The sequence below is a fragment of the Jaculus jaculus genome, chromosome 10 (assembly GCF_020740685.1).
Source record: "Jaculus jaculus isolate mJacJac1 chromosome 10, mJacJac1.mat.Y.cur, whole genome shotgun sequence".
Taxonomy (NCBI): Eukaryota; Metazoa; Chordata; class Mammalia; order Rodentia; family Dipodidae; genus Jaculus; species Jaculus jaculus.
The window spans coordinates 5,393,531-5,527,500 of NC_059111.1; the positions used below are offsets into that span (position 1 = coordinate 5,393,531).

General features: G+C 45.4%; 1 protein-coding gene across 1 annotated transcript; it reads right to left on the reverse strand.

Annotated features, from left to right (window-relative positions):
• Nucleotides 1-34,450: 34,450 nt before the first annotated feature.
• Nucleotides 34,451-119,642, reverse strand: Aldh1a2 (aldehyde dehydrogenase 1 family member A2). The gene is made up of 14 exons (XM_004662501.2): nucleotides 119,429-119,642; nucleotides 71,833-71,937; nucleotides 71,528-71,668; nucleotides 69,093-69,222; nucleotides 64,595-64,656; nucleotides 62,548-62,676; nucleotides 62,327-62,440; nucleotides 48,742-48,844; nucleotides 46,889-47,073; nucleotides 45,422-45,586; nucleotides 44,635-44,792; nucleotides 42,308-42,382; nucleotides 36,126-36,215; nucleotides 34,451-35,108 (listed from the first exon to the last, which is right to left on the reverse strand). The coding sequence occupies exons 1-13, from the start codon at nucleotides 119,543-119,545 to the stop codon at nucleotides 36,143-36,145; spliced, it is 1,557 nt and encodes a 518-aa protein (XP_004662558.1). The 5' UTR covers nucleotides 119,546-119,642; the 3' UTR covers nucleotides 34,451-35,108; nucleotides 36,126-36,142.
• Nucleotides 119,643-133,970: the final 14,328 nt, after the last annotated feature.

Genomic DNA, 133,970 nt, shown 5'->3' on the forward strand with positions numbered 1-133,970 from the left:
ATAGTTACTTAGCCATGATCAGGTGATGATGTTTTATTTCAGGAGAAAGAAAACACCATGTGCTAGCCGAGTTGCTCATGTTAGGGCCCGGCGAGGACGTCTGGAGGGTGCCCTGGGGTGGCTCCCAGCTCCGCGAGGCACACTCACCCTTTCGGGCTCTGCACCAGCGAGTGGAGTCCTTCCCACTGCCCCCCGGCCCGCCTCTCCCAGATGGTGGGCTTTCCCGACACCCTCTTTCACAGTACCCATTCCATTTTGTCTTCCTGGGATCTTGTCTTCACTCTTTCAGAAAATTACCAGAGGAACAAGAAAGTTCCAGAGCTCAGGGTTTTGCTTTAACAGATGTCCGGAGCTGGTTAAAGGCAGCTTCTTGCTTGCATTTTCTAGATTATTCCTTGGGAAAAGAGGATTGTATTTCCTAGTTGGCAAATCTGGTTCCTGGCCTCCCTTTTCCCCTTCCTTCTCTTCCCTTCCCTCCCCTTTTCTCCCTTTGGCTTCCCTTCCATTCACTTCACTTCCTTTCCATTTCTTTCCCTTCCCTTTATTTCCTTCCCTTTTTTGTTTTTAAACAATTTTAACGAGTTAATGATCTTTAAAAGGCTTCTTTGCTCTGGGAACAAGAGAAGCCACCTTTGGATATCTTTATAAAGCTTTCAGCTACACCTATAAGACGGCAAATGTGCCCTTGTCACCCCAGATGCTCAGAATGGGACATTTATGGTGCTTTATCTCCAAAACTCATTTGACTGCTCTGTTCCTGACCTGCAAAAGCTCACCCTTGTGTCTTTGAGAACTAACAGAGACCTGGGTCTCCAGCGCTGCCAGAGTAACGCTGGCTGTGAGAGTCACAGAGAAAGATGGCAACAGGCAAACTTTGTCCTCTTCCTGCTCTCCTGCTATGCTCCTCCTCCTCTTCCTCCTCATTTCAATCACAGGAACCATCAGCTGAGGGTAGGAAATGCAAGGTAGGGCTGCCTATACAGTTGCCACTGTATTATTTCAGCTAATCACTTAATTCTCTAGATTAAGTTTACTCCTAAATACACATGAGAGGCTTGCATTAGGTCAGTGGATCTCAAATTCTTGATGGTTTTCCTGTTTTTTTCCAGCAGTGGGATGCTTTATTCAAAGCATTGCCTGGGGCCCAGCCAGAGCCCAGGCAGAGAGGAGCTGTCCCCATGAGGGGCAGGAGAAGAGCTGGCTTCCTCACTAACGGGGAGGGCCCACAGCAGACGGGCTCCGGTTCTTTCCAGCTCTGGTAGTCTAGGCCCAGACTTGACACTGTCAGGATGCTGCACCTTGACCCTGCCCGATGCCACCTCAGCACCGCTTCTCGGTTGTCCCAGCATTCCCTGTAATTCCACAGGCAGTGCCTGAAAACTGAGTCCTGATTGTGCCCTGGCTTCACGGAAGCCCATCTGCCACGGCGCTGTTGCTCTTGTCCTTGACTTCCCTGTCCTGGAGGCTCTGGTGGATGTGACCTGGGGCCTGGGAGAGGGCTAGCGGAGCGTGTGTGTGTGTGTGTGTGTGTGTGTGTGTGTGTGTGTGTGTGTGTGTGTGTGTGTGTGTGGTGTGTGCTGGGGGGAGGCAGATGGTGACCTCACAGGGGAGGAGATCAAAGGAGGCTGAGCTCATCTGACCCAGAGCCTGGGCAGCTGTGGGAACACAGGCAGGGCCCATCAACTCCGTGCAGAGAGGAAGGAGGTTCCAGATCTTTCTCTCGGCTCCAGGTGGTACCTGCTTTCCCTCACAGTCATTTTTATGGCGGGCAGTTAGAGACAGAGAGACTGGGTGGTAGAATTCCTGCTTGCTTGATTTCCTTTAGCTGGCTCCCTGTCCTGTCCTTTTCTCCCACCTCCTTAGCCTTTATAGGAATTCGGGGTTGCTCAGCACACCCTCCTTCCTGTCAGACTAGACTTCATTTCTCACATTCCACCCAGGCCTGAGTTCCTCGAGCCAGCTGCCCCGGTTAACCTGGGCGAGATATTGAACTCCACCCGCCCGGGGAGTCGCCCATCACCAGCCCTGGGCCATGGTTCTCTCCCCGGTGAAACAGGGGTGATAACAGTTCTCATGGTATTTTCAATTAAAAATTCCTGAAATGTTTCCAGCATCAACCCGCCGGCGAGCAGGGTGCTAGAGAACAAATGGTGACAAGGAGAAAAAGACAGAGAAAGACAGGGAGAGAGGAGGGGGGGCCTGGGGGGAGCAAAGGGAAAAGGAACCAAAAGTCAGCCCGGGGATGGCTGAGAGGCAGGAGCTCTGACAGCAGACAACCGAAGATGCCAAGCTACGGATGGAGACGGGCTGCGAGAGGAAGTGCTCCCAGGAAGAAGCCCCAGGAGAAGCCAACCTGCCCCTGGGAAAGGATCAAATGCTTGGGTCTGAGTTCAGCAAGGACAACCAAGTTAACTGGACCTTACTTGATGTCCTTTAAACAAGTTCAATGGAATATTTCAAAATGTTCTTGGGAGTTTGGGCAACAGTTAAAGGCACTTGTTAGCAAAGTCCAACAGCCCAGATTCAATTCCCCAGTACCCACAGAAAGCCAGATGCACAAAGTAGCACCTGCATTTTGAGTTTGTTTGAAGGGGCAAGTGGCCCTGGTTCGTCTCACCAAATAAAAATTATTTTGAAAATTAAAATAAATCTGTACTTTTCTTTAGCCTAGTTTTATTATAGTAGTCAGAGCGTTCATCCTAATACCTAATACTACACCTGAGGCACCACTAAAGCACCACAGAAGCCTGACCCTTTCTTTTTTTTTTTTTGAGGTAGGGCCTCGCGCTAGCCCAGGCTGACCCGGAATTCACTATGTAGTCTCAGGGGTGGCCTGGAACTCACGGTGATCCTCCTGCCTCTGCCTCCCAAGTGCTGGGATTAAAGGTGTGCGCCACCACTCCCAGGTAGAAGCCTAGCCTTTTAAGGAAGAGAATTCTTTCATATCATAGTTAGCTTTTTTTTTTTTTTTTTTGGTTGTTGGCCTTTTAGTAACTGTGGAAAAGCCAAGCCTGCCAGCCCTGACCCCCAAGTCAGGTACTTGGCAAATCAGTTTTGTTGAAACTGAGGTGTTCCCCTCATCCTGGGAGGGTGACTGGCCCATGGGGAGAGAGCAGAGGGAGATGAGAGAAGACCAGCACTTAGCATTGCCAAACACGCTGGGGGCAGCGTGAGGGCGGCGACCACACCAGCTGTCACAGGAGCCCAGGAGCCCTGGGGCCCCCCACGAGGACAAGGCCACCGGGGAGCTGCTGTGGGGTTTCCGCAGGGTGGAGCCCGGGCCACGGTCCTCTCTCCCCTTTCCCAGGGGGCAGAGAAGGAGCGTCCTGATGGTGTCCCTCCATCTCTTCTCCCCTCCTCTCGTTCTCTGCTCACACCTAGCCAGTGTGCTCTCAAAATGAAAGCTCACCCCAGCTTTTCCCAGCTAGCCTACAGCTCCTCGGGAACTTGACTGGAGCCTAAAATCCCCTCACCCCAGTGACAGATGAAAGAGGGGGAGATTAGCAGGCTGGTTTGAGAATTACCCTTGTAGAGTCAAAGCTTAAGTAGGAGGATTATAACCCTATGCCAAGGTGGCAAAGTGGGCATAAGGGGTCCTGGGCAGAGACAGAGACAGAGAGAGGGAAGGAGGAGGGAACAGGGGAGAGGGAGACAAAGAATGGAGGGAAGGACAGATGACGGGAAAGACGGGGAGAGAGAAACCGTAAGAATAAAGCCAGGTGGTCCTTTTTATGAGTTTCTGGAGGAAAGGGGTGTGCCTGGGCACCGACTCTGTGAGAGAAATCAAGTGTAAGGTGTGGACAGTCCCTGGGGGTGCGGCGTTGGTGGCCTAGCAGAGGACAGGGCTGCCTGTGGGCCTTTAAGATCTCTAAGTAGGAGGGGCTGTTCGACTCCTGCTCAAGGCAGAGGTGGGGCTTGGGTGGGTGGGGGGCGGCAGGAAGGTACATAGATAAGTGAGTGATATTATAATTCCAAGTTGCCTCAGCTAGGGGAGCAGGACCTCTCAGAGTGACCACATCTGCGTTCTACCACTAGGTGTAACGTGCCTGTCTTTTCTCTGTCCTGTGAACACACATACACACTTCCTTTCTGACACGTGGTCATGGTCATGGCACCTGTAGCCTGCAACGGGCTCCTTCCTTCCTGTGGCACAGGGATGCTCCCTCAGCACCTGCTGAAGGAAAGGAAATAACAGTGCAATCGGTCTCCCTGGTGTCGCCTGCCATCTGCTGTCTGTAGTCTGTCCTCCACAGTGTTTGCAGGATGTCACACAAGGTGATCATATCAGGAAATCAGGACCCTTGGAAACCTCCTGACATGCCAACAACTTCTGACCTCTTAATATCAGCAAGACCTTTTCCACTAACCGAACCAGATGGAACCTTGAAATGAGTTACAAGTCACTGTGTTTTTGCAAGTTCAAGGGAATACTCCAACCCAACTGTGCTGCGTGGGAGCACTGGAATTCTCAAGGACAGGGTTCTGTCTTCCTCCCCTGGGCTGATGGGAGGGCTGAGGTACATGGCCTCACACTGGTCTCGGTGGATGGTCCCATTCCTCCAGCCCTCCTTGCCCCTCTTCCCACCTCCATCCCTCTGACACCACAGCCCTGGCTTGCCTCTGCGCCCACCTAATGTCAGCAGATGCCAGTGGCTGGTCTCTGGCCTGCAGAGGAGCAGTGGGCAGCTCTGCCATGCCGGCAGTGGCAGCAGTAGCTGCTTCACCTGCATTTTGGTCTTTATGCACCAAAATAAAACTGGGAATTCTTCTTGAATTACCTAGAGTCTCTTTGTCACTGTGCAAATTATCTTTTTTTAAAATATACTATCATCCAATCAATGAAGGAGTACCTAGAGTCTCTTGTCACTGTGCAAATTATTTTTTTCTGAATATACTGTCATCCAATCAATGAAGAAAGCTATGCTTTTCTATTTCATGGCTCCAGTCTCGTGAAGTAATCTAGCCTTTCATGCTACGTGCGTATTCATCTCCTTCTAAGCCACACTCATCACCCAGTGCCCGTCATGTCAACTCGATGCCCACGTTACCTGAAACTGCATCTGACTGACCTCTCGGGATGGAGTTGATTCCTCCACATTCTCTCTGGAAAGTGGAGGCCAATTTGCATTGGTTCTTCTTTCTACGAATGGACACGATTTTTCTTCAGACTAGAATATTCCTTCCTCCGTGGGCCCTTTACCTGTCTGGATGCGCTTGATTTGCATTCATTGGCTCAAACGTCCTGGGGGAGGTCTTTCCCTATTGGCCTGTTCCTTTCCACTCTTCCTTGCCTCATTCTCACCCTTTCCTTCCTTCCCGTCCCTTTCCTTTTCCTTCCTTTCCTTTGTTCCTTCCTTTCCCTTTCCTTTCTGCCTCCCCATTTTTCTCCTTCCCTTCTCTTCTGCATTTCCTCTCCCCCTTCTCCCTCCCTCTCCGTCTTCCTTGCCTTCCTCCCGTCCTTCTGTTTATATGCTCCTCATGCCTCTGGGCCAGGCCATGGAGCAAATTCCAGGGAGGCAGCAAGTCAAAACAAACGAGCATAGGTCCTCATGGAGCTCACAGTCCACTCAGGAGGTTGGTGTACAGACAGTAGAGCTGGTGAGCCAAGTGTCCAGAAGGGCCGCTGTGATACACCCTGGGTGTGCAAGGTATACGTGGTACCTGGAGCCATGACAGGGAACGTTAGCCTACTTAGAGAAGCCCGGGTGATGAAGGCTCTCCAAGCAGAGTCGCTCACAGATGGTTGCAAAGGACGTATTAGAACCAGGAAGAGTGCTGAGATGCCTGGCACAGAACCAGTGAGTGCTGGGTCATGGGTGAGTGTGGGGGAGGGGCAGAACACCCGGACATTTCAGGATTTTGCAGTAGCCCAGCTTTTTTACATTGTTGTGACAAACTACCCCAAGACAGGCAGCTTCAGGCAGAAAGATTTACTTTTACTCACAGTTTCAGATGGTTCATTTCATCATGGCAGAGAGGGGAAAGTGGAATAGAACAGTTCATATCAACTGGCCAGGAAGCAGAGAGAAGGACCAGAGGAAGAGGCCAGGACAAAAGAGAGGCCCACAGGACATCCCCACACAGACCTGCTTCTACCAACAAGGTGCCATGCCCCAATGATGCTATCTGATTAGGGATCCACAAAGGGGTTAATCCATTCATTAGGTTAGAGCCATCATAATCTCACTGTCTCTAGAAATATCTTCATGCTATACTTATCTCCAAGGTGATTCTTAACCACTCATACATGTTTCAGAGCTTCTGTCTTTTCTTCCTTCCTTCCTTTCTTCTTTCTTTTTGGTTTTTCAAGGTAGGGTGTCACTGTAGCCCAGGCTGACCTGGAATTCATTATGTAGTCTCAGGTTGGCCTTGAACTCACAGCGACTCTCCTATCTCTGCCTCCTGAGTGCTGGGATTAAATGCGTGCGCCACCACGCCTGGCACAGAACTTCTATTGATTCTGCGAGTCCAGTGACGACATCACGGCTCTGAGTGTAGATGGGAGTGGAGGTATCAAAGCATATGAGGGGCAAAGGATGGCCAAGCCAGGCTTTCTTTTCGAATGTGGTTGTAGCTACATGACATTCAGTGCCTTGTAAGGGCTGCGATGGGGGCCTAACAAAAACCCACTGGTGATGCTAGTATATACAGTAGTAGGGCAAAGTTCTGGAAGCTACTTGCCAAACAAATTAAGGGGGCCTAGTCAGGTACTGGCGATCAGGAACATGGAGTCTGAGTCTGGATTTTTGCTTCCATACTGGTGGGGGTCAGGTGAGGTGCTAGTCTCTGAGATGGACAGGACTGAAATCTGACCTGCTTTAGGAGTATCGGTCATAGTTTTGTTGTGTCCTTCCTGCCTCTAGTCCAGGCCTCCCTGCAGAAGCCCACCTCACAGCCAGCCCTGTTGCATTCATCATTATCTGAGTAATTTAGTGTTTAATATTCGCATTTCCTGGAAAATTATTAGTTCCATGAGGGTGGGACTGAGTTTGTCTCACTCACCAGGAAATCCATGAGGCTTCTTGATTTACTGGCACCCAGCACATGCTTGTTGAATAAATTAGGGACCATCTGCCTTGGCCCATCTTCCCATGGGAGATCTCTATTTGAAACATTCACTGTTTCTGGAACCTCCGCACATCCCAAACAGAATTTATGACTAACTTCTCATGCCGCAGTTGAAAGGCACTGGGCTGAGAGTCAGAAGATCTGGGTGGAAGTCCCACTAGTATGGGCTGTTCCAGGGACAGATTTTCCTGATGAGCCAGAAGTATGTCTCCCCCTGGGAGGTAACCTGGAAGCCAGGCCATACAAACACAACCGGCCCGTGACCCAGAGCCTGTACCATTCTGAAAGCGTTTTCATGGTATCGGCTCAGTTTATATTATTTAATTTTATTTATTATTATTTGCATGTGGTATGTGGGTATGGTATGCATGCACATGTGTATGCATGTCTGTAGGTGTGTGGGTACTCATGAGGGTGTATGGGTATACACATGCATGCAGAGGCCAGACAACTTTAGGTGTCATCTCAACTGTTCTCCACTTTATTTATTGACACAGGTTCTCTCACTGAACCCAGAGCTCACCAATTTGGCCAGACTAGCGAGCCAGCTTGCACTGGGCACCTGCCCATGTGATTCCTCAGAGCTGGGATTACAGGCGAACAATACCGTGCCTGGCATTCACATGGGTGATGGGATGATGGGAGTCTGAATTCAGGCCCTCACACTTCTTCACCCACGGAGCCATGGCTCCAGCCATCATCATTATCATTGCATTATCATTTATTTCTGAGCAGAGAGAGAGGGAGGGAAAGAGAGAGAGAGAGAGAGATAGTGAGAGTGTAGGCATGCCAGGGTCTCTTGGGAGCTCCAGATGCACGCACTACTTTGTGCATCTGGATTTATCCGGGTACTGATGAATGGAACCCAGCCTGGCAGGCTTTGCAAGCAAGCACTTTTTGTCGTATATTATTTACTTATTTATTTGAGTGGGGGGGGGGCAAGACAGAGACAGAAAGAGAGAGAGAGAGAGAGAGAGAGAGAGAATGGGTGTGCCAGAGCCTCCAGCATAGCAAATGAGCTCCAGATGCATACACCGCCTTGTGCATCTGGCTTTACATGGGTCCTGGGGAATCAAACCTGGGTCCTTTGGCTTTGCAGGCAAGCTCCTTAACCGCTATGCCATCCCTCCAGCCCACCAGCAAGCGCTTTTAACTATGGAGCCATCTCCTGGGTCCTTGATTATTTTATTAATCATGTGATCCCAGGGAGGTCTCAGAGCCGATCTGGAGTGTCTGAGCAAGGACTAGCTTCTCCCTGAAAGTAGGTCTACTTCATGAGGGATTTTTCTAGGAGACATTTGAGCCAGCCTCCTGCTCATGCCTCCCGCCGGGATGGACGCTATCATCTGCAGCTGTACACTGAGCTAAACTCTTGTCCTCCCTCAGGCTGCTTCCTGTTGGGTATTTTGCCTCAGCCACAAAGAAGCACCTGATACACAAGTCCATCCCCCTTTCCGGTCACTAACACGTCCTTTTTATCTCTGTTTCCCAAACGAGGGCCCAGGTCACATAAGCAGTGGTCAGCTAAGCTGGGCGTCCTGCCTGCGACCACCGCCAGCATGTCCTCCTCTCCTATGGCTCGTTCATTCCAGTTCAGTTGCCCTCCAGCCGTGAGACTGCTAGGCTAGGGTTCATCCTGGGTCTCCAAGCAAGGCCCAGGCGCAAGGCGGGCGGGTGTGGGGACGACCGCTGCGTCCTGGGGAGAGGAAGTATTTTGCTTTCTGAGCGTCAATGGTGCATACAAGTTCTGCACATTGTCCTCTGGGGGCTCGGAGCTGCGATTTCAGAAAGTGCTCAAGTGTCCGCACTGGACCGGACGAGCCCAGGGAGGAAGGGAAGGAGCCCGCTCCTGCCTGCCCGCTGGGGTCCCGCAGCAGCCCGGGGAAAGAACAACTCCAGACCAACAGCGGCCCCACGCCGAGGTCTGGATTCGGCAGAGCTAAGCTCTCTTTCACCAGGGCATTTATCTCAGTGTTAAACAGTAAAGACTAAAAAACAGAATTTAGGAATGAAGTCTCAAAGTGTGCCAAACGGCAGAGCACAGTGTGTAGAGGACTGATAATTATTTCATAAAGCATCATTTTAACATGATAGGAACATTTCCAAATTAGTACTTTTTAACCCCTTTTAATTGCTTGGATTAAAATCAACTTTCAGACGGACCTGGAACCGATATGTCGTTCTTGCTCCTGTTTGTATCAGCCTCACAGCTGTTGCCTTGCTAGGATTAATTTACCTCAGAGGGGTTTCAACACTGTCCTCCCTGGTGTATTTTCAGAGCCTGTAATGTCATGTAATCGGGACCATGTTATTTTTGTCTGAATCTCTTGGAGTGATGTAAGAGGAAAAGGAAACCAGCTCGCTCCCAGCCATTGGAGCAAAGGTTCAATTAGTCTTGGACTTTGCCCAGCTGGACAGACGCTGCTCAAACATTTATTCCGCCAAGCCAGGCTTCTTCTGGAATTGTTTTCCCTAAGCTATCCTTCCCTATCATGTCCCAAACCATGTGCCAGTGCTCAGTCCCTCCCCCCCTGGGGCCAGTGTCACACTGCTCCTTGTGGACCATCTGGGAGTGGTGCGTGGGGACAGTCATGGTGTGCAGGCTCTGACAAGGGACCTGGACACATGCTTTTCTTTTCTTTCTTTCTTTCTTTCTTTCTTTCTTTCTTTCTTTCTTTCTTTCTTTCTTTCTTTCTTTCTTTTTTTTCAAGGTAGGGTCTCACTCTAGCCCAGCCCAGGCTGACCTGGAATTCACTATGTAGTCTCAGAGTGGCCTGAAACTCATAGTGGCCTCCTACCTCTGCCTCCCAAGTGCTGGGATTAAAGGTGCACAGCTTCCATAATTATAGACAATAAACTATCATAATTCCCTCCCTGTCTCCACTTTCCCCCTCACGAGTCCATCCTCCATCATAGCCCCTCCCTAGCTCACCTAGCTCAATAAGTCTTTCTTGTATTTTGATGTGATCATCTTCTCCTCCTATTACGAGGGTCTTGTGTAGGTAGTGTCAGGCACTGTGAGGTCATGAGGGCATTTTGTGTCTGTGGGGAGCACGTTGTAAGGAGTCCTACCTTTCCTTTGGCTCTTACATTCTTTCTGCCACCTCTTCCACCATGGACCCTGAGCCTTGGGAGGTGTGAGAGAGACATTTCAGTGCTGAGCAACCCTCTGTCACTTCTTCTTAGCACCAAGGTGCCTTCTGAGTCATCCCAAGGTCACTGCCATCTGAAAAGAGAAGATTCTCTAACCAAATGTGGGGTTGCATTAATATATGAACATAAATATTATGAAAAGTGCTCACAGGGCAGTTTGGTGAGCATAATATATGCATTTAGCCAGACAACAGCAGATGTTACTCCCCTTGGGCTCATGACCTTCCACCATAGGCTTTTGACTAGGTTTTCAGCAACATGCATGTATTCCCTCCTGTGAGTGGGCCTCCAGTCCAATTTGACAGTGGCTGGTTTTCTCCATAACAGACATGCCACTATTGCAGCAGTTGGCTCATTTGGCCTAGCTGGCCAATCTTAAGGCTTGCAATGTCCACTATTGTTTATCACTGTTGATAACTTCTCTCTCCCTTTAGGCTGCATGCAGAGAAGCTTTTTCTAGCATTCTGTCACCTAGTCCGCAGGGAGAAGGTTTTCAGTTCAGCTCCAGCTTGATTTCTTAGTAACTTGCAGCCCAAGTATGTTAAATCTTCAGCAATAGGGTTTTATCATTTTGTTCTAATGGGAAACCAAGAGCCTCAGCAATGGTCTGTAATGTTTTGGGGGCAACCCCAAACCCTGCCTAACCCTGAAGCTGGTCTTCTCTGAAGACACAGAAAACTGTCCGCGTTTCACTCCCTGGAACTTACACCTCCTGCAAGTCACTGTAGGAGGCTATGCTGGGCCAAAAGAGCATCTTCACAGAACATCTCTCCGTGGTCATGGTCTGTTTTGTATCTTGAGTCACTTTCAGGACATGAGTGTGGCTGCTGAATTATAGACCAGGCCTTCCTCTTTTGTCAGCCAGCAGAAATTCATCCAGTGGTCTTACATTGACTGCAGCCTTCTGAAACAGCATGCTCCCTCCAGAAGCAGGGGACAGTGTCACTCAGAAAAAGATGATGCTCACTGAGGCTTTCCCAAAACTGTACCCAGCACCTCAAGTACATGACGCCCTCTGGCTGGTCTGCAGGCAGGCTCTTTAATGTCCCATTCTTTTTTATCTGAGAGAGCGAGAGAGAATGGGCACACCAGGGCGTGCAGCCACTGCAAATACACTCCAGACCTGCACACTTGTGTCATTGTGCATCTGGCTTATGTGGGACCTGGAGATTTGAACATGGGTCCTTAGGCTTTGCAGGCAAGACATTTAACCCCTAAGCCATCTCTCCAGCCCAAATGTCCCATTTTCAAAGGTGGAATGAACGTGAGAAGAGTCTGAGGAATGGGTCTGCAGTTCCAGAGGCATTGGGTAGGAAGCCAGTGTGTAACAGTTGGGGTGGTCTTGCTCTCCCAACAGTGGGCTACGGGCCCAGGCGCCATCTCTTCCTCTCTGAAATGTGTCTTTCCTTCAGACCTGAGCAGTGTAAAACTCTAATGTCAAGAACTTGATACCATGGAGCACTATGCAAGTGGATTTTGCTTGCTTTGTAATAGGGTCTCATATAGCCTAAGCTGGCCTTCAATTCCCTAGATAGTCAGGGATGACCTTGACCTTCTGACACTCTTGCCTCCACTTCCCACATGTTAAGATTATAGGCAAGCACCACCATGCCCAGTTTAGGCAGTGCTGGGAATTGAACCCAGGGACTTGTGTATGCCAGGCAAATACTCTACCAACTAAGGTATGCTACATGCCTAACCCTATGCATGTGCTTTCTTGGCATTAACATTTTTTTAATTTACTTTTTTATTGACAAATTCCATACTTGTAAACAATATCCAAGGTAATTCCCTCCCTCCCCCTTCTTTCCCCTTTGAAACTCTGCTCTCCATCTCAACCAGTCTCTCTTTTAGTTTGATGTCATCATCTTTTTCTCCCATTATGATGGTCTTGTGTAGGTAGTGTCAGGTGCTATGAGGTCATGGATATCCAGGCCATTGTGTGTCTGGAGGAGCGCGTTGTAAGGAGTCCTACCCTTCCTCTGGCTCTTACGTTCTTTCTGCCACCTCTTCTGAGAAGGAGCATGTAGCGGGGACCCATGACCTCCCAGCTGCTGCCTGTGGCCTGAGCTATCATAACCTGTGGACCGGCTCATGGCGACAGGGGCCCAGGCGGATGCTGATGCGGCTACTCAAATGTCATAGCAAAAAGAGTAAGAAGAGGAACAAAGGAAGAGGAAAAGGACCCAGACAATGGAATGAGAGAGAGGGGGGAGAAAAAGGCAGTGGTGGAGCATCAAGCTGGCACTACCCCTCTTTCCTCCGACCCTGACGGCAGCGTGGCCATCCTCATCCCATTAAATCCCGTCAAGTGTACCTCTCAATATCCCTCATGCCTGGCTTCCTGCCTTCCCTCAGCACTGTCTTGGACCAAGTGCCCATTGCCACTTCCTTCCGATTGTTCCAACGTGTAATGTCCCCGTGTAGACTTACGACTTGAACACTTAGTCTCCAGGTGGTGGCGCTGTTGGGAGGTTGCGGAAACCGGGAGGTGGGGCCTCGCGGAGGAAGCAGGTCACTATTACCCCTGGGTATGTCTGCTCTCCTACTCTACTCCCTGGCCTACCACGGTATGAACTGAGCTGCTCCGTCATGCTTTTCCCACCCCGATGAGCTGAACTTTCTGAATGCTTTGACCACAATCAGCCCTCTCCCCCTTGTTATCTGCCTTGGATAATTTGCCCACACTGCTCTTCCCATTCTCTCTTCCTCCAGCCTGCCTACCTTCCTCCCTGCCAGGAGGAATCTTTTTCTTCCAAGGCTACCCCTTGGAAGGATAACATCTGATTTACAAAAATATATTTTATTTATTTTTTTTACGAAAGGGAGAGAGAGGGTGAGTGTGTGTGTGTCAGGGCTTCTAGCCACTGAAAATGAACTCTAGATGCATATGCCACCTTGTACATCTGGCTTACATGGGTCCTGGGGAATCAAACCTGGGTCCCTAGGCTTTACAGGCAAGTGCGTCAACCACTTAAGCCATCTCTCCACCCTAACATCTGATTCGTGAGCATTAACCCTTCATGATATGGAGCCTGCCGAGACCTATAACTGTAGGTGAGCCCCATCTCATAGTCCTCCATCCCAGCCACACTGAAAACCAGCCACTGCCAACACTATCACATTCCCTCCACACTTTTCATACTGGGGGGGTGAGGAAGTTTTCCCTCCCCTCCTTACCTAGTGTGTGAGTCAGCTGTCTGTCACTGTGACAAAATGCCCAATAGGGTCATGATATACAGAGACATTCATCGTACCAGTAACTATGGGCTAACTCCACAATGCACGACCCATACACCTCAACAAGGAGGGGCCAACGGGGAGGGGGTAGGTCACGGATGAGCCTAATAATGGTACCAAACTGCCTGTACTTGCAGAGTAGAAAACTGATTTTAAAAAGATTATTGAACACAATAAAAATATGGATAAATTCTCAAAAAAAATCACCTTAAAGGAAGAAAGGCTTGCTTTGGCTCACGATGTCAGAGGTCTCAGCCACGGTCACCTGGCACTGTTAGTCTGGCCCTGTGGCAGCTCAGTACATCATGGTGAGAGCTCATGGTGAAGGAAACTTCTTACCTGCCTTTGCCCTTCGGAATCTTTCAGGGGTGCATCTGTCATCTGTAAGTTCCCAGTCTTAGTGCTTGGTGCCCAAAAGGTATTTGGCAGAGGTGGTCTGAAAGGATGAATGAGACTCTGTGTGGGAGTTGGCCTTGTGACCAAAACAGCTTTCTCGTTGCTCAGTGCCCTGGCTGTGACCTGCATGGCACTGTGCAAAGCAGGATGTGAAGCTGTGACCCTTTCTAAATATTTTATTTACTTAAGAAAGAGAGATTAAGAGGTGGATAGATAGATAAATAGAGGGAGAGAGAGAGTGGGCACTCCAGGGCCTCCAGCCACTGCAAACAAACTCGAGACACATGTGCCATCTTGTGCATCTGACTTACACGGGTTCTGGGGGGTTGAACCTGGGTCATCAGGCTTTGCAGGCAAGTGCCTTAACTGCTAAGCCATCGATATAGTCCAGCTGTGATTCTTTCTGGGTCAGGGGTCTGGGTGGCATGTAAAATAGCTTAAAGCAAGCAAACAACACTTTCTGTATTTTGCAGAAGTTTCTGTTCCACCAAACACTTTTACTGAACCTGTAAGAGCCTTGGAAACGATCTGGTTCAATATGAGTCTTGAACTAGATCACTGCCAACAAACGACCTCCATCCCCCAGCTTCCTCCACACTTCTCATTGGCTGAGCAGAAGGGGCTGGAATGTCACTGAAGACCCCATGTGATGCAAAGGTGAGTTAGAGCCATCCTTCCCCCCAAAAAGAAACAGTGTCTGGGATGGAGGAATGGCTTAGTGGTTAAGGCGCTAGCCTAAAAAGCCAAAGGACCCATGTTCAATTCCCCAGGACCCACATAAGCCAGATGCACATGGTGGCACATGCTTTTGGAGTTCCTTTGCAGTGGCTGGAGGCCCTGACATGCCCATTCTCTCTCTCTCTCAAATATAAAATAAACAATAAATTTAATAGCCAGGCATGGTGGCACACACACCTTTAATCCCAGCACTCAGGAGGCAGAGGTAGGAGGATTGCCAAGAATTCAAGGCCACCCTGAGACTACATAGTGAATTCAAGGTTCAGCCTGGGTCAGAGTGAGACCCTACCTCAAAAGAAAAGAAAAATTAATTAATTAATTAAAAAGAACAGAAAGAAACAGTCTCAGTTGATGCATGTTTCCATTCCATTATTTTTCATGGAAATCTACTCGTTTAGTGCTGGAGAGATGGCTTAGCGGTTAAGCGCTTGCCTGTGAAGCCTAAGGACCCTGGTTTGAGGCTCGGTTCCCCAGGATCCACGTTAGCCAGATACACAAGGGGGCGCACACGTCTGGAGTTCATTTGCAGTGGCTGGCGCCCATTCTCTCTCTCTCTCTCTATCTGTCTTTCTTTCTGTGTCTGCCACTCTCAAATAAATAAATAAAAAGTAAACAAAAAATATTTAAAGTGTCAACCACAGCTCTTTGGACACACTGTCAGGAATGCAGATGTCCGAGATGTTTGGACTGTTCCCACTGACTGATCTTCCTTGACAATGTAACCTGCTCTTCCTTTTCCCCATCAAGTAGCATCTGTAATGATCTACAAACGGGAGCAGAGTTAAAGTCATTTTTATTAGCTGATTATAACTAGAGATTAACTCATGTGTGGAAGAGCAATGGGAACACCTCAGCCAAGTCCGAATGAGTATTCTCCTCAGAGAGCTTCTCTGAGGCGTGCGTCTAAGTCACAGGTCTAGATGAAACCAGTCTGTGTTCTGGGAAGCCACTATGTAGGAAATGATTAACCAGGAGTTCCCAACAGCTGATCCTGGGAATACAGTAGTGCCTATGGATCTGAAAGGCTACCAGGCTGGGGGCATGGCTCAGTGGATAAAAGCACTTGCCTACAAACATGAGGATCTGAAAGAGCCTGAATTCCATCTCCAACACCCACATATAAAGCTGGTCATGAACTGGGCCTGGTGGCGCACGCCTTTAATCCCAGCACTCGGGAGACATAGGTAGGGGGGTCGCCATGAGTTTGAGGTCATCCTGAGACTACGTAGTGAATTCCAGGCCAGCCTGGGCTAGAGTGAGACCCTACCTTGAAAAACCGATAAAGGAAAAGAAAAAGGAAAAAAAGCTGGTCATGAACCACAGAGGTCACATCAGCAGAGCGTGCACAAGCCTGAGTTCCCAGATGGAGAGGCGGCGGAAGTACTGACCTATCTGCCCTTCCCTCTCTCATACCACGACATTGGCACACAAGACAAGAGGCAGAGAGGGAGCGGGAAGATTGCGGACAGAGAGCGGGTGAAGGGCTACTTAAAGGAGCATGGAGACCCCAAAGCAGCCCCCATTGAAAGGTTTCATCCCAGCCTGGTTGCCAGCCTCCTTAAGGCTGGGCAGGTGGTGCTCCTGTCCCCTCACCACCCTCTATGTCACCTATCTTCTCGGAGGCCATGAGGCCTCGTGCATCACTGCGTGCAGCTGGCACAGGGGTGGCTGAATCCTCAGCCCTCTCCTTCTGTCAGGAAACGTCTACCGGCTCCGTCTGGACACCCTCGTGTGCACTTGCAGCTGCTTCTGACAAAGATGGCAATAGCCTTTCCTCAGAGGACCACATCATGCAACACATACGGAGAATGGAAGAGAGATAAATCCTAAAACCACTGGTCCACCGCAGCAGCAAAGAAGGCTGGGAAGGTGGCTCAGTGGATAGAGCACTTGCCACACAACTCTGTGTACCTGAGTTCAGATCCCGGGATCCCTCTTAGAAGCTAGCTGGGTCAGGCTTCTGAAATCTCAGTGCCCCTGTGACAAGAAGGGAGGAGGAGACAGAACTTCCCATTCCCATCAGCTCAGGAACAGGACAGTGAACAAGAGACCATGTCAAAAATGGGGTGGAGAGGGCTAGAGAGATGGCTTAGTGGTTAAGGGTTTGCCTGTGAAGCCTAAGGACCCCAGTTTGAAGCTCAATTCCCCAGGACCCATGTTAGCCAGATGCATAAGGGGGCACACGCATCTGGAGTTGGTTTGCAGTGGCTGGAGGCCCTGGCGTGCCCATTCTCTCTCAGTGTGTCCTCCTTTCTGTCTGTCACTCTCAAATAAATAAATAAAAGTAAACAATTTTTTTTTAAATGGGGTGGAGGTTGGAGAGATGGCTTAGCAGTTAAGCACTTGCCTGTGAATCCCAAGGACCCCAGTTTGAGGCTCGGTTCCCCAGGATCCACGTTAGCCAGATACACAAGGGGGCGCACACGTCTGGAGTTCATTTGCAGTGGCTGGAGGCCCTGGTGTGCCCATTCTCTCTCTCTCTCTCTGCCTCTTTCTCTCTCTTTCTGTCTCTTCAAATAAATAAATAAAAATGAAAACAAAAATTAAAAAAATATATAGGTAGAAGGTAAGGACCAACCCAGGAGTTGTCCTCTCACCTCCACATGTGTCCATGTCTGTACAGACACGTGAATACAACACACGCACACCAAATATATATATATATATAACTTTTTGGTTTTCTGAGGTAGGGTTTCACTCTATCTCAGACTGACCTGGAATTCACTATGTAGTCTCAGGGTAGCCTTGAGTTCAGGACAATCCTCCTGTCTGTGCCTCCCAAGTGCTAGGATTAAAGGCATGCACCACCATGCCCAGCTAAATAAACAATCTTGACAAGTGGCTCATCCAACCTTGTGCCCAGAGAACTCGTGTCCCTTCCCAGTGCCAAAATGGCCTTGCTGGCTCTGGGCTCCGGGGTGGTGACAGCACTCCTTTGCTGTAACCCCATCTTCCTTCTTCAACTGTGAATGGTTTGACCTCAGACAAGTTCAAAATCATGACCCAAGGAAATGGTGTGCATATTACCCATGATTCCCTAGTCCTGACCGGACACCCACAGTCACTAGGCCTGCTCCTGCCTTGTGGAGCTGTCCTGAGCAGGTGACAAGGGGGCCAGCCCATGTTCCAGCTTTCTCTTAGCAACATCGGGGAGGGGTTGCTCCCTCTGTTGGGTCTCCTCTCTACTCAACTGGCCCAAAAGATAAGACTGGCTCCTTCTATAGCTGAGAATGCCTCATAGTCTTATTCCTTTGCTGTGGGAAGACCCCCAAATATTTCCCTCACTCCCTGAGTTACGCAGCCTTTTGTAACTATCACAAAGTACCTTGGGGAATGGACTCAGAAAGTGAAAAGGTTTGGGGGTTTTGTCTTTGACACAGGGCTTCCAAGGTTCCAGTTTACAGTCAGGCAGACCCATGATCTCCAGGCTCTTACCAAGTAGTGGGAGTGAGGAGGAGGTGTGGGCAGCAAATTGCTCATGGCCAGAGAGTGAAAGTCCTTTGAACCAAGCACAGTATGTCTTCAAGATCACCTGGACCATACTTGTTTTCTTCCTCCAGCACTTATGTTGTGATGGCTGCTTTGATTCACAGCCATTATTTTGGAGTTAGGTCCAAGCCAGGCCCCACTGTGTGGGTTCTCCATGAGGCCCAAAGAAACTGCTTCCTGAAACCGACTTGTAAAAGTCTTTATTCTTGTTATGGTGCCCGGTGCATGTTATTTCAAGTGTATCCGGGATATTTCTTATGGCAAAGATGTTTTGAACTCTGCAGGCCTCTGAAGTTAGGGGAAAGATGTTGAAATTAGACTCTATGTGCCCAGTGAGTGTGTCCAGCCATCATTGTCACCAGCCTCAGACGTGGAGCCGGGAAGACCTGCCCTGCCAGTCCCAGCTGTCTTTGGAAGGTGACATTTCTGAAGAATAACAAAAATGCTCACATGCCCTTGTGAGAACCTCCCAGGGGTGGTGGGGAGTGAGAAGCAGGCTGTGCCAGAGCCCACAAGCCATTCATCACCTCCCAAGCTGGTCTGGAGCACAGCGACTCTCCCTGGGGGCTGCTCAGGCCCGCAGAAGCACCATTTGCATCGCTTTGTTTCTGCGGCTTGCATTTTGCACGTTGCCACCTGCTGTCCCCAAAGGTGGAGGCTCATTAGAATATTCTCAGGCGGAAGAATGTCCCTCTTTCCCACAGGACTCTCCTCCCAGGCCCTGGCCTTCCTCGGGGTAAGCTTGAGGCAGAACCTTCTTGTCTAGCCTGAAGCCCGGCAGTGTTTCTGTCTGATCACCAAGGTCTCCTTGGAGAGCCCTGTCCCACTCTCAGCCCCCCTTGATTGAACTCTGGAGGTCAGAGACAGTGAAATGGTCCATTCTGTTCACAGAGCCTGCAGGTGGACAGTGGGAGTGCGTGGATGGGGAGTGATCACCCCAAAGTGCCAGGCAGACCCGTGCCTACCACTGCACATCTCTGTTCCCAGTCTTCCTTCTCGAGACAGTGAGCACCGACTCCCACGGAGAGGAGTGTTTTTCTATCATATTTCTTCTGGACATATCCACAGATGGGCACCCCATGAAGGGAGGGCCCCTTGCAAAGTTCTTGGGATGTTTGCATGAGCTTTTGAAATTTTTCTCAAGAAGTAGCTTAGCTCTGTGTATCAAGTCCATGTTTATTCGCCACTGCAAAAGTATATAGGTTACTTCGACCCCTAATCTATCTTAAGTGAAAACTTTTACAAAAGAATGATAGCTATTTGAAACAAACATGAGTGTATGCACGTTGTGAGTAAGGCGAATTATTTGAAAGTCACTCTGCTACAGCGCATTTGAGATGTGTGTGGTCACTGCATACATGCTTGCTCTCAGAAAAGAAGTTTGCATCTGCCTTTATTCCAACTCTGAAAAAAAATCAAACTTTCTAAATTGCTTACATTTAAAAAATAATATTTAAAATAATTTTATTTATTTGGAAGAGAGATTATGGGTGTGTTAGGGTCTCTTGTCACTGCAAGTGAGCTCTAGAAGTAAATGCCACCCTGTATATCTGGCTTTATGTGGGTACCAGGACCACCAGACTTTGTGAGCGAGTGCCTTTAGCTGCTGAGCCATCTCCCCAACCCTTAAAATTAATTCTAATGTTTCCATTTAATCTAGAAGAAGACTAAAATCTCTCTTAAGCTCTTGGGAAACCTCCTTCAGCTATCTGGGTCTCAATTTCTTCCTTTGTATGTTGGAGATAATGAATGAAGACCAGACACGCAAGTTTTGGGGGATCAATGAGATAATGTGAGAAAGTCCTTGAAACCTGAATGCTAGATTCTAGTAAGTCATTTCTTTGGAGCATTGCCTGGGAACAAGGGGGGTCACAAGCCCAGAACTGATTTTGATTTTTCTCTCTGTCCCCAAAGCTAGATATGCACACAGTGAGGAAGGTTTTTATTAGTCACACCTGTCCTTGGGAAGTCCCGGAAGATGTGTGCAAAGGAGAAGACATGGGGGCTGGGAGATGGCTCAGGAGGTAATTAAGCACTTTTATGCCAGTGTGAGGACCTGAGTTCGAGTTCTAGCCCCTCCCCTGCCCCCCTCCCCCCCGCCAAAAAGTCGGGCGTTACCATGTAACCCATAACCCCAGCGCTGAATGAGGGCAGAGACAAGAGAAGCACTGGAGCTCACCGGTCAGCCAGTTTGGCTGAGAAATGGCAGTTCTGGGTTCAGTGAGAGACTCTGTCTCAAAGAAAAGAAGCCAGCGAGTGATAGAGGATAGCTACCGATGCTCTCCTTTGGCCTCCAAACACGGACACACAGGCTGCGCGCATCTGCGCACGCACACACACACACACACACACACACGTACATGTGATACACAAATGAAAGAGACGTTAAGGTTGTGCAGAAATGAAGCATGATTAGGTTTTTGTGCCCTGAAAAACTTGACTTTGGATTATTAGAGCACTAAAACTCGAACTTGAATTAGGAGTTGGGATCTAAAGCTCACTAAGCGTGTCACTTGGACAAGCCACTGAGCATGCTGGCCTTAGTTTTCTTACCAGAGGAATGACAGCAGGTTAACTGAAGGCAGTTCCTCTCCCAGATGGGATGATTTTTGTTGAGCTGTGGTAGGAAGGAGAATGACTGTTGTACAAGCCGTATCATAATGCCTTCCACACTCCACGCACTAAGCTGTTAGTGTTTGTTTGATTCTTTTTAAATATTTAATTTATCTATCTGAGAGAGAGAAGAGAGAGAAAGAGAAAGGAAGAGACAGAGAGAGATAATGGGTACACCAGAGCCTCCAGCCACTGCAAACGAACCCCAGAAGCACGTGCCACCTTGTGCATCTGGCTTACGTGGGTCCTGGGGAATTGAACCTGGGTCCTTAGGCTTCATAGGCAAGTGCTTTAACCACTAAGCAATCTTTCCAGTTCCCTAAGCTTTTAGTGTTTTATCTTGGGTTCTCATACTCCCTTTGACAAACACTACTATGTTCACATGAAAGATGGGGAAACTAAGGCAAAGATTATTGTTGTTAATATTTTTTATTAGGGAGGGAAAAAGAGGCAGAGAGGGAGAGAGAATGGGCATGTCAGGGCCTCTAGCCACTGAAAATAAATTCCAGAGGCATGGCCCACCTTGTGCATCTGGCTTATGTGAGTGCTGGGGAATTGAACCTGGGTCTTTAGACTTTGCAGGCAAGTGCTTTAACAGCTAAGCCATTTCTCCATCCCAATGATTACTGTTTTGTATCATTTAATAGACTATGAAAATAAGCTGTAGTTCAATGAGTAATGTGTGTGTGTCGGGGGGGGGGAGTGGAGGATGCCCATGTACATGTTTGTGGAGACTAGAGGGCAATCTCAGATGCCATCCCGAGGAACATCACCCACCTTCTATGACATGGCATCCTCATTGGCCTGGAGTTCACCATTTAGACTGGACTGGAGGTCTAGGAAGCTCCATGGGTCCTCCTGTCTCTGCCTCCCCAGCACTGGGATTCCAAACATATTCCGCCATGTCTGGCATTTCCTACCTGCATTCTGGGAATTGAACTAAGGTCCTCATACTTGCTAGACAAGCACATTCCCATCTGAGCTATCTCCTTAGTCCCAAGTCAATCTGTCCTGTCTGTGTCTGTCTCTCTATCTCTGCCTATTCATCTCTCTCTCTCTCCCTCTCTGTCTATGTCTCTCTCTTTTTCTCTTTCTCTCTCCCTCATGCTGGAAATTGAACTTGGGGCCTCACACAGGCTAAGCAAGTGTTCCACCATTGAACTATTTACCAGCCCTTCATCTGTTCTGTGGTTTGACAGTGGGCAAAAGGCCTAGGAAGTATAAGTCAAACCAGTAGCCCCTTGGATGCAGGAGCCAAATCCTGACCACGGACAGTCCCAGAGCCTAGAGCAGGGCTTGGAAAACAGTGGTGCTTTGAGTCCATTGGGTGGGGTGGGGGGGTCCTCCCTCTGGCGGGCATGGTTCTGCCTGCCTGGTATTGGTGTCCATGGGAGGGTCTGAGTTCTTAAGTACCTTTGGGAATGTCTTTTGCTCACTGTCCATCCCTCTGGGCTTTGGACCTAATGTTATGTCACAGATCCAGTAACCCTGCAAGGTCCATTCAGGACTTGGAGCACAGCATACAGCCATGGCTTCCATCTGCTGCCTTGAAAGATTCCTGGTCCCTTCCTGCATGGTTTCGGAATCAGTCTTTATACTGACAGAATCTCCCTGCTTTTCTTACACACACTTATAAGCCTCTCCTTGGCTGGCAGACCACCATATTCCTCTCAAAGTGAATTCCTTATAGCCACTCTCTCTCCCTCCCTCTCCCTCCCTCTCTCTCTCTCTCTCTCTCTCTCTCTTTCTTTTGAGAAGCTATTATCCTGGAGTGATCAGCAGGGGGCTAAAGACACCAGGCTTTGGACATGACTCTGAATCCTCTCGCCTTGTGCCACCAGGCAAAGAAAGATGCCTTGTCCCTAACAGACTGAACAGTAACTCAAAATGTTCTCACTCTCTAACCCCTGGCCTTCATCAGCCCTTCTAAAATCCCTTTTGGAAAAAGGGTGGTGTTAAATAACTCAAATGCCATCCTTTCTATAAAATCTCCTTCTAGAATGTTCTTGCTCCCTGATCGAAATGTATCACTTTCTTCCCCTGCCCTCCTGCCACAGGCTCTCATTCCTCACAGAGCACTTGTCATATGTTATAGAGATTTATTTATCTGCATGTGGCCTACCTGAGGCTGTGTGTTCCTAGAGCCCAGTGTTTCTCTCACTCACTATGGTCTCCGCAGCCAGTACCTGTAACACAGGACAAGCCACCCTAGAAGTTGGAGGAAGGGACCACCAGAAGAAAGAAGCAGATGGGAGTGGGCATGGCTCCTGGAGCGAGAAAGCAGGTGCCGCACAGGTGAGGCTGGGTTGGAAGAGCAGACTAGCGGAAGTGGGCGTGGTTGGTGAGGGGCTGCCGGATTGGGGCTCCATTGCCTACACTGATGACCTGACCCACGGTGCAAAAGAACGGGGAACACTCCTGTCCTGTCAGGAAAGTGAGGTGAGGTTGGAGAGATGCTCAGTGGTTAAAGGCACTTGCTTGCAAAACCCAGGTTCGATTCCCCAATACTCACGTAAAGCCAGATACACAAAGTGGAACATGGGTCTGGAGTACATTTGTAGCACGGCCCTGGCACACCCATCCTCATGCTCTTTCTGTCTGCCTCTTTCTTTGTGTCTCTCAAAAAAAAAAAAAATGAATAAATTAAAAGAAAAGAGGCCTGGCATGGTGGCACATGCCTTTAATCCCAGCACTTGGGAGGCAGAGGTAAGAGGATCACTGTGAGTTTGAGGCCACCCTGATAGTGAATTCCAGGTCAGCCTGGGCTCGAGCGAGACCTTACCTCAAAAAAAAAAAAAAAAAAGAGCAAAAAGAACAGACAAGGAAAGAAAACGAGTTGTTCATGCCTCCCACCCAGGGACTAGTGACACTGAAGTCCAGCAATGGTGACCAAGAGAGCCACACGTTGAGAAGGGGAAGAAGCCCAAGGCTAACGCTCTTGGCCGAGGGTGTGGAGTCAGCACAGAGCAGGGACCAGCACCCAGGTGCCTGGATGCCAGCAAGGGTCCCGCTGTCCCGTGGGAGCTGAGGGGCGAGGAATGCTATGCTCACACACAGCCCGAGCTCGCGCCCGCCTGGCTCTGAGGCGAGCCAGCTGGATGCTGAGGAACAGGAAACGCCCCCGGGATGCAGTAAACTGATCCGAGCACTGACAAGATAATTTGCCCGGAGTCAGGGCCCTGGTGAAGGCTTTGGCTAAGGGCAGGGGCATGTGAAAATGCTGGGGTGCCTGGACCAGTAACGGAAGATCCCGAGGCCATGAGTGACTCCAACAGCAGCAGTGAGAGATCCTTATTCTCTAGAACCCTCAGCTCATTTTCCCGGCTGGATTTCCAGTCAATTTCAGGAGATCATCTCTGCCTTGCAATTTCCTATGCCATGAAGGAAAGAGGCAGTGTATGGTCGAGAGCCTCTTCCCACAGCAGCCTGGAGATAGGCGCCTTCCACCTTCCGAGTCGGTGCCCCACACCCACACATCCTCAACCCCAAAGCCCCCGCTGTTAGTTGCCGTCCGGCTTAGGAGAGCTGTTCCCGGCCCAGCTCCATGAGAAGGAAATTCAGCTTTCCCCTGTGGGAAGACAGTGGCTGGGGCTGAATGCAGCTGTGGCTCTCTGGTCCCCGCGCTGTGCTGGCCTTCCTCAGGACATAAGCCAGAGCACACTGGACCTTTGGGACATGCCAAGCACAGAAACGCTGGAGAGCAGAAGCCCAGGCTGTCTGGAACCTGAGCTGAGTGTTACCACTGCAGGAAACATCTTTGGAAAAGCTCGCTACAAACAAAGCTGCGTTTGTTCTGGAAAGGTGACTGAGAGATGACAGACACTGGAAGAAAATTTTCAGATGTACAAATACTTTATTTCTTCATCTTGAATCTAATGTATATAATTAATCATTCAGTAGTAACTACCAGAGGTCAAGTATGGGCTGGAGAGATGGCTTAGCACTTAAGGTACTTGTCTTCAAAGCCTAACGACCTGTGTTCTATTCCCTAGCACTCACATAAAGCCAGATGCACAAAGTGGCACATGGATCTGGAGTTCTTTTGCAGCAGCTAGAGGTCCTGGTGTGCCCATTCTGCCTCTCTCTCTTTCTCTCTTTCTTCTTCTCTCTCTCCCTCTCCCCCTCTCTTTTTCCTTGCAAGTAAATTAAAAAAAAAAACTAAAATATTTAAATTTAGGGGCTGGAGAGATGGCTTAGCGGTTAAGGTGCTTGCCTGCAAAGCTAAAGGACCTCAGTTCGATTCCCCAGAACCCATGTAAGCCAGATGCACAAGGGGCACATGCATCTAGAATTCATTTACAGGGTTGGAGGCTTTGGCATGCCCATTTTCTCTCCCTCTCTCTCTCTCTCTCTCTCTCTCTACCTGCCTATTTCTGTATCTATCTCTCTCAAATAAATAAAAATAAAATATTTTTAAATATTCAAATTTAAAATAAAATGAATAATAAGGAGAAATCGATGGTATGGTCATTGATATCATTGCTTTGATCAGATACCTGACAGAAGCAACTTAAGGAAGGGTTTATGCTGCTTTACAGTCAGAGAGTATGGGCCATCATGGTGGGGAAGGCATGGTGGCAGAGCTGGAAGCAGTTCGTCACATTGCATCCACAGTCAGGAAGGAGACAGAGAGATAAATGTTGCTTACCTCACTTTCTCTTTTTTATCCAGTCCTCGCCATGGAGAGGTGTCTCCTGTAGGTAGGGTGGGTTCTCCCACTTCAATTACCCCAATCTAGAAACTCCATCACAGACATGCTCAGAGCTCCATGGTGATTCTAGATGCTGTCAACGGGACAAAGGAGATAAAGGGTCAGAAGGAGTCTACTTGAATCACTGTATCCAGAGAAGGCACAGGGCGGATATTTGCAACCAGTTCTCCAGAGGGATTCTGATTTCAGGGTCAAGAACTACCTCTCAAGGACGACACTTTCCTCTCCACTAGGGGGAGCCCAGAAGGGTGCAGAGCGTGGACAGAGTCACAGGGCTGCTTAGAAACAGAACAGCAAGTAAAATCTAGACTTCCAACGTCCAGATTTCCACATCACGCCCACCCCAATGTTTTTCTTCTCAATTCTCTACACATGAAGGACTTGTTTGTCCCAGGTTTCTATCCTTCAAAACCCCTGTTTTGTTCAAACCAACCTGATTGCAGGGATAAAACATCCACCCAAAAGGAGCTGGTGAGAGGAATGTTTTTTTTTATTTTGGCTTACAGTCTCGAGAGGAGGCTTCATGATGAAAGGAGAAAGCATGGCATCAGCGGGGGCTGGACATCACCTCTGCCACAGCAGGTAGAAAACAAGCAAGCGAGCTCTGGCAAGGGGGAGTTGGGCTATAACACCCCTAAGCCTGACCCCAACAACACACCTCCTCCAGCAAGACTCCACCTCCCAAATTACCACCAGCTGGGGACCAAGCATTCAGAACACATGAGTGTATGGGGGACACCTGATTCAAACCACCACACTGGTAAATGGAACGAATGTGTAGAAGTATGCTCTAGTGTGCTGAAGAGATACTTCATGAAGCTTTCTGTGTGTGTGTGTGTGTGTGTGTGTGTGTGTGTGTGTGTGTGCTATAGGCATATCTATGCAGATATGCATTCCCTGTGCACACATGCAAATACAGGCAGAGGCCAGAGGAGAATGCCAGTGTGCTCCCTCCATTGTTCATCTCGGCTTTCTTTTTCTTTTATTTTTTGTTTATTTGAGAATGACAGATAGCGAAAGAGGCAGCTAGAGAGAGAGAATGTGCATAAATGTATGCAGGTTTGTATGTTTGGGTGCACACACGTACACATGCAAAAATAAAAATAACTGCCTGTTAGATACAGAGGGCCTGAATGGAAAGTGTATTTTAGCAGGGATATGCCTGGTCTCCAGTGACCTCTGCTCCTCTCGAGGAGGACAGCAGGGCGTGCTGGAGGGAGGAGGGTGAAGACGGCGTAGGCTTTTGTTCCCTGGCAGGCTGTGCCATGCCAGCGGGGATGAGGAGCCTTGATTTAAGAACACGCTCCGGCCAAAACACAGGTGGTTCTGAGAGAGCAACATTTTCACCTTATCAGCGGATCCCTGAGTGTGTGTGGACTTGCCCAACCTTACCAGGGATGGATTTTCAAAAATGGACCGAGGTAAAATACACAAAGAATAAAATTGGCCATTTTCAGCATGTTAAGTGCATAGCTCTGTGGTATTTAGCGGCTTCCCACGGCTGGGCAGCCAGCACCGCTGTCCGTCCTCCACACGTGAAGCTCCGCGCCCACCGAGCGCGCCCCCCAGCCCTCCCTCCAGCCCACCTGGCACCGCCATCTACCCCACCCCCGCTGCCATGAGTCTCGCGGCTCCAGGTACCACTCGAAAGCAGAATGCTTCAGTACTTGTCGTTTTTTTTTAAATTATTTATTTATTTGAGAAAGAGAGACAGAGAAAGAGAGAGAATGAGCATGTCAGGGCCTCCAGCCACTGCAAACAAACTCCAGACACATGTGTCACCTTGTGCATCTCGCTTATGTGGGCTCTGGGGAGTCAAACCTGGGTCCTTTGGCTTTGTAGGCAAGCCCCTTAACCCCAAAGCCATCTCTCCAGCCTAGGTAATTATGTTTTTGGAATTGGTCTATTTCACATCACCTAATGTCTTCAAGATTCATTCACCAATGTCTTAGCATGTGTCAGGATTTCAAGACTGAATCATAGATATAATAATGTGTATACATGAACACAAATCAAGATTTTTCACAGTGCAAATGCATTAGCACCTACGAATATGTTACCATATACTAGAGCATTACATATAAATATATCTATGCATCTCATATATAAACATACATGCACAGGTGTATGTAGCTCTAAACACTAGAAACATGGATTTAACCACTTTGGGATGAGATAAGTGGCAAAGAGGAAAATTCAGTGTAATTTTAGGGAGATTTATGGGGCAAATCTTTTGTTTTGTTTTATTTTCGTTTTTCCAGGTAGGGTTTCACTTTAGCCCAGGATAACCTGGAATTCACTGTGTAATCTCAGGGTGGCCCTGAACTCATGGCAGTTCTCCTAACTCTGCCTCCCGAGTGCTGGAATTAAAAGCGTGTGCCACCATGCCCGGCCAGTTCTTTTTCCTTGTTTGTGAGAGGGCATGTGCATGTGTACCACCCGTGTGGCAGTCTCCCCATGCACTTGCTTGTGCTGGGTACACTCACCTCACTGGTGACAGATGTCTCACTCCATCACACTTCACCCCATTCTTTTTTTTTAAAAAAAAAAATTTTATTTGTAAGCAAAGAGAGGAAAAAGAGACAGAGAATGGGCGCACCAGGGCTTTTAGCAGCTGCAAACCAGCTCCAGGCACATGCGCCACTTTCTGTGTCTGGCTTTGCCAGGGTACCGGGGAATGGAACCCGGGTTTTCAGGTTTTACAGGCAAGAGCCCTGATGGCCGAGTCATCTCTGCAGCCCTTCACCCACTCTGGCTGGAGCCAGAGTCTCTCACTGATCCGGGAGCTCGCTGCATTTGTCACAAGCTCCGGAGATTCTCAGGTTTCTGTTCCCTATGGAACTAGGGTCACCGCGGTGGATTGAATTAGGTGTCCACCATAAACTCATGTGTTTTGAATGCCTGGTTCCGAGCTGATGGTAACTTTAGAGGTGGAGCCTTGTAAGAGAAGGTGTGCTGTTGTGAGTGGGCTTATGGATGGCATAGCCAGCTCCCCCTTGGCAGATGGCTGTTTGCCACCTGCTGTGGCAAGGAGGTGACATGCCTTCTGTCTGCTCCACCATTGTTTCCCTGCCCTCTTGCAGCTTCCCCTTGAGACTGGAAGCCAAAATAAACCCTTTCCTCCCATAAGCTGCTTTGGATGGGGTGCTTTGTGCCAGCAAGGAGAAGGTTAACTGTGACAGTTACAGATGTGCTTTACTACATCCAGCTGTTCATGTAGGTCCTGGGGATCGAACTCAAGTGGTCTCTCAGGCTCCTCCCAAATCAGAATGCAGGGTATAGAAAGCTCTCTACTGAAGACAGGCTTTAGAGGTTACCCTAATATGTCTAGACAACCTTACTTATTACAAAGCACTTGGTATCACTGAAGGTAAGTGGGGGGGGGGAACATTTTCAATATGCATGTGGTTTTGACACTAATTTACTATCTCTCTCTTGTTTTTTAAAATTTATTTTATTATTTATTTATTTGACAGAGATAGAGGAAGAGAAAGAGAGAGAGAGAGAGAGAGAGAGAGAGAGAGAGAGAATGGGTGTGCCAGGGCCTCCACCATTGCAAACATTGTGCATCTGGCTAACGTGGGTCCTGAGGAATCGAACCTGGGTCCTTTGGCTTTTCAGGCAAATGCCTTAACTGCTAAGCCATCCCTCAAGCCCTGTTTTTTTTTTTTTTTTTTTTTAGTTTTTCAAGGTAGGGTCTCACTGTAGCCCAGGCTGACCTGGAACTCACTATGTAGTCTCAGGGTGGCCTTTAACTCACAGTGATCCTCCTACCTCTGCCTCCCCAGTGCTGGGATTAAAGGCATGTGCCACCATACCCTGCTTATTTGTTACCTTTGAGAGGGAAAATAAGTCACATCAAAATCCTGGGTCATCACACCCCAAACCAAACCTTCAGGGCTGAGTGAATTTGTTTTTCCTAGATTTTAAAGGTTATCAATATTCTTGTGCCTTGCATTCCATTTGCAAGAACAACAGTTTCTTGTGGGAATGAAACCAATGAAGCAACATTACTGTCCCAGGCACTTTTCAGTCTTGCCATCTACGTTTCCCTAGGCTTAGCCCATGTGACTTTGGCCCCTGGCAGGGACATCCTTCTTATAATGTCCAACCAGAGCAGCCCGGCTTCACTTGCAGTGACTCTGGGAGGGGAACTGCTTTTTCAGAATGTTCCTTCTCCAGCGAAGTGTCCCACCTTCCTGAGGATGGTCCTGGTTCAAGTTTAACATATGGACCAGCTAAGTCAGTCCCACCCCTATGCAGAAAGCCACCATGTTCTTTGAATTTAGGGGACCATTATGCCAGCAATAATCTAATAATGATAGCCTCAGTCCAGGGCTGGAAAGATGGCTCTATAGTTAAAAGTGCTTGCTTGCAAGGCCTGATGACCTGTGTGCAATTCCCCAGTACCCACATAAAAACACATGCACAAAGTGGCTTGTGCCACATTTACAGTGGCAGAAGGCCCTGGCACACCCATTCTCTCTCTCCCTTTCTATCCCTCCTTGCAAATAAATAAATGAATAAATAAATAAATAAGATGTTAAGCCGAGTGAAGTAGCACAAACTTTTTATTTTTATTTATTTGAGAGCAACAGACAGAGAGAAAAGGAGGCAGATAGTGAGAGAGAGAGAGACAGAATGGGCATGCCAGGGCCTCTAGCTACTGCAAATGAACGCCAGATGTGTGTTCACCATTGTGCATCTAGCTAACGTGGGTCCTGGGGAATCGAGCCTCGAACCGGGGTCCTTAGGCTTCACAGGCAGGCGCCACCTCTCCAGCGCAGCACACACCTTTAATCCTAGCACTGGGGAGGCAGAGGTAGGGGGATTGCTGTGAGTTTGAGGCCAGTCTGAGACTACATAGTGATTGCCAGCTCAGTCTGGGTTAGAGCAAGACCCTGTCTCAAAACACCTAAAAAACAAAACAAACAAAAAACATTAAAAAAAAAAAAACAATAATCTTAATCCAGCTAACACTTCAGCACAGGTTGGCAAGGCCTTCCTCTACATTCACCACCTTCTCTTCGGTTCCTTCTAGCTATGTGTTCTTTCGAACAGAAGGAAGCTAGGGCCACAGCAGTGGATTAACTTTCTGGGTCTCAGAGCCTCAGCAGGTGGGGGCGAGTAAACAGGTGAACATGGGTGAGGGATTTTTAAGTGGAGATTATCTTTACAGTCTCCCAATTTTCATCACATTACTGGCCAAAAACTCATGTTCTAAAGGTACCTAATGCAGGCTTCCTCCTATCTTGTTTTTACATAGTATCTGTAACCAAGGAAATGTGAAGTCTATGACTTAGAACTAAAGCTCTCATGACTTAAAAATTATTATTTAGGGCTGGGAAGATGGATCAGCAGTTAAAAGCATTGGCTTGCAAAGCCTGATGGCCCAGGTTCCATTCCCAAGTATACAGCCAGACACACAAGTGGTATGTGCATCTGGAGTTTATTTGCAGCAGCAGGAGGTCCTGGTATGCCCATATTCTCTCCTGTCCCCTCCTCTTTCTCCCCTCCTCTCTCAAATAAATACTTAAAACATGAAAGCATTACTGTTTAGTACACGTGTGTATGTATGGGCATGCACGTGGAGGTCAGGGACAGCATCACGTGCTGGTCCTCGCCTCCCACCTTGTTTGAGACAGGATCGCTCTTATTTTGCCCTTGTGAACATCAGGTTGGCTGGCCCAGAGCCCTGGGGTTCTCCTGACTCCACCTCCCATTGCTTTAGGCACTTTGGGATTATAAAACACATTCACTACTTGGATTTACCTGGATCTTGGGGAATCTGAACTCTGATCATCAGGCTTGGCACCTTTAACCACTGAGCAATCTCTGCAGCCCTGACTACTTCACTTTTATTAATTGCTATTGTGTCAGCTCTTACGAAGGGGGTTAGCCTTTAAAGGCACATCCTTGTTCCACAGCAGAGCAGGAGAGATGGGTAGTTTTACCAACCAATTTTGTCAATGAGAAGACTGAGGATTTGGACAACTAGTGTTTGAGGGCACAGGACTAGAAACTGGTGGAACCCTTTGGAATTCTATCTGTTTGCCCACTGCACCTCTTTCCAGAGTCAGGGTGTGCTACACTTGAACTTTGAAGGCTAAGTGAGATGGTGGTGTGCGGATGACTCCACCCGCCTCCCGACTCCCCTGCCTTTGCCTGACAAGCCTCCTGCCTGCCCCAACTTCCTTGGGCAGACACGGCCAGTCCAGGGCTGGGACTGGCCAGTGCTTCAGGATGGGAGGGTGCTCCCTCAGGGCTACCTGAAGCACGAGCTAACTGTATTAACAGGTGGCATCTGGGTTGTATTCCATTTTACACTGTTTCTGTGTTCTTTATGAATGAACCTGACTTGGGACATGGAGGCTGGGGCCTCCTTAGCTGTTCAGCAAACAGCTCCCTGCCTGGGTTTGCTAAGCTCCGGCTCCCTAGGTGCTCTGTGTTCCTGTGCCCTGCTGCTCAGCCATCCTCAGGGAAGTCATGAGAATTGTCATTCTAAGTTCCCATCTCAAAGCAACTGAGTTCAAACATCACCAGACCTTGGGTTGGACACATCTGTCTCAAATCAGAAAGAGAGGGCTTACCAGAGCCCCAGAAACCCTGTGTGGCTATAGGTGGAGCAGGGGCTGGAGGGCTCTACGTTCTAGCCAAGGTGGGCTGGAATTGGTACGCTTTTTGTGCTGCCACAGTATTAAAATATGAAACCACAGGCACACTTCTCAACACAGCCTGGGGGCACCACGTTGGAAAAGAACTTAGGCACCCAGCACGTGGGAGGCAGAGGTAAGAGGATTGCCGTGAGTCTGAGGCCACGATGAGATTACACAGTGAATTCCAGGTCAGCCTGAGCTAGAGTGAGACCCTACCTGAAAAAAGGAAAGAAGGAAAGGAAGGAAGGAAGGAAGGAAGGAAGGAAGGAAGGAAGGAAGGAAGGAAGGAAGGAAGGAGTACCTATGTTGCCCACATTCCACAAAGGAAAAGAAAGGAAGGAAGGAAAGAAACTAGGCAACTCAAACCTGCCTGACATATCATACCAATTTCTTAAGGAAAGGAAAGCCCGGGACTGCTCTTGAGAAATAGACTAAGGGAGTGGAGCACCTGCCCAAGTCCTGAAGCCCTGAGGCCATGGGGAGCTCGCAGCCTGCAAGGGTTGGGGGGGGGTTCAGCCAGGCCCTCGCTACTTACACAAAGGACCACGGGGAACCTCCCCCATTGACTTTTCCACCAAAGTCTGTACAACAGGCCAACCTTTCTCTCAATATGGTCAAGAAGCAGGCGAGGGTCAGGCAGCAGAGTCACAGACAGGGCCTCACGCAGCTCCTGGGACCTGGCTGCGCTCGCCCTCCGGCAGGCCCACAAGTGAACAGGGCTGTAGAACACCCCACTGGGCAAGGCCCCCAGGCCTCGCCACCACCCCACGGCGCGTGTTAGCACTGTGTGGAGCGTAGCGAGCCCGAGCCCCGGGGAGGGGGCAGCCATGGCTGCTCCCAGAGCCCTGCGACCCTCCCTGGCTGAGGCGCTCCTCTCCTATGAGGCTTCCCAGAGGACTGTGCCATAGGGCCAGGGCACACGCGATGGCCTCAGAGCTGGGCGAGGACCGAGGGATCCCGATGCCCTACAGGATGGCCAGCAAAGAGACAAAGACCATGTTCTGTTCCTTTCCGTGGCTGCTTAGGGTTGTGTGCCCGACACTCCTGAGAGCTGAAGAGCAGCTCTTCCGTGAAGCAGGCAGCGGGGAATGACCACGGGTCACCACAGAGGGCCTGGGAGATGGCGACCGACGGGTGTGACGTGTCCTACCCGAAGCCCCACACCTTGTGAGTGGCAGCTAAGGCGCTCTGCCGAGAGGCCTGCCTGTGCGTGTCCCTTTGACGCACTATGCTGTCAGCTACTGCCGTGGGCAAAGGCCCACCGAGCGGACCTGGGGAAGGCACGTTACCCTCCTGAAACTGTGCCCTGGGAAGGCATTCTTGAGATGTCAAAGGCTGCCACTGTTGTGAGGTTTACAAGGCGGTGGCCACATCTGGCTTGCTTATTCATGTAACTGACATAACCGCTGAGGAGAGAATGTGGGGGGATGGAGGGGGGCTTTCTCAGTTTCCTTTCTGCCTGTAGCCTCTGGAGATCCTACCGGCCACCTCCTTCCCGGCTGTGGTCTTGTTGTAATCTCACTCTGTCTGTATTGGTGTTAATCAGTGCTCATGCCATGGTAAGTCACCTCTGCACGTGCCCATCCAATCACCTCTGGGAGAGCTTGATCTGATGTCCCCTGATCACCTACAGCTTAGATGTCCAAGGCCTGGCGTCAGGCTCTCCCCCCCAAGACTTAACTTCCAGGGAAGTGGTATATTAATTACAATGAAGCCACTGGGAGACGCCACCAGCAGCGTCAGCTCAGACTGTGGCTCATGTCGGTGAGAGATGGCTCTACAAATTCACATAGGCTATTTTGTGTGAAACTGGTTATTCATATATTTGGCTACATTTATTTTCCACACAAAACCATGTGAACATTGCGAACAGTGTCAGAGCACAAGTTTATTTTTTTCATCTAATGTATTCTGTAAAAATGCCATAGCAGGGGTGCAGTGCTTCCTATGCAAGCATGAGGGCCTGAGGGAGCCTGAGAACGCTCACGTTCAAGCCTCCAGATCCCAAGTATGACACATGGGCGAGGCCACTCGTGCCTGAGCCCTCGTCCTGCCGGGAGCAGTGACCCTGGAACCACAGAGCCCTGTAAGCTCTGGATCAGTGGAGAGACTGCAGCTCAGAGCAACACCAGGCGGAAAAGCAATGGAACTGAACACCTGATGTTCTACCCTGGCCACCGTGGGCAAGTGGTCCTGCCACAGGTGAGTGTATGGGGCACCTTTGTGTACACCACATCACACACACACACACACACACACACACACACACACACACTCACACACTCACTCCCACACTACTCCTCAGTAACATGAGAGCACAAGACAGCTGAAAACCCAGCAGAACGGACTTCGTGGGACAGACTTACAGACACAGCCATCCAAGGAATACACAATATAAATGCTTTATTGCTAGCACAGTTTCTTTTAAGTAAATTAAAAGAAATAACTCTTCCTTTTCACATCCTATACTGCAGCTTAAAGGTAACAGCTGGTTAATGGCATGTTCACGTGGATGCGCTACAAGACATGAGCAGGCCCTTCGCTGAGGGGCTCAGTGGCTTGTCAAGGCTTCAACCGCTGAGTGCACTGTCATTTGCAAGGAGAGCTTGCTTCCACCCACTGTGGACAGACAGGGCTATAAATAGAAACCAAAACTGGGTGTGGTGAGAAGCAGAAGACAGTTAAATACAGGAGGATCTATGTGTGTGTATGTATATACATGTACCTATGTTGCCCACATTCCACATATTCTACATGATGTTTGGTACTCTTAAATAAATGAAGCTCGTCAAGGTTGGAGACTGGCTTGGATTCAGCAGTGGAGAGAGAGGGGAAGGACTGATGCTGCCGCCTGCACCAAGCTGGGGTCACTGGAAGGAAGGAGGAAGAGGAGGGCGAGGCTGGGAGGAAGGTGAGCTTGGCTCCCCTCCCCTCTGTCGGCTGAAGCTTGCTGGTTGAGAGGCCACAGTGGTGAGTGGCCAGCCGCTGGGCAGGCACGGCAGAGCAGCTCTGGTGGAGTGTGGCAGTCAGGGCACACTGGAACTCTGCAAATAGAGACAGAAACTCTCAGGCTTGCCCAGATTTTTGAGGTCACTGCCAGTGGATTTCAGGCCTGATGGAGGTGCAGTGGGAACTGTGGCTCTGAGTATATAGTCAGTCACCTAAGGAGAATTATCAACCAGCACTGGAAACAGAATCATTTCTGCAAGGCACCCTGCCTCACCAACTTTGTGAGTCAACTGGTATTGTGTTTTGGTTGGTCTTAAGCTTTAGAGAAGATCTTACCTACCTAGGAAAAACAAGGACCAAGTGCCTTGCTTTATTCCAGAATAACCAAGAAATACACACACACACACACACACACACACACACACACACACACACACACACTCCAACGTATATAACAAGTTCAGAAGCGAAAACTACTTCGGATGACTTCTGGTTACACTTGTCCTTGTCTTTGTTCCCTGGTATTATTTATGGGTGCAGGAAAGCAGACTGAGTCAGGAATAACCCAAACTTTACTCCTTAGGACATCTGCAGTGTACCAGCTCCTGGCGTTTTTAGTCTGGTCGGGCTCTGTAACTAAAACCATCTCATGTTTTGCTTTGAAGAAATGGATAACATGTAATGGTAATTTGGCTGCAAAACCTTGGAAAATTGTTCCAGGCCCAAACATCTGCCCTAAATGAGCTCAGCTGAAGTCTCCTCCGAGGAGGGGGGGGGGTGGTGAGTGGGAGAGACTGGAAGGGGAGGCATGAAGGCAGCACCAAGGCCACCTTCCTCCAGGGAGCACCGTGACGGAGCACCAGCTCCTACAACCCCTGGCACAAGCAGCAGCCGTGCCCTTGGCTCCTCCCATCTTCCCTAGCACCGGGGCCTCGGCACTGCCGTGATCCCACCAAGGGTCTAGAACCCTGTCTAGCTGGCCTGTGCCCACCATGAGGTGACCTGCTTGCTATATGTCAATTCAATCTTTAAAGAAGGCTCAGCTGTCTTCTGAGCACTGGGCCTACAGAGAGCGGAGGGAGAGGGCCGGTGCCTTTCCCCTTCCCCTTCACCTTCCTCCTGGGCCTTCTCACGAGCTCTTCTGCGGGATCTTCACCGTCACAGTCTTCACTTCTGAGTACTCCCGCAAGCCGCACTCTCCCCTGCAACACAGGAGGAACCGCGTGAGCTGCCGGGCTCCCGGGAAAGGAGCAGGGAGCCTCTGCTAACAGCACGACAGCGGGGCCTCCACCACACACTCCCAGCGGAGGGAGGGCCCAGCTTGCCTGAGCGCAGAGAGTCCATCTCATGAACGTTACCACTTCTTTAAGACCCCATGGGGTGCCGCTCTGCCGAAGCCAGCTCTAGTCTCTCTTCTGTGTGATGTCCCCACTATGGAACCTTGCCTGGGGAGCTGCCTCTGGAGGGAGGAAAGCCTGAGAGTCCCAAGCCAAGGCCTCCCTTTCTTAATCCTCAGATGTCCTAACTGTGGAGGGGTTCTTGCAGGCTACCATGGGAAACTCAAACCTTCTGCAGCCCCTGCAGCCACGGTCCTGAGTCAGTCCTGCCCGCAGCCCTGACCCCCAGCCTGAAGCCCCACATCGAGGGGCGTCAGGAAATGCTAACCAATGAAAAGACAGCGAGAATTGTTAGTAAGCATTCCCCCTAAGATGCTCCTTTGGCCACTGGGATCTTGGTTGGTGGTAGATAAAAGACTGTCAGAAGAACTGTAATGAGTCATTCTAGGCCACTGCTGGGCTGGGCTGGGCTTGGGGTAGGAGCTCACAGGTGACTGGGATTGAGGGAGGGTGTCTGCCACAGCGTCACCACTCTGGGAGGCGTACCTGGAGCACCCCCATACACACAGTTGCCACCAAGAGAAAATGAAAGAGCACTCAGTGGCCTTTGAGTATGACAGATCTTAACAAGTAAGGCTATCTTCTACAGTGGCCGGTTGTAAGAGGCACAGTTCCTGGGCCATAAAAACACGACCTAGGGAAGTGGCTCATCTTGAGTCTTTTCAGGGGGCCCTGTGGCTCTGACAGCATTGTTGGTAGTTCCTCTGAGCCCCAAGCATACCAGAGTTGATAAGGTTTCCCCTGGGCCATCAGAGGGCCACCACCAGTGTGATGGGGAGACTGGGCAAGTACACTGTCTCATCTGTCTGGTCACTCTACTTAGAAGAGTGAGAATTCCATGGTGGCCTCCCTCATTAACTCCATCCAGGCCCTGGGAGTCTTCATGACCAGCTGAACTCTGGCGTGCCCTCTCTCTCTCTCTCCCTGCCCCGGGGCCACCATGCATGTGTCTCTCCATCAGGACATCATCTGCTTCCCGCTGGAAGTGAGGTCACTCCCTCCTGTCTCTGGCTTGTGCACGCACTTGGGCAGTCCCTGAACCACACTTTCCTCCCACTTGGTTCTCCAGGCTATGAGGAGTGTGAGGGATTGCACACAAGAAGAAACATCTTGGTATAGTTGCATTCAAGTGTGACCACAGGCTCCCACAGTGTCAGGCCACATGCAGCGCTGGGAGGCCGGGTGGCTGGGCAGGGCTCCTCTGTAGCCCGGGCAGAGATGAAGGTGGCTCTGTGGCAAAGAAAGCAACTCAAGTCTATAGTCAAAGGACAGCCATGTGCTCAGAACACCAAGGAGAGGCAGTGACAGCAGAGCAGCATGGTGGAGGCAGTGTGGAGAAGCAAAGGACCCTGGAGAGGTCAGCAGACAGGCGCACCAATAGCTCTGCTGTCGGCTGGCTCAAGGACATGGTCAAGTGACCCCTTCTGTTAGCTGCTCAGCTGCCTCTGGTGACAGTTACTGAGCCTCAGCACACCCAGGTATCATCCTAGGAGCTCGTCTGACCTGTACGTTCTTGACCTTCCATCTCAACAGGTCTGGAGAGGGACCCGGAAGGGGTACAGTTGGCCATTTGACCGACTCTTTGAGAAGATCAGCTGAAAGTCCTGGAGTCTGGACCCTTCAGCAATTTTGCCACCTCATTCCAGTCTTTCTCTCAAATTGCATGACCAGACCCACAGTTAGGAGGAGCCACTGCTGTCCAGGAGGTCCACTCCTCATTCCTGACGTGCCTCCACCTCTTTGTGGCTACAGTCATGGCTGCACAGGGTCTAAGGCCACAGAAACAACGAGAAGCCCCCATGCCTGCTTCTTAGTGGACCAGGTGACCGTTCTAAGATGAACCAAGGAGACACACTCAGAGGTCAGGGAGAAAAGGTCGGCTTTGGTGGCATCCAGCAAGCCACATCAGGAATTACTCGGCCCACTCCCAAACTATAGCAGGTCGGTGGAAGGCACTTCCCTTCTACTCCTGTCGGGGTGGGCACTGAGTCTGCAGGTCACAAGGCAAACCAGCGCATCCAGAGGGAAGGTCCGCGGTCTCTCTGAGCGGTATCAAGGGTGGCGGGCAGCGGGGCGAGGACAGCGCTTCCTCACAGCGGCACCCTGCAGAAGGGGCTCTCATCGCCCATCTTGCAGACGAGGACAGCAGCTTTCACAGAGATGGAGAAACTTGCCCAAAGTTGCACAGCCGGGAAGCAGAGGCGTTAGCGTCCACCTCTGAGCAGTGACTCAAAGTCACCTACCTAGTGGACTACCATGAGGGCTGAGGAAGCAGCAGCTCAAAGACGGGAACCCTGCGAACCCCACTCCTGGCCGATGTGGTCACAGCACGTCCCACAAGCACCTTCCCACAGTGCCTCTGCACGCCATGCCCTCTCTGCTCTACTCTCCGAGCTTGAAAAGATGTTCCCCTCTCCATCTGCCCAAGCCTGCTTCTCCTCGACAGACCCCGGTGAAACCTGGCGAACACTCCCCTCCTCTCCCGAGCCCTCACCCCGGGGCCACTTCAGCGCTTCATGGGCTTCCCCAGGGCTCCAACATCATGCACATCACGTACCCAGCAGTACTGCGAGGGACTTAGTGAGCGCCACTTCCGTCCCGTCCACAGACCAAATACAGCGCTCGATAGTCTATGCTCAAAACTTGTTATTGGCAATTATGAACCAAGCACTTGCTCAAAAAATAATAATAAAATAAATACATGCATTCCAAAATGACTGGAGGAATTGAATCACGGGAGTTAGAAAACTGGGTTCAGCTCGCTTCAAATGCAAGTGGACTCTTATTGGATGGAGAATGCATCAGTTCTAGAAGGCTCTGGCTACCACTCATCCCATGAATGCCACTTACAAAACCAATCAATAATGGGTCTAGTTTACTTCTGCTGTCATCCTTTTGCAGGTCCCTAACACTCCAGGACTGTGCTGGGCTCTAATCCTGTCCCTGGAGAGGCCCTGTGCCCAGCCCCCACACTTCCATGGCTGGATTTCACAGCTCACAGATTTGAACCGCAGACCTGCCACTTGCCAGCTGTGTGCCTTGGGCAAGCTAGCTAACTATTTTACCCTTTCTCTCCTTATTGGGGCCATCTGTAATGCAAAGATCAGTGGGTCTGTCCCATAAAACCAGTGCAAACACCAGATGAGACCAGTTAGGAAAGACATTAGCTTAAAGCCAGATACATAGCAGACATTTAATTAAAGGCAGCTGCCATGGTCTGAAGGTCTGTGTCACTCCCAAATCCACATGTTGGAAGTAAGTGGCCAATGTGATAGTATTAAGTGATCAAGTCATGAGGGCTCCACCCTCACAAATTGGATGAGAGCCTTCTAGTAGAGGCTTGAGCGAGCTTCCTTGGCTTTCAACTGCACGAGGTTGCAGAAAGTACCATCTATGAGGAATGACTGTCCCTGACACCAAATCCACTTAGTACTTTGATATTGGGTCAAATCCCCAGAACCATGAGCAGTAAACTTCTAGTATTTACCTCCTTCTGAGGCTGGGGTATTCTGCCACAGCAGCCTGAAAGGAGTAAACAACTATCACTGTTCCTGCAAAATCCTCCTACCCTCTTCTTCCACTCGTCTCTGCCAAAACATTCTTCATATGCCAGAAACAACCTTGGCCTTCAAAACTCCGCAGTTCCCAACAATTCCCTTTAAAGCTCTTGATACATGTTTACTTTGTATCTTCAAAAAGCCGAACACAAATGGTCAACAGATATTTTTTAAAATGAGGGCTGGAGAGATGGCTAAGTGGTTAAGGAACTGAGTTCGGTTCTCCAGTACCCACATAAAGCTAGATGCACAGAATGGCACATGTATCTGGAGTTTCTCTGCAGTGATTTGGTGTGCCCATACTCTGTCTGTATCTCTGGGCTTACAAATAAGTAAATAAAGTATTTTTTTATAAAAATGTTCTGGTCCATTAGCCATTAGGAAAAAGCAAATTAGAACTACTCTGGTGGGCTGGAGATATGGCTCACCAGTTGGGGCACTTGCCTGCAAAGCCTAAAAACCCAGGTTCAATTCCCTAGCATCCATGTAAAGCTAGATGCACAAAGAGGTGTATGCACCTGAAGTTTGTTTTCAGTGGCTAAAAGCCCTGGCATACCTATTCTCTCTGTTTGTCTCCCTTCCCTCTATCTCTCTCTGCTTGTAAACAAATTAATTAGTTAATTCTGAGATTTCCCCTCACCCCAGTAAGATTGGCTGTCATCCAGAAAAACTAATGACAACACATGCTGGTGAGGTTTTGGAGAGAGGGGACCCTTAATCACTGCTTGTGGGAGTGCAAACTGCTGCAGCCCCTGTGGAAATCAGTGTTGAGGTTTCTCAAAAAGCTAAAACTTGAACTACCAGATGGCCCAGCTACATCCCTTCTAAGTATATGCCTAGCCAAAGTTCCAATATCCAACCCCAGAGATACTGGCACACCTAAGTTCACTGCTGCTCTGCTCGTGATAGCCAGGAGAGGGAGACAACCTAAATGTCCATCATGTGGTAACTGGAGAATGTGAACGTGGTCCAATAGAGTCTTAGCTATAAAGAAAAATGAAGTTATCAAATTTGCAGAAAAAAAGGATAGAACTGTGAGGTAACCCAAGCACATAAAGACAAAAAAACACATGTTCTCTCTCAAATGTGGGTCCTAGCTTTTAATGTTTATATGTATGTATAAGAGAATGTGAGGCTGAATGTGGGCTATGATTCAAGATAGGAGACCAAGAGGTGATAGAAAGGAGGAAAGGACAAAAGGAAACGTGGTATAAAATCAGAAAAGAGGGGCTGGAAGGATGGCTTAGCAATTAAGGCACCTGCCTGCAAAGCTAAAGGACCTAGGTTCAATTCCCCAGTACCCACATAAGCCAGATGCACAAGGGGCACATGCATCTGGAGCTCATTTGCAGTGGCTGAAGGCCCTAACATGCCCATTCTCTCTCTCTCTTTCTCTCTGCTTCATTCACTCTGTCAAATAAATAAATAAAAATAAAATATTCTTTTTAAAAAGCAGAAAAGAGGCTAAGCTGGTGAGGGTTCAAGAGTGGACGGGAAAAGGGGAATGAGAGGAGAGGAAAAGGAAATTAAAAAAAAAAAAGTTAGAAAACACCCTAGTGAAGCCTACTTCTTTATAGACTAATAAATAAATTTTTAAAAATAAAATAAAACGTATATACATGTATCCCTTGTCCTGACCCTGCACTCTCAGCTTTAGCCGACCTAAAGTGGCTGAGCAAGGGACACCAGCAAGTGGCCTTGGTGAGTTCAACAGGGGTGGCCAGAAGCTACATGGGGGAGGGGAGAGTGGCAACCTGTAGGGCTCACTGCTGTGCTGTGGGGAATGAAAATGTACAAGAAAGAGAGATTTTACACAAAGCTTCATCACTGGAGAGCTGGATTTTCGCCCAGTGTGCGGGCAGCAGGTAGTGTTTCTGCAGGGCAGACGTGGCCCTAAGGCTGGCAGCTGGTAAGGGCAGATCCTGGGTCCTGCCATGGCAGGTCCTTGATGGGGTTTTCTGTGACCCCAAAGCACAACATGCAGGTTTTCCTCTGTATTTTCAAAAATGAAACTGAACACCCGATGCCCTGATTGCTGTCTGTTCACTCTTCGTGAATGGGAGCTGCATCTAACTCTGCTTGGAACCACGTTAACAGTTCATGGTAGCCTGCAGGCAGTAAGAAGTGAGCGGGAGCTGGGTGCGGCAGCTTGCGCCTACAACCGCAGCGCTGCAGGAGGAAGCCGCACCGCCTCAGAGGGAGCTTCGGGCTAGGCTAGGCCAGAGCAAGACAAACAGAGAACACAGCAGTTATCGAATGGCGGGTGCAGCTCCTCCAAGTCTCTGTGCTGGCACTTGCCACTCCTATTTCCCTGTGGGCATCAGCAACTTTGACACTTACATTTCTCTCCCATTTCCAGACATCTTGAACCCACCAAAGGGGCTCTGGGCATTTAAGGCATTGTAGCAATTGATCCTGAAAGAAAACATCACCCTGTCAGTATGAATCCTACCTCACAGAAACAATCCCCCTGGCATGACATTTCTTTTAAATGCTTCATGTTCTGTTCTCTTTTCTAGGTGAGAAGGTCACAGTTACTCTGGCGTGGCGACTCAGCTCGTGAAGTGACTTCTTAGACTGAGATGTGGCTGGCGCCTCCCACCCTGCAGAGGGCTCTGCCTGTGTCGCCGTGACCCTCCCAACCACAGTTTGGATGTGGTTTGTCCCCCAGGCACTCGAAGACTGCACGCTTGGCCCCCAGGCTGGTGATGTTGGGTGATGATGTGAAACCATTAAGAGGGGATCCTCAGGTCAGGGGAGGAGGGGTGCTCTCAGAAGGAAGGGACTACGGCAGCTTCTGTGGCACCCTTGAGCTTTTGCAAGAGTGTGCTGTTGCAGGAGCAAGCCTGACCCACTCACTTTCCCCCTGGTTGTTTGTGCGTCACATGATCTCTTCCTCCCACATGCACTTTCACCACAGCCATCTGCCAGAGGGCAATGCCACCAAGAAGGGCCCTGCGAGAGTCTGCATGTGATCACTGGACTTAGAGCCTCCCTGAGAGCTAGATAAACCTTTTTAACAGATCAAGTTTTCCAGCCTCAGGTGTTTCATAACAGTGATGAAACATGACCTAACACAGGCCTCTTCATCACCAATGGAACTCCTCAGGGGCTGTGGTGGTTTGAATTAGGCATCTTCCATAAATTTATGTTCTGAATGCTAGTTCCTCAACTGTTGGCCATTGCTACTAAAAACCTGATTCTGTGGCTTTGGCCTTTTGGAACTGTTTTTCAGGAGGGATGTGGAAGGATTTGAAATCTTGGCCTAAGAGATACCTTGCAGTGCTGTAAGTACAGCTTGATGGACCATTCTGGTCAGAGTTGAAAGACCTGAATGCAGTAAGAACTATGGACTCTGAGATTTGGCTAATGAGGGGATGAAAGAGTTTTGCCTGGACTGGGCTAGAAGCAGTTTTTGTGAGAAGCTTGCTGTTATGGCTGTGTCCTGAGAACTTGTGCAAGGTTTCATTGCATAGAAATGGACTGGTGTGAGCAAAGGAATATGGCACAGAAAAAATGAAACTTTGAACTGAAACTGCTGCCCGTCCGACTGCAATTGTTTGAGAGATTACAACCATTGAGACTGGACCAGCTGACCTGCACTGGGACAAGAGGAAGAATGCAGACTCTCTGGAAGGGACCTGAATGCTGATTTCTCCCTGATTAACAAATTGGTAGCCTATCTGGTACTATGGCACATAACAAATGTCAGGAAAGAGAGGGTCACTGAATTGGTAACATGGTTTTGTTTGTAGAAATGGCCGTGGGCAGTGTGCAGCAGGCTTGTTGGATTATCTGCACAAAGGCCCAGTGCAGTCGTGAGGGTGACCGTGGGCTGCAGTGGAGACCCAGGGGACAGGTAAGCACTAGCCAAGGAGAGCTGCCAGCACTGGATGAAGTTTTCCTGTACTGTGAGTAACCTAGCTGGAAAGGAGGAATTAGAACTCCAGAGACTCAGCACTGGTTAATTTATTGTACTTGGAGGCTTGTCAGTGGTTAGAGTTGTCATATTTGGAGCTACAAAGTTTGATATTTGCCCTATTTGTTTTAAATTTTATATTTCTTTGCTATGTCCAGTGCCATGATTTTCAGTTTATTCTGTGTCATTATTTTTATTTATTTATTTATTTACTTACTTATTTATTTATTGGTATTATGGCTCAGTTAAAAGACCTTGGACTATGGGGATATTTGAACATCACTGGGGTTGCTAAAAACTCTGGGAGCTTTTTAAAGTTGGACTAAATGCACTACATGTTATATCACAGATGGTTATCAGTTTATGGGGGCCAGGGATAGAATGTGGTGGTTTGATTCAAGTGTCCCCCCTGCCATTAATTTATGTGTTCTGAATGTTAGGTCCCCAGCTGATGGCAATTTGGAAAATGTAGCCTCCTGAGGGGCAGTGCATTGTTGGGGGTGGGCTTGTGGGTGCAAGCTTTCTCTTTCCAGTATTTGGCACACTCTCCTGCTGCTGTTGTCCACCTGATGTTGGCCAGGAAGTGAGGTCCACCTCTGATCATGCCATCATTTTCCCCTGCCATCATATAGCTTCCCCTTGAGTCTGTAAGCCAGAATAAACCCTTTTCTCCCGCAAGCTGCTCTTTCTGACAGCAACGTGATGCTAACTGTAACAGGGTCTAACAGTGAGATGCCTCTGAGCTCACCAAACAGTCCCGGCCTGCATTGCAGAAGACACTGTGAGTGCCTTGTTGATGTCATTGGTAAAGACAGCTGCCACGAGTCCGAAGTCCGAGTTATTGGCTCTTTCTATGACTTCATCCAAGGTCTTAAACCTCAGAATTTCTTGAACAGGACCAAAGATCTGCAACAAAACCCTTTGGCTCAGTGAAGTTATCGTGCTATTCATTCTTTTACCTGCTCTCTCCATCTTAGAGCAAGCTCACTCTGCCTCAAAAAATTTAAATGACACTCAAGTTTAGCAGCACAGAACTGTAAAATATGCCATCTTCCTAAGCATGACACTATAAGCGTAATGTCAAATGTCAAATGGTTAGAATCTCTGTCCGCACTGCCTTGGCATCCTTGACCCCACTGTGTGTTCTTTAGATGCAGAAGAGAATGCTATCTTTGTGACCCTCAAGCCTGCTCCAGCCCTGAGAACTGCTCTGGCTCCTCACCCACACAGAAGCCACCCTGGGATGTCTTCTCTCTGCTGGCCGACAGACAGCTTAGTGGCCGACATTTAGGGGAACCAAAGGCTGCCAGTGTGTTACTAACTGATTGTTACTGGTGACTCACCATTGTTCTTGTGGCTGTAATAACCATGACTGCACAGCATGTCCCCTGACCTCAATGTAGTTTGCTTGCCTATAGTTTAAATTCTCTTCTCAAAACTGCTATGGGTGGGCTGAAGCTCTGAAATTGTCTGAAAGATGAAAACCACCCCATGGAGATGTGACTGTAGCAAGGACACCGTGGTGGCAGTGGTACCTCCTCCTTGGCGATCCGCATGTTGTCCGTGACGTTGGAGAAAACAGTGGGCTCAATGAAGAAGCCCTTGCGGCCCAGTCCTTTGCCTCCACACTCCAGCTTGGCGCCCTCAGCCACGCCACTCTGGATGAGCTCCAGGATCTTGTTGTACTGCTTCTTGTCGATCTGCAGCAGAGAGCAGCCGGTGAGGCGCATGGACCCCCTGTGACCACACGTGCGCCAAGGAACTGTCCTCTGACTTTCCTCACACACTGATTTTCCAGTCACACCACATGAAACTGATTCTTGAACTGTAAAGAAAATCTGGAAATGTGGTATGGTTCACTAACATATGGAGGGATCTAATGAAGGTGTAGTGATCATATGATTGTGCCCAATCTGAATGCCAGTTGAAGGCTTACAAAATGTACCAACATGATGCAGAAACTGACTAATTTGTTATTCATGGTTTACATGAGGAAATTTTGACGTATGTCCAACAATTAGGCAAGTTAAACTGACATTAAAAGGACAAAAAACAATAGATAACATACAGCTTCTTCTGACAGTCATCAAAATCCTACTGGGAGCAAGCATCTTTAACTGCTAAGCCATCTCCCAAGCCCCTCTACTACACTTTTATAGGGTTAGGGTTAAATTTAAAGAGTAAAGGCAAGATTCCTAGTCCCCCAAAATAGGCCAACACCAACAGTTATCCAGTTATTATGGTAAATAGTGTAAGAACCTATATACACACGAGCTTACCCAACTAGAATATAGATCTTCTTTTCAATGCTTCCCAAACTGAACAGTGTTTTGCTTGACCAGAAAAATGCCTTATCTAGAGCCCCAGATAAGACCTGGATCAGAAATGCCCTTATAAATCCGCGGATAAGCCACAGATTAAAAGCGCCTTTCCCCTTGGGAGCCCTCTCGAAGCCACCATGGGGCATAACGAAGAGCCAACCTCACAGCCGAAGGGCACGTCAGCCGGCCCTGCTTTCACTCCTACAGGTCTGCAGATGTCAGGAGATGAGCTGGGCAGCTGCTGTGATGAGGAGGGCTAGGGCTAGGCTCTGTCCTCAAAGCTCGCACTGCCCTACTAAGGGTTCCTCTGTCACTAACTCTCCGAGTCCCCTTCAGATCAGCTCGCCGAAGGGGAAGAGTAAGAAAGAAGCAATGCCCACGCCACGTCTTCAGCCATGAAGGGCAAGGAGCCAGCTGAAAGGGGAGGCATTGCTTTGGTGGGCCCCACTAAGCACCCCACGTCAGAACTAGCCAAGCATGAAGTTTAAAAAAGGGAATGCATGCTGGGCGTGGGGGCGCACGCCTTTAGTCCCAGCACTGGGGAGGCAGAGGTAGAAGGATCACTGTGAGTTAGAGGCCACCCTGAGACTACACAGTGAATTCCAGATCAGCCTGGGCTACAGCGAGATTACCTCAGAAAAACAACAAAAATAAATATATAAATGTTTTCAGTTTCTCTACCTGAGGACCCTGCTCAGTGGTAGGATCAAAGGGGCTCCCCACTATTCGCCTCTTGGCCCTCTCCACGCTTCTTTTCACGAACTCCTCGTAGATGGACTCCTCTACGAAGATGCGGGACCCTGCGGTGCAGCACTGGCCTTGGTTGAAGAACACGCCCTGGTGAGCCTGCTCCACGGCATAGTCCACTATGGGAGGAAGCACCCACGTTCTCAGCACGGCTCTGCCCTCCCCAGAGGCCCGGGCATGATGCCCAGCTCACTGCAGAACATGCCAGTGATAGCTGTGGACTGAAAACACAACTTAGTCTTGTTCTAACTAGCCCCCGACACGCTGCTTACGTGAACTTGCACAACCTCACCTCCTCGAGGGTCTTTCTTGTTCTGTAAACAGAATAGGACCACATCTCCGGGAACAGGCATCTCAAATCCCACTATACAAAGGGTTAGGCTGATAAGGTAACAGTATGAGTCTTCCAGGTGGTCAAGTGATGTTATAGAGACTAATGGAAGCCATGAGAGGTGGTTATTGCTACTGATGAAGATAAGCCCAGGGTTTGCCAAATCTTTCCAATTTTAGGGAAACTCCCAAATAAGAATTTTAATGTGAAGTGTTAGTTTTTCGAAGTAGGGTCTCACTCTAGCCCAGGCTGACCTGAAATTCACTATGGAGTCTCAGGGTGGCCTCGAACTCACGGCAGTCCTCCTACCTCTGCCTCCAGCGTGCTGGGATTAAAGGCATGTGCCATGATGCCCAGCCGAAGGTTTTGTTTTGTCAGCTTGGTGTAATGTTTGGACAAGTTAACATGTGTCTCCTATGCATTTTGCCTGAGGGCACTAGTCGAGAACTTCTAATCTCTGGGCTCTTGATGAAACTGCCACACCAGCGCTTCTCTGAAGACACCAAGTCTGCTCTGTACTGGCACAGGCAGCAGTACGGTAATTCTTTCACCTCCATCTCTTTATCGGGCACTTCAGGATAGCGCTGCAAGTCTGAGTTTGCCTGTGACATAACTGGCTGAATCAGTGGCACTGGCTGGGAAAGCTGTGGAAGAGTGACAACTCGTGGGGAACCAAAGGTGGCTCTGGGGGCCCGGGCTGGGCTGCATTCGGGACTCTGCATCCTCTCTTCGGGCTCTCAGGGCTGGTGCCAGAGGGAATGGAGGAGAAAGGGATGACTGAAGAAGTTTGGAATTTCATTCCCTGGACAGTCTTCTAAGACAAAAAGAGCACAGTTGTGCACAACAGACGGACTAGGTGGCCTCTCCCTGGAGGGGTCCTACATGGAACCCTCTGTCCACACAGAACTGACCCACCCATGGCTCTCCCTCCGCGCAGCCGTCTTTAAGCGGATGCTGAGGCTCTGCGCTCCAGTCAGCAGGCTTGTGGAGCAGGTGCTGTCACCACTAACCATCTCCGGCTCCCCAGCGTGACATCACACTCGCCCTGGGCCTGGGAGCGGCAGAAAGGGTGAGCACGGTCGACGGGAGAAGGTGGTGCTGGGCAACGCGGGCAGTGCTGGCGAAGCGCGCTCGTGTCTCAGCGCTCACCAGGTGCCAGGCCTGCCCGCCCCACCTCCCAGAAAGAGACTGTCTTTACTGCTCACTCGCTCCCTTCCCAGGCCTCCACCGCTCGCCCCATGCCGCCTCTCGGTGGCGGACTCCTGTCTGGAAACCAAACTGCGCAGCAGTCAGCTAAGGGCGCTCTCCCCAGCATTCAACTGTTCCTCCCAGAAAGATATCTTGGCCGCCCTTAGCGTCATGAGTCCTTCTTTGCATGTCCTCTCAAGAGTGGAGGCACGACAGAGGACATGGGCATGGAGCGCGCGGGGCCTGGAGGTGTTTGGGGGGCACTTACAGTCAGCGTCTGCAAAAATGATGTTGGGGCTTTTCCCGCCCAGCTCCAGAGTTACTCTCTTCAAGTTGCTCCTCCCAGCCGCTTCTTGGATCAGCTTTCCCACCTGTAAGGACGGAGACGAAGGGAAGTTTTATACACCACCTAGGCGAGACGGTTGGTAACCAAAGCCAGCTCTGGGCAATATTAGGTCACAACAGTTAACTGACCCTAAGTAGCCAAGAACCCACTGGGACAACTTCTGCTGTCGACTTGGATGGCTCAGACAAGTGAGCTGGGATGCAGCCGAACGCCAGCACTGAGGACAGAACCCACGTGTGCTGACCACGGACAAGGGTGGCACATGGAGTCCAGCCTGGCACTTTGCAAGTACCCATCCATGCTGACCATGGACAAGGGTGAGAAGCTAGCCATGGAGGTGGCCAAGAGACACCTGCAGGCCTTCAAAGTGGGTCTCCATCTAGGTGTGCTCACTGTTGTGGGGCAATGTTGGATCTCCCCATTTGCCCATGTTATTCATTAGCTGGGCTGAATTCTTTTGTATTTTGCTATAATTCTGCCTCACTATAAAATTTTTGAAAAACAAAAAGTCTCATTTGGCATAAATTTAATGCTGTAGCAGGAGGGGAGGCAATGTCTGTGAAAAAAGGTAGGTTAGTTTCTTATTTTGTAGAAAAATGTTATTTACCAAGGTGTTAGGAAATGCTAACATTAGGCCCTAAATGTTAATGGGCAAACTACCAGCCAAGGTGCCAGTCCCCGTGTCTGCTCTTTCCTACCTCCAAGCAAACTCCTTAGGAAGAACTGGCTCTGTTTCCAGACAAGCAAGTGTGCTATCTCCCCTCCAGGAAGAAAACGTGTGGACAGGAAAGAGCCTCCACCCTCTGCTCTGAAGGGGTGACAACACGCAACTTCCAGCAGACACTATGACTGAGCCCAAGGTACTAATGAGAGAGGCACACTCGTACTTGAGGCCAATTCAAGAGCCAGCAACCTTTAGGTTCATGCCAACCCCGAGGGGAAGTGGGCACTGAGAACCTAACTGTCTCTGATTCCCTGCTCTTGTGAGGAATTCAGTGTGCTTTGTTGTCTCTGCTCTGGGGAGAATCCACAGTGAGTGTATGGGTACTTTTAAAAGTTCAGGAAGAAAACAAGCAAGCAAGTCTTCAAGAAAGGCAGTCACTAGAATTCAGGGACTATGGCCCACAATTTGGCAGGCTGGAACAGACATCACAGGTGTTCACTCACTCCCATAAAGCCTATGCAAATGTAAGAGTCAGAAGTTACTGACCCAGTAGGTCACCCAGCTGGTGAGAAGCACCAAGTGGACTCTGCACACTGACTGTAGGGCCCAAATCCAGGGCCCTCCCTCCCTCCCTCCCTCTTTCCCCTACTGTGCACCCAGAAGGTGTTACAAGCTACCAAATCTTATCTCTATAATTCAAACTGATCTGAAATGGAGCAGGAACAGCACCTGTTATAGGCATAAATCATATTCACAAATTATGAGTTTTGGAATTCATGCCTTCATAAGTACATTTTCTTAAGCAAACCAAGGAGAAATCATGGGTTTTACACATAGTAAGATGGTGACTAAATGTTAGGGTAGGTGAAGAAAGTGCCGACCAGCTGGCATGACCCTTCTCTTCACCCTACTTCCTGACATTCCTCGGGGACAACTGGACCATAAGGCCATTCTGTGAGTTGACAGTTGTTGCCACCAGAAACATTGTCCAGTGATTATTTTCATGGCTGTGGTAACTCTACAGTCCAAATCATCAGAAAAGACCTAGTGATTTTCCTATGTCAAGTCTTTGCCAGCCTTTCCCCCAAAACCACATTTACTTATGCTAAATCCTGAAAGGCATATCTTAATGAATGACACCTTTCTTCTTCACCTTTGGAAGAAGGTCAAGTTGCAGCTCAGCCTCAAGAGAACTGGATGTGGTAAGCTGCTTCCATCTGGAGTGTTCTCTAGACAAAACCCAACTGTGCTGGTTTGAATGAGATGTCCTCCAGAGCCTCACGTATTTTGAACTTGGTCCCCAGCTGGTGGCAACTTGGGAGGTGGAGCCTTGCTGGAGAAGGTGTGTCATGAGGGTTTATTCTTCCAGTTTTCCAGTGCTAGATAGCTCAGCTCATTCCTGCTGCTTCCTGGCAGCTGCTCTGGCAGGATTGATGCCCAGCTGCCTCTGTTCTACCAAGCTTTCCACTGCCATGATGGAGCTTCCCCTTGAGGCTATACTCCAAAATAAACCTTTTCCTTCCATGAACTGCTATTGGTCAGGTGTTTTGTCCCAGCAATGCAAAGGTAGCTAACTACAATGGCAACTTTTCACCAATCTCCTTCCCTCAACATATGTTCATAGTTCTACTATCAGCCTGGTGCAATGTTGGAGTAAGTCCCTTACCAATAAGGAACTTGCAGCCAGGAGACCTCCATATAAATCTAGGAAATGGCCATCAAGTGTGGCAGGCTCGGCAGTGCACTTAGAAATAAATATGGGTATAATTTAATATTAGATTAGACTGTAGCAGTACTTTTAGTCCAGTGTAGTGCTTTGCTATAACCCAGATTCAGACCAGTCTGATCCTTATGTACAGAATTGGGCTAGGATGCAACAACCTTCAACAATTACAGGGTCAAGCACCATACATATGCCTTTCCATGGTACTCTTAGTTTCCAGGTCAAATTTTCTTTGAAAAATATAATACTATTCATGAATCTTCTCAGAGAGTGGAAGAAGGTTAACCGATCCCAAAATAGGAAGGATTCCTTATTATCATTCCCGTGAAGGGAAAATAATAAATGTAACTCCAAAGCAGAGAAAAGTGATATGCTTAAAATCAAAGAGTCCAGGCCAGGTGTGGTGGTACACACCTTTAATCCCAACTCTCAGGAGGCAGAGATAGAAGGATCAGTGTGAATTTGAGACCAGCCTGGGACTAGAGTGAGTTCCAGGTCAGCCTGGGCTACAATGAGACCCTACCTTGAAAAAAAAAAAAAACAACAACAAAAAGTAATCAAGGCAAATTTGTGGTAACATATCTGACAAGAAAGTATGGGAGATCCTATGCAAGCTAAGCTATAGTATTATTTATACAATGCCATGGAAATGTTTACAGGTTAAAAAACGTAAGGAGGAATGACTGTAAAGGCCTTGGATGGACCAACCCTTCTTAGACAGGACACATGGGTATGGCTCCACGCGCCACACCACTCATGGCTGACCCCTCCTCCACATGCCACACCACTCATGGCTGACCCCTCCTCCACACGCCACACCACTCATGGCTGACCCCTCCTCCACGTGCCACACCACTCATGGCTGACCCCTCCTCCACGTGCCACACCACTCATGGCTGACCCCTCCTCCACACGCCACACCACTCATGGCTGACCCCTCCTCCACGTGCCACACCACTCATGGCTGACCCCTCCTCCACGTGCCACACCACTCATGGCTGACCCCTCCTCCACATGCCACACCACTCATGGCTGACCCCTCCTCCACGTGCCACACCACTCATGGCTGACCCCTCCTCCACGCGCACAGCACTCACGTGTAGTCTCTCCTACATATACACACCACTCATGTTGAACCCCTCCCTAGATGTGTCATACCACTCACCATTAACCTCTCCTGTAAGTCCACACCTCTCATGACTGACCTCTCCTACATGTCTAGAAGGCGGAGTCACATGAGACACAGGGGATTTAGCAGTTAAGTTAATGGGCAAAGTGTAGGAAAGCCATGCAATTCTAATGAAATGGGAAATTTGTAGGTTAAAAAAAAAAGAAAATCATAGTTTTAGAAATGAAATTCGGTATATGACATGGATATCGACTGTAAGATAGGGACTCGGTTTTTAGTTCATCACCCTTTTGACAATCAACAAAGGTTTTACAATGACTGTGTGTTTATCCTCCCACCCCTTCCCTGGCAACCTGGTGAAGTCCAACCATAGGCAGGCTTTTGGCCCATGGGGAAGTCCTGGGTATCTAGTCTTGGGGTTGGCTCCTAACAAGCCTTTACCTCCCCTGTTCAGCTTCCTCATCTGCAGAGATTGCAAATGTGCCCCTTAGTCCTCTGGTTAACTGGAGGCGTTTACAGGGATAGATGGGACTCTTGGGGGGCCTGCTCTGTGTTTTTCTTGCTGTAAGGAGCAGAAGCAGCTTTCCCCAAGAGCACCACAGCTGGTCAGAGCAGTAGAAAAGCAGATCTGTTTTCAGCCTCCCTCACACAGCGCTCATTATGAAAGAGTAAGCGATAGCATTCCCATCATGTGGCTTCTTAACTCTGCATTCCCAGCAGAGACTCAGCTCTACCCCTGTGCCCCAAGCAGGCAAGGGTGGTGAGCAAGGGGCTCTCCCACACATCTGAAACTGGGCTAATTCTCAGCAGGAATGTTGGCACAGAGCAGCTCTGCCTCCCATCTTCGTTTCAATAGCCTTCAAGATTGATATCAGGAACGTCCCTGCACTAGCATCGTGTTCACAGCAACGTGACAGCGTAGGGAGCGCAATGTGGCTCTTTGCGAGAAAAATAATTTGTTATACAAGACAAAAAAATAAAAGAACACAAAAGGCTTTTCAAGGCTTCTTTATACAAGGAGATTGCTCCCTGAACAAAGTTTTTAAATTTGGGTAAAAATTTCTTTTTCATTAATCATTTCACTTAATCAGGGTGGGTTCTTTCTCGGAGACACAGAGCCTTCGAGAAACAAGACAAATCCATGCTAGAAATCTCAGCAAACTGGCTGAGGACACCTGCTTTCTGTGGCACATGTTCATTTCTTAAATGAATCCCTAAGCAGTCAGCTCTGCACCCTCCCTCATCGAAAATTCCCAGGATTGTGCTTCCTGGTTCCAACTGAGGTGAAAATAGGAACCACGAAAATAGGTGAGTGGGCATGTCTTATTGTTCTGAAGTACTCATAATTAGGCCAAATCTACCTTTTCAGATTTTTACCAAAAGTACCAGGACAGGGCACCCTTTAAGTGGCAGCAGCCATTTCAAAAGTTTGTCTGTTGAGCAGGGCGTGGTGGCGCATGCCTTTAATCCCAGCACTTGGGAGGCAGAGGTAGGAGGATCACCATGAGTTTGAGGCTACCCTGAGACTACATAGTGAATTCCAGGTCAGCCTGGGCTAGAATGAAACCCTATCTTGAAAAACAAAGTTAAAAAAAAAAGTTTGTCTGTGAAATGCAGATTATGAAAACCAATAAAACTTAAAGTGTGTTTCCAGTCATCCTTCCCACCACTCCCATCAGCACATGTCCACAGCTACAGCTCCGCAATACCACTTGTCCTCAGAGAAGTCCATTTCTGGGTCTCTGCTTGGCATACCTTTCTTCCCTGGCTCGGCTCACCCCCTCTCTGCACTCCTCTGAGAAGCTCCTTCTCAGTGTTCACCCTCCCCACAGGGCTTGGCGCCTTCTCCTCCATCCCACCGTGCTATGCCCGTAACTCTCCCCCTGTACTTGCTTACTGTCTGTCTGTCCTCACCGGACTGAATTAGACGGCTCAGAGGTTCTACCTGATTTATTTCTGTGTGTATGAATAACAGATTTTTAATAGCATTTGCTGAGTCAGTGAGCCAGAGCGAGGCTGCTGCTCCTGAGGCCTCTGGAAATGAGCGAGCAGGAGCTCCCGAGTTCTCCTTGGCTTCTCTCGCTTTGACATCCTCGCCTCTAACATAGGGGATGCCTGCACACTCGGAACACTGGCTGTACGTATGAATTCACAGGCTCATAACATCTCTTTGGGTGTCTGGGTTCTATCTGTAGAGAGTTTGATCAGCTTGGTCTGGAATAGAGCGCCTAAGTGACCGAGAATAGCCAAGTTTAAGTGCTGTAACACCCATGGGGTCAGACTGAGGATCTAGCTCAGGGCTAGAGTACTTGTCCAACATGTGCAAAGCCCCGGGTTTGACTCTCAGCACTGTTGAAGCCAAGCAAATAAACAAATGCAGCGTCTAATGTTATTGGTGACAGTTCTTTTCCACACGTGACATATCCTTACAAACATTGTTTTAATCTTCACAGCAACCTCGTGAGGTCAGAGCAAATTCCCCATTTTCTAGTTGGAAGAACAAAAAGCTCAGAGAATTGTGGGAATGACTCACAGGCAGGCACCCTGGAGTGGCAGAGCTAAGACCGGAGCTAGAATACCCTGTGGAGTCTTGGGTCCTTTTCTTTCCGCTCTTCTTCTCTGCACCTGCTGGGGTCAGAGTCACTTGCTCTTTACGATTCTGACAACTGTGCACTATCTATGAGCAGCCTAGTCTGTCATAGATAAGACTGAGACTTATCACATCAGGTTCTCTTTATGTCAGATAAATGAGAAAAACCCAATATTTTATTTCCCAGTTTGCTTTGATAGAAAGAGATGTGACATACTCTACATCCCTCTACCTAGATGCACTGAGGGAATAAGCTTCTTAGGACTGGGTCACAGCAAGCCCCAGCTTGGGGAGAGATCTACTGCACAGCCCAAGGGAATCGTGGACCTTAGCCGGCAGAAATGACAGCATACTTGCTTCTTAATACTCGTGTTTTGATTTATGTATTTTAAAAAGGAGAAGAAAACTAGGTCTGGAGCCTGTACAGCCGATGGTTTTGTCATGCCCAAATGGAATTTTTAGTAGGGTGTTAAGTGATTTACTACTGGACTCACACAACCTTAGAAAAAGGCCTACTTGCTATTTTTTTCTTTTTCTTTCTTTTTTCTTACAGCTCAAACTGTAGCAGGCCACTTCCCCCACCTCCTAGGAGGGAAGAGGGAGAGGCTGCAGAGGGAAGAGCTGACAGGTTTGCATCATGGACATCCACTCGTCTCACTCGGGAGTGGAAGCAGAGCCCGCTGCGCGGCCCGGAGTCCATGAGGACACAGCTGCGCTCCACACGAGTGCTCGGCATGAATCGATGTGCACTCGCCTGCAGTTGCTTTGATGGTCTCTCTACTATCTTGTTGACTAATGATGAAATCATGGTTTGTTAATCTAACTGAATCTACAAAAACATTATATCAAGCAAAATGCAAACTGTTTTCCTGTACTTTGTTGAGGTTGTTTATTGATTCTGTGTTTCTAAGCCTTTTCATATTCACTTATTAAATATTTACATGTATTGCTTATGTATTTAGCTGCATGAGGAGAAGTTAATCCTATCTTTAATCTGAGTAACTGCTTTCAGAAGGCCTTTGGCTAAAGTCAAATGGAAAGCAGCCTCTTCAGCTAAGGTTCTTGTTGAGTACTCGTTCTGTTCCAGACGTTTTGTGGTCTATCAACAAGTCCCATCTCCCTACAGTAATCATAACAGAAGCCATGCTCAAAACCATATTTACATGACATGTTCAATCTGGAAGAATCTACGTGATTTCCCAAGTAACCTACAAGGTTAGGAAGGAATACGTGGATAAACAGATGAACGATGACAAACTACAAGGACTTGGGGATAATGTGATCACTTGAGTGGCCTGCTAAAACTCCCCACTGTCCACTGTGAATGTGGATGACTGCAAGTTGGTTTTCATATTCCTTGGGATGACCCAGAAGGTACCATGGTGCTGAGAAGTAACAGAGGAGTGCTCAGCACTGAAACATCTCTATCACATCTTCCAAGGCTCAGGGTTCATTGTGGAAGAGGTGGCAGAAAGAATGTAAGAGCCAAAGGAAGGGTAGGACTCCTTACAACATGCTCCTTCAGACACAAAATGGCCTGGATATCCATGAACTCACAGTGCCTGACACTACCTACACAAGACCTTCATAATAGGAGGAAAAGATGATAAGGAAAAAGAAAATAAAAGGGAGACTGATTATGAGGGGAAAGGAGTATGATGGAGACTGGAATTGCAAAGGGGAAAGTGTGTGGGAGGATTACCATGGTTTATTGTCTATAATTATGGAAGTTGTCAATTTTTTAAAATAAAACCCAAAATTAAACAAAAAAGAAAGAAATAGTGATAACTGCAGTAATTCACATTAACAAAAAAGAACTCCAACCTTTACCTCATAACATACACACACAACCTCAAAGAACACACAGCTATTTCAGGGAAATCTGAATGAAATGCTTTGCTGTTCCATCTAATTTACTTTCATACTTTTAAATAAAATGTAGGAGGCTGGAGAGATGGTTTAGTGATTGAGGTGCTTGCCTGCAGAGCCAAAGGACCCAGGTTCGATTCCCCAGAACCAGATGTACAAGGTAGCACACACATCTGAAGTTCATTTGCGGTGGCTGGAGGCCTTGGCATGCCAATTCTCTCTCTCTCTCTTTCTCTACCTGCTTCTCTCTCTCTCAAATAAATAAAGCAAAATATTTTTTAAAGAGATTAATTAGATGAAAAGTCCCATATACTGAGGCTCTCACGAGGAAGGAACAAAGTTGGGATGGGAAGTGGTGGTTAATTTCCATATTCAGAAACCAATAGTTAGAACTGAAATGAACCTTCCCTAAGGACTGTTTTTAAGCAGATGGAGACAAAAACCAACAAAGACTGCCTAAGAAGGAGATCTTGCTAGTTAATCCTAGAGGATGGAATTCCTCAGGCATCACTGAACTTCCTGTGCAGAGAGGATGGAAAGGTGCTAGGGGCACGATGGTGCCATGAGATGGTGCTGAAGATGAGCTAACCTGTCCAATCCCCTTGAGTGGGTGAAGACCTCAGGAAATTTTACTTTCGATCAGCTCACACTGTGAAGGCAGAGGGAGCTCAAGTTCTTCATCTGAAAGATACAGAGTGCTGTAAGGGCATCTTTACACACTGATGCCAGACCATTGTAGAGAATCACAGAGCTTACTGCAAGAAAGACTGAAGATGAATCTGGGTTCTATGACTGTCAGTCATCTCTCTTTTGCAGCCAAGAAGCTCCTGAAGATTTTCCTGGACTCGAGGGCTTCAGTTCTTGGGAAGCAGGGACAGGGAAATTGAGCCTCATTACAGCAGGTAGAAAAGAGGTCTGAGAGAGGCTCTGAACTGAACTGAGGTGTGGCTACAGAGATGAGTCTCATTACTATACAGTTGTCAATATGCCACAGGCCATTAGCTCCTCTCCCCACCAGCCAGCCATTTAACCATTGTCAATACTATATAGTTTTTCAGTATGTATGAACTTGTAGATGATTGCAAACTTTTTCTTCTGAGGTAGGGTCTTGCTCTAGCCAAGGCTGACCTGGAATTCACTATGTAGTCTCAGGGTGGCCTTAAACTCACAGTCATCCTCCTACCTCTGCCTCCTGAGTGCTGGGATTAAAGGCGTGTGCCACCATGTGTGGTGGTTGCAAACTTTTTAATACAATACAACCCTGCCATTTTAAAGGTTTCTTTGTTGAGTAACTCATGAGCAAAGGAAATGCTCTAGACCATGTCTAGGCTTTATTTATTTATTTAGATTTTGATCCCCCCCCTTTATAGCTGGAATGAAACTGTGGACTAGAAGACAGTGTGGGTGGTACCTCCTAGTTTGCATAAATGTTTTTCCTTAGCACAAATTAACAAACTCAGAACTGTGAGGCAGGTGTTCCTAAGTGGATCTGGAGCCATGTTCTGCAGTATGACCCAATGAATCAACTTCTATATAAAACAGGGATAACTGAAGTATGATGAACACAAGAATCCCAAGAAAAGCTTAAGAATTCTTAGACTCATTTGCAATTCTAATATTCTAATTCAGAAGATCTTGGTTGAGGCCTAGAATTGAATGAGTACCCAACAGCACTCTGGGTGAGGTGGTCCTTCAACAACTGCATGGCATTTTTCTTCAAAGAAACTCTTTCTTACAATAGAATTTGAGTCTAGAAAACTCAGGTTGGAGAAATGGCCCCTACTCTAGACTACCAAAAGTTCTCTTTCAGATTACATTCTGAATACTATACTATTTTGCCAAAAACAATGGGACTTAAGAGCAGTTCCAAGCAGCACTTCTAAAAATAAAACAGAATCGCAAATGTACAACATACAAAATACTTACTGGAAGCCAAACATATTTGTAAAATACTTGTAAGAGCCACAAGACAAATAAAAGGAGAGTAAAGATGCCAGAGGAGAACAGGAATTAGTTATCAACAGATGTATTATTTGCAAATGGAAGATTTAGATTCAGCCAGCATTGCTGAAGCCCTTCAAAGTGCCGAGCACTGTGACTTTCAAACACACCACCTCGCCTGGCAAGTAAGCCTACACAGCTCTTCTGAGGCCCTCCACACAGATGGCAAAACGAAAAACAGGCAGGCTAAATGATTTGCCCAAGGGCACTCAGCAAGAAAGCTGAGCTCTGACCCACGGTTGGATGCATGCAGTGGGCCTTCCGTTATACCATACTTCCCCAAGCATAGATTGTTCTACAAACGTCATTCAAAAATAAAAAGAAACAATGAGATAATATTTATTGACATTTGACTAAGAACCAGGTCCCATGCTAAACATCTTATACTAGTTTATGTCAACCTTTCAATCCATAAAGTAGATTAGATTATATTTAATGTGCAGACAGGAAATCTGAGTTCTAGAAAGATGAAATAATAACATGTACTGGAAATAACTATTTACAGCCATAATAGATATCTAAATTAAGTCTAGTTTTCTGATGTGTCTCTGACATACTTAATCTTAATCACTTTGAATACGCTTTGAAACCTGTGTTTGACTTTCTTATTGAAAAGGTATAATTTCATCTACTTGTTCATGGTTTTTCAAGTTTCATTTTAGCAAAGCTGAGGAGTACTTTACATTCTTTGACAACAATCTGAGTAAAGCATGAGAGGAATTACATCAAGCTGAACCACACTGAAGCTGTGATATCAAACTTTATGAGTTTGTCTGTGATGATCATAAGACTACTGTGACTCTTCAGCCCAGAAATTATCTTGGTTTATGATAAGTCACCACACAGCCTTATACTAAAATTAATCTGGCCTGCACGTGGTTGAGAGTACTGTAATCTGAAGACAGAAAGAGGATATATGGAGAATGACTGGAGAGGAAACCAAATACTTTTTAAAAAGTATTTTAATTTTATGTATTTATTTGAGAGAGAGATAGAGAGAGAGAATGGATGCGCCAGGGCCTCCAGCCCCTTCAAATGAACTTCAGATGTGTGCCACCTTGTCCATCTGGCTCACGTGGGGCCTGGGGAGTAGAACCTGGGTCCTTTGGTTTACAGGCAAGTGCCTTAACCACTAAGCCATCTCTCCAGCCCAGAAAACCAAATACTTGATCTACTTTGACACATTTTCGTTCTCCTTGAAGATGAACTATGTCCAACAAGATTATTGATCATGACCAGTTACTGAGCCTGAGAGAGCCAGTGATGCTAGGGATCAGACATGAAATGACTCCTCACCAAGTCCTATCAGGTATGACAAGGTTCAGGGCTGTCTTTTACCCCCACCCCCATTTCAATAGCATATGAGAGACTGCGAAGGATGAGCACTGGCCTGCTACTAAATCTGCCTCTCTCAGCTGTTCAAAGTAGAACTACCACTGAGACCCCACAGTGAATTCCAGGTCAGCTTGGGCTACAGCGAGACCCTACCCTGAAAAAGAAGAAAAAGAAAGGAAAAAGAAAGAAGGAAGGAAGGAAGGAGAGAATGAACTAACTCAATGGTTAAAAAATAAAAACCAAATAAATAAATAAATAAAACCATATTTGTTATTGAGAGGAAGTAAGGAGAACTAATCTCTTAACCTCATTCCAAACAGATACAGACTTAGCTCGTTGACAGCACCAGTCCTTATTACTGGCATGGGAAGCAGCTCTGAGGAGTGAATAATGCCAGTATTAGTGCTTATCTGCCAATATCAAGCAGCATATTACTCACAAGAGTCCCCACAACTGGCAGCTCCTTCCTCCACGTTTTCAATATTTGGTTCTCATCCCACTGCACTTTCATCAACCACAGAGATCAATGATAACAGAATAGAGAGAACTAAACCTCTCCGAGTTGAGAATATTAACTACAGAATTAAGAGGCATGCTGGGCATGGTGGCACACATCTTTAATCCCAGCACACAGGAGGCGGAGGTAGGAGGATTTCTGTGAGTTTGAGGCCAGCCTGAGACTACATAGAGAATTACAGGTCAGCCTGAGCTAGAGTGAGACTCTACCTTGAAAAAAGAAAAAGAGAGAGAGAGGGAGAATATTATCTTTTCCTTGAAACATTGTTACCTTTGAACAAGTAGCTTCTCAAGTAGCATTTGAATATAAATGTTTTTGAGAAACGGGTCTCAAATTGCCCAAGTTGCCTCCAGCTCACAATGCAGCTGAACCCTCAACCTTGAAGTCCTGAGCCTCCTGCCTCCACTTCTCAAATTCGGGGATTGCCGGGCATGGTGGCTTATGACTCTAATCTCAGCACTTGGCAGGCAGGGGTAGGATTGCAGTGAGTTAGAAGCCACCCTGACACTACATAGTAAATTCCAGGTCAGCCCAGACTAGAGTGAGACCCTACCTCAAAAATAAATAAATAAGTAAAATTCAGGGATTGCAGGCACCAATCAGGGTTTTGTACCTGCCTGACAAGGACTCATTTTCTCTCAGACAACACTGATCAGACAGGCTTTATTCAATGATGCTGTGAGGTTCCTGAGACACCACCACTGACCACAGAGAGTCTTTGGGTCTGAACAGCACTGCCCAAAAAGAAGAGCATGACAAGAACATTTTTGCACTTTCTCTTATAATCTGCTACTGATCAAAGACTGACCAGTTCTCTGCATTTTCAATATCTGGAAAACTGAGAGGATATTTTTGTTGTTTTGTAAACTTTTATTTCTTTATGAGAGAGAGAGAATGGGCACACCAGGACCTACAGCCACTGCAAAGGAACTCTCAATGTGCACGCCCCCTTGTGCAGCTGGCTTATGTGGATCCTGGGGAATCGAACCAGGGTCCTTTAGCTTTGCAGGCAAACGCTTTAACTGCTAAGCCATCTCTACAGCCCAAGAAAAGGTATTTTTTGACTTGCAAAAATTATATGAAAATCAAATTTCAGTGTCTATCGATAGAGTTTTCTTAGGATACAGCCCCACATATTACTTTATGCATTCCTATACTTGGCTACCAGGGCATAGTGGAGTGGTGCAGCAACAATGATGCTGTCTGTGACGTCTGCATTTACTATCCTGCCCTTCCCAGAAAGAGCTGGCTCACCCCGTGGCTCATGAAGCAGCCAGCTGTCACCAGCCTCTAGAGGACTGGGAAAAGGATAAGGAAGAAGGGAAAGCTGGGTCCATTCCCTCCACCCGAGGCCAGTGTAGGTTCACAACAAGAGTATCTAAAGCTCTGCCTCGGGGTCGTTTTTCATGGAGAGCCACTCAAGCCTGTGGCATCAAACTGTCAGCGTGCTCCTTGGCTGTCACATTCACCAGTGTTCTATGAATGACACACATGTGACCCTTTGAGACCCAGAGAACGCCCATCTTCCAAGTGTGTGGCCTGCAGGCAGTCCCTGAAGGAAGGCCCGGGTGCCCGTGGTCCTCTGAAGGTGCGGTCTGCGGGTAGAGCTCGCAATGGTCTTTTCAAACCCTCTGCTCATTCACAGGACTGTTCTCAGCCATGGTCTCTCAAATACCTACCTCAGTAGAGCCAGTGAATGCAATCTTGTCTATGCCAATGTGAGAAGCTATTGCTGCCCCAGCCGTGGGTCCATACCCTGGCAGAATATTGACAACTCCAGGTGGGAAGCCAGCCTAAGAGACAAAATCAGAGGAAAGGCGCCCATGGGGTCAGCATGGCTGTGCTCTACAAGCTCAGGCTCTGTGGGGAGCAGGACCCCTCTGAAGTCAGCTTCTCCTACCTCCTTGATGAGGGCTCCCATGTAGAGTGCACTGAGTGGTGTCTGCTCAGCTGGCTTAATCACCACCGTGTTACCACAGCACAGAGCTGGAGCAATCTTCCAGGCGAACATCAGGAGCGGGAAGTTCCACTAGGAGCAAGGGGACAGATTGAAAACGCTCCTCCGCTGCTCTGTTTCCAAGCTGTGCCCCCCCCCCCCAGCTTCTCAAGCTAGTCCTCCCCAGCGTGCACACGTTTGGATCACTGATGACTTCACTGTGAAGAAAGCTGCACAGACCCTGAAAATTGCTCCTTTTCTCTCGGTTCAACAATTACGATATTCCAATTGCCTCCGAAAGAGATCTCAGGGTGAGAAGGGAGTAATTTTTTCTTTGTTTGTTTTAGTTTTTATTGTCATTTTGTGTATTTCTAAAATTGAGCTTTGGTTTTAATAAGGTTCTTGTATGTGGATTTTCTTTTTTTCTTGAGGTTGGGACCTTCTACACTAGAATTTCTAAACTGTTGTGGAAACTGGTCAATGTACAAGAACTAGCAAAGAAAATTCTAGCTGTAAATTATAGTTAAGACAATAGTCAATGTGGCATTTTTCTTACATGCATTATTATAAAACACACACAGCTACAAATGATAAAGTGTATCTACACACAAGTATGCAAAAACGTCTGCCTTCTTCTTACTACTGCAGAATAAGCTAATGAAACTAAAATGTACTGATGCATGTACATGATATAGGGCCTAAAGTGGTTTAACTGATGTTAACCGACTATTCCACCTGTACTGCCACAGCTCAGGCCTGAGCCTCATTACTACCAGGTGTCACTGGTAGCTTCATCAGGGAAGAGGGCAGCACTTCCGCCCCTCCCTCCCCACAGGGTTTCTGTCTGAGGCATCTCAGCTGCCATCCTTGAAGGCTGCTCACTGGCTCTGGCAAGCCTGCAAAAATATACAAGTGTCTTGCCTTCACCAAACACCCAATTTCTTTTCCCCTTAGTTGTTTATAAACTTGGGAGTCCTTGGTGATGTTTTAATTCCATCTACAGTGCATAAATCTTGGCGTGCAGTAATTGAACCTTGTTGGCTGACAAGGGCTCTTGCCTTGTCAGAGAAGCTGTGGCTCTGAGGGTCTGGGGAAGAGCCACAAGGGCAAGTGTGAGGCCTGCAGTGAGGGTGACCAACCTCACCTGGATCCCTGAATGGATCCAAGAGCTGCCCTGGAGGGGGTAGCAAAATTTCAACCGAACCTCTCCCTTTCCTTTTCCATACATTACTTTACTTCTTAATAACCCAGGGCTCATTTATTATTAGAACAAATGACAGGAACCCTTCCAAAGCCAAAGAGTATGGAGTCACTCTTCTATTTTTTGAAAAGAGAAAACTTCTTGTCTATACTCAAAGAGTTTTATTTCAACTTCTCTTAAAGTCCCTGCCAGTACTGTGAGGAGGATCTGATGGCATTGTGCACTGGGATAACGGTGTGTATAAGAAAGCCAAGGACAATGGCATGCTCCAGCCTGCACAGTACATAACACATCTATTTCTCTTCACAAGACAGAGGAGCCCGGCGTGGTTTCAATTACGACCGTGACGCTATATGCACTGCTGTGTCTTCTGCAGCATCCTTGCTCTGGGTTCTTGTGAGAAGGCACAGCGGGGAAGAAAGGGATTAAAACACCATATAAAACAATAAGCCAGGGAAACGGTGAGTCACTGTTCTAAAAAATAAACAAGGAACACAACACAGCAGTAATTTTCCATAGACATGAGGGACATCCATAAGCAAGGGTGGGTTATTAATACACTGTACTTTGCTTATTTTAACCATGAGAATTCCCTGACTTGAGAACCCAACTCCTGGTAACAGAGCTGAAACTCTATTAACCTGTTCAAATAAGCATTTGCAGAGAGGCTGCTAAAGATATGTCAACAACATGAGCTCAGTTTTCTCTTCCCAGTAATGAAAAACACACACCACTGAGAAGTGTGCTTTATGCGTCTTTGGGAGAATTGAGTCAAATGAAAATAAACACGAGGTGCGAGGAGACACTTACTGGGATGATCTGTCCACACACCCCGATGGGCTCATGTCGTGTGAAGGTGAAGTAATCTCCATCTGAAAGACATAAGCATAGTCACTCCCAGAAAGTTTAGGATGGAGAGAAAAGAACAGGGACCACTCTGGTGACCTTGGTGGTAAACAAAACAAAATAGAAATAAAGCTGAAAAACATCCTAACTGACCATGCCTCAAAGCAGGCTGAAGAGCTAGCTATCTTGGCGTGCCTGTGAATGAGCCAGAGGACCAGTGACAGGTCACTGAGGCAAATGAACAGCAAACAGCAAATGTGTGACAGTAAGTCTTGGAAGGGGCAGATTAAAACTGAAAAGCATTAAAAACTAAGTTTTATGCTAAGCACTAAAATAACAGAGGATAGTTACTTGATTTAAAAGCTAAGGTACCTCAAACTCTTAAGGAACTTTCTATGTTATTGTTATTATTATTATTATTATTATTATTATTGAGAAAACCAGGAGAAGTGCTACTGAGCAAGTTTGAAATGCTGGGCAAAAGGAGGAATAAAAGAAAGATATATTCCCTAGGTAACTCAGTCCAGCTGCCACAGGGACTGAGACAAGTCCAAGGGCTCCTTAAAGAAGCAGATATTCACCTCAAATAACTCCTCAACATCCCAGAGCTTCCATCCTCAAACTAGGCATGGCCATTAGGTGTACCTGTCTTAGGTTGTTAGGGGTTAGAAGCAAACCTTGAGAGACATGGAATAGCTCTGTTTCTCTTATGGGGCAGTAGACAGTTGGAACAATTAGCCAGGAAGTTCAAATTCTTTAGAAAAAGCCCACCGCAGTTATGTGAAGTAGTCTGAAAAGCCAATTAAACTACCCAAGGCATAGCTCTGTTCTTGTGCATGGCTTTTTGTTTCCAGAACTGGGCAGTCTGTTCTTTCTCCCCATTGCCACCCCTTGGGCCATTTCACATTCTCTCTTGAAAGCAGTCCTACAGGGAAAGTGAAGCCACTCATGAATGCTCAGGGAAGTGGAACTACTGGGCTCGGGATGAAGGAGGAACAGGAGCAGATGAGGTGGAGAAATGATCCGGTAGGTTGTTAATCACTGTCTATCAGCACAGCTCAGTCACTAACATTTATCATATACACCAGTTGTAACTAAATTCAAAACTATGCATTTCAGTTTAAAGTTCTCTAGTTGTCCTTCCTCCTGTCCTCCCCCGCTCTCTGGACCCTTGGATCTCTAGTTCCTCTTCCCCAGACTAATTGCTCCCTACTGTTGGTGCATCTTCTCAAAGAGTCCCCATGCATGTACAAATGCATGCTGCAACCTTTCACCACCCTTCTCTTTCTATTACCAATGGGATCATGTTAATTGGTCTTTTACATATTGTTCCTTCCCCTCCTTTCTCATGGAAAGTTAGCACATCTTTTCAATGACTACATGTTCTCAGAATGGGAGAATACCTTCCAGAGCTACTCTAAGTGAGACATTAAATGAACACAAGAAAACTGTTCAATAAATCACAGTAATGGGTTATTTATCATTGCAACCAGCAGTCCCACAGAAGAGTCAAAGCATGGGATTTATGGTCAGTGAATGCTCTACTGAGTATCATGAATAGTGTTGGAAAGAAAATAGCAGCTGGGTGTGGTGGCCGTGAGTTGCAGGACATCCTGGGACTATAGAGTGAGTTCCAGGTCAGCCTGGGTTAGAGAGAGAGCCTGCCTTGAAAAAAAACCAAAACAGGAAAGGAAAAGTAGAAAAGAAAAGGGAATAGGGCTGGAGGGATGGCTTAGCAGTTAAGGTGTTTACCTGCAAAACCAAAGGACCCAGGTTCAATTCCCCAGGACCCATGTAAGCCAGATGCACAAGGGGGTGCATGTGTCTGGAGTTTGCAATGGCTGCAGGCCCTGGCACACCCATTCTCTCTCACACACACACACTCTCTCTTCCTCTCTCTCTACCTCTTTCTCTATCAAATAAATAAAAATAAATAAATATTTTAAAATATTTTTAAAAAAAAGAAAAGGGAATAAGGAACCTTGTCAGTCACACTGATATTGCTTCACTTGGCAGTAGCATCTGACTCGGGCCTTTAACGGGACAGAATAGAAAATAGTGGAGAAGACTTCCAAGGTCGAGAAAACCACTGTTTTGTTAATGGTTGAAAATGATCATCTTTTTCCTCTTTGCAAAGCCTTCTAGTGAGAGGCTGCCCTTCAAGGGGACAAATGAGGTACTTGTACCTCTCCACCTGACCATGTGTAGACAAAGTACGCTTTCCCAATATAGAAACAGTGTGACTGAAGCACTCCTCTACTTCACATGACTCAGCCTTTCACCAGGCCCAGAGCTCTACTGCCTTCTATAGCTGCCTGTCCTTCCAGAGCCAGTGGCACAGTGTACTCTCCTCCTTCCACAGTTACACAGGTATGGACTTGCCACTGATGACCCTGTCTCCACCTTCTCTTCCTCGCTCTTCAGGTGGACCATCTCATACCTCCTTATCCAGAGAACCTCAGCACTGGGTGAGATGTCTCCTCCCTGGCCTCACAGAGCTCCAGTTCTCGTATCTGAAGAGGACACACTGAGGGGCAGTTGCTTGTCTACCTCTCTACTTTGCCAGCTGTTCTGTGGGCACTCGTTGTTCACCTGCACCCAGCACAGTAGCTGCTCAAAATATATGTTGAATGAATGAACAAAGGAGGTTATGAATGACAGGCTGAAACTGATGTCTGGAAGAGGCGGTAGAAGAGGCATCTTCCCATTACACGGTCCACCACCCAGCCTCCGTAGGTGGTGAGGTGCAGGACAGACGAGAGAATTCTCCACACTCTGTGTGGGTATTCTCCTTTAGTGCTATAGGTGCTAAGTTGGATGAACTCTAGAAGACGTCAGTGTAACAAAACAAGGCAGTTGTAGGCTCAGGCTTCTGTCTGTGGATGTCCAGGCAGGACTGTGTACTGTTTTTATAATTTTTTTTTTATGAGAGAGAGGGAGAACTGGTGTGCCAGGGCCTCCAGGCACTGCAATCGAACTCTAGACGTGTGTGCCATCTTGTGCACATGTGCGACCTTACGCACTTGTGTCACCTTGTGTGTCTGGCTTATGTGGGATCTGGAGACCCTAACATGGTTCCTTGGGCTTCATAGGCAAGCGCTTAACTGCTAAGCCATCTCTCCAGCTCCCGTGTGCTTTTCATCTCTGACACTTACTACATAAATCTCTTTAACACAGGCAGGGTAATCCACCACCTTACCTGCTCTAGGATATTTGAGAGTCATTGATTCTCTCTTGAGAAGGCTAGCCTCTTGATACACTCACACCTCATGTTTTATAGCTTCTGTATATGAGAACCTACCTACTTGCTAAAGTTGATTTGAAACCCACAGTCTGCGCCTGTGGCACTTTCAGGCGTTTGCATGTGTGGACGTGTAGACTGGCCTGAGGCACATCCTCCTAGCTGAAGCTACGGAGCTGAAACGGATACTTGCTTCCACTTCCGCTGATAGTGTCTGTGTTGTGATCTGTCTAGCGCCACATTTTGGTGCATGGTTGAGATGCCTCTAGTGTTTCTAAGTGCAAGAAGGCTGTCATGTGTGCTGAGGGGAAACAGTGATGAAACACAGGGGATCCTTGGGCCGCTTTCACTCTGGCTCTTTCCTGTAATACTTCTTCCACCCTGTACTAAAATGGGTCCTCCAGGGAAGTGACTTAAGAGTAGAGACTCTAGTGTCAAAATTTAGCTCAAAACTTACCATTTTGTGATCTAGGAAAACTATTAACTGCTCTAGGCCTGTTTTCTTCTCTGTGAATTAAGAATGCTAACCATAGGGCCTTGCTTTTGGGCTGTTGTGAGAGCATGCTCAGCCATGCTCCAGCACAGGTCAAGCTCACCAATACCTCTGGCAGCCATGGGCACTTGCCTCCTTTAAAGGGTCTCAGCACTGGCATGATGAGCTCTAACCACAACTCTCCTCTTCTCTCCAGACCTTTCATTATTATGTGTTGTTGGTTTATCTACAGATCTGGGTCTTAATCATATCAACACAAGAGTCGGGATTGTTGTCCCCATAGATTGTGAAAGTAATCCATGTGATATAGAAAATATCAAAAAGAAATTAAAAATTCTCTATAATCTCACTTCTCAGAGACAAAAGCAGTTTAGCCTTTTGGAGCATTTCTTTCCCAAGAGCAGATGTTATACTTCAGGTAGACAAAGACCAAGACTTAATCTTCTTGGAATTTTCCCTGACTTTCCCCCTGCCCAACACCCTTCCTTACCTCCAGAACCAAACATAGTTGTTAGCAGCTAACAAAAGCACAGCTATCCTTGGTTGGCTGGGATAAGACTTAAGGGCTCTACACGTACACAGACCACGGAAGTCACCCGCGCCAGTGGCGTGTTCCGCTGCTCTAGCACAGGTCAAGCTGCTGGTAGTGCCTCCTAGCTGGACGTGTGCAGCTGCTATTGGTGCTGGGTAGTGAAAGCGCGTCTTTGATACTCGCATGCTTCACATACCTACAGGAATGGTCATTCCATGAATTTTGTCAGCCCAGCCTGCGTAATACCGCAGGGTTTTGATGACACCCTGCAAGTCCACGTAGAAAGCTTGCAGGAACGGCTTGCCACCATTTAGGGATTCCATGGTCTGTAGGGAAGAAATGGGGAGGAATTAAGCCATCAGAACTTTCCAGTGAGCATGCAATACTTTCTGGAGTAAAAAAGGATATGCAGATGGATAGGAAGGGTGGTACATAGTTATTTAACTCTGGTTCCCAAAGATTTCTAGTCCTATAAGTTCAGTTCCGTTTCCAGTGAATGATCATGTATGCATGTTCCTGTGCTTGTGTGTTTTCATGAACCACTGACCAGTTACATGACTGTAACACTTCCTTAGCTGATGATAAAGAAACGTCCTGGCAGGGCGTGGGGGTGCACGCCTTTAGTCCCAGTTCTTATGGGTCTGAGGTAGAAGGATCACTGTGAGTTCAAGGCCAGTCTGGAGCTACAGAGTAAATTCCAGGATAGCTTGGGTGACAGTGAGACCCTCCATAAAAAAAAAAAGAGAGAGAGAGAAGGTTCTCCCTGACCAACCACCTCTGTTCTATTAATGACCAGTGCTGAGTAGAGATTCTTCTAAGTCTGCAGTAGTAATCCAAATCCATCAAGAGGAATGGGGACATGGGTTTGTATGCAGTTGATGAAAGTATAGAATGTTCTACACAGCTGCCAAGACCCCTGCTGAGGAGGGAAATATTCATAGTGCATAGCAGGTTTATTTCTTACCTCCAAATAAACAAGACCTTCTCTAGGGAAGCCCAGACTTTAACAACTTAAAGACTGGTTTTATAAACATTTGTGTTAACAACCATTATCTATTACAAGTAAAGAATCTGGTCGTTTAATAAAAAGAGCGATGGTAAACAGTTTTACATTATAAACACTGTTCCTAAATTGATTAAGTCTGTAACAAAAACAATGACCAGAGAACACAATGAAGTAAGAGTAGTTTGACTTGAGGTACGTTAAGATATTACAAGTTCAACAGATGAAATAAACAAAAGCATGTGTTTATAATTTCATGTTTTTCTCTGTATGGACATTATAAAACACATACTGGTATGAAATTATTTAATTACTAACAAAGCTCAAATTAAAATGTAATTCATCTATTTGTTATACAAGATGAAACTCACTTTAAAAGACTGTGTTACTTATCACTGTACACTGGCTCACATTCATACATGAGAATAAAATTACTTCCCAGTGTCTTTTACAGCATTTGGTATGTTTTTAAATTGGACATTATATTCTCCATGAAGCTGGCATGGTCACAGCCTACAAAGCATAGGGGGAAGTAGAGTCTATAACCAACTGGAGGTCACCAGGGAGGGATCCCCAATGTAGACTGCCTACATGTCTAAAAATTTACTTCAAAGAAGCAAATTTTTACTTTAAGAACAGCAACAACAAAAGCCACTGGGACGAGAGAAGCTCCTGTGAAAAAATAACTGTTCTAGAGAAATTACTATACTTTCTCTCTCTTTTTAAAAAGATGAATAATATATATGCATATTATATATAATATATATTATATCATATTATATTATATATATTATAAATATATATTATATTATAAATATATATATTATATTATAAATATATTATAAATATATATATATTTGAGAGAGAAAGTGAGTGAAAAAATGAGGCAGATAGAAAGAGAATGGCCCCTGCAAATGAACTCCAGACACATGTGCCACCTTGTACATCTGGCTTTACATGGGTTCTGGGGAATTGAGCCTGGGTCCTTTGGTGTTGCAGGCAAGTACCTTAGTGGCTAAGCCATCTTTCCAGCCCAAGAAATTACTATACTTTCTCTTGACTTAAAGAGGCATCACAACAATGGAGCAGAGTGTGTGAGGGTCCACATCCCTATGCTCCTGGCATACAGACTGTCCTAGCTGACTACTAGTCTTCTGCTAACAGTCTGATGACTCCCCTGGAGCTGGATAGTTTGCTTGGGTATCCTCTGGTACTGTATGGTTTGCTTGATGACCCTGTGATACTAGATGGTTTGCTTGGTAGTCCTCTGGTACTGGATGGATTGTTTGGTGATACTCTGGTACTGAATGGATTGCTTGGCGATCCTCTGGTGCTGGGTGGATTTCTTGGTTCATGAGGTGGATGTGTTCTGCTTTGTTGTTAGGGGGATGAAAATGGACGGGAAGATCCTGACCCATCATGTAATGCTATGACTTCTTTCTTCAAAACACCACAAGAAGAGGCACTCAACTGATACTGTGTGCTGCAAACATCTCTTATATTTCATGTATATTAAACAGTCCCTAGGGGCTGCTTCAGAGTATACTTTCAGGATAATGGAAGGGCCCAAATTCAAGCCGAGTAGCAAATTTGGAGTGAAAACTTAACTGCTCTCTTGGATTACTTACTGCAAGAGCTGCTCTGTCTCGTTCCACCAAGTCTGCAAGCTTGTCCAGCAGACGTCCTCTTTCTGAAGCATCCATCCTTCTCCATACTGAACCAAGAGAGAAGGCCAGGCGAGCTGCTTGCACGGCTTTGTCTATATCTGCCTGCAAAGAGGAAGACAGGTAGCTGACAAAGAGAAGCCCTCACACGTCAGAGCTGTCTGCTCCACAGGGGTGATGTCTGAACCCAGTGCTGGTGGCTAGAAAATATGCTTCCTGCCTGCTGCCAGCAGGTGGTCACGTCGCAGGGCCCTTAAGGCAGTACGTACCTTGTCCGCCTCTTGAACTTCACACACCTGCTCCCCCGTGGCTGGGTTATACACAGGGAACACTCTCCCACTCTCTGAGTTCTGCCATTCGTTGTTAATAAAGATCTAAGGGAGGAAATGACAAAATGGATCTGTGCAATGGTCAAGCAGCATGGAAAAACCACGGTAACAATACTAGCTCTATAGACTTGTTGGCTGGAAGTGTGGAATTTATATATTGCAAGACACCCTAACAGCTCACCTTCACCATACATTCAGCAATGTTCCCTCATGATAATTGCCTCAATTTTTTAAAAAATATTTTTATTTTTATTTATTTGATGGAGAGAAAGAGGGAGAGAGAGAGAGAATGGGTGGGCCAGCCACTGCAAACGAACTTCAGATGCATGTGCCACCTTGCGCATCTGGCTTACATGGAATTTAGAGAATCAAACTTGGGTTCTTTGGCTATGCAGGCAAACACCTTAACTGCTAGAATGTTGCTTCAATTTCATCCAAAGACTAAACAGCATTTGTGCCTTTAGTGAACACGTCAACCAATGAGAGAGACTTTTCATCAGTAGGTAGGTGTGGGATAGTCTCTTGTACGTGCCCATCGCATGTGGAGGCTGAGAAAACAGTTGCTGCTATTCCAACTTCTTCCCAGTCTCTGCAAGTGTTAAATCATGTGTTAAACTGACAGCTTTCACACTTACATCCTAGTTGCTCTGTACAAAGCCTCAGTTACTCCTCCAGGAATCCTGAATGGTGAACTGTGTACTAACTGTGACCAATCCAGTCACTTAAGTGACAAGCCATTTGGGTTATAAAGGAAAAGGAAGTTATAACTTCCAAGTGGCCTAAGACTTCCTAAGAGGCATGGTTTTCTTATAATTATCAAGGAGATTAACAAGGTCTTACCAATGTACCTTGTCACTAAATCAAATTGCTTAACCTTTTATAACAGCAAGGTCTGTCTGCTGGACTCAAGCTTCAAGTTTAGTTTTTTAAAAAATATTTTTCATTTACTTATTTGAGAGAGAAATAGAGAGAAAAGGACAAAGAGGCAGATAGAGAATGGGCATGCCAGGGCCTCCAGCCACTGCAAACGAACTCCAGACATGTGCACCCCCTTGTGCATCTGGCTAACATGGGTCCTGGAGAACTGAACCTGAGTCCTTTGGCTTTGCAGGCAAATGCCTTAACCACTAAGCCATCCCTCCAGCCCTCAAGTTTAGTTTTTTAAGTTTTTTTTGGCGAAGCTACTATTTTTAAGGACATATATACATACATACATACATATATAGTGTTTCATTATTTCTTATAAATCTTCCAAAGAGTAAATGATTCATTTTCAATAGGATAAAATTCTTCAGATCACTTAAAAATTAAAGGTGAATTTTGGGTTCTAAGTGATCTTATATTTCCTTATGTTGAGACAATTTGCTATTTCATTATTCAAGAAATTATTTCATCATTACTCATCAATGATTTTTAGCTCTACTTTAAAAATTAAAGTAATAAAGAAACAACCAAATTATAAAATTGTCTAAAAGAGACTGTGTCACCACAATGACATCATCTTGTCTCATAGTAATTCAACATAATTCAAGAAAGTTCAGAAAAATCATCTTTGTCACATTCTTTTTAGCTTTCATAGAGCACAGTTGGAATTTTTAATTTTCTGCCTATAATGGGATCAAGAGAAAAACAGAAAAAGACATTTCACAATGACTAGGTAAGAAGATGAAGACAAAGAGGTAGAGGCACTTCAGATAAATTGGCAATCAAAGAATCAGGGGGCTGCTGGGCGTGGTGGCACACATGCCTTTAATCCCAGTACTTGGGAAGCTGATGTGGGAGGACTGACATGAGTTCAAGGACAGCCTTGAAGCTACAAAGTGAGTTCCTGGTCAGCCTGGAATATAGTGAAACCCTGCCTCAACCCTCCCCAAAAGAAAAGAATCAGGCTGGGGTATAGTTCAGTAGTAGAGTGCTTGCCTCACATGCATCTAAGGCCCAGCCTTATATCCTTAACACTGAAAAAAAAAAAGTTTCCAGGAATCAACAGCACATTGAGAAAGACAGAAAAGAAAAAGAAAAAAAAAAAAAAAAAGAATAATCTAGCCCATTAGTCATTCAGTAGGGAAGATCTCAGCATTTCATATTTTGCAATAAGCCCAAGACCATCGGTTTTAACATGTGACTACTGCTTTATCTTTTTTTGATATTTATGTCAGAATTTACTTTTTGTGATTCATAAGTAAACAAGCGCTGCTATTTACACATGTGTCTGTGCATTTCTAACAGTGGTCTGCAGGACAGAGACCCTAAAGAAGGAAAACATGTGTGGTGGTTTGATGCAGGTGTCCCCCATAAGCTTAGGTGTTCTGAATGCTAGGCTCCCAGCTGATGGAGATTTGGAAATTAATGCCTCCTGGAGGCAGTGTATTGTTGGGGGTGGGCTTATGGGTGTTATAGCCAGTTTCCCCTTGCAAGTGTTTGGCACACTCTCCTGTTACTATTGTCCATTTGATATTGACTAGGGGTGATGTCCACCTTCCGGTCATAGTATCGTCTTCCCTGCCATTGTGGAGCTTCCCCTCAAGCCTGTAAGCCAAAACAAACCTCTTTTTCCCATGAGCTGCTCTTTGTTGGGTGATTTCTACTAGCAATGTGAACCTGACTGCAACAGTAAAATTGTACCAGGAGTGGGGTTGCTGCTAGACACCTGACTGTGTGGCTTTGACCTTTTGGGGCAAATTTTCAAGAGGAATGTGAAGGATTTGAAATCTTGGCCTAAGAGATGCCTTGCAGTGCTGTAAGTACAGCTTGATGGGCTATTCTGGTCAGAGTTGTAAGACCTTAGTGCAGTAAGAACTATGGACTGTGAGGTTTGGTTCATGAGGGTAAGAAAGAGCTTTGCTTAGACTGGACTAGCAGTTTGTGTGAGAGGCTTGCTGTTATGCCCATGTCCTGAGAAGTTGTGCAGGGTTGCCTTGCATAGTATTGATGTGAACAGAGGGTTATGACACAGAAAGAAATGTTTAGGCCGAAACTGCTGCCTGTTCAGCTGCAATTGAGAGATTACAACCTTTGAGATTGGGTCAGCTAACCTGCACTGGGGCAACAGGAAGAATGCAGACTCTTTTGAAGGGGTCTGAGTGCTCAAAAAGTATCCTGTTCTTCAAAGCCTACTTTATTCCCCCCTGGATTAACAAACTGGCACTCTACCTGGTATTGCGGAGTATAAGAAATGCAGGAAAGAGAGGGTCATTGAGTTTGCAACATGGTCTTGTGTTTTGAAAATGGCCATGGGCAATGTGAAGCAGGTTTGCTAGATGCCTGCATGGAAACTCCCATGGAGCCATGAGGATGAATTGTGGATTGAAGTGGAGACCCAGTGGAGATGCTGGGACCACAAGATGGGTACTAAGGAAAGTTGCAGGCCCTGGATGAAATTTTCCAGGATTGTGAGGGCTGGAGGGGCAGAACTGAAACTACAGAGACTTGTTGGTTAGAGTTATTGGACTTGGAGACTTGACACTGGCTAGAGTTGTTGGACTTGGAACTACAGAGTTTGGTACTTGCCCTGTTTAAACCATGTATTGCTTGAGTATTTCTTTGTTATGTCCAATGTCATCTTTTGCAGTGTGAATGTTTATTCTGTGCCATTATGGGTTTTTTGAGGTTATTTTTTGGTATTGTGGCTCAGTTAAAAGATCTCAGACTATGGGGACTTTTAAAGTTGGATGACTGCATTGCACTTTACATCATGTATGGTTATAAGTTTATGGGGCCAGCAGCGGAATGTGGTGGTTTGATTCAGGTATCCCCCATAAACTTAGGTGTTCTGAATGCTAGGTTTCTATCTGATGGAGATTTGGAAATTAACACCTTCAGGAGGTAGAGTATTGTTGGGGGCGGGCTTATGGGTATTATAGCCAGCTCCCCCTTGTTAGTGTTTGGCACACTCTCCTGTTGCTGTTGTCTACCTGATGTTGGCCAGGAGGTGATGACCACCCTCTGCTCATGCCATCATTTTCCCTGCCATCATGGAGCTTCCCCTTGACCCTGTAAGCTAAAATAAACCTTTTTTCCCACAAACTGCTCTTCGCTGGGTGATTTCTACCAGCAGTATGAACCTGATTGCAACAACATGCTTACACATGTTATCTGTGTGTCTGTGCATTTCTAACAGAAATCTTTTGTTTCTTTTCCTTTTCTTCTTCTTCTTCTTCTTTTTTTTTTTTGAGGTAGTGTCTTGCTCTAGTCCAGTCTGACCTGGAATTCATTCTGTCATCTCAGGGTGGCCTTGAACTCATGGTAATCCTCCTACCTCTGCCTATCGAGTGCTGGGATTAATTGAAGTAGTGCACCACTATGCCTGGCTCTCTAACAGCAACATGTAGGACAGAGACCCTAGAGAAGGAAAACATGCTTACACGTGTGTCCGTGTGTCTGTGCATTTCTAACAGCGATCTGCAGAAAAAAACCTCAGAGAAGGGAAACATGCTTATTGGGTTGATCACTCAAGTCACTGACACTTATAAAACTAAGGATGAAAATGTTTTTGTGATTATGGAACAAAAGAGGGCCCTCTCTTGCCTACAAAACTAGGAGTCTGAGCTTCTCCGTAAGATTACACTGTGATAATGCACATGTGAGAAGAACCAGGAGAAAAGACAAAGTGTGACCTCCTGGAGATGTAAGCTGAAAGTCAGTATTTATGACACAGGAAATGGTCCATGTTCACAGTAGTAGTCAAGAAGCACTAAAATGCATTCAAAGGCCCTGTCCATCTCAGTTACATGGACCAAACCAGGAAAACATGGAATCTGAGCCCCTTTGCTATGTTTCAATGTGTTTACAGCATGACTTTATTCCCACTTTAAATTATTCACAAGGTAACTGAAAATTTAAAATTTATTTTAAAAGCTTAAAATACAGCCAGGCACGGTGGTGTACACCTTTAATCCCAGCACTCAGGAGGCAGAGGTAAGAGGTCGATCACCGTGAGTTCAAGGCCACCCTGAGACTATATAGTGAATTCCAGGTCAGCCTCAGCTAGAGTGAAACCCTACCTCAAAACACCAAAAATAGAAAAAAAAAAAAAGTTTAAAACAGTTCACTGAAATCAGATGGTATATGTAATAGCTGTTTCTCCTGGGATACAAAATCTTAAGACTTGTCTTTTACTATGTTATTAATTTTGTAGCCCTAGCAGTTTGACATTTAAAAACTGTAGTGACATTTTTGGTATGTGAGATAACATATACATCCAAGATCCCTGAACATTTCTGCCCCTTTGGGAAGTTCCTAATGTGCTCTAGCCAGGTCTCTTTGGAGAAATGGTTTATTTCAGGTTATTTGCAGGGAAATTTTAATGTCAGGCACGGACCATTATGGTAAGTGAAAAACTGATGAGGAGAGCAGGGCGTGGTGGTGCATGCCTTTAATCCCAGCACTCGGGAGGCAGAGGTAGTAGGATCGCTGTGAGTTCGAGGCCACCCTGAGACTACATAGTTAATTCCAGGCCAGCCTGAGCTACAGTGAGACCCTGCCTAGAAAAACAAAAACAAACAAACAAAAAAAAATTGATGAGGACATGATAAAAGGAGGCAGAAGCCAACAGAAGACCTAGTGTCAAACACTGGAGAAAATTCCTTTATTCTCTCTTCTATGACTCCAGTTTTCACTCTTTCGGTCCATCCTCAGAGTCAGAACCACTCCTGTTGTCCTCTCCTTTTCTCTTTGTGCTGCTGAGTAATTTCCTCCACTTCATTAATTCTTACTTAACTTGGATCTAAGTTAATAGTTTGGATACTGATATTTTTATTTCTAAAACTTCTGTTTTTACTTAAAGTAAATAATGATAGTAGATGATTATTGCTCACTGCATGACAAAGGCATCTGAGAGTATTTAATAACATAATTTTTTAAAAATATTTTTATTTGGGTTGGAGAGATGGCTTAGTGGTTAAGGTGCTTGTTTGTGAAGCCTAAGGACCCAGGCTTGATTCCTCAGTACCACATGAGACAGATGCACAAGGTGATACAAGTGTCTGGAGTTCATCTGCAGTAGCTAGAGGCCCCGGCATGCCCATTCTCTCTCTCTCTCTCTCTCAAATAAATAAATAAACAAAATATTAAAAACATGTTTATTTGTTTGCAAGCAGAGACAGATAGAAAGAAGACAGACAGGACAGGGAAAATGGGCACATCATGGCCTCCAGATACTGCAAATGACTCCAGATGCAGGTGCCACTGTGCATCTGGCTTTACAAGGGTTCTGGGGAATCAAACTCTGGTCATTAGGATCTGTAGGCAAACACTCCAGCCTCTGAGCCATAGACACCAGCCCCTAATTACATAGTTTTAATGAATAAATAAATAGGGGTAAGGAAAAGTCCACTGCAGTACAATTTCAAGTAGCAGATGTGAAGGAATGATGAAATTAGATGCTTGTTACACAGCACAACAACCATTGCTACAGGTAAAAATCCACCTTGGGGTGGAGGCAAAAATTTAATGAGATGCTGGGTATTCATATGATCTCAAAGAACCTCCCCTTGATGCTTATTAATTACAAAGGGAAAATGGTAACTTAATTTTGGAAAAACTTGCCCAAACACCACCTTAATCAAATGAGCAAAGTTAACATGATCAGTAATGGGACAAATTGACACCATGTGCTCTGAATGTAATGCCAGAGAAAGACATGACAGGTCTTTTGTGGCAATCCACTCAAAAGACAGAACAAGATTACTCATGAAAAAAAATGAGGCAAATCTGAATTGAAGAACATCACACAGTAACTAGCCCATGCTTTCCTAACATGTCAAGGCCAGCAAGGACGCTAATGGGACATAAAGATGGATCATGTCAGTGTGGATTGGCTCCTTGACCATAGAAGTACACTGAGAGAACTGTGAAATCTGATTAAGATTAGCTTGAGGTTGAAAGATAATACTATACCAATGTCAATGTCCTAATGTTTTACTATTACGTTGCAGTTGTATGACAACATTTGGGGAATTTGGGGTGAAGGGTGGCACATGTACTATTTTTGCAACTTTTGTGAATTTAAAATAATTTCAAAATGAAAGAAGAAAAGTGTAAAAGTTATGAATTATCCTATAGTGCCTATCTTTCATACTATTAATGCCTGGAACATTTTTTAAATATTTTATTTTTATTCATTTATTTGAGATAGAAAGAGACAGGTAGAGGTGAGGAGAGAGAATGGGCCCACCAGGGCTTCCAGCTATTGCAAATGAACTTCAGATGTGTGTGCCACCATCTGGTTTATGTGGGTCCTAGGGAATCAAACCTGAGTCCTTTGCCTTTGCAGGCAAATGTCTTAACTGCTAAGCCATCTTTCCAGTCCTGAAATATTTTTTTTTTAATGAGAGACAGAATTGGCATGCCAAGGCCTCCAGCCACTGCAATGGAACTCCAGATACATGTGCCACCTTGTCCATATGTACCACCTTACACATGCATCACCTTGTGCACCTGGTTTATGTGGGATCCGGGGAGTTGAACATGGGTCCTTAGGCTTTGTAGGCAAGTGCCTTAACTGATAAGCCATCTCTCCAGCCCCCTGAAATAAAATTATTTTTTTAAATTTGCAAGCAGAGAGTAAAATACAGAGGAGACAGACAGAGAGAATGTGTGCACCAGGGCCTCTAGCTACTGCAAATAAACTCCAGAAGCACGCACCACTTTGTGCATCTGGCTTACGTGGGTACTGGGGTATTGAACCTGAGTCCTTGGGCTTTGCAGGGAAGTACCTTAACCACTAAGCCATCTCTCCAGCCTCTGAAACAAATTTTTGAATGAGGGAATCAAAGGATTCAACATTTTCCTTTTCACAAAGTACCCTTTACTTTCAATGAGAGTCTATGGATAATGAAACATTACTTCAACTCAAAGGACTATTACTGAAATATGTTGAATTTCAGAATAAGTGTAAGGAAAAATGTGGACTTTTCTACTCTGGATCTCCTCAGAAGTAGAAAGGATAACTGGTCCTATGTCTCACTGCTGCTTAGTTTCTTCTGTGTAGAGTCTACCCGTGTATTCTAACATCCTACAGTTTTGTGGTGCTGTGGCTGAGGGCAAGGAAAACCTGAAAGAAGGTATCTGCTGCTGCAGGTTTCTAACAGGACAGGACAAAGCTGCCTGCAGCCACTTGCTGTGGTTGTGAAATGCCTCCCATCGGTGCTGTATGGGCTGTTGTGAGCACATAATGGATGTGGTGGGCACATAATTAATGTTAGCTAGAATGGAATGTCTGCTTTGGGAGGACATGAATCACTGCCAAACATCCTTACTGATAAGATTAGAAACATGATACTTCCATGTCAAGATAAAATCTGAAATACAATAATGGAAGACTATATTTGGGCAACCATTTTTTATATTATGCACTATTTAATATTTACAAGGGATTTATGAACATAAATGTAAGTTAAGGTGCTGGGCATGGTGGTACACACCTTTAATCTCAGCACTCAGGAGGCAGAGATAGAAGGATCACTATGAGTTCCAGGCCAGCCTAGTACTACAAAGTACATTTCAGGTAAGCCTAAGCTAGAGTGAGACCCTAACTCAAAAATTCCAAAAAAGGGGCTGGAGAGATGGCTTAGTTGTTAAGGCACTTGCCTTCAAAGCCAAAGGACTATGGTTCAATTCCTCCAGGACCCACATAAGCCAGATGCACAAGGTGGTGCATGTGTCCGCAGTTAGTTTGCAGTGGCTGGAGGCCCTTGGGCACCCATTCATTTTTCTCTCTTTCTAAATAAATAAATAAAAATTATTTTAACTCCCTCCTCCCCAAAAAAGTAAGTTAATAACCAACATATTAAGTTGCACTACGATGCACCATTCTAACATGTGGTGGTGGTGGCACTGTGAAGGTACCTGAGTGCTTCCTCCTGATCCTGCCTCCAGTGTGACCTTCCCCGCTACTAGGTGAAACCAACAGCTTGAGTTTTCACTTATGTGTTCTTTGATGTTTCCTACCTCCGTTCCTCTCTCCCTCTCCCCCCTCTTTGCCTGAATATACTAGTTACTGAAGGCAGATTTCTACATGTGTCTGCTGTATCAATCTTGGGACATGCCTTGGCCATCTTTGTCTTTAACATTTTATCTATTTATCCTATGAAAACTGAGAAATCTGTGTTGAAATTTCCCACCTTGGTGATAGAATTGTCAGTGCAACCCTTAGCTCCATCACTTTTACCTTGATAAATATGAAATTATTTTATTAATGACTATAAGTCTGTGACTGTTCTATTTCTATGATAAACTGATAAATCTAAAACTTTGAATGCTGATATGATGTTCAAAAAATTGCAATTAAAAAAATTCAGAGCCGGGAGCATTTAAGATTTCACACTGTTGGATAAAGCCTACACAAACATTTCATGATCGAAAAACTCTGAAATTTGAAATGCCTATGGTCCAAAGCAGTAGAGACCTAAGGATGCTTTCTGGGCCTATGGCATTAGCAGCGCTGCCCAGTCCTTCCTGACACCTGGTCTGCCCCTCTCAATCCTTCTGGTCTCAGCAGTGTCTTCAATACTCTGGTATCTGGAAATAATGCATGGCCAGGTTCTATCTTAGTCAATGTGGAAACCTCTATCTTTTAACTAACACGTTTTAAACATCTGTATTTACTATGAGTTATTTTACAATGGTTTTGGACATTGTAGCTTTCTGCCTTGTTTCATCACACTATTTTCTCCATTTTGACCTCTTTCTAGAGTTTTTAGTAGATTAAGGTATGTCGCAGTTTTTTATAATTCATCTAGTTCATTTTATAATTCAATTACTCCCTTCTACTGTGTTTGGGGCTGTATAATGGTCTGTGATATTTTATTTTACTTAGTTAACAACTTGAAGCCTAAAGTTAACCAACACTTAACCCCTCTGCCAAATTCAATGGCTTTAGAATACTAAATCTAGTCATTCTTTTCTTAAACTTTGTCATAAATTCTTATTTCATATAGAAGATGATTTCTTACTTTTTTGAAAGTTTTAAAATTCATTATTCCTTAGTGTTCCATTTTGTTTTTGTAAACATGTATTTATTTCACTGTCTTTCCATTTAAAAAAAAAAATCTCCCACGGTTACACCATTTTCAGTAGTGGGTTCCTGGGGCTGGGAGGACAGCTCCGCAGTAAGAGTCTGACACAGGCACAAGGGCTTGAGACTGTCCCAGCACACGTGCACACAGGTGGGCGTGGTCAGGCACATTTGCAACTCCAGTCCTTCAGGGCACACACTAGAGGATTGCTGAGGTTTGCTGACTGAAAAAAAAAAAATGGTGAAAATGCAAACTCTGGGTTGAGTGAGAGAGTCTATGTACAGGAAACAGGCATCTGAGCGTAAAGAAAAGGAAGCCCAACTTCCTCCTCTGCACATGTCTGCACAGTCAAGCACACACTGCACACACACACACACAACCCATGTCCCACTTTCTCATCTCTCCACCCTTCCTTCCCTTACGTTCCTGATTACGACCACTGCCTCCATAAGTGCGCCTCTTCTAGATCACTTAGTTATGACCCTAGACAGCCTAGAGCCGGGCGTCCTTCACTTAGCCATACGCACCAAAGGTTTCTCCATGAGTAGCTCATTTGTATTCTCCACCTGTTAAGTGCTTGCACTGCAGCAAGTTTGCTCATTCCTGTCTTGAAGGTATCTTAATTACTTAATTAATCTTGATTACCTCCACCTTATTTTTTTCATAATAGGGTCTCACTGTAGCTTGGCTGACCTGGAACTCTCCCCATACTCCCAGGCTGGCCTTGGACTCAAAGTGGTCCTCCTACCTCTGGTCCCCCAGTGCTGGGATTTAAGGCATGCACCACCACACCTGGCCCCACTTTTTGTGTTGATGAATAAAGCTGCTATTAACGCAGATGAGCGGATTTCTGGATGAATGTAAGTTTTTAGCACATTGAGGTAAGTGGCTGAGAGGCTAATTGCTAGTTCATACCATAAGTCTGTTCTTATTCCACAAGAAACTATAAAGTGTAACATTTGACAGCACCGAATGAGCCCTTCCACTCCACGTCCTCTCTGGCATTGGGTGGTGCCAGCTTTCTGGATTTTAGTCATTTTAGGGGGAGTGTAATGTTATCTCGTCATGTTTAATCAGTTGTCAGCTGTCCAATGGCATGATGCCAAGCATTTTTCTCATGCTCAGATATTGTAAGTCTTCCTTGATCAGTAGTCTATATTTTTGCCCACTGTAAAATTGGGATCTTGTTGCTTTTATTGTTGAATATTAAAAGCTCTTTATATATTTCGGATTGAAATCTTTCATCAGAGATGTGTTCTGCAAGTACATTTTACCATTTGTGCCTTGTCTTCTCTTTATATTATCTGTTCCAGTTAGAAACTTTTAATTTATGAAGTCCAACTCACCACTTTTTCCTTTTGGCATTGAATTTAAAAATATATTGCCTAACACAAAGCCTCTTAAGTTTTTACTACATTACCTTCTGGGTGTTTTATAGTTTTACATTTTATATTTAGAACTACGATTTATTTTGAGCTAATTCTGTGAAGGTGTAAGGCCAGGGCTCAGACTCATTTTCCTGTGTGGACACCTACTTGATCTAGTACCATTTGTTCACAATTATCACCTCCATTACTGCTTTCGCTCCTGTAAAAGACTGGCTGGGCTCCCCGTTCCACTGACTACTCCTGCCAGTGCCACACTGTCCTGATGAGTGTGCCTTTCTAATAAGTCAGTCTTGAAGTTGGGTAAAGTCACTCCTCCAACTCTGCCCTCCTTCAGAACTGATAACTATTCAAGGTCTTTTGTCTTCTCATATAAACCTTAGAGCTGGGCTGGAGAGATGGCTCAGTGGTTAAGATGTTTGCCTACAAAGCCTAATGACCCAGGTTGAATTCCCCAGTACACATGTTGACCCAGATGCACAAAGTGGCACATGCATGTAGAGCTAGTTTGTAATGGAGGCCCTAGCACACACATCCCTATTCTCTCACTCTTGCTCACCCTCCCTTCCTCCCTCTCTCCTTGCAAATAAATAAATAAAATTTAAAAAACAAAAACAACAACATACCTTAATGCTGACAGAGTTTGGGCAGAAGCACCCTGCAGGTGGAGGACGCTTCGCCTACAAGTCATAAATTGTTACATGAAAATCCCAGTGCTGGGAATGGGAAGCCTCCCAGTGAATATTGGTCAGGGTGGCCTCTGGGACCTCAAAACTATACAAGCCATTGCCAGTGCTTTTGGATGCCCACCCTGTTCCTGAAGACATTACATTCTTCAGTCTCAGAACGCTAAGAAATCAAGATGGAACTGAGCTGGAAGGCTGACCCTGTCACAGTGCTGGAAAGTGCTATGCAGGCTATGTGTGTAGGCGGGGGGGGGGGGGTCATCAATAATCTGAGACAGCAGTGGACACTACAAGCTACACAACTGGCCAGTCAGGCAAAATGTGCCCATTGGGGTAACCAGCTACTCTCTGATAAGATGTGAGACCTGCTCCATGGTAGGAAGTACATGGCTGGTGCTGAAAATCTAGTCAAAAGCAATGGCTTGAAAGGTCATAGCCCCTCCCCCCAAAGGGGAAGCTACTACTGTACTTTGGCTAAGTGGATATCTTGTACTCATCAAATTTCCCTTTAAATACTGCTGATATTTGTGCCCATAGATTAGTGCTGCTCTCGGTTTTTTTGTTTGTTTGTTTGTTTGTTTGTTTGTTTTTGGGCCAGAGAAGTTTCTTTTTGCAGATGACTGGAGAGACTCAAAGTTTAAGTGCCAAGAACAAGAGTTGTGTTGAGAGCTTGGTGCTAAATGGGACATCTCTATTTCTTCACCCTCCAAGGCTCAGGGAACATCTCAAAAGAAAGGGCAAAAAGAAGGCTGGTGGTTAAGGCATTTGCCTACAAAACCAAAGGAGCCAGGTTCAATTCCCCAGGACCCACATAAGCCAGATGTACAAAGTGGCACATGCACCTGGAGTTTGTTTGCAGTGGGCGGATGCCTTGGCATGCCCATTCTCTCTCTTTCTTACCCTAACATAAGGGCAGAAAAAAATGTCAAAGCCAAAGGGTGGAGAGGAGGACTTTGGGAAACTATTATAATATTGAACCCCACAACATTTGACATGGATGAGCCAAAAGAAAGAGGCACCCAGGTGCGGTTGCACATGCACATGCATTTGATCCCAACACTGGGGAGCAGAGATAGAAGGATCTCTGTGAGTTCGAGGCCACCCTGAGACTACATAGTGAATTCCAGGTCAGCCTGGACTACAATGAGACCCTGCCTCAAGAGAAAGAGAGGGGGGGGGGCAGGAAGAGAAAAAGAGAAAGATAAAAGAAAAGGGAAAAAAAAGAAAAGAAGGTATCAAAATAGGACTAGTCAGAAAGATGAGGGGGTTCAGTGGAACATGGGCAGTGGAGGGGGGCAAAAGAAGGTAATAGGAGGGGATTCAAACCAAATCCCAGGGTGCAGTGGTCCAGAATGGGAGTTGGAACTGAGGAAATAAAGGACCCAGTGCACTCCACCCCAGCCCCAGCCAAAACCACAGAGGAACTGGGGAGATGAGCAACAGCGCTGCTCTCTTAGTGAACCTGCTGTCAGCACAAGGGTGATGGAGACAGACACTGAGGACACTCAACACCTACCAGCAGAGATCCACAGGCTCCTAAGTGCCCTTCACTGAAGTACACTTAAAATGCGCCCAGCACAGCTCAGGGAATTTTGTGGAAGAGGGGGCAGACACCCATAACTGACTGCTGCTTCCATAGTGCATGGCCCACAATCCCCATGGGGTTGACCTGCATCCCCAGCAAGGAAGACCTCTTCAGAAAAGGGGCAGGGAGGAGGGAAAGGATGATACCAACATGTGCAGTTTACATACTAAATATGTCCATATCTAATAAAAAATATTCAAGATAAAGGAAAAAACCAAATCACATTATGTTCATGTATGAAAATTCCCAATAAAAAGCTTAGAATTGACATTTATATGATAATTTGCAAGGATTTTGTGACTGTATTGAATCTACAGATCAAGTTAGGAAGACCTAACATCTTAACAATATTGAATCTTCCTGTCCATGGAACATCTCTCCATTTTTAAATCTCCTTTGACTTATTTCATCTAAAAAAATTTTTTTCTTTTGATTTTTCTGAGGTAGGGTCTCACTCTAGCCCAGACTGACCTGGAATTCACTATGGAATCTCAAGTTGGCCTCTAACTCACAGCGATCCTCCTACCACTGCCTCCAAGTGCTGGGATTAAAAGCATGTGGCACCACACCTGGCTGAATTGTGTTTTTCTTTCTTTTTTTTTTTTTTTTTTTTTGGTTTTTCATGGTAGGGTCTCACTCTAGCCCAGGCTGACCTGAAATTCACTATGGAGTCTCAGGATGGCCTCAAACTCATCGCAATCCTCCTACCTCTGCCTCCTGAGTGCTGGGATTAAAGGTGTGCACCACCACACCCGGCTGAATTGTGTTTTTCAACATGAAGATAATGTATACATCCTCATAAAATTATTGGAGCCAATCAATCTCCCCCCCCCATGTGTGTGTTATTTCAAACACACACTCCATGGTGTTTTATTTCAAGTTCCAACTGCTTATTTATAGCATATAGGAAAATAAATGAGTTTTTCACACTAACTTTATATCCTAAAACTCTTAATTTTAGGAGATTTGTCTACATAGACAATCACAGTGTCATCTGACATCTATAAACAAAGAATTTTATTTCTTCCATCCAAGTCTACATACTTTTTATTTCCTTTTCTTGACTTACTGAAGTAAACAGGCCTTCCACTCCAATGTTAAATTGATGACAGAAGAAAACATTTTTCCTTGTTCCAGTATCTAGTTCCTCACCATTAAGTGTGATGATGGCTCAAGGTTTCATGTAGAGTTTCTTTATCAAACTGATGAAATTTCCCTCTGTTTCTAGTTTACTGAAAGGTGTTTTGTTTTATTTTGTCATGAGTGGGTATTGGATTTTATCAAATGATTTTTCTTTATCTACATGATGGTATAGTTTTTGAGGTTGGTTTTTTTTTTTTTTTTTTTTTTTTTTTTTGGTTTTCTGAGGTGAGGTATCACTCTAGCCCAAGCTGACCTGGAATTCACTGTGTATTCTCAGGGTGGCCTCAAACTCTCCGTGATCCTCCTACCTCTGCCTCCTGAGTGCTGGTATTAAAGGTGTGTACCACCATGCCTGACAGTTTTTTTCTTTATTGATGAGTTTCACATTAATTGAATTTTGAACATCAAATCAGCTTTCTAAAATTAAATAAATCCCACCTGATCTGGTACCATACAGGTGTATAAATAATTCTTCCTACATATTGTTAGATTGAATTTGCTAATACTCGAATATTTTGTACCCGTTCGCCTAAGTGACAGTGCTTTGTAGTCTTCTTATGAATAAAGTCTTTGCCCAGCTCCATGGTTAAGATACTGATAACCTCATAAAATGAATTGGCTATCCCTTTGATTCCACTTCCTGGAATAAACTGTAGACAATTTGTACATTTGGTAGAAGTCGCCAGTGAAAATATCTGGATTTGGTGCTTTCAGTTTGGAAGGTTATCAATTACTTATTTGGTCTTGTGAATCTATGTATGTATACTCAGATGATTTATTTCTATTTTTTGTTTGTACTTTTGGTTTAGTTTTGGTGTTTCTAGAGAATTCTGCCCATTTTGTTAACTTATCAAACCTCTGAGCATGTGTCTGCCCTCACGTTTCTTTACTGCTCCTCACAGTCTGTGGCAGTAGTACCATGGCTCCTTTTTCATTTCTAACATTAGGAATTTGGGTTTTCTTTCTGCCAGGCTAGCTGTTTAGTACTTTTATTGACCTTTTTCAAAGAACCAGCCTATGATTTCACTGACTTTCCTTAATTTTTGCTTATAATTTAATTGATTTCTGCTTTCTTCTGTTTGCTCTGAATTTATACTAGACATCATTTGCTAGTTTTCTAAAAGGCATTCTTAGACTATTTATTCTCTTCTAATACATATATTCAATCCTATAAACTTTTCTTTAAATATTTCGCTAGAGACACAAGTAGCAGAAACTATAACTAAAAGAAAAATGAATGCCTGAGCAGAAACTTGATATTAAAGAAAATAAACCCCACACAATGCTTATTAAGGCCCTGCTAAACATGTGCTTATTTGTAAGTATTACTGAAGGTCCAAGAGGATGTGAATGCTGCTTCCCTGGAACTTGTATTTCAAAGACAACATTACTTTGGGGGAAGCTAAATGATGCAGGACTCTGATTCACTGCCAAGATGGATGGTAGAGATAAGCACTGGAGGAGTCTCCTTCAGAGAAGGGAGGGTTGGTTTGGTGGTGTGGCTGACATGTTAGAAGAACACTTCAGGGAAACAAGAAATAATGTGGGAGTATGACCTGGGGCAGGGCACAGGGAAGGTAGAAGGCAGAAATTCTATCCCTAATAAAACCATTCTGTTGGCCTGACCAGCCCCTGTTCCTTAACTTTAGCTGTTTTCTGAAGGTTATCTGATACCCTGGTTTAAAAAGTGTGACAGAGGAGAAAGAAATGTTTCTCTCCTCATCTCCAAGTCCCCTGGACCTACAAAGCACTCAAATGGTCGAGTTTCCCTGCTTCTCAACACCAGCCTCCTCCACATGCTGTCTTCCTGGTAGGAAGTGGATATTCAGGGAAGCAGGGCCCAGAACCTCACACACCCATGAGACATGACTGACAGCAAATCAATCAGCCAACACACGAAGGTGGTCAGTGTCACAGAAAGCTGGAAGATGTGTGAAATCGAGACAATCATCAGTATGTTACCCGCTAGTCAAACATTTAGGGAGAACAATGGAAATGAGAAGAGGAGTCTTCAGTGATAAAGGGATAATGAAATAGTATTGAAATGGGCCTGAGGTACAAATGGTTCTCTATGGCAGAAGACGCTGAAAAAGAAGCCACAAAGATTTCACATTTAAAGTCAATGAGTGGAAAAGGGATGTGAGGACATGGAAGGGACAGGGCATGATGGGGCAGGGAAACTTTCATCTCCTAAGGGACTCAAAATGTAAGCATTTTACATGTTGAGCTATTCTATGCCAAGTAATGAGCTTTCATTTTCTTTTCTTATTTTTGTTCTGAGAATATTGTTAGAAAAAGCACAGACACAAGTCTAGCCAGAAAACCTACATAGGCTGGAGCATGTAAAGCTGACAGAAGTGTGTATGTGTGTGTAGATCTATATACATACATTTTACACACACATACACACACACACACACACACACACACACACACACCACACATGTGCTAGCAGAATCCTTTATTTTCAGACATGCAGTGTGCTCTTGGCTTGGTTTGGGTAAGTTCTACATTTCACTGATATCATCCACAACAGAGAAGAAGCCACGCTAGAAGAGAAGGTGACATTGCTGGGGCAGCATCTCCCTTACCTTCACATTTGATCCCTGGGCCCAAAGGTTCTGAGGTGCCATGAAAAGAAAAGGAGTCAGTGAGTCCCTTACAATCAGCAGTCTGGGGAGTCACCTAGGCAACAGATCTGCAGACCTCAAGACAGATACATTTTCTTTCTAATAATGTCTACTTACACCTCTCTATTTCCCTGAATACTGTCTTCTTGTCCATGTTTGTTTCTGTCTGGTAACCTCAGCTTTTCCTTGTGTGGCCTCTTCATTGTCCTGTCTTTCTGTCTCTTAGAATCTAAACACAGCTGAATTCATAAGGCTGCCTCCTAGACATGGGTTTCTATGGTCTCTTTTTATGAACACCTTCCTCTCTTCTCTTCTTTATCTCTATTAACAGGATTTGCTGCGTGTCTACTCAGTTCCAGACAATGTACTTGCTAGGATCTACTTAGATTTATTTTTTCTTTTCTAGGCCAAGTGTATTATGTCTTTTAGCCAAACATACCTGCCTATCTCTGGTATGTGATCCCGTCAGTAAAGCAGGGCCCAAAGGGTCCCGTGCTCGTCACTCAGACAGACAAAGACCATCTCTTCCAATTAGAAGAGTGAAACATATATAAATAACGTCTAAGAGGAAAACAAATGTCTCTGGCTCATTCCGTTGTAGAAAATAGACTTGACGAGCTCAAATAAATGATTACGTGTAATCAGGGTGTCCACCTGCTCCACTATCCCGTCATGCCTCTGTCGGCGCTACTGGCATCTGCGTTAGGAAAAATAGGATCAAATGGGCCAAGCAGCTGTGACAGACGCATGCTGCATGATGGCATGTGGTGCTCTGCTGAAGCAACATGGCAAGAGAGCCAAGTACACACCAGTGTCAGTTGTGACATACCCTCAAGCTGGAAGGAACTCAACTGGCCATGAGTGTTGTGGGTAGAAGCAATGGGAATTGCTACTGGTAATGGTTAATGTTCATTTCTTCCTGTTCCACTTTCTATAAACAAGGTAATGCCTATACAAGCTCATTACTGTAAACTGAGCACATTTAAATTGGCAGTAAAACCCGAGTCTTTACTCTAGTGCACATATAAAGTGCCTCGTCCGATGTTCTGGACATGTTTCAAGTTTTGAAACCGAGCAGCTGGCTGCTTTACAAGCCAAACCTTACACTTAAATCGCTCACTCTGCAGAGCTTTCTGGTGTCCAGTGTCAGGCAGTACCACTCAGCACACATTCATTCCCCACCCCTTGAATTCTTTTGCAATAAATTTGCATCCATGGGGCTCTTATAAGTCTTCCAGCACTGCAGACTCCGATGGTTGTTGACTAAATGTATGTGTCCCGTGCATTTAATCTGACTTTCATTCTGGTCACTTCGTAAAACCGCCGCAGACAGAACAAGCGGCGACACGCAGCACAAGCCTGGGAGGCCTGCGAAGTCTCCGACCAGGGCTCTCTCCTTCTGTATGAAGAGTGGCCACTTTGTGGCCTCGCTGTAAATCAGCAGAAGTATCTGACAGCAAATGCTCCTATCTGTGGATTATATATAACCGTGGTAAGCACCAGATGAAAAAGGAATAAGCCTGCGAAAGGAAGGGTGTGCTTCCATGTAAATCATGTTACAAACTGGACAACACCCAGAGAGTCATTGTTCACCCCTGATTGTGAAGGCCATTCCCATTTACAATCCCCTGGAATCGATGTTAATTAAGGCCGACCGTAAATCACCCTGGGAGTTTTACAGTGTAATTCAGCATTAAGCATATGTATTTAAATAAAAAGTAACTGATTAACCACTAGCGTTTTTCCAGAAGTTGCTGGGGCCATTCCTTTATTATAGAGACCTGTCACTTCTCATTTTTATGGAGAGAAAATAAAGGAAATGTTACCTCCTCATAAAAAGATGAGCTAAGGCTACTTATGTGACTTTCAACACTGTTTATCAAGAGGAAGGAAGAACGGAAAAGAAAGAGGGAGAAGAGAGAACAAAAGGGGAAAACATTTGACAGTCTTATCCTATCTCCCTTGAAACCATTACTTCTTCCTGTATTAACCAGTATTTATTATGCACCTACTATATGTTAGGCAGTGGAGGCTAAAGAAGTAAGGAAGAGCTAGCCCTGCCCTTGACATCAGTGCTCAGCGCTGTAGTGGAGAAGACCAAACCAGCAATACTTCTAGCAATCAATATTCAACATCACGCACGAGTATACACCAAACATCTACTATGCAATCTAGGGATGTGCTCCTAAAATTATTTATATATATATATATTGGTTTTTCAAGGTAGGGTCTCACTTTAGCTCAGGCTGATCTGGAATTCACTATGTAGTCTCAGGGTGGCCTCGAACTCACGGCAATTCTCCTACCTCTGCCTCCCAAGTGCTGGGATTAAAGGTGTGCGCCACCACGCCCAGCTAAAATGATGTATTTTATATTCTAATTTTATGTAATATCAGAAAGCAAATTTGCATGCCTCAGGGCATTCCAACCAAAGCAACCATACATACCTCTGGCAAGCCAACAGGACATTCCTGAGGAAAGAGGACTTGGGTTTGTGTCCATAGCTGAGGCAGAACTGTCAGGGGCATATTCCTCAATAACTATGCTGAAAGTTCATCAACATGGCTCTGACTACCATGCAGAGGATGCCTTACAGACAAATAATCTAAGAAAGGAATTTGTTTTAATCCAAAATACATGGACAACAGAAATCTAGTAAGTAATTCAGATGTAGCCATTATTCGGTACAGATGATACTATTTCCTATGAGGGGTGTGTGTGGGTGTGTGTAACAATCCATGAGGTAGGTACTACTTCCTTTCCCATGGAATAAACTAAAGTTCACAATCCAACTCCAAGCTCACACCACAGGCAATTACAGGGCAAACGCTTGACTGAAGATCTCCTGGGGAAAGCCCTTTCCATTTTTCTCAGCATTTCTAGATTTCTTCCTCTTCTTTGGCTAAGCTATAACCCTACATGGAGATCAATGTTCTGCCCAGCCAAAGGCAGTATAAAATAAATATGTAACTAGGACATTTATAAAGTCAAAATGGAAAGCTAAATTGATCAAGAGGACAATCAAGGTGGCACAGTTCCAGACACTTTAGATAGGCTGACTCTTTTCATCCGCACTGCTGCCAGATGGGGTGGGCAGTTTCCTGATCCCTGTTGTAGATGAGGAAGGGGGCAGCTAAGAATGCAGTGCCGCTGGACTTGAAATCCTCCACAGCCTGGCCCTTTTCCCTTGGCCCTAGGTGTGCAGCTCATCACAGGGAGCATCCCAGTGCAACTTCCTTCCAACCTGCAAAAGGCAATTTTCACTGTTCCAAAACAGTGAGTTCAATGTGCTCATCCCTGTGTTGTCTAGTCCCGACCACTCCCTCCCATCATATCTCTGACTACTCCTCACCTAGTCTCCAAGGCAGAATAATGGAATATATAGAACATCACCATTCAGGTAGTAAGAGCACAGAGGACCAAAGGACCCCAGAGCTTCCAACAAGAACATGCGCCCAGCCGGGCGTGGTGGCACATGCCTTTCATCCCAGCACTCAGGAGGCAGAGGTAGGAGGACTGCTGTGAGTTCCAGGTCAGCCTGGGCTAGAGTGAAGGGCTACCTCGAAAAACCAAAACCAAACAAACAAAAAGAACATGCTCATCAAAACACAGATGGAAGTGGGTGCTGTGGGAAGAAGCAGGAAACTTGGGAAGTGTGAGAACTCAGTCCCTTTGTCTTAGCCATTCAATGGCTCTGGCACATGAAGCAGGTGGCTTGTGACCAAGAGAGATTTATTTCTCACAGCTCTGTGGCTAGGAAGTCCCAGGTCAAGGCACAGCAGGTCCCGCGTCAGTGACGTTCCATTTTCTGGTTTGCTCATGGTGCCTTCTCACCTGTCCCGTCGTGGCAGAAGGGACACACTAGCTCTTTTAGATCTCCTTCACAAAGTATCCAAAGGAAAGTTCAACTCTGGCCTCTGTGATACAAATGCTTCCTGCCCCTTGGCAGACACTGACTGTCACACTTCCCACATAAACTTCTGAATATTTTTCAACATCACGCTTTAGAAAACAACTGAATGGAAGGCATCATTTATTAAATCTATTGCCATTCCCAACAGTCTTAGCATCCCGATTCTCAGTACATCTGAGGTACTAGACAAAGAACAGATGTGGCCACCAGTGGGCGCTCAGTAAGGTCACTTATCTGAGTCTCTGTCACACTGCACACTTTTTTCCTCCCTAGTGTGCGTTAAGGGTTTACAGCCATTTAAGAAGCATCTCTGTGACCACTGGAGTCCACTCTGTCGTCAACAGTGCCTGAGCCTCATTTGCCAATAATATCTACTACCTTAATGCATAGTGACATGTGAATTTTATCTGAGGTGAAATTTAGGTAGAAGAGTCCTAAAACAAATATCAAAATCTATGCAAAGTCATTCCCAAGAACAGCAAGGACCCCTTTTCCTTACTTTCCACCCCCCAACAAAAATGGCTTTAGTTTCCTATATTAACTATTTTTATTTATTTGCTCTTCCCAGGTAGGGTCTCACTCTAGCCCAGGCTGGCTTCGAACTCACAGTCATCTTCAGCGCTGAGATTAAAGGCATGTGCCACAATGCCCAGCTATTTTGTATGCCAATATGCTACTGTAACAGCCAAGACTACTAAAGCTCTATTCTAAAACATATTACCGAATGAGCATGTCTTGGTGCAAATATAATAGAGGCTACTTTTGCAGGAAGAGTCAGATTCAGAGAGTGAAAAGAGGCCTATTATAGAACCATGAAGTGCCCAAGTCTTAAGAGTGCCATGGCCAGGCACCCAGATGAGCAGCAGAAAAAAAAACCACACACAGACTCCCTGTATTCGACTGCCATACCAATACTTTTCCAAGTTAAATTTTGCTGATATCTGCTTCAAGCACAAGCCTGACAGTTGACCAGGAACACGGCGGTCCTCCTCACTGACCTCTCACACGCTTGTGAGCAGCCTTGACACAAGCTCTCCGAAGTAACTCAACACTCAGATGTGCTGGAGCCCTTAGCCTTCAGCACAACCAGCACAAGTTAAGTACAATAATTACTTTCATTTCCTTTCTTGAAAGCAAAATGTGTTAGGGAAATAGTGTTGGGTTTACATTCCTAATGTGATGCTACTTACAAATGAGGAACTGGGACATTTTCCATAGTGTCCCCAGGTGCAGAAGCAAATGTCTGCCAAAGAACAGACAGCAGCTTAACTATTGTGATATCAAATTGAAAATTACTTTTCCAGGCTTTCTAAAGAATGTGTGTTCTTACAACCATGGAATGCTACATGAGCATTATAAAAGTAGGCTTCAGGGCTGCAGAGATTGCTCAGTGGTTAAGGTGCTTGCCAGCAAAGCCAAAGGGCCCAGGTTCGATTCCCCGGTAACTACATAAAGCCAAATGCACAAGGTAGTGCATGTATCTGGAGGTCATCTGTAGTGTTGATGGAGTCTCTACATCCCCCCTCTTGCTACCTGCCTCTTTCTCTCTGAAAGAAAGAAAGAAAGAAAGAAAGAGAGAGAGAGGGAGGGAGGGAGGGAGGGAGGGAGGGAGGGAGGGAGGGAGGGAGGGAGGGAGGGAGGCGGGCTTTGAAACCAATGTTATTCTGATAATCTCCCCTTTGAGGGCTGGTTTTGGATGAGCAGAAAAAAGGGAAGTGGACTGCCTCAACAGTCTTGGGAACCGGCTATGATCTGAGGGTATCAAAGTGAGTACTTTTTCAAATATTCTTTTCTTTGCACAATCTGCGTATTGAGGCTGAATAAGAAAAATGCATCAAGTGCCAAAGTATTTATAAAATGTTCACAGCTGTTTGGCCCCAGTTTCTTGTCTTAGCTAAGAGAATTACAATAAAAATTCACAATGGCACTTCATTAGGGACACTCCATGTAGGCATTTGAAAAAAAATCCATACAGAAGCATAATTTCCTTCTGTAAATATTTCATAGCATCTGAGGTTCTCAGCACCTGGGCAGGAAATACTATATAAAACATGTTCCTATCTTGGAAATTCTACCTTCCCAGAGGTATGCTTTCAAGAACTCTAACAAGGACAATGCAACAAAACAAGAGCTTTCTGCCAATCAGACGTGCCCTTTCCCAACTCATAAGGGAACAGACATCCCATAGTCTCCAAGAGAGATGGTGAAATATGCTGGTGGAGAAGATGGCCATGTTCCCGGCTAGCACAGGAAGGATTATAATCATGTGTGTGTGGGTGTGTGTGTGTGGGGGGGTGTTTTAAGTCAATTCAAGGCAACTGGGATAGTCTACAAAATTTCATTTTTCAAAAGAGGCCACACGTTAACAAGGTCAGGTGCAAATCTGCTCCCCTGCCCCAAGGCAGAGGTAGAGTTCTAACTTTGCCACCACGAGCCTGAGGCGGTGGCTACTAGGACTGTGTCTGTGTATGTGAAGCCAGGGAAAGCAGGCTGAGGCCATCAGCCTCGAAAGCCTTTCTTCATCTTCCTCACAGAACACCTAGAATGGAGGTACTAGATCTGAAAGAACTCCACTTCAAAACCAGCCTGCCTTCCACTTATGTGACCCCCAAGTGAGCATGTATGTGAGAGAGAGAACAGTAAGACTTATCTACCTTACAGGGCAGTGCGCGTTTCAAAATATGCTGCCCATGTGCCGAAGGCTTAAGACGGAGTTTCTTGCCGACCCCCCTACATTCCTGGCTTCACTTGGTTTCTCCCATATCACGACGTAGCCAGCCCCATGCAGCAGTGACAAAAGATGCAATAAAGCATGTTTCTAGGAAAAGAAGAGGGGGTAGAATGAGGCATTCAGATCAGCAGGAGTCAGGCTGGCCTCTGGATTGCCTTAAGCTAGTTTATGAGTCTCATCCATACATGGGCGAAGACGCCAAGCAGAGTGGCTTAGCCCTCCACCACCATCACCTGCCACTTCAGCAGCGGCAGTACTGGAGGGCAAGTCATGCTTGGCACCCTGTTCAGCCACAGCAAAGGGACCAGGACTACAGTACTGAGTGAAGCAATCACGAGTTTTCTAATTGGGAACTCTAAATTCTGAAGAATTCTCAAAGTAGTATGCATTGACCAGATTTAGGTGTGAAGAATTTCCTATCCTCAACAAGTCAGTAATAAAATGTTTTAATTTAATAGCAATTACTTTAAATGTTTAGTATTGGACCCTGTAGTATATTGTGCCCTAGCGGGTTAAGTATTGCTTAGTTTACCACAAAACTGCTTTTGGTTCATCACTGGAGTGCCAGGGAGCTAATCGAGAGGCAGATTGGCCTGTTTGTACAAATAAACCCAATTATCTCTAATTAAACATGCAAAGCAAGCATTGAGGACTTGCTACATGGAAGTCACCTCCACTTGCATGACTGGTCCACTTTTTCTAAAACGTGTTTGAAAGAAATTTACTCAACAAAGAGAGGGCACTATCATTTAACTAGGTAAAATTTAAACAGGGCATTCAGAACCATCTCTGAAGATAGGGGCCTTTAACTATTATAATCAGCTGGACATGGCAGCACACTCCTTTATTCCCAGCACGCAGGAGGCAGAGGCGGGAAGGCTGCTATGAGTTTGAGGTCAGCCTGGGACGACAGAAGGTGTGCCAGGTCAGGCTGGGCTAAAGTGAGACCCTCCCTCGAAAAACTGACATATAGAGAGATAGATAGACATAGATACGGAAGGTAATAAAGGTATTGTTACTTTGGAGGAAAAATACCTCCAACTTGCTTCACTGCTAGAGGAGAATCCACTCATACGCAGTGAAGAGATGACACAGGTGTCCGGATCGCTCACAGAGAAGTCAAACCTCTCACTGTCTCCCAGAGCACAAGTATTTCTGTGCACTTCTGTGCTCTGCTTCACACCAGAACATATGGCTAAAAAGTGAGAGGAAAAAAAAAAAAAAAACCCAGATGGAACTGTATAGGAAAACACCTTGGTGAATGGCTTCATTTTCCCTGTAAAGTCATGGTTTTGATATTAGAGACGTGGCCTTTGTTCCATTGGGGCAACATTTTACAGAATGTTTTGCCAAGCTTGCTCTGCCACAGACTGACATATCAAGTCTAATTTTAAATCAATTAACTTTTTTATACATTTATTTATTTGAGAGACACGCAGAGAGAATAGGGGTCCCAGGGACTCCAGCCACTGCAAACAAACGCCAGATGCATGCACCACCACCTTGTGCAGCTACGTGGGTCCTAGAAATTCGAACCTACATCCCTTGGCTTTGCAAGCAAGTGCCTTAACTGCTAAACCATCTCTCCAGTCCAAATCGATTAAATTTTTCAACAAGGGACCCAATACTGTGTGTCCCAAATGGCACTTACACTGTCTCCTACACTGAAAGGCTTCTGCAAAAATAGACTGTAGTTAATAAACTTTCAACATTCAGTACAAGGGCAGAAGGAATGAAAAGCTAGAGATAACTTTAAGAAAACTTTCAAATATTTTTCTGAGAAGACTGTAAGGTGCTGGGTATTTTAAATTGAGGATTGTATGCCCAACACAGTATACCACCATGCAATGACCCATGTTGTGTTAATCACATTATGCCACCGTACAATGACATGTGTTAATGTTATAAAAAGCACCACTGAGGAGGACATTAGCACTATGTGCAAAGACCCACCAGCTTCTCCAAGGCCACCTGACCTCACAGTCTCTTTCAGAAAGTGATAGTGAGCTAGGGAAAGTTCTAAGACAACAGGCCATTAGTCTCCAGAGGACAGTCCAATTTGGCCAGGCTGAGGGACAAGACTGGATAGGGTCTGGGATTTCGAATCCCTTTCAAGACTGCCTGAAATACTCAGGGCTGCTTGGATCATTGCAAGAAACAGACCCTAGGGATTCTGGGCATGGTGCCACACTCCTTTAGTCCCAGCACTCAGGAGGCAGAGGTAAGAGGATTGCTGTGATTTGAGGCCAGCCTGGGATGACAGAGGGAGTGCCAGGTTAGGCTGGGCTATAGCAAGACTCTACCTCAAAAAACCAAAACACCAAAAAAAGAAAACATATATATGGTATGTTATATACATATGATACATATACGTGATATAAGCATATATATGTATATCTCCATGGTTGAGACTTAGGGCAGACCTAACGTTCCCTCTGGTTCATAATTCCAAGGGTTATGGCAAGATGCTCCTACAATAGTTTCCCACCCTCCCTCAGTCACAGGCCATGTCTTTCTAATACCTGGGATGGGCCTAAAAGAGACCGTTACATTTTCTTGAATTACAAACATGAATAAAAGAACTTGATTTCCAGTTCTGCCTCTATTCCTCACAGTTTCTTAATGGGACAATTTCCTACATGTGTAAAGATGACTACAGGGTGAAATTTAGGTGTGCCATTTAAGCCTTCCAGAGCTCAATGTACTCATCTGTAAAATAGGATAAAGAAGCCACCTTACTGAGAGGTAATGAGGATGAAATGCAGCTCTGCATTGCAGAGCATGCTGAGCTGTGAGCACCCTGTGTGTGGATTCCGATTCTGAATGTAAACAATCAATTAACACAATGTATAAGTAAGTGTTCTTAAATAGGTAATCAGCCCTTGCTCTCTGTGTGTCCATTCACTGATTTCTTCTTTCATTCTGCATTGCTACTTGAGATCTCTTCACAGGGAATAGTGGCAGGGGCCATCCAACACCTTAACTGGGCTCCCTCTCCATGGCTGGGACCACAGGCTAAGCAAGCTGCTTCAAACCTGCCAAGGCAACCTGGCCCGGAGAAGGACTGAGCGCTTGTTTGGGAAGTGGGCTTTGAGAGGAGAAAGCTCTCAGGAGGGCTGCAGGGCCCGCTGGTCAGTCTTGAGAAAGCTGAATCTAACATGATTTCTCTTTGTCTTCTGCTTGGAAACAAATGTTCTTTGCCTATCTTCCCGGGTTTAATTAGTCTTCTGTCTTTCTCAACATTCCGCCTGTTCATTTGCAAATAGAGGACATCAGAAAGGCTGGTGGATGCCAGTGAGGGTGTTGGTGTGGAAAGAGGCTGGAGTGTTTATTTTCAAAGCCACAGGGGTTCCCATTTGAAAAAGCACCCAGCTTATCGCCATGTTTTTGTTTGTATGATTTTGAATTAGAGGACCGGAGCAATTCATTTAGGAGATTAAGCTGTCTTTACAAGGGGTCTCCTTGGCCTAGTATTCAGTGTCGGGTTAAGAAAACGTCTTTGCAGCTCCAGGGCAGTGGTGATAAAGGGTTCTTTGAGTCTTCTTTCATTTTACTTAAATTTACACAAAATGATGTTTATTTGCTGGTCACAAATAAAAATCACAAACTCTACGTCCAACGGTTTAGAATTGCCAATTTCAGCAAGAACACAAGATGCCCTGTTAAAAGGGAATTTAAAAAGAAGAAGAAGAAAACAAGTACAATTTTAGCCTAAATTTGTCTCAAGACACTGAATGGAAAATCAAAGTGCACACTGATACTAATAAGCTATTTATTTTCCCCAAATTCAAATTTAACTAGGCACCCTGTATGTTTTCTGGCAAACATCAGATGTTCTTGGGCACTGCCCATGTTCCAAGAATGCCAACTGAAAAAAAAAAAAGAGTAAGTTCCATATCACTGCTGCACTGCTGCTAACCCTGCCGAGCAGGAAGGTTGCACCAGTCCAGAACAATGCTTAACTTTATTTATTTGTTTATTTAGGCTCTTTTTTCTAGGTAGACTTTCACTCTAGTCCAGGCAGATTTGAAACTCAGTCCCAGGAGGGCCTCAAAACAGTCTTCCTACCTCTTCTGGGATTAGAAGCGTGTGCCAGTATACCTGGCCAATGGCTAATTTATGAAGACAGTGAGGTCTTAGGACATGGTCCACTTCTACCTACTAAAGCCCATTCCACTAATGGAATTTTGGCCCAGCACAAAAAAGTAAAGCCAAGGGGGCAACTAGCATCTTCAGTTCCATTAGAAATTAACTCATCTTGCACTGATGCTGCAAAGCCAACATCCTGTTGGAGGGGCTGAGCATTCTAAGGCTGGAAAAAAAGACCTTTGAAAGCATAAATGATTGATGTCTTTATAGCAGCAAACAAGAAACCACTCTCTTCATGTATCTGTTGATATAGTTAAATGAAAAGATTATTTAATTTTCTTTTGATGAAAATAAACCCTTGATTCAGACATTAACAAATAATTTCCAACATCACTATGCCTGTTTTATACTTAAGTGATTCAGTTCCTTCTCTTTGTTTTTAACTATTACAACTATGCCAGAAGGTAAATGCATGCAATGCCCCCCCCCACACCCTTGGAATTGGATTGTGACATCATTCATAGTGATTTATTCCAAAAGTCCCTGATGTACCTGATGGTGAGCTGACAGGCTGAAGTGTGCAGTTTATAGTTAATTTTATTGTCTTAAAATTACATCTACAGAGAGTGAGAGCTTATCCTGAAAAATCAAAAAAAAAATTACATCTACAGCTTAGAAATGGTATTTTTAAAGATTTTGAAGCTCTTTAAGTTCCTCTCTCCCTCTCCCCATCCCAATCTTTCCCCTGTCTTTACTTTTCCTTCCTTCCTTCCTTCCTTCCTTCCCTCCCTTCTTCTTCTTCTTCTCCTTCTCCTTCTTATTTCTTTTTTAGAGTTTTCAAGGCAGGGTCTCATTCTAGCCTAGGCTCACCTGGATCTCTCTCTGTAGTCAAGGCTAGCCTCAAATTCACAGTGATCCTCCTACCACTACCTAGTGCTGGGATTAAAGGCATATGCCATCATGCATGGCTCTTTCTATTTCTCTCTTTCTATTTCTCTCTCCTTCCTTCCTTCAACATCTTCCCAGAAAAGGAAGAAAGGAGACAAGCATTTGGTCAAGAAATCTCTAGAGTACAATTTAAATGTACTTTCAAAAACTTTGATTAGGACCTGATCTTGAAATAAGCCTCATGTTGGTACTAAGTTCTAGTAAGAAAGAATTAGCAACAAAAACTGCCATTTGACCAGGAACTTCTTGGCCGGGAAAGCTGCCACATCTCCGCAGGAGCCTCATAGAAACTGCTGGACGGCCACTTCCCTTGCAGTGGCCCCATCTCGCCTGATCCCTCTTGCTATGATAAATCACCAGCAGAACCCTACCTTCCGACGTTTGATCTCTGCTCAGCACGACGTGTTTTTGATGTGAAGAACTCCAGAACTCAGGTCAGAGACAAAGAGCAGCAGCGTTGACCTACCAAGTGCTCAGTCTCTCCTATACTCTGTGTAAAGCTGTGAGCTTCGGCCGGTTGCCTCCAGGCCCTCTGTGGCTTTCATGAGCTACTTTGGCAGGAAAGCTGTTGCAATATCTTAGAGAAGTGACCACAGACCTTTCCTCTCTATCAGTCTTGCTATTATAATCAATTTTTCCTAAACTTAAAGAAGGAATTATCTTTGGAGTCCCTGCTCTAATATCCAGTACCGTAAATCTAGCAACCATAATGAACATTTGGATTTGTAGTGGGTGTTTTCATATAAAGATGTCTTTTTTTTTTTCGAGGTAGGGTTTCGCTCTGGCCTAGGCTGATGTGGATTGTACTATGTAGTTTCAGGCTGACCTTGAACTGACAGCAGTCCTCCTACCTCAGTCTCCCAAGTGCTGGGATTAAAGGCATGTGCCACCACACCCAGCTGAGATGTCTTTCTTATAGTCTAACACATCAAGTGTTTTGATATGTCTCAAAAATATAAGCCTCTCAGATTGTTCTTCTCTAATAGATCCCTAAGGCACTGCTACTACTCCTTTACAGAAAAATCATTCACAGAGGTTTCTGTGGACCATTCATTGGCAATTGCCAGGACATCTATGGGAAAATATTTTCAGCAAAATTGTCCCTCGTACAAATTCTGGGTCGCAGAAAGTACACTAGATGTGATCAAGTTCAGTACTCTCCTCACTTCCCTAAGCCCAGGTTCTGGGCCTCAGAGACAAAGTTTCAAATAGAAGTAGATGGGGGTTGGGGGGGTAGGGGGTAACAGTTTGACAGCTCTCAGAGGCCCTGTTCTCTGCTCTGCAGAGCACCCTGGGGACTTCCATTTCAAGAGAAGGCACAAGAGGGTGGGAGTGGAGGATGGCTTCCATCCTCTACTGTGCACACCTCCTTTAAAGTTAATGCAGAAAAGTTATTTCCGAATGCTACCCTGGAACTCACATCCTACTTGACATTTTATCCACTGGTGACTTCACAAAGGAAGTCAGGAAGATTTGTTTTCCAGCATGCATTCATTACTCACCCACTCAAACACAAAGATGTCTGACTATACCATAGCCAAAGGAGCCATTGCAGCGACCACTGGGATGGACCAAAAGGCACCATAGTGCCGAGAAGAGACAGGAGTGCTCAACACTGAAACATCTCTTATCACACCTTTCAAGGCCCAGCGTCCATCATGGAAGAGGTGGCAGAAAGAACATAAGAGCCAAGGGAAGGGTAGGACTGCTTATAATGCAATCTTCCAGAGAGAAATTGGCCTGGACATCCATGACCTCGCAGTGCCTAGCACTATGTTCACAATAGGAAGATAAGATGATGACATCAAAATAAAAGAGAAAGTGATGGAGAGGGGGGAATATGATGGATTTGTGAAGGGGAAAGTGGGGGAGGGAATTATCATGACTTATTGTCTGTAAGTATGGAAACTGTCAATAAAAAAATCCTCTATTCTTTAAAAAAAGGAGCTGTGATACAGCTCTCATGAAAAGTCAAGTTCAGAAAGAATCTACTCAAACATAGTATAATAATAGTACAGAATAATAATAGCCACAAGAAAAATAAATATTTGATTTTTTTGTTATTTTCAAGGTAGGGTCTCACATTACCTCACTCTGCAGTTCCAGGCTGGCCTCAAACTCATGGCTATCCTGCTACCACTGCCTCCAGAGTGCTGGGATTAAAGGCATGAACCCAGCATAAATAAGCCTAAATTATATGTGTTTATTTATCAGTATATTTATTATGCATTTATTAGTATAGAAATGACAGGAGAACACCAAAAGTTGTAAAACTAACATTGGTGTAAAATTTCAGTTGGCTGAAATGATAGGGAGCTCCAAGAAACCACAAAGTAGGGCTGGAGAAATGGCTCAGTGGTTAAGGCACTTGCCTGCAAAGCTGAACAACCTGGGTTCAATTCCTCAGTGCCTAGAAAAAGCCAGATGCCCAAAGAGACACATGCAACTGGAGTTTGTTTGCAGTGGCTAAAGGCCCTGGTGTGCCCATTTTCTCTACTATCTCTCTGCTTCCAAATAAATAAAAATAGCTTTAAAAGAGCAGGGCATGGCGGTGCACGCCTTTAACCCCAGCACTTGGGAGGCAGGGATAGGAGGATCGCCATGAGTTCGAGGCTACCCTGAGACTACAAAGTGAATTCCAGGTCAGCCTGGAGTACAGTGAAACTCTACCTTGAAAAAAAAAAAAATGTATATGTGTATGTGTGTGTGTGTGTGTGTGTGTGTGTGTGTGTGTGTATTAAAAAGAAAGAAAGCACAAATGAAGCTATCATTTTAATAGCTGCATATTTCAAACATCTTCCCCTTTCTACCATTCACAATCAGAAACAGACACACCCCCAATCTAAGTTAGGGACTTTGTTATTAAGAAGGGAGTGTTTGGTTCCTTTCACGGGTTAGTACCATGTATGTGCCATGCTGTGCATAAATGCTGATGATAAATGATGAGCTATAATCTCTTTCAACCCAGAGCACCCAGCATTATAAGCCTATTTTGTTTTGTTTTTACTTCTTTTCTAAGCTTCTCCTTTCCTGTGCTGGAATTCCTGGTAATGACACCAGAACATGGGCAAACCTCATTAGTGTCCCTGCTGTTTACAAGAGAGGATTTCTGGTCAACGTGCAGAGCACAGCGACACACATCACTAAATGGCGAAAGTGCCGCTCCAGCTCTAAGCTGAAAGATTTTTCACTCTGTACAAACACCTATCAGCATGGAGAAATGGGAGAGCAACTACAGCAACCCATGTAGTCTTTTAAGAGTACACCAATAAGCACCCATTTGCGAAGGTTAATCTAATGCAACCTAGGCTGTTATCTGGAATAGCGTGTGTCACCAATTCAATGCATTAAGTAATTACTGAATCCTCAGGAGGGCTCACAGAAGTCAAACGTGCTAACCCCAGGGTCACTGTTTCTGGTCTCCCTGAAGACCGGTCAAGTCAACAGCGGGAAGAACAGACCACTGAGGTTCCCAGGCAGGCTGGCCATTTCACAGAAACAGGTAAGTGAGTCTAACCTAGGGATGACAGCCACCAAGAGGCTTACCTTGACAGAATCATTTTGAGAAGCAGAGACCCTAACAGGCAGTAAAAGAAGATGGAAGGAGAGAAAAGGGTTGAGTCTGAAGGCATTCTCTCTAAAAGTGGAGACAGAGGAATCTAAAGATTGAAAGCTCTCACTCAAAGGAGACAACTCAGCCGGGTGCGGCGGCGCACGCCTTTAATCCCAGCACTTGGGAGGCAGAGGTAGGAGGATCACTGAGTTCTAGGCCACCCTGAGACTCCATAGTGAATTCCAGGTCAGCCTGGGTTAGAGTGAGACCCTACCTTGAAAAACCAAAATGAGAAGAAAAAGAAAAGGGAGACAACTCTAGCAGTCCCAGCCACTCCTCTCCTATCTGTGACACTACGTAAGAGATTTGGATACTGCATGCATTTCTCTGTCCTGCATTTGTGCTGGGGACATGCTGCACCTGCTCGGACAGAAGTTAACCCTTAGGGGGACATGACTGCTCCTAATGCACCTCTTTCTGGCAAGCATCATGCTCACACAGGCGTGAGTCACATCATACAAAAGAGGATGCCTCACATAGAATGTGAAATACGGAGAAGCATGCAACAGCCTCACACACTCACTCCCAAGTGAATCCTCGGGACTGAGACAGAGCAAAGCATTTGTCAATGGAAAACAAGCAAGCCATCAGGTGTTACTGAGGGCACAGTGTGACTCCCTAGGCAGCGAGAACGCAAAGGCGGTTCTCTACCCTTCCTGAAGACTCCCGCTCACCCGGGATCCTACCTACTATGTTAGATTCTCTCCCTCTGCTCCCTTGGCCTATTATTATGGTTCAGATTGTTGCTATGAGTAGACACAGACAATATTAAATAAATTTAAGTTTGGGATTTGTAGTCAAAGAACTGATTTTGGAATTTCCGTTAAAAGACCCAGTAGACCTGATAGGCCAAATTGAGGTGCGTGTGCTTGTGCTTGGCTTTTGTTACGGAGTAGTGAAGGAAAAGAATGGGTTCTGGAGTGGTTATGCACTTTGGTTGTCAACCCTGGGAATTGGATTTAATTTCAATTTTTTTTTTTCAAGGCAGAGTCTCACTCTAGCCCAGGCTGACCTGGAATTCACTATGTAGTTTTAGGGTGGCCTTGAACTCATGGCAATTCTTCCTACCTCTGCTTCCCTAGTAGTAGGATTAAAGGCATGAACCACCACGTCCAGCAATATTTTACTTTTTTATCTTATCTATTTGAGAGAGAGAAAAGGCAGTTTAGGGCTGGAGAAATGGCTTAGCGGTTAAGGTACTTGCCTGCAAAGCCAAAGACTCAGGACCCACTCAGCCAGATACACATGGTGGCACATGCATCTGGAGTTCATTTGCGATGGCTAAAGACCCTGGCGTGCCCATTCTCCCTCTCATCTATCTCTTTCTCCCTCTCTCTCTCAAATAAAATAAAATTAAATAATAAATAATAAAGGTGTGAGCCACTACGCCATATTAAAAAATATGTGCACTGTCATGCCTGGCTCTGGCCATCTTAAAAAAAAAAAAAAAAGAGGCAGATAAGAGAAAGAGACACACAGAGAGAGAATGGGCATGCCAGGGCCTTTAGCCACTGCAAAAGAACTCCAGACACATGAGCTACCTTGTGCATCTGGCTTATGTGAGTACTGGAGAATCGAACCTGGGTCTTTTGGCTTTGCAGGCAAGTGCCTTAACCACTAAGCCATCTCTCCAGCTCTGATTTAATTTTAATAGATTGGATTTTCTCACTTGTAAAAGAGAAATATTACCATAATATTCATGTCATCATATGATTGTCACAAAAAATTAAATGTAAGCCAGGCATGGTGGTACACACCTTTAATCCCAGCACTTGGGAGGCAGAGCAAGGAGGATTGCCATGAGTTTGAGGTGGCCTCGAACACACAGTGATCCTCCTACCTCTGTCTCCAGAGTGGTGAGATTAAAGGTGTGTATCACAACTCCTGGATCAACAAACATTTCTGAAGTATCTATATTGCTAGATTTGGAGCTCAGAGCTTCAGAAATAGCAAAATGAGTAAGTTTATAATTTAGTATGGCATAGGAGTAGAATTACGTGTATTATACAATTACATGTAAGTATAATCTATAACTCAAAAGTTGTGCCAACTCAGAAAAATGTAAGTAAGTAAATATGAACACTCAGAAAATACAAGTTCCTATAAAAATATGTTGTGTAGCCAACTTTGTTAGGTACTACTTGGACAGCAATAACCCTGAAGGGCTCGGTTCAGTGATAAGGCCAGAGAATCTCCCTTTTCCACAACAGCATCTTTGGAGTTACAGGCACACCTGCATGATTCAGATCACCTGCAGAATCCAAAAACTGCCAAAGGCATGACATTAGCTTTAGCTTTTTTGAATTTGTGCAAATGTAGGTGTCCTGTGTGCACCTGTGCAGAGGCCAGGGGAGAACATTGGAACCCTCTTCTGTCACTTTCTGTGTTGTTTACTTGAGTTTCATGGAACCCAGGGTGGCAATTGTTTTTGTTTGTTTGCTTGCTTGCTTGTTTGTTTGTTTGTTTTCAGTCCAACTGACTGGCTTGCAAGTCCCAGAGATTCTCCTGTCTGTCCCTTTGGGAAAAGGGACTCAGGTTACAAAAGTACGTGGCCACACTTGGCTTTTTAAAAATATGTAGATTTATTTTATTTATTTATGAGAGAGAGAGAGGGAGAGAATGGGTGTGCCAGGGCCTCTGGTCAGTGCTTACAAACTCCAGATGCATGTGCCACCTTCTGCATCTGGCTTATGTGGCGCTTGCCTGTAAAGCCGAATGACCCAGGTTTGATTCCTCAAGACCCATGTAAGCCAGATGCACAAGGTGGTGCATACATCTGGAGTTCATCTGCAGTGGCTGGAGGCCCTGGCATGCCCATTCTCTCTATATATATCTACTTCTTTCTCTCTCTATCTCTCTCAGATAAATAAAAATAATTAAAAAATGAGAAGTACTATAGTATTTTCAAACCTGGTGCTAAGAAATCCTTAAATTCTCTACACTAATAGGATAAAGCACAGCACGGAATCAAATATATTCATAAAGGTCTTTCCACTAGGAATTATTTTTCAAATTGTCACTCCTTTTCTCTATACTGGTAGACAAAAGCCAAATATGTAATAAATACCTTGTCTATTCACTATGACCTTTCAACAATGGGAAGGGTGTATGCAAGAGAGAGCAAAAGAAGCTAACAATGAAACGCATCCTAATGAGCCCAACAGCAGCTACATTTAAACTAATTCTAACGACTGTAACAGCAGCTACATTTAAACTAGTTCTAATGAGCACAACAGTAGTTAACATTGAAATTAGCTCTAATGAGCACAACAGTAGCTAATATTTAAGCATTTACAATGGGTCATGTAAGAAAAGGGGAAAAAATAAATTTTTCCTTGAGTACATTATAACAGTTTTGAACAGTCTCCTTAAAATTGAGCCTGTGTGAAGTGTTGGGCAGTCAGTAAGACATCTCTACCACACCCTCCAAGGCTCAGAAACCACTGTGGAAGAGGTGGCAGAAAGAATGTGCCAAAGGAAGGGGAGAAGTGCTTACAATGGTATCTTCTAGACACCAAGTGACCTTGCGGGTCATTATCTCACAGTGACTGATGCTACTGCCTACAAAAGACCTGCATTAAATAGGAGGGAAAATGATTACATCAAAATAGAAGAAAGACCAGCTGGAAAGAAGAAGGGACTTAGGGCTGGAGAAATAGCTTAACAGTTTTAGGCGCTTGGATTAAAGGCATGTGCCACCTTGCCCAGCTAGAATGTTTTTCTTAAATAATAAAGAAAAATTCTTCATTTGCATTTAAAACTTTGATAACTGTACCAAGAAAGAAAGAAGGAGCATAATTGGGGGACTGGAGAGATTGCTCAGTGGTTAAGGCACTTGCCTGCAAAGCCTAATGAGCTGGGTTCAATTCCCCAGCACCCACGTAAAGCCAGATGTGCAAAGTGGCACATGCATCCATAGTTTGCCTGCAGTGGCACTCTGCCCATTCGTGTGTCCATTCTGTCTATCTCTCTGACTTTCTCTGCTTGTAAATAAAATTTAAATATAAAAATTTAAATTATAATTGGGGAAAAGGTACATATCTGACAGAGGATTGCAATCCTGGCTATATAGAAATTACTGCACATCAGCAGTAATACATAAACACAAGAAAATAAACAAAAAGACCTCCACCTTGTTAATTCACAAAGGAGAAAAGCCAAATGGCAAGCAACCATGAAACAAGGCCTAATCCCACAAGAAACCAAGGAAGTGCAAATTAAAATGGCAATCTGACGCCACTTCACACGAGTGAGTTCCAGAGCTCCGAGGACAGGTGAGAGGCTCCAGCATGCTGAGGCCTGCGACACACTGACAGCAGAGGTGGAAACTAGCATAATCCTGGGGGCCAGAAATCTGGTGGTCCTTCTTTAAACTGCATGGCACACACGCTGCATGCAACAAGAATACCACAAGTGCGGACATATCCTAGACGTGCTCTCCCCAGCTCCGCTGCGGCATGGCGGTGATAGCAATGTACCGAAAGGATCTTAATGTCAACAAATTGCAAACTAGGATACAGCCACAGAATGGAATGATGTGCAATGATGACACGACATAAACTTCAGGTGTCCCCAGCCACACGGATGCATCTTGAAAGCAGAACACACTGCAGAAGGATAGACACACACACACACACACACACACACACACACACACACACACACATAGTACCACTTACATAGAATATTTTGGCATTCAAAATAATACCACATGTTGTTTTTCATACATGCTACTTACACATATATGGACAAATACACCTCAGAGAAAGATAATTACCTCCGAGGAAAGGAAGGGTAAGAGAAGAGAAAGGAAGGCGTTCATATGAACTCTAAAACTTAGCAACTGTGATGGCCTATAACTTAGAAGGGATTGCCCTACACTTTCTAAACTTCATGGCTGACAGCAGTGGCATTTAGCAGAAAGTACACTTCAAATTTTGATCTTCTTCCAGGCTAGGAACCAGTGATACCATAGTCTCTGGTGGTCCTGAGTGACAGCAGCTGCCCCCATAGCCACGAGACGGCCCTCCTCTACAGCTCGCTCTGTGTTAAGCTCTGATGTTGGCTAAGTCCATGTGTGAAGTGAATTGTCCTCTTGGTGGCAGTTTCAACATGCAATGGGGTAAACCCATCTGTGTGGCCAAATGTTAGAACCTAACAGTTGTGGGTGTAGTTACCCACATTTGTTATGCTGTTGTCCACTTTTCTTTTTAACTGGAACCACTCATTTTCTCTTGAATATATCCAAGAATACTGTTTGTGCACTAAGTCTCTTGCTATTTCTGAATCTGCTTTATTTCAAGAGCTCAGAGTTTTCTCTTTCTTTTTCTTTTTCTTCCATTTTGTCTTTGAGACAAAACCTTATATAACCCAGGCTGGTCTTCAGCTTGTTGTATAGTTGAGGATGACCTTGAATTCTGATCCTCTGGCTTATGCATTGCTGGAAACCAGGGCTTTAAGCATGCTAGGCAAGCACACTTCCCACTGAACCCTATCCCTAGCCCCACTGAGCCTTTCTGGTCACAGCAGTCACTATATGTCCTCCATGTCCCTATGAAAGCTCTTCAGGCTCTTCCCAGCAGGGAGCTCATCTACAACAACATTTTGGGCCTGACAGGAACCACCAATGCTTTATACAAAAGAGGCCTTAATAAATGTTAAACTAACATACAAATGAATGAATGTAGATAAGCAATATTATCACTCTGACTGCAGCTGAAGATAAAATTGTTCCTAAACAATATAATTAGACAGCCTTCCCTATGAAGTTACATTGGTACCCTGGGTACCAGACTCAAAAGTGTAGATGAGGCAGAACTTCCCCGTTTCAGATGTTCTAGGGAATTTAACTAGAGTTTCATATTGATTCCTGATCTCCTCCATAAAAAGGATTCACTGAAGGAGTTCAGATCTTATGCCCAAGAACATAAGACTTTAGCTGTTATTCATGAATTAATATAGGTACTTCCTAATCATATTTTCCCCATCAAAACCTTCTTATTTCCTCTTGCTATCCTAAAAGTTCCCATTATCACACCCAGCAACCATACCTATTGTTGGTGAGACCTAGAGTAAGAGGAAAATAAGTTATGTTTGTTATTAATGAGTTAAATAAATTTATAATATTTTGCAAGATTTATTAACCTGGAGGAAGTTCCAGTCTATGTTGCAAGAATCTTACAAGCTTCAATAATCTTTAGGAAATCCCTAGAAAGGTCAGGAGCAAAATACTTGAATTACTGGACTTGAAATCAGTAGGCTTAGGCTAGATGAATGGAAATTAGGAGAAAATATATGGAAAGGTAGTCTTTTAATTATTTTGAAATACTTTCCTTATCTTTTGCACTCACAAATGGCAGGGATTTTCATCCCCACGCTATCCTCTGATTCCACTTGGGTAGCTGGCTTTATCTTTCCAGAGATCTGGGGATGAGAAAACCGCTACTTCTGGTCTCCAAAAGTTGTACAGTGAGCAAGACAGGAAGTAGTTATGACTACTTCTGGAGGCACCAGAGAGCTGAACTGCGGTAAATGGAAAGGCTCTTTACAGAATAAAAGTGAGAATGTTTACTCCTAACATATTTCCTTCCTTCCTTCCTTTCTTCCTTCCTTCCTTCCTTCCTTCCTTCCTTCCTTCCTTCCTCCCTCCCTCCCTCCCTCCCTCCCTCCCTCCCTCCTTCCCTCCCTCTCTCTCTCTCTCTTTCTCTTCCTCCCTCCCTCCCTCCCTCCCTTCCTCCCTCCCTTCCTTCCTTCCTTCCTTTCTTTTGTTTTTTAGGTAGGGCCTTGCTCTAGCCCAGTCTGACCTGGAACTCACTATGTAGTCTCAGGGTGGCCTCAAACTCACAACAATCCTCCTACCTCTTCCTCCCCAGTGCTGGGATTAAAGGCATGCACCACCATACCTGGTTCATAATTCTTTTCTCTTTGGTTTTTCTTAAAGTAGGGTCTCATTCTAGCCCAGGCTGACCTGGTACTTACTATGTAGTCCCAGGCTGATCTTCAACTCATGGTGATCCTCCTGCCTCTTCCTGGGATCAAAGGTATGCACCATAATGCGAGGCTTCTAATCTAATTTTAAAATATTCCTTATTTATTTATTTGAGAGAGAGACAGAGAAAAGGAGGGAAGGGGAGGGAGAGAGATTAAGCACACCAGAACCTCCAGCACTGCAAAGGAACTCTAGATGCATGCACCACCTTGTGCATCTGGCTTTCGTGGGTCCTGGGAAATCCAACCTGAATCCTTAGGCATTGCAGGCAAGTGTCTTAACTGCTAAGCCATTTCCTCAACCCATAACCTAATTTTTAACCACACTGCACAGAGGGCAATTAACCCTTATGTTCAGCCCCAAGGAAGTGCTAAGAGTCCAGCAGAAGTCAGGGTGCTAAAATCACCCAATTATTATTCTACCAGGAATTTTCAAAGCCTGGAAGTCTATTCAAATCATGTGACTCAGCAGTGACTTTCTGTAAGTAAACTGGTAAGAGTTAAGATTTTACTAGTTCATAGATAGAGAGTTTGCCTTGCGAGAAGAGTTAAGATTTAAAGGGAAACAATTTAAACATAATTTAATCTGAAAGCAAAACAAATAATAGAGAAATGCCAGAGATTTTTTTAAAAATCCAGTTTGGATAATTTATATTTTGAAAGTTAAATTGAGCCAGGTTCAAAAATTTGCCTGAAAGGCAATTAAATATTAACCAAAGTAGAGAGACTGGGAGATGGTTGAGTCAGTAAAGTGCTTGCCTCACAAGCATGAGGCCTTTAGTTCAAGCCTCAGAACCCATGTGAAAATGCCAGGCATGGTGGTGAATGCCTGAAATACCAGTGCTGAGGAGGTGGAGACAGAAGGATCCCTGGAACTTGCTGGCCAACCAGGCTAGCCTAGTTTGAGCTCCAAGACAGTGAGTGTCTCAAAAAGAAGTGGACAGTTTTCCTGAACACCCAAGGCTGTCCTCTGGCCTCCACAAGCATGCATATATGTGCCTACACACATGAACATACATACTCATATATGCACAGTACACACATGCAAAAATTAATGAAACTGATATTATGCTAATCAGTTCTATGCGCATTGAGTTTTGTGTCTGTGAGGAAATGAAAGTTTCTGAAATGACTTGTGACCATAAGTAAAGACATTAAGAAAATGTCTCAGCCAGGTGTGATGGCACACACCTTTAATCCCAGCACTTAGGAGGCAGAGGTAGAAGGATCACCATGAGTTCGAGGCCACACTAATAATACACAGTGAATTCCAGGTCAGTCTGAGCTAGAGAGAGACTCTACCTCAAAAAAAAAACAAGTAAAATAAAATAGGATTGGAGCAATGGCTCAGCAGTTAAAGGTACTTGCTTGTAAAGCCTGATGGCCCGAGTTCCATTTGCCATTACTCATGTAAAAAGTGGAGTTTGTTTGCAATGGCTAGAGGTTCTGGCATGCCTCTCTCTCTCCTCTTACCTACCTTTCTCTCTCTCTCTCTCTCTCTCTCTCTCTCTCTCTCTCTCTCTCTCTTTCTCTCCCTCTCACTCTTTCTCTCTCCTTCTCTTAAATAAATAAATAAAATTTTTAAAAAAAATAAATAAAGGGCTGGAGAGATGGCTCAGCTGTTAAGGCACTTGCCTGAAAAGCCAAAGGACCCAGGTTCAATTCCCCAGGACCCATGTAAGCCAGATGCACAAGGGGGCGCACGTGTCTGGAGTTCATTTGCAGTGGCTGGAAGTCCTGGCGCACCTATTCTCTCCCTCTCTCTCTGTCTGTACCTGCCTTTCCCCCCCTTCTCTCTAATCAATAAAAAATTTAAAAATAAAGTTTAAATTAAAAAAAAAGAAAATGGGGCTGGAGAGATGGCTTAGCAGTTAAGGCTCTTGCCTGCAAAGCAAAAGGACCCAAATTCAATTCGCAACTACCCACATAAAGTCATATGCACAAGGTGGTGCATGCATCTGCAGCATGTGTTTGCAGTGGCTAGAGACCCTGGTGCTCCCATTTTCTATTTGTCTCCATCTGCTTCTCATATACGTAAACAAAAATGCTAAGAAGGTTGTCAAAATTAGAAAAGTGTTCCCCCCAGCTGGGTGTGGTGGCTCACACCTTTAATTCCAGCACTTGGGGGGCCAAGGTAGGAGGATCAGCATGAGTAATTCCAGGCTAACTTGAAACCACATAGTGAATTCCACAGCAGCCTGGGCTGGAGCAAGACCTTACCTTGAAAAACCAAAAAAAAAAAAAAAAAAAGAAGAAGAAGAAAACAAAAGTGTTCCTCACATCCCATGCATTATGTTGGCAGTCAGAACTAGTGAAAGTTTCTTCAATTTGAATTACACGAGTTAAAGCTATGTTCCCTCTGCCCAAAGGTATCTACCTCCTGGGAGTGTCCTGACCTGTTGTCAGACATCCCTCACTTATATAGCAATGATTTAGCAACGCTTTGTCCAAACTACTTACAAAGCTCTTTGTAAACTGAGGCTCAGTCAAGAGGACATACTGAGACATATTAATGCCAAATTTTGGCTTGAATGTCAGACACATAATTTGTTATTACAATTCAGGAAGCAGAGGTAGGAGGATCACCATGCATTCAAAGCCACACTATACTGCATAGTGAATTCCAGGTCAGCCTGAGCTAGAGTGAGACCCAACCAAAAAAAAAAAAAAAAAATACACACACACACATATATACAGAGAGAGAGTCAGATAAATAAGACAAAATTCATTAGTATTATAATTCATTGCCCCACTAAGAAAGATGCAGAACTGAGAAGTGGGTTAGCTGGGACTTGAGACACTACCTGGCTTGGTCATGGTTGGATCAAGCTTCACTGAGGGCAGAGAGAACAATATACATATCTGCCTTTTCTTAAGTTTGGCTACAATGAAGACAGACCTCACAGACCAGGCTCCTTTGAGTCTGCACTGAAATCCAAAACCTGTCATTCACCATTTTATAGAAATAAAGGGGGATGGAGAGATGGCTTAGTTGTTAAATGCTTACCTATGAAGCCTAAGGACCCCGGTTCGAGGCTCAATGGCTCAATTCCCCAGGACCCACATAAACCAGGTGCACAAGGTGGTGCATGCATCTGGAGTTCATTTGCAGTGGCTGGAGGCCTTGGTGTGCCCATTCTCTCTCTCTGTCTTTCTCTCTCTCTGCCTTTCTCTGTTGCTCTCAAATAATTAAATTAATCTTTCTTTAAAAAAAAAAAGAAAAGAAGGAAGGACCAGAGGTGCACTGGTAAGTGATGACCCATGTGCTAGCAGAAACCAGCGTAAGACCTGCAGGAGAGTCACCTGATCCAAGTCCTATGATAACATTTAGCTGCTCAGGGTCAAACAGAGATGACACAAACATCAAAAAGCTATCTAGTAATATCTAGAAAAAGTACGTTTTTAAAGATGGGAAGTCCTCTATAATATGCAGTTTGATGGACAGTTTGATCAAAACAGACAACTGTGAGTAAGGCTTGGAATGAAAGGTTTAAAATGAAAGCCACACTTAAAAAAAATTATTCAGGTGAGGCAATAATCTTGATTGAGACCTAAAAATTTTCACAGAAAAATAAAAAATAGTAATTTAAAATCAAGAGCCTGGAAAGGTAACTCGCTTGTAGGAAAAGTATACCAGCTTTGAATTCTCTCTGTTTGCATTAGAAGCACCAACAACAAAAAGATTTAAATTCTTTCTCTCTCAAAATGTTCCACAGACCGGAGAAGCAAGAAAAACTATCAATCAAAAAAAAAAAATCAGCTGGGTATGATAGTGCACATCTTTAATCCCAGCACTGGGGATGCTGAGTTAGGAGGATCGCCATGAGTTCGAGGCCAACCTGGGATTACTGAGTGAGTTCCAGGTCAGCCTGGACTCTAGTGAAACCCTACCTCAAGAAAAAAAAAAAAAAAAAAAGATCAAGATATTCTTTGTCAATTATTCCTATTTTTTTCTTTCCTCCAAAAGATTTTATTTGGCAGGGCATGGTGGTACGTGCCATTAATCCCAGCACTCAGGAGGCACAGGAAGGAGGATCACTGTAAGTTTCAGGCCAGCCTGGGACTACACAGTGAGTTCCAGGTCAACCTGGGCTAGAGTGAGAGCCTACCTTGAAAAAAATAAAGATTTTATAAGTATGTATTAACACATACACATATAACACACTAGGTAAATCAACAGAGCCTATAAAATGTAAGTGGCATTGCAAATACTATCACTACATGAATCAATTAAACTACTGCCATGCTGACAACCAATTTCTGGCACTTTCTAGTAAGATTTAAGATCCTAGAAAGTAACTGTTTCTTTTGAAATCCAACTATCAGTGTGAGAAACACTGTTCTTGAGGAAACGTTCAAAAACCCTTTGAACTGAATTGAAATTGACCCTACGAAACAAAATGTTTAATAAAAAGTTAAATGAGTAAAGAAAAGTAGCAGGTACCCGGTGCCCATCAGTTTTAATCTTTTTTGTTTGTTTGTTTTTCAAGGCAGGGTCTCACTCTGGTCCAGGTTGACCTGGAATTCACTATGTAGTCTCAGTGTGGCCTCGAACTCTCGGCGATCCTCCTACCTCTGCCTCCTGGGTGCTGGGATTAAAGGTGTGCGCCACCACGCCTGGCAGTTTTAATCTTTTTCAGCTGATTACCCTTCGCGTGCTTTGTTCCAGCGTGGTGAGTGTTCAGTACGTGCCCCGTCCTCCCTCTGTGCTTTCTCCACAGGGCCAGACACTGCAAGAACACAGAACTGTTGGGTATGGACATTTTTTTTTTTTTTTTAGCACTGACAAAGTCATCCAGTAGAGCCAAAAGAAAAGATGGAGCCAACAGAGAAGGCAGAGGCAGAATAAAGAGAGGAACTTCTCAGAGACTTGGGACTCAGGGTAGGAAGGAGGAGAAAGAAGAGAAAGGAATGACGAGGAAAGAGTGGAAATGGGGGAAGGGAAGGGGGAGGGGAGAAAGGAAGAGGAAAAGAGGGAGAAAGTGAGAAGGAAGAGAGGGAAGGAGGGAGAGAAACAGAGAGGGAAAGAGAGAGAGAGAATGCAGCCAGAGGCAATTGTAGGAGAGCGCTGAGCTCCTAGAACATGGCCAGCCATACAAATTCTAACCAGAAAAAAATCCCGCCAGTAACCACTCTTAGAATACATGGACAGGAGTACACTCTCTCAGCTCTACATAGATCCTCCATGCTTTCAAGCCAGTTACATTATCACTCTTTCTTCTCTAACAGTTTTTTTTTTTTTAATGTTACTTAATAATGAGTCCAGTTTTAAAACTTGGAGTTTAGGTTCCTACAGTAAGAGAAGCAAGTAGAAATACTCCCTAAGTGGTATTACCACTTTCCTTCAGTCTAAAATGGACATTAGAACTTCCGAGCAGCAGTAAGCTCATTTTAAAAATGCAATGCATTGCTTAAATGCGAATACAAAGCCCAAAGTTTAGCTCCTTCGGCATGCCTGGGGCTGTACTGTGATTTCATAGTATTTCTAATAAACCTTTGACAGGCAAGGGCAGTAATGGAATTTTGAAGATCTCCCTCATTCCCTTAATAAAAAGTGTAAAATTTTTTAGAAGAAAGATAGTGAATAAAACCATGAAAACAGAGCATCATGAGAGCAACGTATTCTAAATGCATACTACCTGAAATTCTCAAAATCTGACCAGTTTTGCCGATCAATTATCAGTTTAGGTTGCTCCCCAAATCACAATGAAAAATCACACAGACTAACCATATTGTAACATCACTTGGTAAAGACATGTTTAACAAGACCAAATGATTAATGACATACCTATTTGCCTTACAGAATCTTTATCTGATTCAAGTGTTTTGTTTCATATGGTTTTCAACCCTAAAGCATAATAAAAATATACTTTTAAATTTACTAATTAATATAGTAGTACTGTTCTAGAGGGACTGTCCATTCTGCCTTGTTTCTTCTCATTTGAAATGGCTAATATAATTTCCTGCACTTCTGATCATAAATGAATTTTAAAATCTCTCCATTAATCTTATCTTCCTTTTGAAGAAAAAAAAATCATTAGCCATTATCATGGGCTACCAAAAGAGCAACCTCTGCTCTTTACATCAAATTAAATAAAACAAAACTGCTTGTTCCTGCCTCTTTTCTTAGAAAATTTAGAAGTCTCACTAAAGAGCTGAGGAGGGAATCTGATGGGAATGTTCACAGATACCTGATTTTACAAGCTTTTATGAAAGAGCTTGCCTGTAGTTTAGTGTTATTCCGTGTTTATAAGGGTTGTTTGTCAAGACAAAAATAAGGTGCCTCCTCCCCACAAATTAAAGGATCAAGTTACAATCCATTATTTCATTTCTGATTGTTTTTCTTTGTAATAAGTGAGAAAGTGGATACTAGATAAAAGTCTTCTCGGAGCTAAGACTCCACATTAAAGGCTCCAATTAGCTATAAATCAGTTGTCTTTCCTACTGGGGGAGAACAAGAGAGACGGGGGAAAAAAGAGAGAGAGAGAGAGAGGGTCATTAGAGAAAAAGAGGACTTGAAGGGCTTCCAAATGAAATTCTGAAAAAGATACCTACTGCAGACTTTGAGGGGCGGTTTGGAAAATCTGATCAAAAGTCAGACTAAAATAAACCCTCCCAAATCATGTGTGACTCTTGTGTCTTAAGATCTCTAAAGAGTGCCTGGAGAGGTTACAGACCCTCATAAAACAAAACTTTTATGCCGCATGCCTCTCCTGCACGTCCTTAAGCCTGGAGATGTGCCACACATTGGTACTATTGTAATGCAAACAATGCCTGAAGGGCTATAACCATTAACGACCTCTCATTAAAATGGCTTTCAAAAATTTGTCACACCATCTAAAAGCTAACAGGTACATTAAATCCATCTAAATCGACTTTCAAAACACGAATTTCACCGATCCTATTGTAAAACTCAATGCAAGTAAAAGTTCAGAAATGACGTCTTTGTTATTTCTTTTTCAACTATTACCTCAGAACCAAGTCATTTACTTCTCTACCCCCCCCCCAAAAAAAAGAAAGAAAAAAATCTAGTATATCTCGAAATAATCACGATGGACTACATCTTTAGCTATATCGCATACATGTATTTAAGTCAACGAGGAGAGGTCTTCATCAGAAATGGAATTCAAATATGAGAACTGTAAAATGAGCTCCAAGAAAAAAATGTATTTTCAAATCCCATGCCTGCTCTGCAACATTACAATTACACGGCTATAACTGATTTTTTTTTCCTAATTAGAATTTGTGAGGGAAAAGCAAGACCCAATTTACATCAGGCAGCAACCTGCACATATGCTTCTTTTTTCTTTTTCTTAATTTGGTTGCAACAACAAAAACTTGGCACACCAAGGCTGTCAAGAGTTCGTTATATATATATATTTTCGTTGTATTTTTTTAATGTGCAAAAGCGAACCTGCCAATTTGCGCATATTTCAAAGTAGGTTTTTTTTTTTTTCTGCTTCTAAAAAGATCCCCCCCCCCCCAGGGCCAGTAACGCTGTCCGACACCTTCCAAGGAGCCCCGACAGCGAGCGGGCGAGCGGCTCCCGGCGCGGCGCTGCGCGGAGCGGCCAGGTTCCCGCCAAGTCCGCGGAAGCGCTCCGACGAGAGGACGCGACGCAGGGACCAGCTGCCCCGGCGTGTGCGGGCACGGGAGACCCGCAGAGGCCGGTCGGGCCTGCGTCCACCGCGGTCGCGCCTTCCGATCGGCTCCCCTCGCTGACTTCCCCGCAAGCGAGCCTGGAGAAAGAAAAGGAACCGTCCTCGACGCGCCCGCGGGGCGTGGACGGGCTTTTTTTTTTTTTTTTTACCTTGGTGTACTTGATCTCCAGGTTGGGCGTGGGCGACGGCAGGAGGTGCAGGGACGCCATGAGCGCGGCGGGGTCGGCCTTCACCTCGCCGGGCATCTCGATCTCGCTGGAAGTCATGGGGTGTGCACCCCCGCCCTCCCCTTCGAGGCGACGAGGCGGAGGTGAGGCGCGGAGGTGAGGTGCGCTTCGCTCGCTCGCTCGCCCGTTTATAGGCAGGTGTCAAGCGGGGGCGCTTCTCATTGGACGTGAGGCCCGCCCCGATTTGCATAAAGCCCGCGCCACGGCAAGTCACACGCGCGTTCGCTCGCTCGCTCGCTCGCACGCACGGTCAAGTCCGCGGCCGGCTTCCGTCCGTGCGAGCCTAGCGGCCCCGCTCCACACACACACACACCCACGCGCGCGCGCGCGCGCGAGGACTCGACGGCAGCCGCGCGGCCTCCGAGGCGTCCGCGTTCCGTTCCCCTCAGCGGCGTCCCGTCAGCCGCGAGCCCTCGGCTCTCCCGGTCACTCGTAGAGCGGAAGTCGTCCTCTTGACGGCGCGGGAGCCGGGGAAGAGGGCCGTGCCCGCGAGTGGGGCCCCGCCGGGGTCGGTGAGAGGTGCGCCCCGCGCTCGGCACCGGGAGCTACGGGAGCCGCCGACGCCGCGCGGCTCTTCCCCGCCCGACTGCTGCCCTCTGCTGGGCTGGGGGCGCAGGGCGCACGCGAGCCCGCCGGGCCGTCCGCCCGTCGCGCCGCGCCCGGGGTGGTGCACGGGCTCCTTTGTCTCCCGGCATCCTGCGCCCAGCCCGCGCGCGCGGACGCTCGGGGACGGCCGGTGCTGGGCTCGAGCCCGCGGGCTGTCACCCCTCGGGCTCGTCACTAGCTTGTGGGATTCTGTTTTCTCTGAGGTAAGGTCTCACTCTGGCCCAGGCTGACCTGGAATCCACTGTGTAGTCTCAGGGTGGCCTCGAACTCATGGCGATCCTCCTACCTCTGCCTCCCGAGAGGTGCTGGGATGAAAGGCGTGCGCCACCTCGCCTGGCTGTCTCTGAAATTCATGACGTGCACCGACCCGCTAACGAGTAAGGCCGCTCGTTTGATCAGAAAAAGATAAAATAAAAAAAGCTGGGCGTGGTGGCTCCTTTCATCCCAGCACCTCTCGGTAGGCAGAAGTAGGAGGATCGCCATGAGTTCGAGGCCACCCTGAGACTACACAGAGAATTCCAGGTCAGCCTGAGCTAGAGTGAGACCTTACCTCAAAAACAAACAAACAAAAGAATTTCAGAGAACCCACGTCTAGTGAGCTTTGATGTCACTGAACCAGGGCACGCACGGGAAAAGACCTTTCCCCGCCTTTCTCACTCCCAGTGAAAGCCTCACATTTTTGTTCCCGACAACACTATTGCCACTGTGTCCCCATGGAAAGGGTGTATTGTATGGGGCAGAAGCATAAAGTAACTGCTTGGTCTTTAAGTACCATTTTCAGGGGCCCTAGAATCCCTTATCTTTGGGTTTTATCAACAAGGAACTGTTTGCTTTAGAAGTGTTCAGTCACTAAAACTAATGACCGGTGATTAGATGCTAGGCAATAGTGGGTGTGGACAAAAACATTAATAAGCGTCTTGTATTAAATGTGTGAAACAAAGCCAAGCATCTATCCAAACTGACCTGAGTGGATTACTTTTATTGAGAGACCATGGATCTTAGCTTGGGCAGTTGAGAGATTCATAGGGGCCAAAAGCTATTCTTTATTATGTTCATGAGATACATTATGATTAAAAAAGGTATAAATACATACATAGAGATATCTTACTGAAGAATAAAAAAGATATTGGAGCTTGCTGGCAGCAAAACAAAATTTTCACTACTGCTTTGGTATGGCGTTGAAGGCTGTCTTAAAACTAGACCTAAAGCCTTGTCACCAGTGAGCTCACAACCTTCCCTACAGATGCACGGACTGTTGGGGACTGTGGGGAAAATTTTGCAGCAAAGCATCAAACACAAGATCTGGGAGCTCCACCAAGGAAGACGCCGAGTGGCTGGGGAAGCTGACCTTTGAGCTAGGCTCAAAAAAGGAAGCGATACTTCAGTAGGAGAGGCAGGGACACAATGCACTGAAGAGTCTGCTAGAGCAGGACAGAGAGATGAGCGGACACTCAGTGAGCCTCACACGTGGCCGGAGGAACAGCAAATGAGGAAGGCAGGGCGCTTCCAGTTATGAGGACCTTAATGCCTGAGGTCCTGAGAAGACACCAGAAGCTTCTGAGGAAGAAAGGGAAACTCGTATCTTTTTGACCTCCAGCTAAATATGGTCAGGAAAGATGGCCACACACTAGAAAATATCCGTAATATTCTTCTCAAAGCATAAATCAGGGTTATTCACTTTTGAACCATAATTTTACTTGCTAACTTCAATTTCATCACTGTGGCTTCAAACTCATCTACTTGTCTGAAGAGAGTGGGGGAGGGAGGGGAAAGGAGAGAGAGAGGCAAGAAAAAAAGAGAGAGAAGGAGGGAGGGAAGGAGGGAGACAAGAATGAATGTGCTTGTTTCACAGTGAAACAAAGCAAATGGAGGATTGTCTTCTAACCTGAAAAGCAAAGCAGTATCTCTCAGCGACTCACAAACATCTCCAAGGTATAGTCTGCTGATAACCAGCGAGCTGCTTTGAGTTTTTTCATGGATCCTTTTGTGTGACACTTCTGCTCCAGTAGACAGTGATCAACACAAGAACTGGGTCTTCTCTTTCCCTTGTGCTTCACTCAGTTCTTAAAGCAACATGGAGCACATTGTGACTCTCATAAGCATTTCTGTTGGCTGCTAGAGAAAAAGATGAAGCTGGGGCTGGAGAGAGGGCTCAGAAGAGCCAAAGGACCTGGATTCGACTCCCCAGGACTACTCACATAAACAAAGCTGCCTTACACTTCTACAGTTCGTTTGCAGCTGCTGGAGGCCCTGGTGTGCCTGTTCTCTCCCTCCCTCCCTCTTCCCTCCCTCCCTCTCTCTCTCTCTGCCTCTGTTTCTCCCTCTTTCTCTCAAATGAAATTAATCTTAAAAAAATTAAGGCTGGTCATGGTGGTAGCTCTAGCACTTGGGAGGCAGAGGTCAGAAGATTGCTTTGAATTTGAGGCCAAACGGAGACTACATTGTGAATTCCAGGTCATCCTGAGCAGTGTGAAACCCTACTTCAGAGAAAAGAAAAAGATGAAGCTATTGACTATGTACCACGCACTAGTGGAGGTAAATTCCCTGCCTTCTCTGAATAAACAGTATTTTCTCTTGGTAATCTTGAGCTTTGTTTCTTTCTCTCTCTCATCTTTTACTATGCATTTTTTTTTATTATGCACTTCTATGTTCAGAGATTTCTATGATTATCTTGCTTCATATAGTAATTCTCTGAGGAGTAAAAAATTCAGAAATACAGGTACTTGTTGTTAAGCTTCTTTGCTTCAAGGTGTGCACAAAAGTTAGCACAGAAGACTAGGTAACTATAGCTGTGGTACCTTTTGTCTACATCTTCTTGTAGACTCTTGGGAGCTATGTTCTTCATGTTTTAAAAGCTCTCTCTTCACACCTCTTTCCCCATTTTTATCCTTCCATTCTTTTTAATTTCTTGTTTGCTTTATAATCACATTTTTCCATAGACTTTGCAACAATTAGGGACATAATTTTTGCCAAAACTACCATTATATTTCTACTAGTCTGAGTGTTGGTCTAGTCCCTGATTTGGTTAAGTAATATTTTTCCCACCTTTGCAGTGTTTCTCCTCCCAGCCTCCCCATCTGTAATTATTTATTGTTTAGGATACATCTTATTTGAAACCTGCTGTATAAGGAAACCTAAGCTATAGCATACACCATTTCCTTGTGAAAACAGTTTATTAGGCCTGGTGGAGCCAATATCCTGGAGTTGCTGAGGAGAAAAAATAAATCCTTGCCTCATATTTCCTCACCTAAATAATAGAATGCACAGCTATCATTCCAATGCATCAGTTTTATGTTAAATTGGACTTTAAGGTATGAAATCATGATGGATTAGATTACATTTTAGATACTTTCCAGGGCATGCAAGTATTTGTCAAGCATTGCGTTTTCTAAATCAATGAGGGAAGCTGAGTGGGAGTCCAGAGGTTCCTCTCCAAGAAGGCACCTTGGTGCTCTGACAACGAAGGCATGTCCAGCTTACAAGTCCAGCTGCAGTGTTCAGGGGCCGTCAGTCTCAGGTGGCATGCTTAATGGCCTTCTTGTCCCCATTACTAGCCATGATGACAGCCTACCTTTTCTAGCTGATACACTTGCATTTTAATTTAGCTTCAAAAATAAATCACACATTATAGCATTTCCCTCTTCTGGGTTAATTGAATCAGTTCCTTAAATGTCCTTAATGATTTGAAAGAGGCACATTGTTTGAAATATTTAAAAAATTAGGGCCCTTGGGTTGCATGCAGAATGATCTCAGTGCTTATTTCAGATACAAGTGTTTGCTAATGATCTCATTCATCTCAAATGGGATATGCCTGGTCACTTTATTTGAAATGTTTCCTGAAAACTCTTAACAGGAAAGCTTAATGCAAGGTGTATTTAAAGAGAAATGGTATTTAATTTATTAAAAATGCCACAAAGAGTTTTGCTTACTTTTTATCCAGAAATGTTTAATGAAGTATTTTAGACCCATTATGAAAACTTCTATAAAATAAGTGCAGTTATTTAACATCAATATTAACTTTTTATTGGAGATCTAAACACTCATTTAATTAGCCTCTTCCTCCTAACATCCACAAGAAAAGGCCCTGAGACTGTGGCATTTATTAGCCATAAAAATTCTCTAGATATTAACTCCCTCATTTCTTAATGTGGCCTCTGGTCACTTTATTCCCTGGAAAGTGATATTTATTCTCTGTAAAGTGATGTTTGTGGTTGCAGGGAGTAGGTTACTAATCAGTTATGACTCCAGAAACCCATGTTCCATGTTCTCATACAAAGCACATAACTTTCCTTTTAAAATAGATTGCCCATGCTTGGGAGACCCCAAGAGGCAATTCTAAAAATGGGAACTAGATTTGCCGTGTAAAGCCAGATCCTATTCATCTAAATTCTGAAGTTTTTGAGCTGGATATGGAGGTAAACTCATTGTTTTATCAATAACCACACTTAACAGAGGGAGAATTTAGAAGTTAAAATTCTAGCTAGGTAGTCAAGTTTCTTCAGGGTTGAGGAAAAAGGCATTAGCACCCTCTGCAGTTGCTGGTCTGTATGTGCAAGTAAATTCTGTCAGTTTTTAAACATACTACCTTACATTGAAAGGGTTTTATCTTGATATTGGTGAGAAATCCTTAAAATTTTTCATTTGAATTAGTCTATATGAAAACATCACAGAGATTTAGACTGATTTTCGACTACAGTTGGTTTAGAAGAAAGACTTTTCTTAAAATACCTGTTAGCTTTTAGGAAAAAAACTCTAGGGCTGGAGAGATGGCTTAGAGGTTAAGTGCTTACCTGCAAACCCTAACAATCTGGTTTGATTCCCCAGTATCCACATAAAACCAGATGCACAAAGTGGCATGTGCATCTTTAGTTCGTTTGCACTGGCTGGAAGCCCTGGCATTCCCATTCTCTCTGTGTATCTCTCTTCTATCTCTCTCTCTGCTTGCAAAATAATCTTTTAAAGTTTTATAAAAACAACACTTGTGTTTAACAGTCAAGTTTTACTTAGAAAGCATGCACTCAGAACCTATCAGTTACACTCACACAGTGCGCAGAGCAGTCACTGTCACACAGCAAGTCCCACGTGTCACAGTCTGGATGCAACTATTTTGATCATGGCAGATTAGGAAGGTTTAATTGATTCTAGATTTTCTAAAAAAAAAAATAACTATTTATTTGAGAGCGACAGACAAACAGAAAGAGAGAAAGAGGCAGACAGAGAGAGAGACGGGGGACACATGAGGGCCTCCAGTCACTGTAAATGAACGTGCCACCTTGTACATCTGGCTTACGTGGGTACTGAGGAATCAAGCTTTGAACCAGGATCAATCCTTAGGCTTCACAGGGCAAGTGCTTAACCACTAAGCCAACTCTCCAGCCCCCAATTCCAGAGTCTCTTTCCTGACCCCATACAAGTGCTTCAAATGTACACAGAGTTTGCGAAGAACACAATATGAGGAGTTTGGAATGAGTGACTAAGCAAGCACCTTAACTGCTAAACCATCTCTCTAACCCCCTCGTTACATTTTTTTATAGTTTATTTATAGCTATTTATTTGAGAGAGAGATTGAAATTGGCAGTTACAGAGAGAGGGAGAGGGAATGGGAGAGAATGGGCATGACAGGATCCTTGGCCACTACAAACGACCTTCAGACACATGCACCCCCTTGTCTATCTGGCTTATGTGGGCCTTGGGGAATTGAACCTAGGTCCTTTGGCTTTACAGGCAATCACCTTGACCACTAAGCCATCTCTCCAGGGCCTGCTTGTGACATTTTTTGAGTGCAGAGGTGAATATGGATTTCCAAGAGAAAATCATTGGAACTGAGATTGCCTTCTATGTTCCCAGTCCAAATTATATAGTGTCAAGTATGTGGGCCTTTGGTATAGAGAGAAAATACAGAAGAAACCAAGGGTAGCTGTGGTGGTTTGAATAGACTAGATGGCCCCCAATATATTCAGTTCTTTATTGTTTGTAGTTTGTACCTGCTGGCTACCTGGCTGGAGGCAATGTCACTGAGTGATCTTAAGGTGTGGTGGTGGGTTTCCTATTTCAATCTAAAGATAAGCAAAGTGTGCCTAGCTGGAGTTCCTGAAGTGTGCTATGGCTTTTGACCTTTAGGTTTGTGCTTCTCTCTGTCTGCTTGGGCCTGTGAAGGCAGGCCAGCTTCTTCTGTCATTATGGAACTTCCCCTGGATCTGTAAGCTTCAATAAATCCCTTCCTCCATAACTGTGCCTGGTCTGAAAGTTCATCTCAGCGAACCTGAAGCTGTCTGCTACAGTAGCTTACCCCCAACCCTCCAGCCCACAGAAGAAAAGAGAGCACCTCTTGTAATATTCCATCTCTGTTCTCATGAGTACAAATTTGCTGTTGAAAGATGTTCCCTCCTTACTCCTGCTTAGAGGAGTCAAACGTTGGTGGGATGGCCCAATGGTTTTCAACCTTGCTTTCAATTATACCTGTTTAGGGAGCTTTAGGGACGTACAGAAGCCTAGCCCCACCTCCAGAGACTTCTGTTAGTCGTAGATGGAGCCCAGCGTATTGATGTTCTTCATAAAGAGCCCTGATGTCTTTCTAAGGTGTCACACCATGGGGTTGCTTGACTCTGCTCTCTAGCCTTTGGGTCCGAAACGTGGATTTTCACACCTTCTCACTCTGCAGGGCTTTTGCTTTGCTATTTTAAATTTAGTATCTGAAAAACACATCCAGCCACAAATGGATTGACCTTTCTGCTAATGTAATTCACCTAAATTAACAGAGGCAATTAACTAATTCATATTGGAATTGTGCACTTTCCAGTTCACATTTATCAACTCTTAAATACTTGATCTGGTGTTGCAATTTAAATTTTTTATTATTACCCTTTAAATCTGAAGAAACACCTTACATCTAATTAGTCAAACTTACATATTAAATTAATAGATTCATTATGGGTTAATGACTATGGAGGTTGCAGCTGCCTGCCAGCGGAAGGGACTCAAACTTTTCTGCTGTGGAAAAAAAAGGAAGCAATCGATTATGTAACTTAAAACAGCCTGAACTTTTCATTTTACTATTTCTGCTCTTTTTATTTTTTTCATAGTAGGGTCTCACTCTAGCTCAGGCTGACCTGGAATCCACTATGTAGTCTCAGGCTGGCCTCAAACTCATAGTGATTCCCCTACCTCTGCCTCCTGAGCAGTGGGATTAAAGGCGTGCGTCACCATGCCCGGCCATTTCTGCTCTTAAGAGCTCAATGGGCCTGTTAGCATATGACAGACAACATGTTTTACAGAGAAAGATAACTTTTCAGCTGCATATGGAAATCAGAATTTCAAGAGAAATATATATGAAGACACCTTGGATATAAAAATGTACAGGTCAAAAGACGGGTGTAGTGGCACATGCGTTTAATCCCAGCACTTGGGAGGCAGAGGTAGGATGATCCCTATGAGTTTGAGGCCACCCTGAGACTCCATAGTGAATTCCAGGTCAGCCTGGGCCACAGTGAGACCCTACCTCGAAAAAAAAAAAGTACAAGTTTAGACTGTCATTCAAAATTATCACATGTTCTAGTCTGAATTTTTCATTAAAAATGCTTAGAAAAAATAAACTCAGTGACCACATGAATCCCCCAAATTAAACATCTTTTACTACACTAAATACTAGATTGACTCCAAACTCGTGATGTTATGGCTTTACCCATGTGTTTAGACATTATTTCAGGAATTGGATGTTCCTATGGTCAGTTATATTTGGAATGCAGATAATTCAGAGAACTGAAATGAACTTCCTCAATATTTTCAGTTATTAGGCTTATGGATTTTTTACACTATGATGGCCTCATCATTTTTAGTAATTATGAAAAAGTCACCAGTTTTACAGAAAGTAGATGAGGGCTGGAGTTCACAAGAAAACTATTTTTAAGGTGTCAAGACTAACTGGGCGTGGGGGTGCACGCTTTTAATGCCAGCACTTGGGAAGCAGAGGTAGGAAGATCGCCAAGAGTTCAAGGCCACCCTGAGATTACGTAGTGAATTCCAGGTTAGCCTGAGCTAGAATGAGACCCTGCATCAGGAAAAAAAAAAAAAAAAAAAAAACAGTGCCAAGACTATGACTATCAGACTATCAGAAGCCACATCCTGAACCTATGTTATTTTCCACATTGAAGTAAGACCAGTGTCTTCAGTGGGACAACAGATGATATATAGCACTCTACTGAAGAATTAAAAGTATTCAAAACATGTATCACCCTTCTATTATTAAAATGTCATATTTTTACCTTCAACTATGTTGGTGCAAAGTCTCAATATTTTTGCTACAATTTATCAGACATCATAAGTGGATTACTATAGCATCAGTGTATTAATATTGATGGCCTCTTGTGTACTTAGCATTGACTCAACTCCCAGGGGTCTGAAAAGAAAAACTACAAGGTACATTCACAGTTCAAGAAATATTTTTTAAAATTTATTTATATTTATTAGAGAGAGAGAGAGAGAATGTGTTCACCAAGGCCTCTAGCCATTGCAAACAAACTCTAGATGCTTGTGCCACCTTGGGTATCTGGCTTATGTGAGTACTGGGAAATCCGAACCTGGGCCCTTAGGCTTTGCAGGCAAGTGTCTTAACCACTATGCCATCTCTGCAGCCCAAGAAATTCCTAATCTGATTCTAATATGTCTTCATAATTGACTTTATAAATATTACTTGCCTACATATTAATGTGTTTCAATAGTGGTTTACATTCTTCAGTATTTGAGTCTGGAAAGATGACTCAGCTGTTAAAGGTATTTGCTTGCAAAACCTGAAAGCCCAGGTTTAATTCCCCAATAGTCACTTAAAACCGGGTGCATAAAGTGGCACATGCATCTGGAGTTCATTTGTTGCAGCAGCAAGAGACATTCCTTATCTCATTCTCTCTCTCTTTTTTTCTCCTTGCAAATAAGTAAATATTTTAAAAAGAAAACAAACAAAAAATTGAATACAGTGGCCATGGTGGCTCACACCTTTAATCCCAGTACTTGGAAAGCAGAAGTAGGAAGATTGCCATGAGTTTGAGGCCACCCTGAGACTACATAGTGAGTTCCAGGTCAGTCTGGGCTACAGTGAGACCCTACCTTGAAAAAAAAAAAATGAACATATTTTTCAGTATCTTATCAGTGCCAGTGTGAGGAAATCCTTGCCATGCTTCTCTTGGCAAAAGTCAGGATCACAAGAAATTCGTACACACAAACACACACACATACACACACTCAAACACGCCTCTCCTAGTAGCTCAGAGGGACTGGAAGCAGACCATGAGGCGTCTCTTCCCCGGTACTCATATTAGGGAGCTTTAATGTCAAATATACAGCAGGACCACTTGCCTTATTTTTTATAGCTGAATATATAAATTTTATCCTTATGAATGCCTTAACAACCATCGTCTTTCCAGGCTCACTATATAGCCAGTTGTATACAACACCACTGGGAACTGGGAAGTATAAAAATACACCAACCATTATCTCCAATAGAAGCTGTGTGCTCAGGAACTTAGTGGGCACATGGTGCACTAAAAGGTGTACCGTGCTGTGAACAGCCAAAGGAGAAAGGCGCCCTGCCCACACAAGACTCCTAAGAGAGCCAGGCGTGGTGGCGCACGCCTTTCATCCCAGCACCCGGGAGGCAGAGGTAGGAGGATCACAGTGAGTTCGAGGCTGCTCTGAGACTCCACAGTGAATTTACAGGTCAGCCTGGGCTAGAGCAAGACCCTACCAAGGAAAACAGAAACAAAAGAATTCTAAGGATGGCACTGAAGCTGAACCTATTTGAAAGAGAGGAGCGAATGTAGATGAAACTGATGTGGTGGCAGAAAGAGTGGGGCAAATTTTGGGGAAAAAAAAAATTGGTTACAACTTACCCGTGGAGGAAAGCCTAGGACATGGCTGGTGTAGGCGACAAGCTAAGCAGAAGGGGGGCTGGGGCAAGTCCACCCTCCCTCCAGCTGTCTCTCACACCCGCTCAAGAACCTGTTTGCACTGCAGTATTACACGGGCTAGCCAGCTGCAAGGCCTAGAGAAGTGTTATGTGTCAGTCATTGCCATTCAGCCTTGCAGACAGCTAGACAAATGTAGGGGAAACATCCAAAAGGTCTATGCATGGAATCAAAGCATCCTTAGGTGTGGGAGAAATTCCCGAGGACATAGGAGGAGGAGGAGGAGGCAGGGTGATGAAAAGGAAAGGGTTGTGACATGCCTGAAGGTGCCACTGAGAAGGGGCCATCAATGCACTGCCCCCTACTCCTGCTGCCACAGACACCCTTCGAGGTACAAATTGGCCTCTGGGTTAACTCTTTCCTCACCAAGATCTTCATCTCATGATTGTTCTCCCTGTCCAGTGGTTTTCCTCCTTTGGTCACGCAAATTCACTAGGCCAATAGCACATGGTGTAATACTGCAAGGTTGTATGCTGAAGAAAATGAATTTCAGTTAACGTTGAGTGACCCTAGAACAGACCCCGTGGGAGGCAGGAATGCTCTGAGCCACCGATGGGATGAGAGGACGTCTGGACTGTTAGAATAAGGTTGTCCTGCCTGCCGCTGATCTCGAACTCCAGTCCATCTAAGATGCTGTGGGAGGGCGGCTTTCAGCCCCTAGAGCGCCGTCAGACTGCTCGCTATGGCCTGGCTCCTGGCTGCCTAAGGCACGAAGCTCAAAGTCTGATTCACACGGACTCATGGAAGCTGGAACTTTGGGTGTTTTGCTGCTTGATCTGATGGAAGAGAAGAGAAAACATAGGCGTGGGCTCTTCCATCAAGACCAGCAGGATCTTGGAGGTCACCTAGCCCAGGCTTCCCTATGGCTGGCTTATGTATAAAACACCCCTGACTTCCGCTGAGGAAGCAGGGAAGCATCACAATTCGGGGTGTCCCACCACCCTGGCTCCTCCAGGAGACTTAAGCCCAAGTCCTGAGCATTCTTCAGAATTACAGAGAATGAGGGCCGGGGTGAGAAGGGAGGGTGGGTGTGAATGAGACTGCAGAGCCTGGAATGATCATCAGTGTCCACATAGAACCCCAGCTAGGGACCCATCGGGGCTGCTGGCAATGAGTGATTCTCCGCAGCTCCTCTCCCTCAGCCTTGGGGCCACAACAGCAGCAACGCTTGGCAACGGGAGGGAAGGAGAGAGAAGAAAGGCCTGGCCGGGATCCTACCGAAGATCAAGTCTGGGCACAGTGTGGGCAAGGGGGTACTCTGTCCTCAGATTCTATGTGCCTGGGGCACAGCCAAGGGTGCAGGGGCCTGGACTCTGTCCCTGAGTGCCAGCCTTCCCTTCCTGCTATCTTTTTGTCTCTTCTTCCCCACGGCATGTCCTGCTCTCAACCCCTTCACTAGATCCAGAGGACAGGTAACACTGAGAACTGCAGCTCACAGCAAGTACGGCTACAGCGTGGCCAGGATTTGTGCTGGCTCTCTGGCTTTCCCTCTCTCTCCTAGGTATAAGTGTAAAAGAGTGAAGCCATCCAGACAGTAGTGCTATGGGGAAAAAATTAAAAAATAAAGATTTGTAATCAGAGACCAAGGAAGCCAGCTTACCCTTGAAATTGTAATTTCCCAAAGATTACTTTAGTTTCTTTCAGACATTCAATACACTTAAGGGGTAAAGACCTTATGTTGCGTTAAATATTTGGTACTCAGGAGAAAATAATGGGCACACTTAAAACAGCAAACAAGGCCTGGTTTCCCCATTTTGAGAGACTCACACTGGTGAGCATTAAAAGTCAAACAAAGCTGGGTGTGGTGGTGCACACCTTTAATCCCAGCACTTGGGAGGCAGAGGTAGGAGGATCGCTGTGAGTTTGAGGCCACCCTGAGACTACATAGTAAATTCCAGGTCAGCCTGAGCTAGAGTAAGACCCCACCTCAAAAAAACAAAAATAAATAAATAAATTAAAAGTCAAACAATGCTGTAAAATGCCTAACATGTAGGGAGCCCAAGGAAGGGAGGAGGTTAGCCTTTTCGGGCTGGAGCAAGGCTTAAAGGGATGCTACAATTGAATTTGGGCCTGATGCAGGAGAGTTTTCATTGAGAGCTAACAAGAAGAAATAAAGACTCTTCCAGTACGAGGAGCTGCACACATAAAGGAACAGAGAAGGAAACGTGTCATGGTCAATGAAACGCAAAATGGGCTGTAAAGAGATGTCTCAGTGGGTAAGAGTGCTTGCTATGTTCAATCTCTAACATCCATATAAAAAGACAGCTGTAGGGGCTGGAGAGATGGCTTAGTGGTTAAGGCACTTACCTGCTAAGTCAAAGGACCCAGGTTTGATTCCCAGAACCCACATAAGCCAGTTGCACATGATGGTGCATGTGTCTGGAATTTGTTTGCAGTGGCCAGAGGCCCTGGTGCAGCCATTCTCTCTCCCTCTCTCTTTCTCTCCTTCTCTCTCTAATAATAGATAAATAAAAATACAATATTTTTTAAAATAGCAGGGTGTGGTGGTTCAGGCCTTTAATCCCAGCATTCAGGAGGCAGAGATAGGAAGATTGCTGTGAGTTCAAGGTCACTCTGAGAGTACATAGTGAATTTCAGGTCAGCCTGGGCTAGAGTAAGATCCTTCTTTGAAAAGATACACACACACACACACACACACACACATATAAAATTTATTTAAGAGATAGAAGAAAAGAGAGAGAATGAGAACGGGTGTACCAGGGCCTTCTGCCAGGGCAAACATACTCCAGATACATGCACCACTTTGTGCATCTGGCTTTACACAGCCACTGAGGAATTGAATCCCAGACCATAAGGCTTTGCAACCAAGTGTCTTTAACTGCTGAGCCATTCTCCAGCCTGGGGTGATTTTTATTATACAGCAATAGATAATGAGCACACGCAGCAAGGAGCTGCCTTTATCTTTAAAACACTGGGGAGCCAGTGGAGGTGTTTGCATCAGGGAGGTGTCATAAGAATTGCAAATTTCAAAGATGGCCCTGGTGGCTGTGTGGAGACAGATGGATGGAGGAAGGGAGGTATAGAGGGAGAGAGAACAGCTCAAAGAAGCTATTGCAGTAATCCATGCTGTCTAGTAATAATTTGAGTTCAGGAGAGCATTCTTGATTTTTTTTTTAAATAAATGTTTTTTTGTTTGTTTGTTTGTTTGTTTGTTTGTTTTTGGTTTTTCGAAGTAGCGTCTCACTCTGGTCCAGGCTGACCTGGAATTCACTGTGTAGTCTCAGGGTGGTCTCGAACTCACAGCAGTGCTTCTACTTTAGCCTCCTGAGGGCAGGGATTAAAGGCCTAGGCCACCAGACCTGAGGTCGCATTCTTGATTTTTTGTTTGTTTGTTTGTTTGTTTGTTTTTCGAGGTAGGGTCTCACTCTAGCCCAGGCTGACCTGGAATTCACTATGGAGTCTCAGGATGGCCTCGAACTCGTGGCAATCCTCCTACCTCTGCCTCCCAAGTGCTGGGATTAAAGGTGTGTGCCACTATGCCCGGCTTGCGTTCTTGATTTTTTAAGAAAAACATTCATTTTAGTTTTATTTATAACTTTCTTAATAATTTATTTATTTAAGAGAGAGACAGAGATAAAATGGGCATGCCAGGGTCTCCAGCCACTGCAAACAAACTCCATGTGCCACGTTGTACATCTGGCTTACTGGGTACTAGGGAATTGAACCTGGGTCCTTAGGCTTCTCAGGCAAGTGCCTTAACCACTAAGCCATCTCTCCAACCCATTTCTAACTCTCTTACTGAATGTACCCAAAAGGTAAAGATGTTGAAATGCTTGAACTGACTTCTTTCCCAGTCTTCCTACTCCAACCTTTCCTTGCAGTCCCTGACATCTAGCTCCTAGACCTTGAAAGCCCATCTTCTTGCTTCCTCATTCTTCTCT

Coding starts and splice junctions, on each gene's coding strand:
- Aldh1a2 (XM_004662501.2), bottom strand. CDS start 119,545: ATGACTTCCAGCGAGATCGAGATGCCCGGCGAGGTGAAGGCCGACCCC. Junction 47,074..48,741: donor CATTTTTGCAGACGCTGACT/GTAAGTGCCCCC, acceptor TTCCTCCCATAG/TGGACTATGCCGTGGAGCAG. Junction 44,793..45,421: donor TGCGGATCGCCAAGGAGGAG/GTACCACTGCCA, acceptor GTTTTGTTGCAG/ATCTTTGGTCCTGTTCAAGA.